This window comes from Stigmatopora nigra, chromosome 4, assembly GCF_051989575.1.
Source record: "Stigmatopora nigra isolate UIUO_SnigA chromosome 4, RoL_Snig_1.1, whole genome shotgun sequence".
In the NCBI taxonomy this organism is placed as follows: Eukaryota; Metazoa; Chordata; class Actinopteri; order Syngnathiformes; family Syngnathidae; genus Stigmatopora; species Stigmatopora nigra.
Window position 1 is genome coordinate 6,612,174 of NC_135511.1, and position 144,179 is coordinate 6,756,352.

Here is a 144,179-nt window from a genome sequence, read left to right on the forward strand (position 1 = left end):
TTTTATTTTTAGATAGTGTGGAAAATTTGAGCAATATCCTACTCCCATAACAATGAATAATTATCATAGGTGTCTTAAATTGGGGATACAGTTTACTCTTTTTTTGTGGCAAAAAAGTGTAACTCAAAATGAGTCTGCTATGTAATAACATTCATCACCACTAAAGAGCAGTATTGCTTTGGAAATATCCGTAACGATTGGTATTGTATATTTATCATTTAACTGTACTACACAATTTGTCAAAAATAAAGTAAAAGGTCAACCATATCCCTAATAAAGAAAATGAGAAGCAGCAGGAATTATTGACAAAATAAACAATTTGACTCTGTGATGTCAATATAGGATGACTGATTGGAAAGGCCCAGAAAAAAAGAACTAAATTAAATGTGTTCGACGCTCCACATCACACAAGACGTAACAAACATTTAAAAAAATATATAAAATATATAAAAAGAGGATATTGTGTGGGGAAATTTGTAAAGTGGACTACTATAATTGTCTATATTTGAGAAATGCCTGTCCACTTGACCCAATAATATACATAGTATAAAAAATCTTAATGTCCATCTATATTACGGCATATTTAAGACCTAAAATGATTGGGTGTGGTAGCAATCATAAGAAATAAAACCACCGCATAAAAGCTAACAGGATAAAGTCCATTCTATCCATAAACATACTACTAGGAACTGTTATCATAAGTGTGTGTCAGTGTCATCAGGTCGCTGCTGATGTACAGATCATTTTGGATACTGCAGACATTTTCTCTCAAGCATTTCTAATCTTCATATGCTCCTCATTCTTAATTTTGTTGAATTATTTGAATCTTAAAAAAAAAACATGTTTAAAACGGTGTTGGTTGGACTTTTGTGTGGCGCAGCTGTGTTGACAGCAGGAATTCTTCTCGGACACTATGCCATTGAAAAAAGTATTGACTTTGAGTCAGACTGGTTGAAGGACGTGTCCAAGGATGTGGATGAGAAGCTACTCGACGAGTTGTTGTCCAAAGTGGACAACAAACGCATTGAGGAAAACCTAAGGTCAGTTTTTGATCCAATAATGGAGAAAATGAAAAAATGCTGTGAATACTTTTTGTTCTGAAAGGTTATAACACTCTAGAAACACAATATTGTCATCTCTCATGATGGTTGGGTGATTTATTCTCTACACTGTTCTGGATTCTTTAATCCTAACATTTTACTGCTATATCATACTCTGCCAAAAATCCCGAATTATAATGTCAAGGACCCATAATCGTTGTGAGGATAAGCAGAAAATGAAAGCAGGAAAAATGTCATGGCATGGGCCAAAAGATTTAATCATTTTAACCAGAGGCGACATACTCATTTTTGGCATTGGCTAAATCCAGAGTTAGATTTTCGTTTAGAGCACGTGTGTCAAAGTGGCAACTCGGGGGCCAAATTTGGCCCGCCGCATCATTTTGTGTGGCCCGGGAAAGTAAATCATGGTGCCGACTTTGTGTTTTGGGATCAAATTAAAATGAAGAGTATAGCTGTATATTAAATTTCCTGATTTTCCCCCTTTTTAAATCAATAATTGTCATTGTTTAATCATTTTTTTCTGCGTTTTCAGTTGAAAAATAATTTTGTAAAATCTATAAATATAGATATAAAAAAGCTCAGATAAATATTGTTTTAGATCTATAAAAAAATGAATATTTAGGGCTTTCAATCTAATTATTTTAATCCATTTATAAAAAATTTAAAAAAACTATGCCTCATTTAATTCCATTTTTGAATTGGCAAAACATACCTTAGTAGACGGCCTGGCGTCGCGAGTGGTTAGTACGAAGGTCTCACAGCTCTGGGGTCCTCGGTTCAAATCCAGGCTGGTCCACTTGCGTGGGTTTAATACGGGTATTCCAATTCCGATACATTCCAAAAATGCATGGTAGGCTGATTGGACACTCTAAATTGCCCGTAGATATGGGTGTGAGTGTACATGGTTGTCCGTCTCCTTATGCCCTGCGATCGCCTGGCCGCTGATTCAGGGTGTCCCCTGCCTCTGGCCCAAAGTCAGCTGGGATGGGCTCCAGCACCACCCGTGACCCTAAAATGAGGACAAAGCGGTTTGAAATATGAATGAATGAATGAAAACATGACAACATTCATAGATATGTATTTGCAGGGAGCTGACGAGATTCCCCCATATGGCCACGACAGTCGGAGACGAGAAAACGGTGCAGCTGATGCTCAAACGATGGCAGGATCCAGAAAGTGGTTTGGACAGGGCATGGAGGGAGGAATACATGGTCTACTTGTCATTTCCTGATCCTGACAGGCCTAACACGATCACTGTGGGTGAGTTGGCATTGAAACCAAGATATAGTGTCTTAAAATCACACTTGCTTTATCAATTTGTTTCAGTAAACACGTCCAATCATGTTCTGCATATGGCCAGAGAGAAGGAGAAAGCCTACACTACCGAACAGGAGGATCCTGCTGTGGTTCAACCTTATGCTGCTTACTCTCCTAGTGGGCATGTGCAGGTAAAAAAAAAAAAAATTAAAATAAACACTTTAAAGGCCCACTTTCACATTTTTTTACACACCAATTAAATGAATCTTGTATTCAAAGTACATGATAAAGACTCATAAATATCCATAACTATTGAAAATGTAACTAGGTTTGGACTCAGTCCAATCTATTGAATTCAGTAAACACGCACGCACACACAAATGTGATAGGTGGCCTTTAAGGACAGTTCTCCTAACTGTTGATGAGACGGAAAAGTTGTAAAGTCAAATCAAGAGTTTGAAGTCCATTCAAGCCTCAGTTCAATGTTTAGCTCAAGTAAAAGGTGGATGATTAAAAAATTTGCAAGAAAACAATATGACTGAAAGTAAACTTTAACAATGTAAACATTGTTTGGATCCTTAAGTCATTCAGACAGAAAGTCCAAAATATTTAATTTAAAATTCAAAATGTTAGAAAGAGATCTATTGCTTTTGAATCTGCTTTTATGTAATGCACTTCAAAAATTAGAGATTTCTTTTTAAACTTTTGATTTCAATTTTAAATAATGATAAAAAACCTTATTTCATGTTAATATTGTTTTTCAAATGTTTTAACGTAAATACAATAAATCAAGTCCATAAATACTAACATATTTCATGTTTATTATTCTTTCTTTAGTTTCAAAAATGTAAATAAAATGTATAAAGCAAAAGCTTTTTTAAATGTTTTTATTAATTTCAAGAATAAGCAGCACTTGATAGTTTTAATAGTATTTTTAATGTTCAGTCATTCATCAGATGCACTGCTCATCCTCATAAGCGTCACAGGGGTGCTGGAGTTTCAGATAACTATGAGAATGGGGTGGAGTACATTCTGAACTCATAAGATAATTTAATGATGAAAAAGTTGATTAGTCGCGATCATCCTACGAAATTAAGACAGCCATTTTCCCAATATTCATTTCCAATGACGGTGCCACAAATCCAATCCCTCAAAGTGGTTTTAATGAAAATAGATGGAACGTATCAGACCATCATGGGTAGTGAACAAGACCCTTGTTCCCACAACCCCAATTTAATGACTTTGTGTTTCTGAATGTATTATTTTTAAATGGTTTAAGGGCAAACTTGTGTACGCCAACTACGGGACAGTATATGACTACAGGCTGCTGAGCCAAAACCTGAACCTCACAGGCACAATCGCCATCACAAGATATGGCGGAGCAAAGAGAGGAGACAAAGTAAGTTTTACTTAAACTCTCGAAAGAACCTCAATTTTATAGAGTAATTCCAAAATTCAGTATTTTCTGCACTATATGGCACACTGTAGTATGAAACGCACTTTCAATAGATGGTTTGTTTTAAAAATATTTCTATTTATAAGGTGCACCTCATTATAAAATGCAGTAGACGTAGTAAATGTGGTGATTGGCGGGTTTAATTATGCATCTAGATGGAGCTGCATAAAAGGGAATGATGGAATTCCATACCATGATTAGCAATTTTTCATCCATATACAAGGCACATATGATTATAGGGCGCACTGTAACCTTTGTGTGATCTAGGCTATCAACGCAGCACCTTACGGTATCCTCGGTGTACTCGTCTACACGGACCCTTTTGACATTAACGATGGCTTGATGTCGGACCTTAACGAGACGTATCCGCATTCTTGGTACATGCCTCCTTCCGGCGTGGAGAGAGGCTCGTATGCTTCAAACTACGGAGACCTGCTCACTCCTTACTTGGCTGCCAAAGGTAATATAAGTGCTGATAAACAAGTCTATTGTTTTATTGTTCTTTTTACTACTGGCCTTGTAGTGTATAATGCCACATGACAGTGTGATTTTTACAACAAGCCCCTTTCAAGTGAAATAGATCATTGCAAAGTATGTTTACACAATTGTTCACAATTTGCAGAAGAAACTTACAGAATTCCAGAAAAGGACATCACTGGGATTCCTCCGATTCCAATTCAACCCATTGGCTTTGAGGATGCATATGCTTTAATTTGGTAAGTAGATTTTAAAATATATTTTAAATGTGAATTAAAATAAAACAGAGTCTGACACCCCTGCAATTGATCGATAAATAGTCAACACAATGAATATGCAGTAGTCAATATGGGTATGTGGTACAAAGTGACTAAAGTGGCTAGAATAATGTACCAACACAAATATGGTCAATAAACAAATTCAACTCATATCTTAAGGCACTGATGCATGTGATTTGAAACACATTTTCATTTGATATTTTAGTGAGCTGGATGGTGATGCAGCACCAAATTTTTGGCAAGGAGGATTCAACTGTACTTACAACTACGGTGGTCCAGGCTTTCGAGAGACTTCTCATTTCCACAACAGGTAATAGTCGACAACATGGCTGCCATTCATGGTAATAAATGCAGATTGGACGTATATCCCCATCACTGGTGCTGAAGTATGATCATTCACTGACAACACTTATTTGTCCTACATCACTGCATAAAAGACACATGTAATAAAAGCATGGACATAAGTTATGAATGCAAATCTACATTTTCATTACACTAATAGCAACACTTATCAATTAGAACCATTTTATACAGTAATCCCCCGAATATTGTAGACCAGATATGGCTGTGATAATAAAAAAATACGTAAAACAGCATTACTCCTATTAATACTACATACCATACTTATTCTGTTTTTCCATTTTCCAGTATATAATAGAAATACACAGTTTTAAGTTGACAATAACCTTGCATGAAATTGGGTTTTCTGAAGCATGTTTGAGGAATCTGTACAGTGTTCCCTCGCTTATCGCGGTTAATGGGGACCGGGACCACCCGCGATAAGTGCATTTGCGCGAAGTAGGGATTCCCCTTCAAAAATGCTTAATTTGAATTTAATTCTCCCCCCCCCCTCCCCAAATTTTTACCCCCCTGTATACAGTACATCATATAGAATACGGGTAGAGAGAGTGAAATTCATGTTATAACGAAAAAAAACTGTAAAATATGTTTTTTTCAATGTAATATTTGTATTTTTATTTATTTATTTTCCAAAAAAAATCCGCTAAGCTCTGAGTCTGCGATATCTGAACCGCGAAGTAGTGGGGGAACACTGTATTTTGTTGTGACTTAAAAAATATAAGGGAATCTTGCTGTGTATTAGTGACGTGAAAATGGACATATTCAACAAGGGCACAGTGAAGAACTCCTCTAATGTGATGGGCGTTATCAGGGGAAGCGTTGAGCCGGGTAAGGCCCCCTGGTCCATCCTGGTTTGTTTACAAATAATGCCCACGTACTGTTTCTGAATAATGTTCCATCTTGGTCTGCAGACAGATATGTGATCTATGGGAACCACAGGGACAGTTGGGTTCATGGTGCTATTGACCCGAGCAGTGGGACGTCTGTAATGCTGGAGCTAACTCGTGTGCTTGGCAAGACTGTCAAACAAGGTGGGCCGAGATGGGAATGATCATATTTCACTGGCACTGATGACGATAAACTTTCGAATCCGTTTAAACGAGGAAGCAATCGTCCAATCCTCCTGGGCTAAGTCCAAATGGATTAGACGTCTATCTCTGACAATGGCTGCCAAAGTTTTGCAGCTAATTGAAAATATCAGATAACTGCACTTTTCTGACTATAAAAAGCCTTTTTTTTCTTTCCAGTTTGAATCAATCTGCACCAACAAAATTCATTGATAATCCTTTTATATTCTTTTCATAAAAAAATACTAATATTCTTTTGAGTAGGTTTTCTCCATTTTATTTCACTTTTGTGTGTATTTTAAAAATTGCTTTAAATAAAATTGAAAAGTTGTAATTAATATAATGAAGATTAAAATGTAAATTGATATTATTTTTCTTCATTTATCAAAAATATAAATAGAACAGTGATTCTTTTTATTTTTAATACCAATATTCATGGGTTTCTTTAACAGTCAATATTCTTTTTTGTCTTTTTTATTATTATTTATTCTTCTTTTTAGTTTGTTCGACATTTTATTTCTTCACATTTTCAAAAATTCAATAGGGGGAAACAGTTAATATTTTATTTATTTTTAAATATTTAATGAAAAAAACACTTTTTAATCCTCTTGAGTTTTTTAACAGTGGGAATCCACAGTGAAAATCATTCCATTTTCTCTATTTTAATTATTTTAAAATGAATTCATAAAGTAATATTAACAAACAGTGTATAATCAAGTTTTTCTTCTTCACCTGGTTTGCAGGCAAATGGAGGCCACGCAGATCTATCATATTTGCAAGCTGGGGGGCTGAAGAGTTTGGCCTTATTGGCTCGACAGAATTCACTGAGGTCAACATTCCCCTTTCGAGCAAAACAAAGACTTGTACTGTATGTCTTCTTCTTTTTTTACTCCACAGCAATACTTCACCAAACTCAGTGAACGCACCGTGGCTTACATTAATGTAGATGTTGCAGTTCAAGGTAACGCAGTTGAGTCCGGACCGCCGACATTTGCAAACCTGCACTTGGTTAAAAAGAGGGCAACCTTTTCTCAGAATTATCCCCACACTGTGTTTCTGTTTCAAATACATTACATTTTCGAATAACTTTTTTTTGCATATTTATAGCAATATCACACCATTTTAAAATGTATTTCTAAATAATAAGTGATGTATCTAAACCCCTCCCAGTAGATGAGTGGTTACCACATTGGTCCCACAGTTCTGTTTATTATTTATAATTAGGGTTTAGAGTTAATACTTAAATTTCCGATTTAGATTTACAAATTAAATGTACTTATTTAGAAATAAATATTGAAGTTGCTAAATATTGTTTACCCAAAAAAGTGACTTGAACATTTCCCCCCATATTTTAAACATTAAATATGAGAAAATATTGCCTCTTTTTTTTAAACTGATCACATCTGTACAAATGGTTGAGTTGTCATCTGATTCCATTTGCGTTTTACTACAACTTCTCCCAGGCAACGCCAGTCTTCGGGCATTAGGGATGCCATCGCTAGAGAATGTCATCTTCACAGCTGCGAAACAGGTCAGAAGCTACTTGTGGATAAACTTGACCGACTATATGTAGAGTTGAATTCAAGTTACATTGGGTTCACACTTGTTGAACTATGGCTGCCATTGACAGGCGTCTAATTTATTTTCACTGAAACCAACTGCTCTTGATTACAAATTATCCAGTAGAGGGCAGGCATGTCACAGCCTTTAGCACATTCATGTTTTATTTAGACTTTGTCCATTTTTGTGTTTTTTTTCAATTGAAAAAGGTGAACCCTTTTTGTTTAATTCATCAAAAATTAATATAAAACAGTAGATTCTTCCTATATTTTTTTAAATTGAATATCTGTCAGGCAGTGACAAAAATACATAAATAATTTTTCTATTTTTTTTTCAACAAAATCAACTTTAGTGTCTTTGTCGGAACTATTATATTATTATATTAATTCGTAATTGTATTCATGAAAAATATATACAAAATTACTGTATGGAAAAATACAAATATAGTTTAAACCTGGGGTACAAAAATGTACAACATCACATTTTAGTGTCATATAAGCCAGGCTATACAAACGTAATATTGAAGCTTAAAAGATCTACAATGTGATGTGCCCATTTTTAACCAACAAGTCTTTACAAAGTTGACATTTTTTTAAAACCCATAAAGTTACTTAGTATATATTTTTTAACTAACATAACACAAACATTCTAAAAAATGTGGTTTTATCTGATCCAAGTTTATCTGTTGGTCAGGTTAAGGCTCCTGGTTCAGATTCTATGTCTGTGTATGACCAGTGGATACGCTATTCTAACAGAACAAGCCCAGTGCACGGAACCATTCCAAGGTATTGCACCACTTGACAGAAATGTTTCATCATTTCCCTTTAAAATTTTGATGTTCTTAGCCCTTACTAACTTCTAATATATTGCATTCATTGTACCTGCAACAGAATTGGATATCTCACTGGAGCAGGTAGTGATTATGCACCATTTGTTCATTACTTGGGAATCACTTCCTTGGATCTTATGTACATTTATGACAAGGTAAGGAAAATGTACATTGAATTGAAAAATATTTTTAGGAACATCCAATAGTGCAGTGGTGTCAAAACATTTTTATTTAGGGACCAAGTTAGTGATGGTTTCCTTTTAATGGAAACATTTATAGGGAAATGATCATTATTATTATTTTTTATTTCGTTTTAGCAAAAAAAAAAAAAAGGGAACAATAGGAAAAAGTCTAATTTGCTATTTTGAATCTGTCCCTATTTTTCATCAACTCATCTTTCGTTCTGCTTATCTGCCACTTTCTTTGTATATAGATTTTTGAAGTCATATTTTTGTAGTGCTTTTTCTTACATTGAGGACGACAGAAATTGTAATTGAAGTTAATTTTAGCGAGAAACATGAAGTCCAAGCATAGAACTTTCGGGGTCCATAACAAAAGACACAATGGGCCAAATCTTACCCCCAGAATGCAAGTTGGACACCAACGCACTACAGGGGAATGATGATTTCATTTTAAATCAATGCAATTTTCCTAATATGATTCTCAAACATAAATAAATAATATGGACAAAATGAAATAAGTTCTAAATGTCAAATGTAACAATTAGTGAAAACATTATTTTACTATTCATTATTTCCTATTCTTGTTGATTATTTAATGGAATTCATTTTTCCCTTAGTCTAAAACAAATGTCAGGATTTACCCTGCGTACCACACGGCCTATGACACATTCGACTATTGCTCCACGTTCATTGACCCTGGTAAGTGACTTAATTTATGTACATATGTATTTTCCTTTGTTTACAAACACATTGATGTGATTGGTACATTCCAATGAGCTACATTTACTGTAGAGGGATCCTAAAAGTGTGATATAAGAACCAAGGGTGATTGTTATGTAACCATTGTGTTGAAAATGCTAAGAATTGAATTGCAGAGTCATTTTTGTTCATTTGTTGACAGGCTTCTACACTCACCAGGCCGTGGCCAAAACCGCCGGAAGCGTCCTAGTGCGACTGGCAGACAGTCTGCTGCTACCAATCAACTGCAGCGATTATGCCGAAAGCCTTGAGGCTTACCTGAGCGAGGCTGTGAAACACTATGAAGACACACTCCTTAAAATGAATATTTCCATGGGTAAGGATCTGTTTCTTTACATGCCAATCAGTTATGATGAACCCATTGGTGCCTGAAAATACAGAAGTAGATGAAGAAAACATTCATTCATTTTCCGAGCAGCTTATCCTCACAAGGGTCACAGGGGTGTTAGAGCCTATCCCAGCTAACTATGGGCATCAAGTGGAAGACACCACGAATCGCTGGCCACCCAATTGCAGGGCACAAGGAGACGGAAACACACGCCTAGGGGGAACTTAGAGTGTTCAAACAGCCTACCTTGCATGTTTTTGGGAAGTGGGAGGAAACCGGATTACCTGGAGAAAACCCACACAAGCCCGGGGAGAACATGCAAACTAGACACAGTGAGTATCTACCATAGATCAAACCAGCCAACAGGATAACCACTCGACCAATGGGTCACTTTTTCATGGGTGTTATCGCCCAGGCTGACAAGCCAACTCTCCCATTTCAAATGGTTTGGCCGTCTATGCGATTCATTTCATAGCAGGAGAATGATTGGACATCTAGCATTGTCATGGCACCGAAAGAGTTATTACATGTACATGTAAAATCAGGCATCAAGGGGTTTACCATTAAGCAGTCGAAAATGTACAATGAATTGTACAGTATATACTGTACTATTCAACATGGAATTTTCGAAATTCTCATCTATAACCATTGTATCTCGTTCCAGAGCCAATAAAACGAGCAGTGGCCATCTTTCGAAATGCAGCGACTCGCTTGGAGCACGTCATTCAAAGCTCAGACCTGGCCAATGAAACGTAACACACCTTCCCCGTACACCAGATATCAATTCAAAACTAGTAATCAATGGTCATTACATTTTAAAATATTGTTTAAAACAAAAGGAAAAGGAAAAATTGTAGGAGTGCTGGAGCCTAGCCCAGCTAACTCTGGGCCAGAGGCGGGTGACACCCTATCGCAGGGCAACCATTCACGCTCACACATACTCAGGGGCAATTTAGAGTGTTCAAACAGCCCACCTTGCATATTTTTGGAATGTGGGAGGAAACCGGAGTACCCGAAAAAAGCCCACACAAGCCCCCAAAACTCCAAAAAGGTGGACCGACTTAGACTTGAACCCAAGTCCCCAGAGCTGTCAGGCCGACACACTAACCACTCGCGACACTGGGCTAAAGATCGGTACTTAAATCCTATTTACAGTAGAAGTTTTATCAGGAGTTTGTTTTTGGTTACAAAGTACATTTAAAATCAAAATATAAGACCTTTTAATAGTACAGAACATTGAATAGGGGATAATTTACACGAGCCGATTAGTCGACTGATTACAAAGTAATCAATAATTGATCAGATTAGTCAATTTGAGAAACTCAATATAAGCCCTTGACTCTGTCTCACCTGGTTTAGGCCACTGAAGGTGCGGAAAATCAATGATCAGCTCATGCTGATAGATCGTGCTTTTTTGTGGCCTCCAGCATTCCCAAGTAAATATAGGTGAGTGCCATTGATTTTACCACAACACGTGAGTGTCTTTTCCTCATTTTTTGTCACATCCTCATGTGTAATGCAGGCATGTGATCTGGGCACCGATTGAAATCAACTTGGCAACCTTTCCCAGTTTGAGCAAAGCCTACTTCCAAGCGAAATCGTCGAGAGAAGCGAGCGCGTGGGCCCCAGTGCATCACCTCTTGTCGGTCATGAGTCAAGCCATCGAGGGCGCCGCCCATATGATGCTCGATGTAATCTAGATGAGGTTCAAGATGTTGCCAACAGATTTGGCCAAGTGATGCCACTTCCTGTTGATAGGGTAATTATGTCTGTCAGCAAATGAATGAAATATTTAGCGAAACTATTTTCACCTAAAAATTCCATCAATTCCTTTCCATTTAGTTTAAGGGAAAGCAGCAAACCATCTTACTGTTAATGCTTTGTTAGTTTAGAATGGAAAATACAAGAAAATTGTCAACTTTTAAATAATATATTATGTTATATTTTTAACGCAAAAGCATTTTTTAAATAGAAAAAAAGAATCTGAAAAAAATGAAAAAAACTGTTATATTTTGAAGAGTTTTTTTTAAAAGGTAAATTATATTAAATTTTTATTTTAGCAGAAAATACTTTAATTTCACTAGCCGGATCTGATTGTACAGTAGTACACTCACCTGTCTTGGGTACGGGCAAGCATGGGATCCCTCTGTGTGCTCCCTATGACTGACTGGTGACCAGTCTGGTGTTGTCCGGTTACTGCCTGTGCAGAGGTTCGCTAGGATAGATTCCAGCACCCCCCATATGCTACCTGAGGATAAGCAGTATGGAACATAAATACATAGATGAACAGCTGCACCTGGCCTAGGGGTTCGAGTTTGGTACCAGTGCCTTTCTCATAAGCATTCCTGCAGAAAGAATCTTGTTTAGTAAATAACAGATTTTAGTTTTTCTATCCCAGCTAACTACAGGCATCAGGTTTGAGATACCCTGATTTAAGGCCAACCATTCACAGGGCATAAGGAGAAAGACAACCATTTGCCCTCACACTCATACCTAGGGGCAATTTAAAATGTTCAACTATCCTAGCAAGCACAATTTTGTGATGTGGGAAGAAACCGTAGTACCCGGAGAAAACCCACACAAGCCAGGGGAGGACATGTAAACTCCCCTTTGGAAAGTCTGGACCTGGGATCGAACCCTTGATCTCAGAAATTTGGGTTCCACATGACCACTCATCCACCAGGCCGCCCTAACTATCAAAATCGTGCAGGAAAAATAACTCGTGGAACAGTTGACCTCTTCATGGTAGAAACTGATGTAGAAAAAAAGGCTGAGATTGCAACAGAGCATGTATAACTAAATATAATACGAAGCCCATCCATTTGTTTTCGCCAGTCACTAGTTTTATTAATATATACATATAAGCCCCCCCGGCCTTCCCCCTCGGTAATTAAATATCCCACTTTCCACCCCTCCCATAACCTCCCTCAAGTCCCATCCCCTCTCAGAGAAAGGAAGGTTGTCTGGCTAAAAGAGCACACACTACTTTTTGTGCAGCATATTGCTTCTTAAGACATTTGCAAAAAAAAAAAAAAAACAATCCATAAATTAAAAAATACTACACTTCTTTCATTTTTTTCGTTCTGGGAAAAAAAACTAAAAAAATAAATCTTTAAAAAAAAAAAAGCACACTGTCCCTCAATCTGCCTACAAAACAGGGAGTTGAGTCATACGATTGAAATACTCACTGTGTTCTCATCAGTGTTTTTCAATAAAACCACTCTGTAGTGAGGGATTGGAGAACTTTTTGCGTTAGGCAGAGTGAAGGGCAGCGTGGTACAAACATCACTCGAGGAAAACTTAGGTGTTGAAGTCACAAGGCATGCAAGTTAAACGTGAGTCACCACCAGATGTGTGAAGTCTGTATTCAGTCAGGTGTGTGTGTGTGTGTGCATGTGTGCATTTCTTTGTATAGACTTTTCACCCATCTTGTATCAAGAGCGAGTCCTGTAGGCAATGGGCTTCCCTCCTGAAATCTGTCAGTCCGAATCTGGAAGCATGGGGGAGAGGGTCACACACGGGGGGAGTATTTTGGGTTACTTGGCACCTCGGTGAAAGACTTGAGTTCGTAAGGGATCCCCGTGTCAACTTCCACGGGCTTGCGGGAGAATAGCAGCCGGATATCGTTGTGCAAGTAGATCTTCCCAGATTTGGAGCTGTGGAATCTGAATGAGACAAAAATAGGTGACTTTAATTGCACCTTCAGCTTCAGGGAAACCCAATGTTTCATGCTATTGGTTACAGCAGCCAAAGAATTGAAAAGATGTGGTCATAAACTGTGGTACCAGTAGCACCGGTTTGTGGTAGAGCTATACTGCTGGTGTGTCAAACTCTTCATTGGTTGTTGAATTGTTTAGCGTCAGTGTTAAACTAACAATGAGCTGATTTGTCTTTTTTCAGCGTTTTCATTGCAAATACTGCTTCATGTATAAGACGCACTAAATTTTATGGATAAAAAGAGAAAGAATCAATTTGTTATTTCTTCAGTTTGAATAAAAAATATATATATTTTATTCATTTTTGTTGGATATTTTAGGAAATCAGTAAAATAATGCAAATGGTGTTTTTCAAGCCTTTTAATAACAAATATGTTTAATATTTTAATAGAAAATAAATTAGTAAATAAAAAAATTAAAATCATATATCCTTTTTTATCTTTTACTTGCATTGACCTATTTTAATTGAAAAGAGGGAAAACATATATATCTTATATATTCTTCCAAAAAAGAGGAAATATATTCTCCTTTCATTTCTGAAATGTTTAAAAATATTTTAGTTTTATACATTTGAAGAAGGATTTTTTTTTGTTTTAAGATTTGTCATCTTGCTCTTTTAAATTTATATTTTGTCAAATCATATGAGATCTATGCACATATGCCTTTTTGGGGCCACACAAAATCAGAGTTTGACTGAATTACATTTTCAATTGTTGCTACTTTAATCCACTATGTTGCAATTATTAATTTAAACATAAAAAGATTAAAAATAAACAAATCAACAAAAAAAACATTTGGGTTTACTACACTTCTATATAGTATTGTTGTGACTTACATTTGCGAAAATACAGTATATTCTGGTACCTGAGATGTATCAAGTAGCAGAGAGTCTTCCTGCCATCAAGCGGCACGCTTCCTGTCGATGTTTGTTTCTTGGCCTCCGCCTCTTCTTCTACGGGCATCAGGAAGATACGATGGCGAAGGAAGGTCATGTGATTAGTAGGCATGTCGTCGAAGTTGTAGGTCACCAGGAACATTTTTACCACAGTTTTGTTGGGATTAAATAAGGTCTGCCAAGGAGAGGAGATATACAATTGACATTTTAATCAAGTGGGAGGGCTGGCGGCCAATGAACCAATCACGGAGTTAACTTACCACTTGAATGGTCCCTGCTTTGGGAATGCTGTATCCTTTTTTTCCAAGATGCTCCAGGGAGATCAAACCCTAAGACACATACAAAGAACACTATTTTTAAACATGCTCCCAGTTTTCCCTCTTTGTATATTGCAAAAAATCTCATGCTACCCCAGCAGTGGAAAATATTTCTTTTTTTTTAACTCTACATGAAATATAAAGACAAGATGCGTCGTTTCACTGACCAGGAAGGGCGAGGGGGCGCTTTGCTCTGAGATGTCGTAGTACGTAACCTGCACGGGTAAGGTGACGTGCTGTGGGCAATACGACCCGCTCGCGCCGATCTCCGCCGTGAAGCCTTCGATGCGGCCCGATGGAGAAAAGCGTCCCTTTAGCATGGATTCCTTGGACAAACAAGAAACAAAACAAAATCTCAGTCAGGTAAAAAAGTTCAATTATAGGTGAGATTCAGCCAATGATGACTTTTGGGAGATTTTCACTCTCACTTTTGAAATAGTAAAGACAAAGTGACAATAAAGGGTGAAAATGTGTGAATATTTTTTTTCTTTTATTTAATTTTTACCTCAAAGTTTCCTAAAAGTGATCTGCTGATGGAAGAGGAAGGCCAGCTTGAACGCAGCAGGGTTCTGCTGTCTGCATGTCTGCCGCTGCGCAGCTGCCGGCTGACCGAAAAGATAACAAAAATGGATGACATAAGTCCACAAGTATTTAGTCATGTTGAACATGACAAATAATACAGTAATACCACGCGGCTTCACGGATGGACTATAGCAAAATTCACCAAGGCTTGGATCCGCCAAATATATGAAACATTTAACATGTGGGAACAATAATACAAACATAAAATGCGGGAAAAAAAGGCAAGTCACAGTTGGAGAGTATTTCCCTGGCCACTTGGGGGAATTTTCTACCTCCAGGAGTTAAATGTGAGCTCAGAGAGAGGTTTTAAAAGTCCAAATAATATTACACCATTAAACACTACGTCGCTGCTAGGAATCATGGTGGTACTGTAAGAGTTAAGGATACAATACAGGCACCAAGAACTGTTAAGGTTGAATTTGTACATTGTTGACACTCACCTTTTGACACGTGGACCACTTTTCAGTCGTCTCCCTGACCTCGTACAATCTGTGGCACACTAAAAACAAAAAACATGAAGTCATTACTGTGTAAAATGTTTTTTTCATTCATTTTGAATACAGAACCAAGATGGAAAGTCATTTTCAGTCCCCAACATACCATGAACTGTCAAAATCATTCATTCAATCATTCATTTTCTGAACCGCTTTATCCTCACTAAGGTCGCAGGGGGTGCTGGAGCCTATCCCAGGGGCCAGAGGTGGGGCACACCATGTATTGGTGGCTAGACAATCACAGGGAACAAGCAGATGGACAACCATTCATACTCACACCCATACCTATGAGTAATTTTAGAGTGTCCAATAGGCCTACCATAAGAATATCAAATTTAAAAAGTAATGAAAGTTAAATTAGAGAATATACACCAAAGATTCAGCCCACCACAACATTGTTTACGGTACGTGAAAGTCAATCATGTGTGTCAACATTCCCACTAAAATAACCCTTCTATCATCTTTAAGGAAAGATTAAAGAAGATGAATTTTAAAAAATGGTGGGTTTGACACCACTGGTATGTCATCTGATTATAAAATCAATACTACTTTACACCATTTCATCAAGAGATTGAACTAAAACGTATATGTTCTGTAATTTTCAAGTAAATATTGCATGTGCCAGCACTGGTCAAAAGACAATACTAGTCTTCCCAATTCATTTGGACTAGGAAGGTCAACAGGTGGTCCCAGCAGTCTCTCTTCACTTCACTTATTGAGCTGTGAACTCTGCTATTCTAGTCACATCACACCACCAACCACAACCTACATTCAAAGCTCTTTCTGGGCTTCCTTGTGTTTGCATATTGACTTCCAGAACTGTTGTATGAGAGGATACACGCGCATGTGCCATTGTGTGTATTTCGGAGCGTGTTATGAGCCCAGTCAAACTGGAACAATGGATGCCTGACATGTGAATGACATTCATTCTGGAGACGTTTGTGCTGTTCCAAACGTATGCTGTAATCTTCCACTTTTTAAAATTATTTTTTTACCTATAAACTATCAGGGCTGGGACAAATTGAGGTTCGAATAAACCATGATTATTTCAATTATTCCCTCTTAAACAAATCACATTTTATTTCATGTTATCTTACTGGGGTATTTGGAATTTTAGCTGAAAATGTGAAAGTAAAGTTGACTAAGAGTATTTAAAAAGCAAAAGCAAATATCAATTTGAAAAAATATTCATGAAATATAGAATCAGCTGCTTTTAATGATTACTATATCTGCTGTTTTTCCTATTCAGAAATGAATTAGAAATTAATAAAACAAAATGAACAAGGAAAAGCATGTTTCATTAATATATATTTTAATAAATATAATTTAAATAAGTAAAGGCTTAATGATTTTTTACAAAAGAAAGAAGAAATATTTACTATTGAGAGGCAAAAATGATGTTTCCATTGTTTTTGGAATTTATGAATTATCACAATAGCTGTCGATTAATTGGATAAAGGATAATTTGATTACTTGTAGCAGCCCTGCCATCTATTTCAATTTCAAATCTAAGGAAAATGTGGAATTGAATCATTTTGAGTGCATTAGGCTTACGAAACTAGAACTGGAAAATCATGCTGCTTTCTTATGATAAGTGTTGTTCAAGTACACCGAGGAGCCTCAAACTCGATCACTAATAAATGAGTCATGTAATGGCTGTCATTTACCGTGAAAGAGAAGAGTGGGTCTAAAAATGGGATGGTTTTGGGGAAAAATATTTCTTTTGTCCTCAATGAACCTTGTAATACAGGAATAAAGAAAGAAGTTAACTGACCCGTAATCATATGATAACAAATGATTCAGTATATGATGGCAACATCATTTTTATGTCTTTTATGAATATGTATCTTAGTCAATGGAAGCCAATGATTTGAATTGCACCACTATATTGGTATCGTGTGGGATAACATGACAATGTATGTATATGTATTTGAAGGTTACGTTTGAGAACAGTGGATTCTCTTTCCGGGGATGGTTAGTGCTTGCTATAAATCGACCATTTAAGGTTAGTGTGGCACAATATGAGTTCTGAAATGATCAGAAGTTGGGGTTTGTTGTTACAATTGTGGATAACAGACACCCAACCATGTGGCTATTTTCGTCCTTCTGCTATGAACTTATATTAACTTATTCCAAGCAGACGTCCACTAAATTAGAACTAGAATGGCTGACAACGCTCCCAATTCCAAAAGGATTTGATGTCTATTGGCGTCGGTGGTAGCCTGTTCATAAATAAATTGCTAATTTAAGACATGTTGATGAGAAGATAGTCGTGAAAGAATTGAAATTGTGACAACCATGCATGTTGTCCCTTTCTGTGTATGAGTGTATGCTCACCTTAGAAGGAAGAAGGTGGTTCCAGTAAGGAGCAGCTTTAGCGTCAGTGCTACGACAAGATCCCAAGCCAGGAGCCAGCAAGGAAAGCCGGCTCCTCTTGGAGGTGGAAGGTCCCTCATCTTCCGAGCACGACTCGGTTGTTTCACTCGGGGACAGCAACCTCTTCTTGGCCGGCCAGTGGCCCGCCGATAACAACCGGTGGCCATTACTGCTTGGTGTCTTCTCCCATGAAGCCAGCCCGTTGGAAGAGGCGGCGGTCTGGGTGGCGCTCCGCTCAGGTGGGGACGATTCCAAACCGGCGTCCCATTCCGTGGCCTCTCCGGGTTCCTGGAGTTCCGAGCGGTGTGGCGGCGAGAAAGGGCCAGGGGGGCTGGTGGGACTCGGGGGCTCGTACGTGGGCATGTCATACAAATGAGGGCTGGGTTGGCCCCCGGCTGTGCAATTACTCTCATTTCCAGGGCTTCCTATGGAATAGATGGGTGTGCGCCCCCCGCTCGGTGGCTCAGGTTTGGCGGAGTTTCCCAGAGAATAGCTCTGCTCACAGAGGTGCCCGTGAGGGTCACACATCGGGGGGGATTTTGGCAAAAGGGGAGAGAACACATCAGGGATGGGCCTGTCATGATTGTGCTGAGTTGGACGACGGGAGGGGTTGTGGCTGGGGGAGAGTGGGGGAGATCTGGGTAAAACCCCTCCCTCTGAGTCCCTGTGCTCCATTTGTGTGCAAGAATAGAGAGACCCACAACCGCCAGAGCTCTTTACTAAACCCATTAACACTGCTGGCATTGGTGCTGACCCACACAGCACTCCACCCTCAATTAAGTCAATGTCAGAGCAGTCCGCCACATGAGAGCGCTTGTGAGTCAACTGAGGTTCCTCGAGTCCCCGTTTCACACCCAAGCGAACAGGCCTCGTTTGGGTGTCACTGTGGGACTCCGTGGAGGTGCAAAATCCACCCAACTGAGAAAATATGGAAAGCTGGTAGACCTTTTGATGACGTAAATCCCCTTGGTCAAAGTGCCTGGCTGCTCCCGCTCTGACCCCCGAATCGGGGCCCTGTGCGGGGGCCGTGGGAGGAGGCAAGTCTCCCTCTTGGGCCGGAAGCTCCAGTGGAGCTTTTTTGTGAGATAACTCCACATGAATGTGCCGCATGCTTCCTTTGTTTTGAAGATGACAGTTGTGACGAACGCTTCTGCAACAAGGTCCTCAGCACCAGGACAAGACAGAAAAGGACGTTCCACGGAAATGGGAAGTCCTATATTTGCTGCTTTGGGACTGTCATCCAGTGGGAATCAGCAACATGAGGCGCACAGCCCCTGTTTGGAACAAAGGTTTTGTATTACTGTTTACTATCATCTGCCATTGAAAATGATATAAAATGTGAGGGAAAAAATACATGATATACTAATACAAACAATGACACTTGTTTTTTTGGATTATTACCAAGGGTTCCAATCAAAACACCTTAGTTACTTTGACATCACATGCTAGAACTGCCATGAGTTATCAACAAACCAACAACTGCTTTGATTGTCAATAAGTCATTCAAAGACCATGTTGACCTAACACAACTTGTTTGAGCCTCTAATACAGCGTTTGTGAACGTTTTTGACGGGGAGAGCCATAAACAATTAATATTTTTTTACATGTTATTTCTTGAGAGTCAAACTGGGAATTTAAAATATATAGGTGGTAAGTATAGATAGGTACATAAATAGATGAAAATGTTTGCGTTTTTGTCATTCCACCTAATTCTACAGAACAAAAAGTCTGAATTTTTTTGCCAACATTGTTATACTATTGTATTTATGCAGTCTATTGAAATAAAGAATTATGATTAAAGTGCCGCTGGAGGTAGTGTTAGCGCTGAGGTGACCTCATTGGTGGGTTTGGGACTCAGCTCTCTCACCAGCATTGTCCATATATGAGCCCACAAGTTAGCAGAGACCCTTATGCACCCACCAAAAGAGCCACCTATGGGTCCCGAGCCATAGGTTACCTACTCCTACCTAATCTAAAACTTAAGTATTCTTCTTTTTAATTATTTATAATTTTTCCAAAATAAATCAAAGAAGAAGAAAAACATCCAAAACATCCTTATTGAGACAGTTAGGGCCAGATTAAAACAAGAGTAAATAAGACATAATGTCGATTAATTAACTACTATAATAATAATTTTTGGCAGCTCTAATATGGAACATTGTCATGCACAAGTTACAAATATGTTGTATTGTTATCTCAATTGCTTTGCCGTTTTTCACTTGCCACATTTTGAGACAAAAGATGAATAGTCCTTAAACATTAACTCAAAATGTGACAATTTAAAACATCTAGGAATTGTAAGGTCATTAATTTAATTACCAAATGATGTTCTAAATTTGAAAAAAATTCTACCTATCAAACTCACCTCTGTGCCTGTCCAATTACTTGACCCACGCAGACACAAAGCATCTGGAAGTTGTGTCTGGTAAAAAGTGTCTAAAGATGCAACATATCTACCACCCAAGCATCTGCCTAGAAAAGAGATTTAGAAAGAGAAAAGAGTTTAGAAATCTGTCAACAAATAGAATTGTTTATCCTACCTACCAAAGTGTTATGTCAGTGTTTCAGCTGCCTCCTGGCAGAAGGTCCTCCTAAACCAGCGGTGACTCTAGTAGGACTCCATCTATGATTGGCCGATAGCCACACACGGCCGCCTTCGTCACCTGGCCGTGGGTTGGAGAGTGATGCTGACATCATGTCAGAGTCATAACACCCACAAACCCTGATGAGAGGAAAAAAACAACAACAACAAAAACATTACAAAGACTTTAAAGGGATGTCATTTTAAACCTTTATAGCACATTCATCTAACCGACGGGCGTTGATAGCGCTAGGCAATCTATTTTAACGGGGAGTGCCTGGCAGCGATTACTCATGATCTTTCTATGCCGACTTTCCAGTTCATAAGGATCAGACAATGGTATTTATTTATTTATAATTGAGACCTGGCAATCCACATATGTGAACATGCCATTTTGAGTGTTATCAAATGTTAATTTTGTAGCCTACATAAACCAAACTATGTCCACCTCTATGGAAGCTGGTGTTTTGCATGTTCAGGCTATTTTTAAATGGCCAAATTTTAAATGACCATAAATAACATGATTACATGATTATGTAAAGCAAACAAAGTAGAGGAGATACAGATTTTTCTGTTTTTTTGATCATACGCAGGTATTTTGCAGATACCAAGAAATGCACCATTTGCAAACTTTTTATAAGGCTCTTTTAGTACGTTTGATTTTTTTATGAGAAGTACAGTAGACCAAAAAAGTGAAAATGTTTGTCCAGTTGTTTGCTTTACAACAGTAGTAGTTTTGAAACATATGTGGATAGTGGATTGGATCGCTTCTTGTCACCAAATCTGATAGTCTAATTTTCCCAAAATAGCCATTTGAACATCGGATTGAGACAACAGTAACTAAATAGCATCAAAACAACACAAACTCCACATTAAGTTGGGAATTTTTAAACGGTGATGATGAAAAGGAGCACATTATATAAGAAAACTGACATGTCTTGCTTAACAGGATCGAATTGGGATGCTGCCTAGTGAGGCCTGCCTGACCCACTTGGAACAGAACTTGGGAATGTACTGGGGGGGGGGGGGGTATTTGTCACTGTGAAATGTTGCTGTGGCAACAAGTAGCCCAAGGATAACAGTTTCTTTGTACTTCACCACAAAGAGGAAGGAGAAAAGCATAGGGAGCAGCAGAGGTGTGTTCTAGGGGGACGTCTCTGGTGGAAATGGTGGGATTGGGACTGGTGGTGGGGGCTAAAGAAAATGCCCCAAGAAAATATTTGCAAACAAACCTGGTTAGTAGTCATCCTTTAACATTTCCCAAATTAGTGTATGCCAGTTGTGGATTCAAGATTTAATAGAGACCACGTGCCAGAATAGAAGCATGTGGATAATCATCATGAGATCAAACCCACTCTATTAAAGATGTTTTTCTTTATTAACAATATAATCCAATTTGGGAGCATGTAAATACTTATTCCAAAATGTTGGCAAAAACTTTTACAGCGCATGTCTGGATTATTTTCATCTGTTATTCTGTGAACTAACAGAAGCAGAGCGAGAGATAAATATGTGGTCTCAAGACTGAACCGATTGCTGGAGAAAAATTGGGTAACTGCAAAATAATATCGGTCCTCATCATATGGAGTTGTTGCATGTTCTCCCCTGGGCTTGTGTGGGTTTTCTCTGGGTGGGAGAAGCTCAAGCACCGCCTATGGCGACTTCTTTTTCTACTAGTTTTGGTATAGTTGGGGAGTCTGAATTTGATCTAACTAAAAGTGTGCATGAACACACAAACTCTAATCTGATCAATATTCTTGGTGTGCATGAAAAAGTGCATCGAAACATTCTAATCTGAATTCTGATCAGACTAAATTTTTCCATGTAAACATATCTGATTCAAACACAGGTGCGTGTGATAAGGTGTCATAAATATGTAATGAGGGAGGGAGGCATTTTAGTATTAATTAGATTAGCATTAGTTAAAATGGCAGCAATATTGATAAAATAGCTACCAAAGCTTGTGGTGGGCTCTTCTTAGAAATATTGGATTTAATTTTGTTTTTGGCCACTATTATTTATCAGAAAAATAAATTTCAGTTTTCCCCCCAATTTATTAATTCACTTCCTGCCATTGACTACAATCGACACTCAATTTATTTCAACTGGTAGGAAATTCTCACATTTTCGTGCAATTGCCAGAGCTAGACATCCAATCCATTTTTATGGCAGGCAATGAGTTAAACGTGATTCTTTCGACTGTGACGCACAAGATAAAGGTGTTGTCTTTCTAAGGAAGGACTGCTCCACCTCACCTTCCAACAAAATGTCACATTTACAGAAGTGAGCAACAATCCTGCTTATGCTTCATAAATTTACATTTTCATACTGTGACTAATTCAACTTGACAACTTGGTTTCATAATCTATAGAAGAACGATAAAACCGAAAAAAATGAGGACTTCAAAGTCCAATGTTTTGCCTAAAGACACCATGCCGTCAATGGATATCTATATTCCTCAAAGGGATTAATTGCTTGGCAACCATTAGCAATATAGTAGCAGGTACCACAAAAGAAAACGAATCACCTAGAGACAATGTACGGGGAGAACATTTTGTCACCTGTAATTACACTGCTGACATATGGCGGTATTAAAGCAGGCAATATTTCCTTTGGGAAATTGTGGGAGAACACAAGTACAGAAAAAATATATATACTCACATTTGATGCTTCATTTGAACAGCATGTTGCTTACACAAAAACGGTGGAGTGGTTCATTATGATTTAATGGCACTTGAGCACCAAGTACCGAATAATTGTTTCATGCAATCCAGTTGACAAATGAAAAGATGAAACCTATCCCTTGTGAAGGCAGGTGGGGTCCCCCAAGGCAAAGGCCCCAAAGGGTGGGACAGAAGGCAGGGGGATGGTAAAAAGGACAAGAGCTAACCAAGAGTCGGCCATGAGTATTTATAGTCGTTGTCAGAGCTCATTGGAGCCCCCAAAAGCCCGCTGCCAGGTCCCACTTGATTTCTGACCCTGTTTTGAATTGAAGGAAGACAAAACGGATTTGGAGGCACGCATAAAATTGCACGAACTTCCGTATAGAACTTGACTTTCTTTTTTTTTTTTTAAAATGAAACAGTCATTCTTCCATTAAAAAGTGTAGTAAAACAAATTAAATAATAGGTCGATACTTTAACCTTGAATCTAGTAAAAAAGACTCAATTTTTAAATAAATAAAAATTTAAACTTGATACCATTTTTGATAGTACATAAGAAACCCAATATTAAATCTTTTTTAATGAAAACTTTTGATGCCATTGACAACAAGATGCCCAATTAAGTACCTCTTAAAATCGAAATTCCAAATAGGTTTATCACTAGTAGATGTCCAATCAAGTTGAACTGGGAGGCTGGCATCAACTGGATATTGTTCATTAGCTTAAATAAATTGGAAACCAAGAGCTGTCAATGGCATTAACAAAAAAGTTAAGAAAATAATTATAGAAAAAGCAGTGCAAAATAAAAAAGAGGAAAAAAAGCAAAAGAAAAATTTCAATTCAAAACTGATAATTTTACAATTACAGTACTCCGCCATAACTGCCACCTCATTTTTAATCCAGATATTAGAAGCTTTGGATTTCAGTTTTATATATCAAATCCAGATGGGATTTTTTTCAAAAAGTATGTAAGATAAAGCCATGCTGACAGAACTGTTCAGATGCTCTGTCTTGATTGTGACAACCATACATAAGCATGGGGAAAAAATGTCCAAATAGGCCTTCCGAAAAGAGAAACATGTCTTTAGAAACTATGCTAAGCCTCGGTAAGATTAATGGAGGAAAGGACTAGGGCAAAGTTCAAAGTCAGTACCAATCGTCGGAAATAAAATAGATTAAATGTGTTAATGCATCATGTCATCTAAATGTGACATGTAGCAAACAGAAAAATAAATAAATATGTAAAATACACACACACACACACACACACACAAAGAGTTTTAATCCCATTTTGCTGTTGGCGAGAATACAACATTAGTGTTACCGAATGAGAAAAAGGAACGGATGGGCTCATGGTTAATATATGAGTGTTATGTAGGAAATTGGAACAACGCTGCTGATACAAGCATTCTTTCATTCATTTATTTTCTGAACCGCTCATCGTCACGGGGGGTGCTGGAGCCTACCTCAGCTAACTATGGGCACCAGGTCGGTGACACCCTGAATCAATGGCCAACCAATTGCGAGGCTGACACTCATACTTAGGGTAAATTTTGAGTGCTCAACCAGTCTACGGTGTATGGTTTGGAATGCGGGTGTAAACCAGAGTACCCGGAGAAAACCCACACAAACCCAGGGAGAATATGCAAACTCCACACAGAAGGACAATTGGTCATGTTTATGTTGGTCGGAGTTTTTTTTTTTTATATATATTTATATGTATATCATTGATATCTGATGGCCACATACACGGGGATCATATTTTGGGTCAAAAGGTCACAATAATAACCTTTGCTTGGTCATGACCCACAATGTGATCTACACTTGTGTGGATGTGGTGTCTCAAATATAGTATTTAAAATTGGGAAGACTGTTAGTAAATGCTCATGAACGAATGTTCAGTCTTCCTTGTAAAAATGGGTTCCTAACCCTAACCCGTCCATGGGAGCCAACAAATTAAATGAGTGGCTAATAAATGGTTACACTCCAGAGGTTTAAACAAATTTTTTTTTGCAGAAATGACTCGTTTTTGGTGTCTAGTGTATTCCAGTTTGCTCGGTTAAAGGCTTACAAATGTGTAAAACAGCAGGTGTTCCCGAGATTTATCAGTGTCCTCGACATTTACAAGCATTCTCTGTCCTGCTAGAATGACATGTCACTTTTCTGATGTCCTCCATGTAACATTTCACCGAGTAGAGGTGCGATTGCATCAGTATGCAAGTCAGCAGCCGGCCTCCCAAATTCCACTTGATTGTCTCATCAGCTTTAAGCCAGACCCCACCCGAGTTCAGCTTAGCCTTTAAACTTGTCAAACACACGTGCATACTTTCGACATAAAACAAGCAGAGACTGAGCTCCTCTGGCTTATCCATCAACCTGGTGATTAGATTTCAGGAGCCACGTACAGAATCTGATGTCAGCTCGTAGACAAGAGGATGGAATGACAGCTGACTGTGGGCGTGCATATGTGTTTGTGTGTGGAAAGAAATAAAGTGAAGTTGAAACTTGTGAACCTCCAAGTGCCATGGCTATTCACACAATAGCTCCAGCCATTTAGAGTAAGCTGGCTGAGTGAATGCATAGTTGCTGAGAAGGCTTTTTGACACAGGGTCCCACTCTGGATCACCCTCCCTGTTTGTCTTTCTGTCATGTGGCCATTTTGGGAAGAGTCAACCGACCCGGCCTTAAAAACATCACAGCAATTAAGATCTAGTTTTATAATGGTGACAGCAGAAGAACTTGTGACACTCACCCTCAACTCATTCAAGCTTGTGTCCGCTTCCTCTGTTTAGTCGGATGAAGGCGTCTGGGTCGCGTACAGGGTCGGACCGCCTTGTCCTTCTTTGCTACTTCCTCCAGAAGAGTTGAGACTTGCTTGTTTTGAGTCTCGGCTTTCCTCCCTGAGTCACACACACGCATGCAGAACTCAGAAAGTCATCAACAACTCTCAGCCCCCCCACCCGCTCTAGTCTCTGTAGCGCCCCCTTCCCTTTCCTCCTTTTCCATTTCTCACATTCGCGCCTCTCCACGCCATCTCAAGCACAAAAGCCCCCTCACATGCTTGGTCCTCTGGTCCTCACCCCCTCATCTCGTCCTCTCATAGTGCCTTCAGCACCTCCTTTAAAATCGTCTCTCAGGATCGCACCCTCCCTCGCACTCTTACTGTTTTCTTCCTTCCTCTCAGCTGTTAATACAGCAGGCCTGCTTTGCTCACTCAGCAGAGTACATATACAGAGTATGGAAGCGGAGGGGGGAGTGCTATGCTATCAGCCGATTGGACAGATAAAAGGGGGGCCAACTGTAGTAGTCGTCATCCTGATAGGCCCGTGTAGGGACTGAAAAAGCTGGGTGGCGGAGTAGGCATATGCAACGCTCCACCCACCTGCTACTGCTTGCCTTTAGTTGAAGTAGAAAAGGAGCATTCTTAAAGTGAGCATGTGTTTGGAACTGCAAATGACATATTCAAGCACACTGGTGTCTTGGTCTCCATGCATGGCTGAGGTGGTGTACATAAGTACTTCAGTTCTATCCCTTTTGAAAAATACCACAGACCATGTTGACAAAATGATCTCTATTCATGTATTCACATACATTAGCCCAGTTTAAATGGACTGGACTTTTATTAGTGATAAATTAATTTAAAGTGATAGTTTTGCAGAGCCGCAAACATGCAATGTTGGACGTCTGCCATTGTCAATGCCACTGAAAGATAATTACATTTAAAATAAAATTTGCTTACTACCACAACATTCTCCTGTTATACCATATTTATTCGAATATAATGCACACCCATAATTTGTGATAAAAATATATTAAATATTAAAGATAGATTATTCAGTTTTTGTCAGCTCACACCAAGAATTGGACCGGTACTAGTAACTGGCATATGCTGAACACATGTCGCCATGACAAAACATTTATTCACAACATATGGTACAGAAACCTGGTAAAACAAAGTACTACTATTATGGACACAATTCTCCAATGGCATTTACATTTTTAAATCCTTAAAGTCTAATTCATCATCATAATATTTAAACATTTTCAGTCTGATTTATTATCATCAGACTCCATAATTCCATTCTTCTTAAGCTATTTTAAGGATAGCGTTCTCTAGGGCAGTTTTTCATGTATAATGCACACAAACTTTTGCAGGTTATACTCAAATAAATACAGTATGTAAAAGATTTCTCCTCTAGGCGAATCCTGATGATTTTGCAAATGTATCAGTCCTTTAAAGTTTAAATAAACAAAAACCCAAGATGTAAATATTTATGTATTCTCTCCTTCCCTTCACTGTTATCTTGTACACATACATGTGGTGGTGCACCATGTGAGGTGTCCGTCACCTCCGGCCTGCCCCATGAAAGGCTTATCTCTAACAAGTAGTGCAGATAGAGAATGTGGAAAAATTTATCAGCTGAGCACCAGCATGTTGGGAACGTGTGCATTGTACCATCTGTGTGCTAATAAGGGGCATAGTGATGACGAAGCAAGAACTATTTTCAACAGCGGTAGGTGGAGATTAAGAAACATGGCTAAAGCTGTCAAGAGAACTGCACACTACTCATTTCTCTTTGTTGCAGGAACAAACACAGCGCAACGGTTGACTTTTATCTTTATTTAGCAAACTTGGGATTGTTATCAGACGTGTGCTGGTCCTGACATGTGAGACCAAAAGCTATTGATAGAATCATGCGACTGCCTTCCTCGACATCAACCTATGTTCTCGGCCAGTCTCCAGCAAACGACACAAACCCTTAGTGAGGTTAGGTCTTGGAAACAAACACACTCTGCTTCATTAGGCAAATGTAAATACGCTGTCTGGCCAAGAAAAATAATTCCTGAATCGGTATGCGCCCATGCATAGATGTTAAGATTAACCCCTTTATAGAAGGCAACTACATACTTATGGCCATTTAATTAAACTTAGTATTGATTCTACTACTATTATAATTATTACTACTCTTAATGACTATTTTTTCATAATATTTTTATTCACACATTTATCATTTTATTACATGTTAGTAAAAACTGACTTGAATAGAAAATGCAATGAAATTGTATTGGAATGCTTAACTATTCTGGTCAGTAATCTTCCATGAGACACTTCCTGTTGATTTTGGGCATACACGGATAACATTTTTTAATTTCTGGTCCCTGGATGAATTTCTAATATGAACAGAAAGTGAATTGTACGACTTTCTGTTATGTGTGGAACAGTTCCATAACTTTCGGTAATCATGGGTCAATTATTGTTGACTGTGGGTCTCAATTTAAATTAAAAAAAAAAAAGGTAATTAAAAAAACCCTGAAGGAACCATTGTACTCCGTTCCAAAAGTTTCAAATCATTACCCGGCATGACACATTAAACACGTTTAAAAATACAAATTGAGTAAACAATGTTTGTGTTGTTGCTGCTGCAAAAAATTAACAGGGACTTTCTGTACTTTCACCTATCTACCAGCTAACATTTTTCTGTCTATTTAAGAGCCCATGTCGCCCTCCATATATGGCAAAAACAGGCGTGTCATCACTATAAAGCCGAGCCCTCCCATTCAATGTCAGCTTGAGTGCAGCTGAGGAGACGGCAAGCACTGAAAACAACACTTTGACATTCCTTTGCTAAGATGCATTGAAGGGCCAAGGCACATTGCACTGTTTGTTTTGATTTAATTCTAATATTAAAAGAGTGAAAGCTTGATGCTCTATGATAAAATGATTTCTTCATATTACATAAACAGTATTAGATTGACATGTTTGAACAAGGAGAGGAAAAGGTGGAGGAAGGGTGGAAGAGGAAAGTGTATTATGTGTCTGTATGTGAAGAGGGTTGAAGGGGGGGTTGGTTGTTTTCATACTTAATGTGTTTAAGCGGCATGGGCTTCCCGTGAATATGCTAAAGTGTATTTTTGTATAAATGTGTGTTATATATCTGTTTAAGTCTTGGTAGGAACATAAAGCAAAGAGGAAATATGCAATGTTTCACCATTTCCACAAGTACAAGCAATGGCAGCATGCTTATTTTTATGATGCAATGGGTTGGGTTTTACAGTAATTTCATGTCATGTATATGATGTAATTGAGTAGAAATACTGAGGAAAAACGACATCTCAGTACATGTGGCATTAACTCTTTGGTTCCTGTTGGCGGCGAGAAATGTCCAATCTATTTGTGTTAGGAGGGCAGGTACCAAAGAATGAACGTTTATTCACTATCAGGCATCCCAGTTCAAATAGACTGGACATTGTTTAAAAAGGCATTTAAATTCACAGCCCAAAAGATCCTTGATTGGAAGTCTACGGCTATCATATGGAACTGAAAGAGGTACCACAACATTAAAATCCAGGTTGTATTTGACCCATAGTTTTCTCTATATTCACATCCAACAGTTGAGTGATTTGAGTGTTGGGTGGGAAGGCATGTTTGAGCAGCTGGGTGTGGATATGTAAGCTTAGAGAGTGGAAATCACACTATTAGCATACAGACTGTATTGTCCTTGAAAACACAAGGTGTGCCTTCTAAGAAACAAATTAGCTACTAAACTGGAAATGTAATGGAATGATTTGACTGTCATTTTCAGACAATGTGAGCTGATAAATTATATTGAAATGCTGCAAACTGATCATCAACTTGCCTAATAATTAAGAATCAAGTAACTTGATGTTGACTTTAGGCCAAAACTGTTTCACATATAACACATTGTAGTGTCTGAAAATGATTCACAATGGCCATATATTTGCTAGTAAGTCACTCTATGGACGTTATTAAGGATGCCAGTCAACAAGCTGTTTGGCCATACTGTCCCCTTTTATGGATTCCAAGACTCTATCTATTGAAGTGGCTGGGTGGAAAAAAAATCTGGATTAAATCAAGGTTTCCCCCAGAAAAATGTGTTAAAGATCACTTTCAAATATATATATATATATTTTTAAAAACACCCAGCACGAAGTAAAAAACACTTTAAAGTGTATTCAATTTTATCATGGTTTTCTTAATTAACTTATTGGCTGCCTCAACCACTTTTAAATAAAGTAAAGGTTTGTGGTCATAATTCATCATTCTTAGATTAAATATATATTTATTTTTTATTTTTATTTTGTTTAATTAATTTTTGCACAAAGCCAATATATGCCTATGCTGCACTAATACTCCACATTAATATCAAGTAGATTAGTGGTAAATATTGCCTTCTTGGCAATTATAATTGGTCATCTTGAAACTTCAAAGCCATTGAAAAGTGTTCATTCAGATGCAGCTTTCCCAGTTGTAATGAATTTGACATCTAAACATTGCTTTTAAAAAAGAGTAAATACTAGTAGGTTCCTGTGAATTATATTTCACGAGAGACAAATCATTCAAATATTTTCTCATGTTACAAAATAAATACTAGGGTGGAGAGAGAAAAACTGGAGCATGTGGAGAAAAAAAACAAACCACATGACTGATCTGCAGCGGTAGAAACTTATGAGACAGTCAAGGGCGGAAACGCAATGATGGGAGGAGTGTGGCACCCTGAATCTTTAGCGACAGGCTGGCCCAGCTCAGTGGATGGAATGTTCCACAGAAATATGCTGCCTATTCATGAAGGACAGAAAAAAACAAATTTCTCCACCCCTTCACCCACCAATTTTTAGAGTCCTAATTTTGCTGCTTTGCGTTGTGGCAATGTTTGTTTGTCTTGTCTGTCATTCTTCAATCCCCCCTGGGAAACTCAATTCATTCTTCCCAACATTCCGTCAAAAAGAATGTTTCCCATTTGGAATTGAGCAGTCAAAGGAAATGAGTCCCACAGACCAGAAAGTTTGTTATACAGAATAATGACAATTGTAGGCTCAAACCACTTATTATAAACTGAATTGTTTCGAGGCATAGCAGCTCATCCAGTTCAGGCTGGGTGGGAAAGGGTGTTGCTCGGATGAAGGGCAGGGAGAGGCCGTGCAAGGGTTAATCCTGAGATAAGTGCAACACACAAAAACAAACCCACAGTTCTTAAGCAGCAGTTAGAAGATTGACTTAGTGGTGCGGGAGTCAGAGCCTTGTTTTGAGAGCCTGAAGGCACACTTTTTAGCAGCTTCAAAATCAAATGTGGACAAGTTAGCGAGCACACTTGACAGCATGACTAATGTCTCAAAACTCTCAAATGATAAGAAAAACTTAGCCCTTCAAAAGAATATTACACTTTACTTCAAAATAATTTTGTGATATGATGTATTAGATACCTAATTTTCGTAAATACCTTATTTCTTTCTCATGGGGGTCACAGGGAGCCTATCATAGCTGTCTTCGGGCACCCTAAATTGATGGCCAGCCATTCACGGGGCAACCATTTGCGCTCACACTCCTACCTAAGGTGGAAATTTAGTGTGTTCAACCAGCTTAGTCTGCATGTTTTTGGAATTTGGGAGGACACAGACTATGTGGAGATTTTCCTTTAAAACCCCAGGAATTGGTTAATAATGACTAATAGCAACAATGACAGGCCGGCAGTGGGCGAATGGACATAGTGACGAGGCAAAAGATGAACCCAAATGGGGCAGAGTGAACAAGTCTAAACTCGATAAGCTCCACAGTGACCTATTTAATGCATAGATTTTTATCTCGACTCACACATTATGCATTCAGTGACTTTAGGAGACAAAAGCCATTGGAGGAGATTGAGAGGCCGTTGTTAATCTGTAACTCATGTGGCTATTTCTCAGTGGGACCGTCTACATTTTGTCACATGAGGATAACTGATGGTAAATGATAATTGGTTGGAAGGATACTTTCTTTCAGTCAATAATTTTGCGGAACGCTTATCCTCACAAGGGTCTTTGGGCGTGCTGGAGTCTATCCAAGATAGCTCCAGGCACCAATTGTGCAACACCATGAATTGCTGGCCAGAAATCAGATTTTCTTACATATTTTATTTATAATTTATGTACTTATTTATTTATAACATATGAATGACCATGCCTCTTGCACATGTACAAAGAAATGGTAATTTACCTGCACTGTGAAGGTAGTGTTATCTGTACACTAAGGTCAATCAGCAAAATACTGCTTCCCAAGAACATGTATACAACAAAATAACACTATGCAGGACAACTCAATTGATAGTTTGACACACCATCAGTTACTTCTATTTAGTAGACATTCCATGCTTGTGGCACATAATTTGCTGAGCATAAGATAGACATTTCTTTATTTCAAATTTACATCAGCCTCTAAGATCAATCTCTTTATTGTGCGAGATATGATTTAGACCTACAGCGTGACTGTGTTGGGATCAATATAGCCCCAAGCAGAGTAGAGTACTGAATCTAACCCGCATAATCATGTGTAATCTCTGACATCAAATCCTGCAGTAACACACTGTAGTGCAGAAAACCAAACCTCATCAGCTCAAAGCGTTTTGATGGAGTTCTGCACACACAACAAGCAATGGCAGATATGAACGCCTGATGCATTTAGCAATTCTCTATTCATTGCTGAGTGCGTGTTCTGTGCACAGGATGAATGGTGGCCCTCGAGTCAGATTGCATCTGACCTGCACATGGATGAATATGCCACAGTTTGATTCCAGGCATGAGGCTGTTCGTCCATTCTTTAGTAAAGAAGGAATTCTAACGGGCTTACCTGGTAATCAGGTTCCCATTGCTCATAATGTACGGAACATATAAATAACCTAACGAGACCCTGTTGGCTCCATGTAATCATGTGTGATTTTAGAGATTCCAATATTAATCACCAACTATACCCTTGTCAAACTAATCAAGAAATGCGATAGTTGGTACATTTCTTCCATCTAAAAATGAGAATCTTGATAGTGAACATTGTCTTGCTTATTTCTTTCTTTCATTCATTCATTTATTGGACCACTTATCCTCACAAGTGTCGCAAGAGGTGCCAAAGCTTATCCCATCTTACTATAGGTAGCAGGTGGGGACACCCTGAAACGGTGGACAGCCAATCAAAGGGCTCTAAGAGACGGACAACTATTCAGGCTCAGACTCGTACTAACACAATTCAGAGTGTTCAACCAATCTACCCTGCATGTTTTGGGGATGTGGGAGGAGACTGGAGTACCTGGAGAAACCCACGCAAGCCTGGGGAGAACATGCAAACTTCAGACAGTGAGAACCAACCTGGGATTGGAACCACTAACCCAGAACTGTGAGGCCAGCGTGCTGGCAAACCAGGCCGTCCATTTAATATTTTTAATTATAAATAACCAATACTGTTTTTTTTTTAAAAATAAATGTAATGTTTTTTCTTTTACCCAACACTCAAAAAAAAATTGAGGTAAACTGAAATCAGATTTCTTTCATCATCAAAAGCAGTTCTTTATAATCCACCGAGATGAGATATCAGAAAACATCTGCTTTTGCTTTGGAGAACAATGAAATTGCAGTTATATAATATTCAATATCAGAGCTTAATATTTTAGTTCCAATGCACGTTTTGTCCAAAAATGTGAAAGCTCCGAGTAATAGAACAGCAAATAACATGCGATTTATACAAGAGCAAATCAGTCACCTCCTTGTTGAAATATCTGTTGTCTATTGACCATGAAAATAATCATTTGTGACACACCTGGTGATGATACCCTACATTGTGCCAGTAAAAGCATGGGGTGTGTATAACATTTTACCATTTTACATGAACTCCTTCAGTGCTGTTGACGAGGATAGACTTCCAGTCTTGTGGATCTTTTCATCCTTCTGCTGTAAATTCAAATTGGTAGACATCCATCCATATGAACTGCGAGGAGCGGCACCAAGTGAACATCATTTGGTGCCATCCCTCTCAATTCAAATGGATTGGACGCCTATCACTGTCAATGAAATCCAATGAGTTCCTTAAGGAAAGAATTGAATTAAAAGTACCTCTAGAGGCCCACTCCATATTGACTGGGAGGGGCTGCCGGCAAACTCCCAATCCTAAAGGATTGGACGTCGACCAGTCATGACGTCGCACTCAGCTGAGGACAAAGCCCACTGGTTTCTCCCAGACAGAAAGGTGGGGAGTGGGGGCTGTCGACTTGCAAGATGAAAGCCCACCCTTACGTGCATGCGGGCTAACAATGTGAAATTGTGTATTGTACGGCTAACACAAACTGGCGAGTGTCAATGCAGAGATAACGTACACATCAATACCACCATGCCCTGCTTGTCAGGACACGGGATGACCCTGCCGTGCACGTGAGCATTATATCACTACCAGGAATGACTGTTCTCTATTGCAGCAGTGCATCTGAGCACTGCATGTAATCCCCCATGAATAATTGCTTCATCCACAGTAAAGAAATTTGGTAGGAATTCTTCCGTGCAGAATCCACGTTTCCTGGATTAAATGAAGGCGAATATTGAACACAGTGTGATTACTATCACTTTGTCCCAATGCAGCACAGACTGCACACAAAAAAAGGCAGAGTGGTAAAGGCAGACAAAGCAGGGGAACGCCCCCCTCCACCCAACAAGCTGCTGTCAGTTCCATCAACTGGTTCAGGCTGGATTCCAAGCATTCTTGTACTCATCATACACATTAGTCGACCAAAAGCAAATTGATGTCCAGCATAGAAAGAGTAGACCGACAAATACCCACGGATACCACCACGTTGGCACCATTCAAGGCTATATTTTAAGTTGGCACACACAAAAGATGTCGCAGCTAGCTGGTGAAGAATAATGAAGGATACTTACCGATAATTAAAAAAAAATGTCCACTGAGAAAAAAAGAGAGTCTGCCTGGCGGCCTCTTCTCAGGGGTCGTTTGGCCTTTTAGAATGCTTTGTGTCGTGGTGGTCTTTGACGGACCCCAGGTAGGTAGCCGAAACGTAAGGGGCCAAAATCGACTTCAGAGCTACACATTTGACGTCTAACGGCCTAAATACACAACTAATATCTGTAGCAGTATGCTTTTAGGGTCGTTTTCCTGCTCTTCCGATGCAAATAGCTCGTCTTTTCTTGTCCTATGTCTTTAGATTGATCGAAGCTGTTTTCGTTGTTCCAACCTTGTGCCTGTAATTTCCTCCCCTGTGCCTTTAAACAGCGACGTTTCCGGGGTTTACTACTTAATACGTAAAGGGAGGGGCTTAGGTGCCAGCTGAGCGCTTGTCATTTACTCGATTGGCTGTGCTTGGGCAACATGACCAATCAAATTTCGGAATTACGCCTGGTTCAAAACATGTAGATTTATTCAAAAATTCTGCACTGTGATTGGACGTTGGATTCACTAAGGAAACGCCCAGTACACGTGCGTTTAGACTCTCCTGTCCCAACTATTCCTCAGTCTAATGGCTATGGTTAATAAATCCAAAATATACGAAAAAATAACCCTCTCCATTTGATGCGAAATGAAATGTCAAATTTGTATGATTCTCATTATAGGATGGCAACGTCAATCGTTAAACCGTGCGTCACGGGAATGCGGTGACGCTGATCTTTTCTTCATTTTGAGTGGAATAGAATAGTCATGTTGTCACTGAGCTAAAAATAGACAATATATTCCCATTTGCAGCTGTAGTATCCGTTACTGCGCCCACCAAGCCCATTTGTTTTTACACAGATGGTAAAAATATACAGAGTATTTATTTAGAATCAGAGGTTGATGATGAGTTTACTTGTCCATTTTTCTTTCACATTGAAGCTTATAAACAACTTATAATTGACTTACAAACACCATGTGATGCCACCATAACACCATTTTAGATGTAAGACTGTTTTTCAATTTTGTGCCCACATAAGACAAACTTTTTTTCTTGGGTGAAATAATTTATTGTTTTATTGGCAGATTTGCTGTGTATATCCATATCCACTGAGTTCGGTGTGAACATTTAATATTCACAGATGCTTTGAATTTGTTACATCACATTCATAAAAACCTGGTTCATATTTGTTTTTCTTTTATTTATAAAAAAAATACAAATAAAGTACAGTGGTTGAAAATGCTGTCTATTTAGACAAGTAGGTGTAGAGTACATTTACATTTGATTAAAACAAGTTTAATGAAAGTATTTTTGTACATCTAGCAAAAAAAAAAAATCCATTTTAGCATTAGACGGCAGGATTTTCCGCCACTTTAAAAAATACAGTGGGGAAATTAAATAGATAAGAACTCATGGGGCTATTCATTTGCTGTCTTTCTCTTTTTCGTCCATTTATCATTATGCTTCATCTTCCTCTTCATTTTGTCTTGGCCTTCCTCCTGTCTGAACTGGTGCCTGTTTATAAGAAAACAAATTACTACCTCTGAAAAAGTCAACTGAATTTAGACAAAGCTCAGCGAGCCTAACTCTCACCTGGACTGCCAGCGTCTGCCGCTGTTCCACACACGACCAAAGGAAGGCAACCAGTTGGCATCAGTATGTGAGCTGTGGTCAAAGTTGGCTCCCACTCGGTTCGGGGGGAGCTTCCTCATCTTCTCTTGCTCCTCTGAGTAAAGAAAATGCACAACATAGTTTGTATTAATGCGTGTGCAAATTCATTACATTACAAAGCATGCTCCAAAATCCAAATGAGTACGCCACTTTTTAATTGGCGCTATACACTGGCAACTCAACATAATTTTACTGCACTGTTTTTCATTATTTGCACATTTAACGCCTAAGTTCAATCAAAACTGCAAAATTCAGTTCAAATATGTGAATGTTATTGCAGATTAACGGTTGGCGTAACACTACAAATACTTCATTTTCAAATGTATAGTGGCTCCTTCATTTATATCACTTGAAATGGACATGTCATTCATTTTCAGAGACTATTGATCCAAAATAATATATATTTCAATGTTGGACATTATAAAAATGAAGTATTTGAAAGATGAGCATAACAGCTAAAGGAAGCTAAACCACCCTATTTAGTTACATGGCTATATGTCATAAATAAAGACAAATAAATGCATTCTACTCCGTTTGAGGAACCCCTGAGCTGACGGGCCAATTTCAGGAGGTGCTCCACTCGTAGATGTTCCCTCAAGAGGATCATCTTCTTGGAGCCACGGAGGGACGGCGCCTGTAAAATGACAAGTCAATCCAACATCAAACCTTACAGCGAAATGAACGGCAGCTTTTGCTTCTCTTGTTAGTGTACCTGTGTGTACATTTCCGCTATTTGCTGAATCCTGCAAGAGAAAACCACAGAAAGTGAAGGTTTTCCTCACCTTTGAGGAATTCATAAACAATTTTTCTACCTGATAACCAATAAATGTCAGGCCATCTTGGTGCGCGTCAACCATCGAATCAACGCTGCTGTTATTCCGCTGGTGGGCTCCCCATGACGTCTCTGGAAATCTATCACTTCCACAGGTGAGAAGAAGCGCGCATACAAGACAATAATACACTTTTGGTGTTTTGGATGTTACCTGGCACTGGCTTGGGCTGCCAATTCTGGTCTGTTCAGTCCATTAATCAATGCTGGTTCTGCTTCATGCTGATTTTGATTCAGGAAAAGCCAACAGTGGTTCACAGAGGAAGTTTCACCACTAACAAAAACTTTTGCTAAAACATCTAATTCTTGGAAAGTTGTTGTTTTATGATCATTGATATATAAGATTAAAATCACTCATAGCTCCACACTTTTGTCACATAGTTGAATATTCTACATTGTATGTTTGTTTTTTAAGCTAAAATCTAGTGCAATTCTCTTTAGCAAGCCTTAAAATTCTAATTGTCAAAGCCATAGTTATGGATACCACCACTGCATCCAGAGAAACAAACCTCTGGAAGAGACTTAAGGAATTGTTGGCGCTGTTTCTCCTGTACCCGGATCAGCTCGGCTTGCTGTGGACACACAAAATTAAGACATTTGTCAATACATGTAACAACAGCGACCAAGTCCGTGAACCACCAGATGGAAATATTAGCACTAATAGAAAAATGACCTCCAGTAAGTTTATGAAGGAACCATAAAATAACATTTGGCATTACCTGTTTAATGAATTCATCCTCCTTTTCCACATAAGTCTCCAATACCTTTTCCACCTGGGATTTGAACCTGAAGAAAATACATTTAATTAGTCATTTTTGGCTTTATTCAGTTTTTTCTCTATACTTGGAAACTCAATAAAAGGTTGGATGGATTGATTTAAACATTATTCTCACAATTCAGTCTCCTCTTGTGTGATGAGGACTTTGTCTCTCAACTTGGGATCAGCTTTATTCTCCCACCAGAATTTGTGGGTATTCTTTCTGTGTTCTGATCTGAAAGTTATGGATGCATTATTAAATATACAACACTATTTTTCATGCTTTACATCTTTGCATAACGTCACTCACGTGGCAATGTGCTCCAGCAAGCCACCATGTAGCACGGTAGTTTTGCCATCGGAAACATTTCGTTCAACTTCCAGTCCACAACAAAAACACCAGAAGGTTTTCTTGTGTTCGGTGCAATCAAACCTTTCGACTTCTGGTTTTTTAAGTGTCCGTCGTGCCTCTTTCACCTGGAACATAACATTTTATCTCATCTCCTGAACCGATTTATCATCATTAGAGTTTCAGGGGGTGCTGGAGCCTAGACAGACAGGCTGCTTTAACGCTGACTTCGGATCAGGTTGGCTTTTTTGAAGGCGATGTGTCCAATCCATTTAAATTAATATTGGATGATTTGTTAAAACCAAAAAGATGAGTCAAAAGACACAAATAAAACAGTAATTCAGTGTTTTTTTTACTAACCTTCTCTATGAATTTCATTAATACGAGCCTTAATCTGCTTTGATGGTGTTTCCCGAAGATATGTCCTTTTCCGTTGAACGAAGTTTGCCTGCAGATAGCGCAATAATGTGCACCCATCTAGTCCAATAAAAAAATCAATAACATATAATTATCCCACTTCAGTTTAAGCTTCATACCAACATCAAAATATTTGTTTTAGAGTCAGTGGAGAACAAAGGTAAACATTGGAGGAGGATGTACCGTCTTGAAATGTGTCCCCCTAGAAACAGTGAAGGAAAAGTAAAAAAAGATAAATAACAATAATTATGGATTACTGCGATAGACTGGCAAACAATTCGAGGGTGGGCTTGTTCAGGCTCCAGCACCCCCGCAAACATGGTGTAGATAAGTGGTACAGAATTGGGAATTAATAATGAATAATTGAATAATTCCCCGGCGTTGACCAGCGGAAACAAATAGCCTGACACCTAACGGAAGTCAACACTATACAGAAGGTTAGCCATTTAATTCTCATCTCTTAGGAAAAAAAAACAACAGCTTTTACATTCAATGTCGGTCACGCAAACAACCATGTCTAAACTCCATCACTTGCGAACGTTTGTCAACGAGCGATTGACTGCCGCCGCTGAAGAAATTTTCGGGGTTTTTGAGAAAACCATTGTCGCCTACGAGCAAGAAATGGACCGTCAGCGCAGGCTTCTGGACGTCCTCGCCTGCAAACCTACACATTCTCAAAGGACAGGTTCGTCTTATTACTCATTTCCTATCTCTAACCCCAAACCAAATTGCAGTCTTATTTATTTATTTTTAACATAAGATTATTTATTTCCTAGAAAAAACGGCATCCTGCAATAATAAAAACAAACGTACATACATATTATATATAGTGAAAACAGGTTCATGAATGCAAAAGCGATTATTTACTGCCAGGCTTCTTCAATATACACGAAAAGACAAGAAGTTCCTGTAGTAGACCCGTAGTTTATATCTATTTTCTCTAATTCATTCCACGGTACTCACACATCTACCAACAAAACCCAAAAGTACATAAAAAAATCTTGAAACATGGATATTGGTTGTTGTGAGACAGCCAATAAGAGCCCAGTATAGTGCACCTTTAGACAATTTCAAAATAAAACAGCAAATATGTGAAATGTATTGACTTTTGGGGAGGATTTCGTAACTTGGATCTTGTTTTCGTGTCTTGAAGCATTCATTTGCATATAAAAAAAGCTTGTAACCTGAAAATGTCATACTTAGGGACATTCATAAGTTCAGGTATGACTGTATACACATGCACACATATATATAATTGACAAGGTTCAGAAATATAAAAGTGCTCATTTACTGTATGTTTCTTAAATATAGTAGACTGGGTTTCTGTCGCCGTTGGGTTAATGTTTAGTTTTTTTTCTAAGATGTGCATGCATAATACATTGCCCGTTTGGTCTCTGTATTTCTTATTTCATCACTTTGTCATGCAATAATCTCAGAGTCTCCACCGGGCGGGTCGTGTACCCAGCAGACCATCACCAGTGTGGAGCAGAATCACCAAGAGCCGTTTCACGTTAAGGTTGAACAGGAGGAGCGTTTCTCAAACTGTGCAGTCTGGCCAGCAGTTTTGAACTCTGACCAGAATGGAATCGAAGCAGACAAAGACGCCACCGAAAACGTAGCCTTTGACACTTCAGAATCAAGCAGCAGTAATCAAATCGTCTTCCGTGGCTACTATCCGGAAATAAACGAAGATTACGTCAGCGACAAAGTGACATCTACCTTGACAAGGAACGTTAAAACAGAAGATCTTGAGCAGGAGGACAGGACGTACAGCTTGGAGAACGCAATGTCAACTGTCCACCCTCAGGCACAACCCTTTGGGCAGCATTTCCAGAGCGGTGGCAGCTTCTTTGGCGATTCGGACGTATGCACACAAGTCAAGCCTTTCGTTTGCGACATCTGCGGAAAGGGCTTTGGATTTAAACGTTACCTGGCGCAGCACATGATTACGCACTCAGCGGAGAAGCCCTACGCTTGCAGCAGATGTCGCAAAACCTTCCGGCGTATGCAGGCGCTGCAGATTCACATGCGTTGTCACACAGGCGAGAAGCCGTATTTCTGCAAAACCTGCGGGAAAAGATTCTGCCAGAGCTCGGCGCTCAGAGTTCATCTCCGAGTTCACACGGGGGAGAAACCGTACTCGTGCGACACATGCGGGACTGGATTCAGTAGCATGCCGGTGTTGAGAAACCACATCATGAGAGTCCATGAAGGCAACTCGCTGTACGTTGAAAGGAACGCCGTCGTGTGGCCAAGTTAAAGTGTCATAACCTATTTGATTTTCATACTGGTAATCCCTAAATATGAACTGTACCACTATAGTAGCAGTGCATGTACAGTGGGGCAAATAAGTATTTTGTCAATCACCAATTGTGCAAGTTCTCCTATGTGAAAAGATTAGTGAGGCTTGTAATTGTCGACATGGGTAAACCTCAACCATGAGAGGCAGAATGTGGGGAAAAAATCAGAAAATCATTTTATTTATATAAAAAAAAATCCAATTTAGAGTGGAAAATAAGTCTTTGGTTACCTACAAACAAGCAAGATTTCTGGCTGTCAAAGAGGTCTAACTTCTCACGAGGTCTAACGAGGTCCCCACTCGTTACCTATATTAAAAGCATCTGTTTTAACTCATTATTGGGATAAAATACACCTGTTCACAACCTCAGTGTCTTTCACTCCAGAATACTGAATTGCATCCGAAGAACACCATACCCACTGTGAAGCATGGAGGTGGAAACATCATGCTTTGGGGCTGTTTTTCTGCAAAGGGACCAGGACAACTTATCTGTGTAAAGGAAAGAATGAATGGGGCCATGTATCAAGAGATTTTGAGTGACAATCTCCTTCCATTGGCAAAGACATTGAAGATGAAACGTGGCTGGGTCTTTCAGTATGACTATGATCCCAAACACACAGCCAGGGTATCAAAGGAGTGGCTTCGTAAGAAGCATTTCAATGTCCTGGAGTGGCTTAGCCAAGTGTCCAGATCTCAACCCCATAGAACATCTGTGGTGGGAGTTGAAAGTCTGTGTTGCCCCAAAACATCACTGCTCTAAAGGAGACCTGCATGGAGGAATGGGCCAAAGTACAATCAACAGTGTGTGAAAAGCTTGTGAAGAGTTACAGAAAATGTTTGGCCTCCATTATTACCAACAATGGTTACATAAAGTATTGAGATGAACGTTTGGTATTGACCAAATACTTATTTTCCAACATAATTTGCAAATAAATTCTTTAAAAATCAAACAATTTGATTTTCAGTTTTTCTTTCCACATTCTTTACCCATGTTGACAATTACAGGCCTTTCTAATCTTTTCAATGAGGATAACTCGCACAATTGGTGGTTGACGAAATACTTATTTGCCCAACTGTAAGTACTTACTCCAAAGTATGACCCCAAAGCATAAATATGATGCAGGTTTCTCTGCCCTGCAAGAGTATCAAACGCATATTTGTCTGAAGCCATTTTTTTGTTATTGGTTGCTTCAGTCTTATGTTTGCTAACTAGGGGTGAGCACGACTAATCGACAGATGATTAATAAATGAATTGGATTTTTAAAGATTTTGTTGACCAACAAGTGGCTGAAGCCCTTTTTTGAGCCAGTAATCATAGAACATATTCTCCTGTTTTTCATTTTATTTACGTTTTTGAAGAAAAAAAATGAAATTGGAGGAAAATATTCAGTTTTTATTCATAGTGTTCATTATTAAAACTTTTTTTTCGCTGAAACAACTATGTTCGTTTCGAAAAAAATGTTTATGTAAATATTTGAAATGAAAACAGTCAATATTCATTTTGTTATCTAAAGTACAAAAGCACCTAAAGGGGAACTGTAAATATTTTTGGAGTCCTGTACTCAATGTATTATTGAGGACTGCAGGATATTTTTTTTCAAATTTCATTTTAGCAAAGCTCATGATTCATTTTTGCGGGCCACAGGAAATTATGTGGGGTGCCGGATCTGGCCCTTGGGCCTTGAATTTTATACTTTTGGTATTGCATGGAGTGTGCATGTTCTGTCTCCTCAATTTCCAAAAAACTTACATTAGCTTTTTTTGGGTAATATACTGCCATTGGCAATGATAAATCTCCAGTTTCAAATGAATTGGACATTTATCATCATCATGGGCAGCAAATTAGTTAAAAACCAACAAAATGGTGAAAGGTGTCCAAGGGTGCTGGAGTAGTAGAATAAGTCACTCACGCCCCCGACCCTCCAAAAAAATATAATAAAAGAATTTGCTATTAAAAAAACAAAAAATACTAAAAAAGTTGGATGGTTTTATCTACAGTACTGTATTTATTTTCACCAGCTGAGATAAGCTACACCTTTGTAAATAATTTAATGGTCAAAACATATCATGTTGTAAAGAAACTGAAGTTTACCATTCTTTCATGCACTGTAAGTTATTTTTATTTCCCCTTAAAAATAAACTACCTCAGTGATTCATTTTTTCTGCTCATTTCTTTCTACATGATGACCTGCACACTGGGCATTTGTTTAGTTCTACAGTTCATTTTTCACTATTAATTGGGAATTGTGTTTTTAAACAATAATTAAGGCATATTCTTGAGGTTGTGTCTTAGTGTACATTAAAAATCCTTCACTTTTTCCCTTGCTCTACCTTTCCTTTATCCATTTTAACAAATCACTTAGTGAGCCATTAAAAAAGATGAAAAAAGGAGCCTGTTTATTTAATGGAAATGCTTCAACAAATTCAGAGTTGCAAGGACACTTCTGAAAAAGCCATCAGTCTTTTCACAAGCTTTCCCTGACAAATAGCATTGGCTGGCCAATGCGCATAGTGTATGCATCGTGGGCCAGACATTGTGCCCTCAAAATGTGCCGCTTAACCACCCCTGTCATCGCTCAAAGTTTATGTCCCCGTAGTGAGCCAATCAAAGGCTTGAGAGCAGAAGAAACTAATTTACTGATAGGTATGCTTTTCTAAGGGACCTCATTTTTGAAAACCACCGGCTTCATATATCCCCTATACTTAATTATGCTTTTATAGCCATCTAAACTCAAAACGCTGCCTTGTAATTTGATGGTTTCGAACCTAGCAATTTGCAGACCCCAATTTTGATTTGCCTGCCTTTTATTTCCAGTTTTGTTTAAGGTGGTGTCTACACATCACAGCTATTTCAACTGCTAATGTAACTGCTTTATTATTAAAACAGTAAAAGATCTCTTCCGTCCACATTGCTGAGGGACAGAAATGTGACCTCTCCTGCCAACCCTCCTATTTCAAGTGTAATGGTGGTCTAACACTTTGAATGGCAGCCCACGAATTAGACCTTTCAAAATGAATGCAACACATTTTACACAGCTCTTGTTTTCATTCATTCCTTTTCTGAACCGATTTATCGTCACTAGGATTGCAGGGGGTGCTGGAGGTGGGCGACACCAGCCAATCGCAGGACACGAGGAGACAGACAACCATTCACGATCACACCAATTTAAGTGTCCGAGCAGCCTACCATGCATGTTTTTGAAATGTGGGAGAAAACTGGAGTACCCATAGAAAATCCACACAGGCCCAGGGAAAACATGCAAACTCCCCACAGGTAGATTGACCTGGATTTGAACCCAGGACCCCAGAACTAGGAAGCTGACACACTAACCACTCTTCCACTGGGCTGCCTATCTGCTATTTTTTTCTTATCAATATTTTAAATGGCCGATGGGCTGGACTTCATTTAAATAAAAAAAAAACAATAGTTTACCAGAGGTTCCGTGTTTGATAGTAGTGTTAAAGAAAGCTCAAGTATAATCGAATTAACACAGATTATTATTTAATGGGATGCATGTAGTGAAAGGTTTGCTTCAAGGTCAACGTTTGAATTTACAGTTGAAAAGATGAGTTTTGTGGGGGATGCTGATCAAGGTTGGACAGGCTATATAACTTAATGACTCCTCCAGCTCCCCAGCATGAACGAAGATGAATGTTCGCCTCTCAGCAGTGCCGAGCACAAGCTGCGAAAATGTGGCAATAATTTAGTTGGCCTGAAGTGAGAATATGTCTCGCAGAGGTAATGGTGCCCTCAAAGCTGCTTTGACTGCAGCGAGAAGGAAACATTCATCAGCGTGCCGTTAATGTGAAATATTGACCACCTTTCTGAGAAGAAGGAATAAGTCCGTTTATAGTTTGAACATTTTTTTCTTCAGAAAAGTATGATTTGATGATGCCTCACACAATGTTCTTCAAGTCAGTGCCTGCAATTGATGGCGGGATAGATGTCCATTCCTTTTAGACTAGAAGAAATGGCAGCGATCATTTTTGGCCAGCCTCTCGCCAATCGATTGTATGTCAATGGCAGTGAATGAGTTAACCCGGTCTTTGTCTTTTTGTGATTTACAGTATGAAGTGGTTTACTTTAAAAAAAATGTGATTGTAAGGACTTATTTTATTGAATATAATTGGTAAACTCCTTGGCTGCCATTGACGGGAGTGGATATCAAATCCATTTGAACTGTGAGGGGCTGACAGCAATTAATTTGATGTCAATCGCTGACAATGATAGTTAGGGAGTTAGATATTTTATATAATGATAAGTAATTTAACTGAATGGTTCATTCAGGTCTGCCACAATTAATTGACTAATCAATACCTAATTAATTCAAAAGTTAATCATTTACGATTAATTGACCTTGATGGTCAATTAATCGTCGTGCCCAGCTGTTTGAGTGGTTAGCACGTCGGCCTCACAGCTCTGGTGTCCTAAGTTCAAATCCTGGTCGATCCACCTGTGTGGAGTTTTCATGTTCTCCCAGGGCCTGCGTAGGTTTTGTCCGGGTACTCCGGTTTCCGCCCACATTCCAAAGACATACATGGTAGGCTAATTGGACACTCTAAATTGCACCTAGGTATGAGTGTGAGTGTAAATGGTTGTCTGTGATTTTGATCGTCGATGCATGTCCACTGTGAGAGATAATCTAAAAAGAAAAATCCAGAAATCACAATCTATTATTTGTTTCCCTACAATTTATTTGTGTGATACAGCTGCAAAGAAATATTTCAACACCTAAGGGAACCAATAATAATATTTGGTGCAGTAGCTTTTGTTTGCAATTACAGAAGTCAATCATTTCCTGTAGTTTATCAACAGGTTTACACAGCGTTGCACAAAATTGCAAACATTTTCTTGGTTTTCCTAATTTTGGAACGTGGAGTGTTTTTCTCACCAGCAGAGGGTGCCATGTACCTTAAACTGGGACCAGCTCAGCTTTTAATTTTACCAGTTTTCCTGCTGTGGGAGTTGGAAGTTTTATAATGAAATATTAAAGCCAAATTCACATTCAGAACAAACCAAAAAGACTGCCTTTCCAGTTTGCAATGCATATAATACTTTAAACTAATACAATTCAATTCAAATTGCTTCTTTTTGGTATTTTACATGGGCTTTTCTCATCTCTCTGGCCAGCCACTCCCCAGCAGAGAGCAAAAGCAGCTGTGAGAAAGATGAGGTCGTCAATCTTCCTCAGCTAGTGGTGGCGTTGACTCACTGACCCAGTGACACCACATCAAAAGAGACCCCCACCTTCCAAACCTTCACCCCCGTCTCCAAATGAACTTTTTACTGAGGGCGTCTCAGCTGGGCCAAACGCACGTGTGCTTTTTCGGTGTTGTTTTGGCTTGTTGTAACACATTTGCCACAAATCACTTCAACATCACACTGCTCCTTATGAAGCCGACATTTTTCTGTCGGTGCATAGCCACAAATTCATTAAAGTGAGGATTTGATGGTTGTGTTTTAAGACTAAATTGACTTATGTTTCTAATTTTTACAATCTGTTTTTTTCTCCTCTATTGGATCTCCCTTGATTCACTTCATTAAACCGAATGATTGCTTGGCCACTGAGCCTCTATCATGTATTCAGTTGGCTTTACGTGTCAGAGACTAAGCAAACAGAGTCGTGTGAGCGAGCAACATCGTAACTTGACATTCTTGAGAGAGCTGTGCAGCTGTGCCTTCCTTTCTCTGCACCAATCAGCATTCTCCGAATATCTACCCTTCACTTTACCGTGTGAAGAATGCCACTGCAAAAGGGATGGATATATTATCACAGTTCATTTACTTCAGTATCTTATTGTCATAAAAACAACAAAATAGACATTAGGAGTGGTTAGCGTGTCGGACTCACAGTGGGGGACTTGGGTTCAAATCTAGTTCGGTCCACCTGTGTGGAGATAGCATGTTCTCTGTGGGCCTGTGTGGCTTTTCTATGGGTACTCTGGTTTCCTCCCACATTGCAAACGCATGCATTGTAGGCTGGACACTCTAAATCAAGGGTGTCAGACAGGCTGCTTTAACGTCAACTTGATTTCACGTGGGCCAGACCATTTTAGATATAATATTTAGATCATTTTTTTAATAAATGAATTAAAATAACTGGATTAAAAGCCCTGAATATTCAGTTTTTTATAGAATTAAAACACTGTATATTTTAACTTTTTTTTTAAATATATCTTTAGATTTTCAAAATATTTTTTTAACTAAAAACAGAAAAAAAATGATAAAAAAATTGCAATTAATGATTTAAAAGGGGGAAAATCAGGAAATTTGATATACATCTATACTCTTCATTTTAATTTGATCCTAAAACAGAAAGTCGGCACTCATGATTTACTTTCCCGGGCCACATAAAATGATGCGGGGGGCCAGATTTGGCCCCCGGGCCACCACTTTAACACAAGTGCTCTAAATTGTCCCTACGTATGAGTGTAATTGTGAATGGTTGTCTGGTTTTCAAACTGATAATGAGGTGAACTATAACACAAAAATACACACTGCTTTAAAATGCCAAATATGTGTAGATGACTTTCAGGCATTGAAGAGTAGCTCATTTTACCTTTTCCCTTTAAACTCTGAAAACAATTGCATCCCAACAATGCCTTCTTAAAATACTCTACTTCCAAAGTCATTTTTTCCAAGAAAGCCAAAAACATTTGAATTAGTCAATAATTGTAACAAGGTGGCGATATGGGAATAAAGTACTTAACTACCCCTTAACCACATGATATTGGAACGACTTGCATTGGCATGATATGAAAAATGAAGCTGTAAACTCTTTTTGGGGCCAGATCGCCCACCCCAAGCACTAAATTATCTAGGTAATGTATTTTCTCGTACTGTGCATCATATCTAATTTCTATTCCAAGAAAGTTAAAATAAATCTTCCAGACAAGACAAATCATATGTTTCATTATAAAACTTGAGGACTGGAATAAAACTGACTACTGAGCAGATGCAGTGACATAAATCAACAAAATTGCCTGGATTCTTTTTCCTGGCTGCTTTGCCCTGTCACTTGTTGCTAGGGAGGATCCATGCAGCTTAATTCCCCCGACCCACAAGTACAAACAATACCAAACAATGTAGTAAATGATCTGACAAAACTAGCATTAGTGACTCTGTATTTTTAGCCTTAGTGAGGGACTCATTTAACATATTTATGGGGTAAAAATGGATTTTTGGGTTTTAATCATCAAACATAGTAGTCACTTGCCCTTATCATTTATCCAACATATATTTATAGTAGATAAACAATATAAGAATAGTCCTAGATGTATGTAGTATATTTAATTCCCACTATTTTCATGTAATATAAGCAAAAACAATGGGTAAAACCATTTTGTTCTTAACTCGTTTGCTATTTAATAATTTTCAAAGGACATTATTTATAGATAGTCTTATTAAAAATGGGAAGGTTGGGACAAATAATGGCATATCCATTCATTTTAATGGGCAAAATACTTTGTGATAAGAGTTATGAGACTATAATGAATAAAAAGTCTTTGTTCTGTAAAGAAAGCAGATCAGCCATTGGGGAAAATGCATCAATATAGAGAAAATGTTATGTTTGGTGTTATAAAACAAAAATAGCAAGTGAGTAGAAAGTCAAACAACATGTCAGGACCAATCCCACGGCAGGCAGCACCCGCAGGAAGCCGGTGACGTTATGTAGCGTACCATCGTCTTTCCACTTTGTCCCCTTGACCCCTGCGCTTTCTCACCTTGCAGCCGTGAATCGCCTCAAACCCGCATATCTCTTTCCACATTCCTCCCTGACTCCCATCTCCATTACTTTTCCAGTTGTCTCTTTGCGGTTAGAAATCAGGATGTCTCCCTATGTGTGTTTGTGTGTGTGTGTACATCTGGCCCGCATGAGGCATGCAACTGCAACAGACAAGTAATGGGAGAAGTGTGTAGGCGTCGTGCATACGAGTGAGCGAGTGCACAGACGACAAAGGCAGCTGCGGATGTCTTCGTCAGCTAAATCCCATCTGAGTGTATTTTCATATGAACTTTTGCTATTTACCCACAAAAACCACACGAGCCTTCTGAATAACACTGCTGAACCGTCAGATTCTACCAATAACACCGATTAAAGGATTATTATTGTAATTGTAAGAACGGCATTTGAAAAATGGTGGGGAAATTTTTATATGTAAATATCAATCCTCAAAATGTCTTTTTGGCATTGCGAGTACCAAAGTTTCCAAGGCAGTAATGGAATTCCCATCCCAGTCTCTTGGGATCTGGATATTGGTGAATACCTTTGGTGATTATAAAAATAGACTGTCATGCTCAGAAGCCATTAAACTTCAATTCTTTCAAATAGAATGCAGACCCCATTGAAAAATTGTTTACATTCTGGCATTTTCCTTTTGGTGTCCCCAGATGTTTTCATGCTTCTTCTATGAATTCTTTTCTTTACATAGTTTTTATACACTGTTACGCCTATAAACTTTTTTCACTTCTTAAAAAATGACAGTTTGTCTGCTGAATTATATATTTAACTGAAATTGTTTATTCATGTTGTTAGTGCATCAGCCTCCTATTTTTGGAGTCCAAGGTTTGATCCGAGGTTGGTCCTGATTAAGTGAAATTTGCTTGTTCTCCCCGGTCTTGCGTGGGTTTTGTCCGGGATACTTTTCTCCGGTTTCCTCCCGCATCTAAAAAAAACCATGCATGGTTAATCACTCTAAATTGCCCCTAGCTATGAGTGTGAGCATGAAAGGTTGTTTGTCTCCTAGTATCCTGCAATTGGCTGGCCACCAATTCAGGGTGTCCCCTGCCTAGTGGCCTCCAGCACCCCCGCCAGCCCAGCCTTGTGAGGATAAGCGGTTCGAAAAAGTGAACGAATGCCAGTTGATCCAACAATTTGGAAAGAAAAACCCTATTTTCACACAACAGTAACATAATGCTGTTATTTACTAAATTCAATGACAGTTATGGAAACAGCACCAAATTCACATTTCCCACCCTTACTGCTTATACTATATTGTTCATGCTATACTAGTCCTAACATCTTTTACATTGTAAATTGAAGCATCCGCTTTGCCATATTGCATCTGTCTGCAGTGTACCCTTCCTGGACCATGTGATTTAAATGAATAGTGTCTTTGTGTTTCCCTGCAGGCACATGCCAGGTTCTGCCAAGCATACCCAGTCTGCCCATGACCATCGGCTTGGGGTAAGAAACAAGACAATATCTCTCAGTTTCCAAAACAAACGTGTGAACGGAAGGTTACGTCGGTTACTCTGCAAGGCATTTTAGTGGTCTACACTTGCCTTTGAGGTTTTCTCCTCGGTACCTTTGCGTGCACCTTGCAAGCCGCAAAACACAAACTTACTTGGGGAAGTGACAAATTGAGAGGTTTTGGCAGTTGGCTGGCGGTAAAACATGCCTGTTTACATGGGAGGATCCCGCATAACCACATGACGTACAGCTGGCAGCCAATAAAAGGCGAGGAGGGGATATGCACAGAGGGAGAAGGCGGCCGGGAGGAGAAGGAGACAGGAAATGGCTAGGAATGCACAGAGGTTGCGGGCGAGGCCAGTTAGTATATGTATTTCTCGAAAATGGTAGACTTTATGATTCACAGTTTGCCCAGTGGGCTCCTCCTTTTTGCTCATTCTTGAGTGGAAGTTGCGGCATCAAATTATGGTGGGAAAAAGTAAAAGCCAGTACCATCATACTTAAACATTTTATGGATTTTACACCACCCCATTAAATCACCAAAGGACCCATCAGTCAGTGTGCTGGGCCTCATGTTGAAGGGGCGTGGGGATGGGCTGTGACAAAACTTATAAGACGCTCTGACAGAAATGTCTGAGAAGGGAAACTCTATCCTGCACTTGTCATTCCAATTCAGGAACATTCTATGATTTAGAGGGTGGAGAGCACAGGGATGTGGGCACACAATTCAATGGCAGAGTAGACAAAGGATGTCTGTTTTCTCACAATGGAAACCTTGTTGGCATTTTCTTTAGTGCCCTGGAGAAAACTCAAGATTCAACACAATCTGTTGTCCCTCATCCTCTCAAATGGAAATGATTTGGATTGCCTTGGATTTGCATCCAAGGCGAATCTCTTGCTGATTGATAGCATGCATTTGCTCAATATGTCCAGAATGAAAGCACTAACAGCGTATTTATGTTTCGATAGTCATTGTTTTTGGCTTTAAAATGAAAAACATGATTGGAGTGTTTATTTTGTACACATGTACCGACTAAGGGAAAACTTTGATTAATTGATCAACTGTTTTGAAATGTTTTTTTTTTTTTCTCTCCGGAATAGATTTTTTCATCATGTCTTGAAGCATTTTTGGCAGAATGGAATACTCTGTAAACACTCACCTTGATTATAATACAAAATACATTCACTACAGATTTTTTTGTTACAGTTGTTCGCTTTGTACTGTTTACTTTTCAAAAACCTTGTTCTGTTTAATACACCAGAAAAGTAACAGGCATTGACACATTTTACAATAGGTTATTTTTGCTTTTACTGAAAGCTTCAGAATTTTGTACTTTGGCGAGGGGGGGGATATTGTGATTCAGTTATCCAAATTTGTACGACACACCCATAAGCTATACGTCATCAAAAACTGAAAAAAAATGTCATCAGTTTTAAACAAAATAATCAAAAGACAAAAACGAGTAATGGTTTACAAAAAGATTACAAAAATGTTGGCTCCGGTAGCATAAAATCATCAATATTTCCACAAAAGTGTGATGGCGGGGAACTCCCAAAGGAACCATATTTACTTCCATAAATCCTACGAAATGTGACGACTTGTTAGAGTGTTCATATATTTTGTATCATGGATGCTTTCTGTTCACATGTGAGTCACATAATTGTCGCATTGCAAAACCAAATTTGTTTAAGCAATGTGAATGAACACATTTAGACTATAAAGAAATGGAATTACCACATTTTCCACACTACGAATGCCACTTTTTTCATAGTTTTGGCTGGGCTTGCAACTAATACTCAAATGCTACTTATATATATTTTTTATTTCTCACTGGCCACTCATAGTCTTTTATTTAAAAAAAACAAAACAAGAAGTTATTTTTGTGTGTTATTTTTATGTGGAAAAAATGTTGACGATAACATATGGCTATTTAACCTGTTGTCACTTCGTTCTTGGCTTCGGATGAAATAAAAAAAATGCCCTCTCCAAAATGCGAATTATAGTCCGTAAAATACGGTATTAACTGGTATTTTTCATTTTCTCAATTGCAAAAACTGCTTCTTTCGTAAAATTACAATTTGTGTGACATCTGTTGATTCAATTATCAATACTTGAGCAGTTGAAAAGAGAAGGCATGCAGCTTCACACATTTACACCCTGGTGCCAGCTGTACAAGCCAAAGAAGTGTGTACGAAGACACACTATTGAACCTCTTCCTGTCATCTCTGCAGATGATGTGACGCCATTAGTGTTAATCAGTCTTTTTGCAGCTGTAAGTGATAAATGAGTTAACAGCATCACGGCTCGTGGAATAACAAATGTTGCATTCAGTGGGGAGCAGTAAGGTCGCTTTTCAGTGTTAGTTCATTATAAGAGCAAGGAGAGTAATAGAAAACAAACCAGACTGGCTTTGTTTAAGTTACGTAAGACAACTTTGATGAGTTTCAAGGGGTTATAATTTGCCAAGGGTTCAGTTTTATTTTTAAATATTTTTTATTGATGTGGTTTAATATGTTTCCAAGCTTTTTCCAAGTTCACTTGGTAGTTTATGAATAACAAAAATTGACCTCGTTGGGTAGTTCAGGGTATTTTTTTTTTTCGTTTTTACACTGACTTTTAAATGAGAGTCAAAATGCATTGAGCGTCCAGAACTGTAAATAACAGTGAAAAATGAGCCTTCACAGCCAATCTTCCCATTTTAAATGAATTGGACGTCTATCATTTTCAATGGCGTGCAATGAGTTAAAGTCTATAAAACTACAATAATAATAATCACCATGCAAGTGTTATTGGGAACCATAATCAGATTATATTGTAAGGGTTCCCAAAAGTCTTTGACTCATTAGCTATGATTGAGATTGAAGTGTGGCAGCAATGATTTGAATAATATTATTAAAACCTGATATTCTGACCCATATTTGGCTATGACATTTGGGGTATATAGGCCTATACTAAATGTCATCTTCTGACCTGTGACTTTTTCATAGCCTAATACTGTCGGCAGTGCTGATTCATATCTCCAACTCTTTTATTGTGTGTGTTGTTTCACCTATTAGTTTGGTTTTATTGCCAAAGGCAAATCTATTATTCATGTTTGGGAGATTGCCTTTCAAGCTCTATCTTGTCTTCTGTGTTGTGAGGCCAAAAATGGAAGTGGACTAATGTTCCAGATGGATGTGAAAAGAAAAAAATAATTTTCAAGTGAGAACATTGCATGATTAGTCACCTGCTTTGAAAAAAAGCAAACGCATTGAGACTGTTTGCATCATCTCTAGAGTGAGGTAGAGCTAACGCGTTCATCTTTTTATAAGATAGGGCTTTGATTTTTCTTTTCCAGACAGTTTAATTCTTTCCAGTAAGAGTAAAGTTTTCTTACCTAGCTGACATTTTTGGCCGTCACACCCAATGTTTCTCTTAAAAACTGTCGACCAGGTCTGAGAACCTTCAAAATAAAGTTTACTGACAATCTGAAAAGCCGCCAAGATTTCAATTTATTTCCAGAGTGAAGCACTATACTTCACATTCTGCTATGATGGGCTTGAAGCGAGATAAACCTAAAGATAGAACGACAGATTTATTAGCCCCAAGATTCTTTTGATTTACAACCATTGTTTAATCTCTGAGTTGTAGCCACATGAAGGTTTTTTTAATCTTTATTTTAGAACACTAATTTACAGTAACCTAAGTAAGGCACGTTTAAAATGTGGTACTTTGCCAAGGAACAGGCCAAAAAGAGCAATGTTTGATTTTGGAACCAGATGTGGGGATAAGTCAACTCTTAAAAATTGACATCAGTTTTAGCGAAAAACAATATATATTGGGAAAATAGTCCAAAATGCATGTGCCATTTTGTTTTAGTGTCACACTCACATTCCCACTGAACCAATGGTTTGAATTGAACTTCCCAAGTGGCTTTTTTTTTTCTTTCTCCAGCTCCCGGCAAGTGTTCCTGTGTTGTGGTGGGAGGGTCGACGTGGGCCAGTGTTGCTGTTTATTTCCATTCTGTCATGTGAGTGAATCTGATTACAGGTCGTTAAGTCAATATTTAGCTTCTGCGGACAGCATCATCTTGGCTCAGTTTATTTATTCTGCAATCCTGCTCACATCTGCTGCCAGTGTCATGCGTGGTAGCAGAAGTGTGCCGTTAGCAGGAAGCAAAGCAAACAGTGAGCGTGCTATCCTTCTTGAGTTACTCCAGTGGGTTAGGGGGTGATGGTAGGAGCGAGGGGCATACTGAGAAGTCATGATATGCAGATGAAAGTCAGACTCATTCTGAATGCTTGCAATAGTTTTCATGTATTTTCTATTTAAAATGTATTTTGGAAGACGAAATGGTATTTTTAAATATTTTTATACTCCCTCATCATTATGATTTATCATACAAAATGTCTACTTCTCTTTTAAGAGCCACCAAAGAGAGAGAAGGGTTGTATACTTTATTTTATGTCATTTGTTTTTAGAAACGGGGAATTAACTTCTGTTTCCTGATTCAGACGGGGTTATTGAAAAAGTGAAATTGAACTTTTATTTGTTATTTCAGTATACTTTATATTCAGTCTGGGAAAAAACTGTCATTATTTTTTTTATTTCCGTCACATGGAAAACCTACAGAAAGATCTAATATTAGCTATTGCTATAATTTCATAACCTCTTGAAGATACCTGAAAAATCTCCAGGCCTTTTCATCATTCTCTGATCTTTTAATATGCAGATTTAAATGTTTACTGCCACAAAACAATATGACTCGAACCTGCTCATCAATTCATTGCGATGTGGGTAGCAATGCACACTGTGTCATTTTGCTTATATGACTATTTAATAGTCATTAATGAATAAAAACGATACAAAAAAATACAAACCCCTCAAGACTACACAGGCAGTCAAGTAGTTTTGGTCACAGTCTTTTACATCAGTCTACAGAAATTCCTTAGCAATTATTAATGTGTATATAAAACCCCTTTAAAAGAGAGTTTACATTCTGATCACCTTAACTCATTAAATGCTATTGACGGTGTAAGACGTCCAATCCATTTTGACTGTGGGTAGCAGGCAGCAATCAAACAAGTGATTAAGTAAATATCACATAATTGTTTTTGTTGCGTTTTATTAGCCGCCAAGAGGAAGGAACTCTCATTTGAGGCCTCTTCATCTGGCCCTTGGCTAAGGAGGATTCAATATTTATTAAAAAGGGAGATCAGTGTATTTCTGGTAGTTGTGACTCCATAACCTCGGGTTATATAAGCGAGGTAGACCGCACACAATGTCTGGAACTGAAAAACCTTCACTGCATGTTTACCTGATTTATTATTTGCATTTTGGCGCCTAAGTTGTACAAGTCAGGACTTCATCAAAGTTGGAATCTTTTCAGTGCAGCTTTGATCTTTGCCATGAGCATTTCAGATGTGCATATTGGCATTTAATTTATTTTGCTTTGGTCTAAAACTAATGCTTCAAGCGCATTAGATTTCCATATGATCTTGGACATCCGCCATACATAGGGAAGCCATACGTTGTTTTTCTTCTTTCTTTTCGACACATGCATGCATACATTAGACATACCAGTCGAGGAAAAAGAACAACTGCCAGTAAACCTCCCCCCCTTAAAATGTACTTTCGTCTGCAAAACATCTGGAATTCATTGAGAGGAAAAGAAGGAGGAGGAAGAAATTTGTGGGGGGAAAATGAACTCCAAAAGGAGTCTGTAGATTTGGTTCCAGCCCCTTACTTAAGGTTCCCCAGAAAGGATTGGTTACCATTGCAAAGCAAAACCTTCTGATTTGATGCCTTGACTTTTAATATGACAGCATTAAAACAAGCTTGCTTTTGTTCAACTCAAAGTCCGAATGTGTTATGTAATTCCATTCTAAGTCAAACAAAAAAGTAAAGTGATCAACTGGTTTGATCCACCGGAAACCTGCTTGCTGGATGACTTTTTGGAAGGTTGAATTTGAAGCATAAGTCAAAATATCTTTTGAATCATATCTGTAAATGTCTTTCGGTATATGACTTCAGTTAAAATGAACCGGTTATCCGTCAATGGGCCACTGAACGTGAGTAGTTAGCGTGTTGGCCTCACAGCTCTGGGATCCTGGGTTCAAATCCAGGTCGATCCACCTGTGTGGAGTTTGCATGTTCTCCCGGGTCTGCGTGGGTTTCCTCGGGGTACTCCAGTTTTCTCCCACATTCCGAAATCATGCATGGTAGGCTGATTGGACAATCTAAATTGCCCTTTGGTATGGTTGTACTGCGATCGGCTGAATTCAAAGGTCTCAAGGTCAGAATAGTGAATTTACATATATAACTGTTTGGTAGGTGAAATTATGAGAAATGTTCATACTTAAAGGGAGTGTCCACTATACCAGATATGTTGAACCTTTGAATTCTTCTAATTAGGCAGAAATCTGCTCTCCCAGGGTGCTCTTCTAATTATTAATGTATTTAGATTTAAACTCGATTTAGTGATCAAACCATGAAACACTTGAAATTTGCTACTGTCTCTCAAAAAATTCTTCTCAACTTTTTTAAAGCATCTGAGTACTCTCCAGTAGCTCCGAGGGTGAAACACACAGGATTATTATCTAAACCTGTTAACAAAGCTGATAGCTGCATAAATAAACTCCTACTTGTTCTATCTATCACTACAAATTTTGGCAACGGAAAGCAAAAATAAACACATCTATGACGGCAGTTTCTTTGCTGTGGATTTGTGTTTTATCCATCCATAAACGTTTGGTCCAACTCAAAAATAGTAAACACAAAGCAATTTTAGTTTGGATGTCTGCCAAGGCACATGGCTGTATTACGATAACAGGCCTATTTCCTGTACTTAAGATTTTTCTTGAACATTAGGCTTCATTCTCAGGCTGAAAATGGCAGAAATCGGTTGGCCCTTTGCAGTAATCTCAACCTCACATGCCTCAGTCATCCAACCAGATGTGTCTTCCCCCTTTGGAAGTTATTAGCGGTTCCTAGTACAGGTCGATGAATGCTTACAGCTCAGCTTTGGCAGTACATAGAGGAGGCATTCCTATCTACTTCCATCATATTTTCCTTTCAGCTTATCTATTGCAAATAATTATTCATCCGGAAAAACCTGGTGTTCGTTCTTTATCTCGCAGCTTGGAATGGAAGATGTCAAGGTTGTTGATGTCCTGTTTCAATTCTCATTCTGTCCATAGGGCATCCATGATTGATAGTCTTGATAAAAATATGAATGTTTCTAGTCCATTATGTGGAAATACTAAACTTTGTTGTTTTAAATGAGAAGTGGATTGGTAGCTGGTGTGAAAAATTAATTTAGCAGTTTACATCAAGACCAACTCTTATTCACGAACAGTCTTTCTGACTACATTAGGACCTAGACATATGAGTGCCTCAACATGAGAGATTTGAGTTACGTGTAAAATTCCTAGCAAATATTTGCCTTGAGGTACAAGACAAATTTTGAGATACGAGCATACGAGACAGCCAGATGGCCAAGACTCAAGAGGCTGCTTATGATAACAGCGCTCTTTCTTTCTCACCACATCTTCGTGTAACGATATCTACGAGCACTGGTCAAATTGTTACATTTTTGCATTTTAATTCCAGAATCATTGAAATTTAGATGTTCCACTATTTTAAATTCTAAATGGTGTAGACTTTCTTTATTCAATATCATATAAAAACGCTTGCTCAAATCACCCCCACAACAAAAAAAATCTATTTAATTAATCCTCAAAATTCTGGGCGTTTTGTATTCAGGTTATGGGGTTCATTCCATCCTGTCCAACCTGTCTGAATGTGGTTCGCTTGTGCTCTCTTTCCCTGAGTAAATATTCTCTGTGTAGCTCAGCTTTCTTTGCTTCAAGGAAGATGTGAAATTATCCCTGATGATGAAAATTGTCACAGCAATTTGCTTAGTAAGAATTCCACTACGATTCACTGTCAAAATCAGAAGCTTACCTACTCTGAACATTTTGCCTTACTAAAGCCGAGCAGGGTACAAAAGCAGTGTTCGGGAATTCTCTGCAGTCACATTCATCAGCCCATAATATATTGTACCAGACATGAATCACAGCTGTCCAAGTCGTGTCTGAGTTCACACCTTCTTAAAAGACCAGTAGGGAGGCCAACAAATGCACAGCTAAGAAAATATTTACAGTAAGAGAACACTGTCGTATGGCAGTTGTCTCTCTGTGGCTGGAACTGATGTTGCTGGAAGGAGGTCGGCCCCCTAAAATGAGAATAAACAAGGAGTTGGAGCAGAAGCCCACCTGGTGCTAATGTCCACACGTAAACACAGCTTTGTGAGGTCGCAATTACGTCACAATTGCCACCACACACAGGGATGCCCATAAATATTGACATGCTTTCTTACGTTTGCTTGTAGTCACAGGAAAGAAAAAGTGCAATTTGCAATTCTATTTGATTTATATTGTGGTGATATTATTACATTAGTGGTTAAGTTTTATCTGGATAAAAAAAAAAGAAAGCCTTGGATATTTACCAAACACTGCCTTCAACACAAGGACATACAAGAGATGTCCTCGCTTAAGTATCCCGTCCCTGAGTTTTTCCGCCAAGTCATGAATAAAGAACACCCACACTGACAATGTGGAGTTAACACAGATGAGGAGTACATGGTAAACCATGATAAACACAGCGGACCACCCTTTACTGCTCACAAGGAGTGTTACGCAGCATCTCTGTGACTTATCCCAAGGAACTTTATATAGGCTTTACAGGTTGATTTATGAAGGGAACATTGCAACAACCCATGTGGTCAAATTACTGAATATATGTATATGTATATATATAATGATAACCACGTAGATGTGAGTGTCAAGCCTTCCTAAAGTGCATATACAAATCTACAAACCTTGTTCAAATTCTGATATTTTGGGGTTGAAAACAAGCGACCGGCAAATTAAAAATCAACATATCTTGTGCAAATTGTTGAATACAATCCTGGTTTGACTTAAATTTTGTTATGGTACAAAAAAGTTGAGATGGAATGGGGAAGGAATGAAATCAAAATTATTTTGTGGTTGAATACAAATCTTTTACTAATTTAATTTTTGTTTCTGGCTTAAAAAAAAATCCTATAGGATAAACAAGCTACTTTTTGGAAAGAAGGCAAGATATACCCGAGACTTTGTACAGAATGTATACTGTAGATAAACAACATTTCACTCTCACAATCTAACCTACCGAGCAGTCAAATTGCCTTTTAATCATAACTCACAAAAATATGGACACGCTAGACACATTTTTGGATTCGTACAGAATTCTAAACAGTTTATTTTATTAGCATTCATCAACATGATTTATATGGCGGTTGCTCATCTGCCTGGAATTCTTTTTGTTTTAAAGCCAAGACATAACATCCATATGAAAGTTCTTAGTGCAATTAGATACTGCATACACTTTGGGTGTGTATGAATCCACGCTGTGTCTCGACGTTGATTCTGCACTAAGTTGAGGTGTTGATGTTATCCAATGAGTCTTATTTATCTAACCTCTTCTGGATCATTTCATCCTCACTTTGACATTGCAAAGACAACCAAAAGAATTTAGCGCTAACTGAGTGATCACTCTCCACGCAGGTTAGATTCCAGAATCACAGATAAAGTTAAGCCTCACTATATTCGGGAACTGGAGGAAAAAACAGATACACAACTTAACTCCATAAGAATCTGACATCCTCATACATGGACATCATATTTTGGGGCATTTATTAACATTTTGTATACAAGTATAGCCCACAAAATGTCATGTCCACATGTGAATGCAAGAACTCTAGTATTAATCATCATTTTTATTTACTGAAATTTCTTTCATAGCAAACTATGGTTTTCCGTCTTCTTTAAATCTCTTTAACCAACCTGGGCTAGACCTTAAATTAGGGGTGGCGAACAAGTTAGACACAAAGAGCAAAAATTCTAAATTGATTATAAAAGAGACACCTTACATCAGAAGCAGCATAGAAAAATCCAGTCTTCCAAATAATTTTTTAAATATAATTTATAATTTATTTTAATCGGCCCTGATATATTTGAGTATTTTTAGATAGATTAAAAATAAGACACACATGAAACAGGGCAAATATCCACTATATATACAAAATATGATTTAAAAAAAAGCACTCATTTTGGCCAGAAGCCGCATGTGGCTCAAGAGCCACATGTTCGCTCTGCCACCAAATTGTTCTGTAATTGCATCAGGCATCAGAAGGGGTATTCGACCACAATAAAGACCTCTGAGTGGTGATAAGCACTAGCATAGGATCCTTTAATCATGGCAACCAATGGATAGTCATCTTTTCAAAATCCACCTCACCACCGATGGTTATACTTAAATAGTCAGCAAGTGTTTTCAGCATGATCAATTGCTTCCTGCCACTCTGAGGTGAAATGGATTGGACATCTATCGCTGTCAATGGCAGCCCAAGGGTTAAATAGGATTTCTGTAAAGGGTTCAAAGGGATTTTTGTGTCTTGAAACCAGCATTTGTAAATGCGAGAACATCAAATAAACCTGGGAAAAATGGTGAAAATAGCCCGTGATGTAGCCATGCCACAGAACCTGAGGCCACAGCAGATCAGCCGCTCGCCCGCTGCTTGATGTTTAACAAGCTAGCCCTTTAAACTGTGCTAATAAAACATCTCCTGCTGGGGGGATAGGCTCTTCATAGACCTTTTTTTTACATCTCCAAGCTGAGTGCACATTCTTCCTCCTCTCCCCCATGGCCATTCAAACGAGTACTTATGCGGGCATCATGTTTTTAACTATAATTGGATTGATAATTGGCAACAGTCTCCACATTAGAACCGCTGTAACTCATGTTTAGGCTTGGGATTCAGGTGCGTACTGAGAGTACTGGATATTTGAGATGAATGGGTTAATGTAGGGGTATCAAACCTATCTCTGGCGTGGGCCACATTGAATTTTTGTATTCCGTCGGAGGGCATTATTTCTACTATTTAGATATAGGTGATGAATTGGCCAATTCTTTTCCATTTAAAAAGAAAAAGTTCAATTATGCCAATGTTCCCTTTATTTTTCATTTTAAGATATTTGCATTTTTATTAAAACTAAAAAAATGGTTAATATTATTTTTATTGATTTGATATTGAAAAGAAATATGGAATAAACTCTGTATTTGTAATGAAAAGTGGTTATTAATTTAGTTATTTTTTTAATGAAGTAAATAATATTTGATTTCCCTAGCTGAATCAATAATTGAAACATGTGGTCGATGCACCTGATTACCTTTTTACAATTTTGCCTTTTTTATCTTTAGTTTATTAAATAACCTTAACCTAAGAGTGTCATTAAATATTGTATTTCATTTTCTTGTCATTTTTTCCCTAATTTAAAACAGCTGCTTGTTATGAATTGGGCTGCTAGAGCAGTTGGAGTGCAGATTTTTCATGCTGAAGTCAAGCAGACAGCTCATATCTGGAAAAAATCTTAGAGTGGAACTTATACTGTATTTCTCTCGCCAATACGGATCTCCCAATGTTAATCAGATGGATATGGAATTACTGCAATGGGAATAACCATTCGAGGGTGAGGAGTTCTTTCCACTAGACTCCAGCACCAATTGTATAATAATAATCAGTGCTGAAAATGACTGAATAAATGGTTGAAATGTTAATGTGAAAGAAGGATTACAATGTTAATTTCAATGATAATGAAAAGCAAATGATGCTTGGGTTTAGAAACATATTCAATCTTCTGCATGGCCCAAAAAAAACCTCTTGGAGTGGGAGTTATTTTTGTTTTTCCCAGAGCTGTTACGCTAGATAAACATCAGAAAAATACAAGCAAGCTCAAAGACTTTAGCAGAAGACTGATGACATTCCATTGAGCTTCTGGGACTTCAGTCTCGTGGGGTCCATCTCATCTTCATTCGGACTTTTAGTATTAGGAGCAGCGGGGTCTTAATGGAATTGCACTGGTCTCTATTGTTGAAATTCAGGAAAGAGAGTTTATTTTTATAGAACCATTGATCTTAAGCACATTCTAGTCACGGACAAACCTTTGAGTTCTTTTACTTCTCTTAAAACTTTTAACTGTCACGCAGATGTAAGAAAATGGTGCTTAGCTATCACTGACGTAATTCTGTAAGTGAAACAGACGTGATTTAAAAGAAAAATTGCAATTCATGTGCACTTGTTTGCTCACTTCATTAAAAATATAGCTAAAATATGTAAATAACATGCAAATCATCAGTAGGAACCCAACTATTCCACCTCTGCAGTGAATCATCTACAGTATAACTGCTTGACTCACTTGCCTGACTTGATTTTGATGTTAATTATCATCAAATTTCTTGTAGTCTGTAGTCTAAGTTTGATGTGCTCTTTTTATCGGACTGACCCAGCACACATTTCATGCACTGTTGTTAGTAAACCTAATTTTCTGGTATCATTAGACCGTGTCCTTGCTGGTTACAAGCTCGGGGCCATAAGGCGGACGGGGGAGCATTCCTAATATTAGGTTTCCATTAGTTCAGATGCCAAAGCTCTTGAGTCATTTTAAAGCCTGTTGTCTTTGGACTAAAATCTGAATTCCAACCCGTGAGCTGTACAATCAGCTGATGTCTTGAGCCACGTGAATCCAACCTTTCTTTCTAGAACTACAATTTTAAGTACTAACTATTTTTTGGGTGTACATCTGCTATTTTTAGAATATTGAGCATGCAGAAAATGACACTGAAGATACATTTTATCACAATTATGCTGTATTATTTATTTTATAATATACAGAATGGGGGTACATCATAATGGCTATCAAGTTGCTGTGCACTCTGAAACCTCCATCTGGTGTTGTGTTCAACCATCATGTCGCCAGACTGCAACTGCATTGGAAAATACGACCACAAATTGCATATTATCTCTCTGACCAGCTGTCACCACCAGATAACAAAGGATCTCTTTCAGATTTTAAAATATATATATTTGCAACCCCACGACATTTGCGAGAATACGCGGAATGGAAAAGGAAATAATAGTTTTTTTTGTTTTTGTTTTTTCCGATCCACTTTATCCTCGCAAAGGTCGCAGGGGATGCTGGAACCTATCCTAAACAACTATGGGCACCAGGCGGGGCACTCTCTAAATTGGTGGCCAGCCAATTGATAACCGTACAAGACAGACAACCATTCACTCTCACACTCTACTTAGGGGCAATTTAAAGTATTCAACTAGTCTACCCTACATCTTTTTGGGATGTGTGAGGAAACCACAATACCTGGAGAAAGCCTACGAAAACCTGGGGAGAACATGCAAACTCAAGACAGTGAGGACTTGAATTTAAGATGACCAACTCTTTTTCAGTCTCATTAAATGCAAAAAACACTGTCTTATATTCGGCCCAACACTGTATATATTCACAATACTTGTGGATACAAGTTAAAAAATTCACCAATATAGGGTGTAGCCTGCCTTTCGACAAAGGTTAACTGGGATAGGCTCTAGGACACCAATGACCTTTGTGAGGAAAAGCAGTGAGGGTTTAAACATGTGACCAGTGACACAGTTTAGTCTCCATCCTGAGTCACAAATTCTCTGTCATAAATAACTTTTCTACTACTACAGTGATACTTATTCAAATAGCTAGTGGATAAAAGAGCCTGTTTTGGGAACTTGCTGGATTTTGTCAAAGTGTTAGTATCTTATTGCGATAGGAAGATGAAACCTAACCTGCCTCCTCATCCTGCGACTAGCTCTCTGATGGATGCTGGCAGGGGGTGTTCTCATGGAGGTTGCCTTATGCGGGCGTGCAGCTGTTTGTGGACTGAATTTATAGCTTGAAAGCGTTAGGGGCTGCTTCACATGTTCAAAGACTACGACCGGTTGTCTTTTCTGTGCACTCATCCAGCCACACTCAGCTCTAGTCTAATTCAGTCCATTACTGCAGTTCTCATTAGCAAATCATTATATATTGTATGTTTCCCATCGCTGACATACTTTAGTCCAGCATAATTGTGGGTTAGAATGCATGTACAGATTGAATAGTTTATTCTTCTATTTTTTTATTTAAAAAACTGAGTATTTAGTTCATATAATTGAAAATTCTCTTTACTATTGTTTCACCGAGTCTCACTCGAGACTTTTGGAATGGTTGCTTGGTGATCATCGGCTTAGGAAAGAATTGCAATGTTGCATTAAAGCCAAGGATCCCGGGTCAGGTTTCTAGAGAAAAACTCAAAATTGCTATTGCTAAGGTTTCCTCCCTTTTGCCAAGAAAGCACTTAACGTAGTTCTGACCTGTTAAGTTACTTATTCCTTCTTGGAAACCTCATTTAGGCGCATGGATTTTCAGAGAGCTAAAAACTAGACTATAATGTTTTACATTTACAACATAAATAACCGAGAAACACGGCCTTAACACAATACAAAGAAAACACTGTTCATGTTTGCTTTTTAATGGAGCTAAATAAGTTGCTCTTAGCATTATTTGTCAGCCCTGTATGGGTTTCTGTGTGTTTTCTTTGATGACGCAAAACAAAACATAGCAAATGGTGTTGTCAGATTGTAATCACAGTATACGTAACTTGTTTCCAAGACTGAATTTATTGCATGGTTTTCAAAGAGTAGCATTGTATGACCGATTACCCAGATTACCTATAATCTAAGTAATTACTTTTGGTGTGACTTTGTTATTCTTTGTATGTTTATTCGTGGGAAAAGAAAGATATAGTTGTACTGTTAGAGCCATTAAACGGTTTAGCATTACCCTAATACAGTTTGATCCAAACACATGGACTAACACACATACAAAATTGCCCTTTAAACTTTTAACAGGGAAAATGTAATTCAATAGGCACAAATATTTTCGCACCCCCGCCATTACTGGAATATTCGGCTCTAAAAATCCAACAGTTAATACAAAAAAAAAAAACTTGCTGCTTTGAAAATATAAAGCTGGTGTTGGAAAAAAATAGAAGAGTTGGAGGTGTAGAATGTTCCACACCATTATGGCAACAGGGCCACAATTATCTTGGAATAGTTTATGTCGGCCAACGGCCGTAATGTACGCTGTGCCTATCGAGAACATCAAAACCATTCTTGAAATCGATTCCAGAAGTTCTGTTGCAAATGAGTCCCATATGGTTTCAAGCAAAACAACTCTCCTGAATTTAGACAGAACTGCTGTATCTTTGCAGACTGCACAGTAGTCAAACTTGCCTGTTTGAACGTGTTTGCTTTAACGAAGCTATCATTCACTCTCGGATGGTTACATGGTTCCACATCGAATAGAAGTCTTGTAAAGTTTACTGAGCTGTGGCCATACTTTTTTATGCAGTGTCTCTAGATTCATATAGTATTTCTAATTATCCACCATCTTTTTGCAAGACAGTTGACAACAATTGAGCCTCAGTCTACTGTCTCTGATTATGCTGTCCGGGTCATTATAATTATTCAATTATTCATTTTCTAAATCGCTTATCCTCACAAGGGTCACGGGGCGTGCTGGAGCCTACCCCAGCTAACTAACAATATCAGGCAGAGGACACCCTAAATTAGTGGCCAGCCAATCCTAGGGCACCAGGTTACTGACAACTATTTATGCTCACACTCATACCGAAGGTCAAAAGTGTTCAACCAGCTTATGGTGCATTCTTTTGGGATGCTGGAGGAGACCCACGCAAACCTGGGTTCAAACCCTCCACCCCAGTAGCCCGAGGGTGAAGCTCTAACCATAGCACTGCCAGGCCACAACTAATGATTTTCTTTTAAATAAAAAAAAAACAGTTCTATATATACTACAGCAGGGGTTGGGAACCTATCTGACAGAGAGAGCCATAAGCAATACATCTTTTCAAATGTATTCCTTGAGCGCCATACTCGGAATTTAAAAGTAAAAATCAATGAAAATGTGTGAATTTTTGTAGTCATTTCACCACTTTCAAAGTACAAGAAGCATTCTGTTGACAACATTTTTACACTGTTGGAAATCAATGAGAAAATGCATGGAGAAGAGTCTAATGGAAAAAATATATAACTATACGCTAGAGGTAGTGTCGGCGCCACCGAATTGACATGACAGTTAACTCTTTCACCACCTGTTTCCATATTTTACCTCACAATTTAGCAGAGAGCAATTTGCATCCATTAAAATAGCCACATGTGGCTCCCGAACCATAGCTTCCCTAACCTTGTGCTACGGATCTGCTTATCCTTCTTGAGACAGAAAATTGATGTACCAACTGAGTCCTACCCCTCACACAAGCAAACATTCTAATTCTTTTAGAATGTCATCATCATGTGTGGATTATTAAAATATAAATAAATACTCAAATAAACACAGATTTTGAGATATTGCAGGTGCGTCAGGAATGCGAAGTCTTATAGGTCAATGTTATGGAAAAAAATGAAAAAAAATTAAAAGAGCATCCTGAGAAAACAGCCAAAATCAAAGCATCACAACATTTCTCATTGTATCACTTACAATGCCCACTTGAGTGTAATAGGCTAATCAGTTATTCTAAACACACAGACAAATTCCATTTTGCTCTGGTGACCTCTAGCCTGAGACCTCATAACTCCAAATCTCATCACATCTTTTGAATTTATTTTGCAAACATATCCTGCAAATGTGATAAAAATCCCGTTGTTCATTCCTAATTTACGTTATATATGGAATAGCAGAGTTGTAAACTCAATAACATTGATGAAACCTTAGTGCTTATGACGATTGAAAGTGGAGTTAGTGATATTGACATTAGTTTGATGAAGCATTCAGTAGCAGTGTTCACAGTACACTAACACGGGTGGAGTAATAGCTACCTACTGTAGTGTATGTGGTTGTGCAAGCACTCATTTAGCTCAACATATTATTACATGTTCAAGTTATAATTGACTCAGTTGTGCAAAGGTTCTCAGGCTCATCTCACTGCTTTTGTCATCGATATGGAGGACGAGGCTCTTGTGTGGCTTTGCCCAGAATGGTAAAACGGCTCGGGTTTCCTTGAAGCACACCCCCACACCGTTACCCAGAAAACCGTGCGGTTCTTTCAGCAGCCTTAACGAGACCTCCTAGAGCTTGTGTAGTGTTGTGGATGGTTGTGCAATGAAAATTTGATAAACTCGCATATTTTTCTCTCTTCTTCTATTAGTATACGGATACTTTAAATGCTAACAGGTGGATCATTCCATTTTTACATCTTCATCTGTTTTCGTTTATATGTTCTCACTTAAATTTTAAGAGATTATTGATATAATAGAGCATGTGGCTGTATACAGGCGTGTCAGCCTCGGTAAAATTAGAACATCACTTTGAGTGCTGACAGAAAAAAATGTAAAGGAGGGCACGCTGGTGGAATTTTTTGGAGATGACATGGCCTATCTGTCATGAGGTGCAGCTGCTCCTGTCAGGTGGAGGAGATGGAAGTGGTGGAGGAAGAAAATGATGTGTATATCAAGACCCTCAAGGGAGGCTCCCTTGTAAAAATCAGACCACTATTAAGGAATCATTTTAGAAAAATCACCAATGGTTCAGCATATTGTAGTACTTTTCTTTACATTCAATGTCAAAGAAAGCTATTACATGTAATTAGTGTAATTTAGTACAAAAGTATGTACACTATATTTCACTGTGCAAGTGATGAGCGATATAGAAAAACGCCATATGGGTCATTGTGCTGTCTTAATTACGATGTGTTACAATTTAATATACTTTTAATTATATAAAGAAAATGTATTTAAAGAGGAAAAAACATTAACTATGTGTCATCAATGTAGTAATATTTGCTTTTTGTTGTCATTTTTTTAGCTTATATCCTACCATTTTTTGTCGATAAATATCCAATTGAACTGAAGTTATTAGGATATTTATCACCATCACTGGTACTGAAATATGGTTATTTTCAACCAGCATTCCTAGTTAAAACATATTTGGCATATTTGTTCCCATAGTCAGTAACTATCTATGACCTTTATTATAGTTGGATAAATCACATCAATACAAGCGTGAGTGCTACAAGCTCGAGCTGAATTGTTGTATATTTCCATATATTGTCGTGTTATCCATCCCAGACTGTTTTATCCAATGATTGAATGTGGCTTAGTCAATTTCAATTTGGTCACTTGCAAAAAAAAAAAAAAGATATGCATCACATATCCCTGCAATATGTATGCTGTCAGATGGCCACCATGGCGCGGAATTTCATTTCAAACTAAAGAAAGGAAACATTTTCACCAATCTGGTGTTTTACAATCATTTGATTGATGTATCAGGTGATGCTTATTTAGCAGAAACACCATTGGTTAAACTGTCTATGCTTGGTCTGTTTGAACAAAAACCAGGACCTCTAGTACTTATTTTAAAGACTCCTGGGGTACTGATTAGATATTTTTCTATGAGGGAATCCACTCTTCCAAATATGGCAATGCTTTGAATTTGTCTGCGTAGGCAAAAGTCTTATCTCTCAGGGAGCGTTTCTCTTTTAATATAGAGCAAAAGACAAAGTCCTCTGGGATAGAATAGAGCTCATCCATCACCCATGTGAGAATAGGTTGTGCAGATTGTGTGGCAGAAAAAAAAACAGGCTTTACCAACATTTTGGGATGAATTATGTTTGACCTTTGAGTTTCCACTGTATGCTGATTTTATTGTTCTTAAACACCTTCTTTGATGTGAAAATGCAAATGCACGTGGACACACACACACACTCCAATCCATTTTCCTCACACACACACACACACCATTCTGAGACTTATCTTAAGTTCAAAGCAAAGCCCGGGTGTCTCTACTCTTCTGTGAAGAGGCTTAGGCAACGCTTAGAAAATGCTTTTATGATAAGAACTAATTGTACTAGCGCGATTGCTATCAGACATTTAAGACCTAATCACACTGACCTTTCCGCAGTGTTGAGAATTGTTAGCTCTATTTTTCAAGACAGAATTATTTGGGTATCTAGTAAACAAGACAATAACAAATTGTATCTGTCAATAATCGAATAGAAACAAAGATTGAAAAAAAATCATGTATTTTTAAAGATAATGAAAGGTGTCGAAAATACTACACATAAATATGGTTCTTCATGAGAGCAATCTCACCTCTTGAGTGTTAACCCAATGATGGGAACTTCTTTGATTCATTGGCTCCCATTGAAAGAAAGGCAGTCCTTACAGTTGAAATGAACTGTGCATATATTTTTGTCAAAGGCAGAGAATGATTGAAATCATGAAATACATTTTACCACGTCAGCCGCACAGTGGAAGACCTGGCTTCAAATCCAGGTCGTTCCACTTGTGTGGAGTTTGCATGTTCTCTTTAGATTATGTTAGGGTCACCATAGTGACTTTTTGAGTAATATAGTATTGCAGAATACACAGCCAAACAGATCACAGGTAATATGCAATTTACCACTACTGTCCATGTGTATCCTCACAGGTTGGCTGTGATTAGACAGGAAAAAAAGCATCCTGCTGTAAATTTTCTAAACTTCAATGGAGGTACTTACATCCTGTACTAGCAATGTAACTAATGTAACAACCTATTTTTTTTTAATTGAGAAGTGTAATGCCTTACAATTATTCATTACTGAAAAAAATTATACCATAGAGCAATGCATTATATCCAGCATTGGTATTAAACCCCCCAATCAATAATACTTTGATAATATTTTTTATACTTAAGCTCATTTTTAATGTTTACCTTTACCCTCATGATTTATTGAAAGCTATATTCAAATTGCATGTACGAAAAAGGAAAAGTCCTGTAAGAAACACCTTTTTGACATTTATGAGATTACCTTTATTAACTGTTGTGATGTAAACTAGTATCAGACAACCAGATTGCATAAACCCTTGTGATTAGCTTCATTGGCATTGACAAGGAAGGCGCCTTTGAAACGACCGCATTGACAAAATCCAGGTTTGGACGGTGACACCGCTCATGACTTTATTAAGTGAAGCTGAGGCAGCAGCTGTTGCCTTCTCTCTCCTTTCCTAATTTCATCAGCTCCACTTCATGAGAGCCGGCCATTTTTTACCCGAATGTCACCACAGGCGTGTAAAGCGTATAAACTGCCGGTTTACTTTAACGGCTACTCTCTCGACATCTTGGCTGGCAGTCATTTCCAGGTGATGGAGTAAGCCTCTTTCTTAAGTTCTGAGGCCTAAATTTGACGTTAAAAGAGTATCATTAAGGCTCCTGAGTATTCTTTCCGCAGAAGCTTGATGGAAGAAAATGTCAGGGAATGAGAAAAGTCTCCAAGTTGGCATTATCCAGCCATTGCCGTATGATAACCCCATGCTGATTGATGCTCTGCTCTTTTATCTTCATTCACGGTGTACAGATTGTGACAGAAAGCATGTCTGGAGCGAAGAAGGGGTAGATTGTTAGCTTGTAGATGGATCAGAGGTTTGCCTTGTGCTGGATGGATGAGTGTATTTACTGGGGGTCTGTCAGACTGCCAGGCTCCATACATAGACAGTCTGAGTTCTTGAAATTACTGCCATTATGCCAGATGTCCCCTAATTCCCCCCACCAAGACTGATATGGTATGTAATACATTTGAGGCTTAAACTCTGCCATCTGGTTGTAGTAGAAGGGATCATTTTCAAAATAGCAATTTACCGTGACCCAGATATTTATTTTCAATAATTTACCTTATATTCATTCATTTTCTGTACCGCTCACCCTCACAGCTGTTGCGTGGGCTTCTGGAGCCTATCCCAACGGGGCAAACCCTGAATTGGTGGCCAGCCAGTTGCTGGGCACAAGGAGATAGGGGACAACCCCTCCTGCTCACACTCATCCCCAGGGGCAATTTAGAGTGTTCCACAAGCCTAGGCTGCATATTTTTTGAGGATGTTTGAGAAAACCAGAGTACCTGGAGAAAACCCACTTATGCCCGGGGAGAACATGTAAACTCCACACAGGACACTTCCGACATGGGGTCGAACCCTGGTTCTCAGAACTGTGAGGCCAATGTGATAGCCACTCGGTCCCTGAGCCACCATTAACATTGCATGTTTTATTTTTGCAACAATGTACAGTAGAAATATCTGTTCAATTAGATTAATAGTTATGATTTTAGATTTTTCATCTGTTGTAATCATTTTCAGTATGTGTTCATTTTTTGCATGTGGAAGCCACCTGATGGTGTCGTGGTTTAATTGCCTAACTTCGGTGTGGCCAAGCGTCCGATTGATTCCCACTTTGTGGCAGTGTGACTATGAGTGTGAATGGTTTTCTGTCTTTCTGTATGCCGTACAACTAACTGGCGACCAGTTTAGGGTGTATTATACCTTTCGTCTGTAGTCAGCTGGGATAGGCTCCAGCACCCCGTGACCGTGACAAAGAAACTTGATTTCAATCATTTTCTGATCATTTGCTGCAAGCCTCTCTTAAATTAAAATGGATTGGACGGTTATCGGCGTGAGTGGCAGCCGAGAAATTAAAAAGACACGTCTCCACTGTTCATCTGGATCAGCTGTATGGATTAGCAATGGAATTCATTTGGAGATTGGTTGCCAAAACCCTCCAAGTCAAATTTGGGAAGGTGAACCAGTTAGCAGGCCCTTGACGCATCGTAAAAAAAGTATCTGAAAGCAAGCTGCTGCACATCCCCTCTTGCATTCCTGAGAGGACGGCCAGAGGCTGAGCTTCGAGAAGAGGACGATGGGGGAATGAGGTCATAAACTTTTGTCCATCAAGTGGAACAGTGTGTGCAACTAGAGTCAATATGCAAATTAATTCATCGGAAATCCCATATCTCTATATACTTGTACAATGACAATAAAGGCATTCAATGAAATTCACTATTATTATTTTCATTCCTACATGATTTCTGTTCTTGTGGCCAATTTTGACCATGGAATAGTTGCACTATTAGAATGCATTTTTTGTCAAGTATTAATGACTTGTGATGCTGTTGTGATGTTGATCTCATTATTCAGTTCGTCTACCTCCAAAATTTGACTAAAAAATTTAAAGCAAAATGCAATTTTGTGGTTTTTAGTCTCCTCCCTAAGATTATAAATGTTGCATGAAGCCTTATAACGAAAGCAATGTGCCATCAGCCTTATTCGCTCCCGCTGCCATGTTAGGAGTGGAACAGGGCAAGTGAGTCGCAACAAGGGAGTCGACTTGTTTATTTTTGTCAGTCAGTCCTAAGATTTGAGCATCACGTCATTTAACGTGCAGTGAAATCCGTTCCTAGCGGGAGTTTATAGAAGAAACCCATCATGTAAGCAGACTATGCTCACTTATAATCAAACGTGTTTATCTTTACCTAGCAAGGAGTATTAGCTTTTTGCTTTGTTGAACTGTGCTTAGTTCTGACCAAGTACGAAACATTTTCCGTTCAACCTTAGCAATGAAGCTTCCTGCTGGGAAGAAGCCGTAAATTCAGGAATGGAGTTGTAACCTCGTGACTTGAGGTGACTTCTTTAGCCCCTACCTGACAGTGCTGAATTACTTCAGCCCCCTGATGGATTACCTGCGCTTGACCTGGGGTTCCAGCTGCGATGAATCTTTCCAAAGTCATCTGGGGCCCTGGGAGAGTTATTGCCGAGCTGTTATCAGCTAAAAACAAGTTGTTGGGGCAAAACATCAGGTTTTAAGTTTTCAAAACCCTAATGAGGAGGAATAAATCTTCAGACTATAGTTGTGGAGCAACACGTCTTGGGAATGTCAGGCTCAGTCATTGCACCGTATCTGATGACTATTACTGATTGTAAGCTGTCCATGCGACATGATTTGTGTGTTGCGTGTAGCCCGGTCACAGAAATCCACCCAGAGTTAAGAGTTCACGGAGGATTGATGCATCTCTGTTATGTTAGACATGTGCTTTTTATTTAGTCGCCAGGCAGCCTTATCATCACTGCTGGGAACGGGCCCCCGCAAATGTCTGTCGGGGACATTGGCAACCAGTCACTGACTTTTAAAGACATTCTCTCTGTCTTGTGTTTCATATCTTATCTTAATTCTTTAGAGGATACTCAATGAACTCATTGACTGCCATTCGCAGTGCTAGACCTTTAATCCAGTTTGATTGAGAGGGGGCGAATGAACATTTGTTGAAAGATAAGCATTCACAACAAGCATTCCCAGTTTAAATGAAAGTTATTGTGGTCGATGGCAAAATGAGTTAAATGCAACAAAATATAGGAATAAATAAACAAACCTACAAACCCGTTATCAGGCTGTGTAACCAGAGCCTTTTTCTTTTAATTCATTTTGATGTCATAAATGTTTTTATTAACATTTTCACTCATTTGGAACTGTATTCATAAAAATATATATCCATTTTGTGTTTATGCAAGAGACAAAATACTGATTCCCCAACTTTAACAATGTATTTCTGCGAAGATAAAAAATAAAACAACAACAAAAAACACACTTAAAATGACCAGTTAGTCCAATGTTAAAGAGATCTGAAAGGATGACAACAAATGTGAATCACTCTTGTCCAAAAACTTGGAAGAAGCATCTGCACAAAAACGTTCTGTTTTAGTTAACTCGAGTGTATACTTCACAAAAAGCAACTTGTGAAGTTATATTGTACTGAGTACCGTCCCAACCCTGATGTTGTTACCTCTAAAAAAATATCCTCTATATTTGAATTCTGATTATGTTAAGCTTCAACTGTGACTGACTTACAATTTGAAACAAGCCAAGTCTGTGTGAAACTCCACAACAATCTTTTAACATTTAGATTTGATCATCCGATGCCTGCGGGATTTCGGAAAGTTCTTTTTTTTTAAACACCAGAAGGTTTGAGCAATTGGTGTGTTTGGGGTATAGAAGGATAGTGCTTTGGAAGACAAGTAGGGTGAGAGGGCTCGGGGGTCGGGGGGGTCTGTCGTAGAGGCATGTGTGTAGTGAACAGCTGCAGGAAGACCGGCCCTTTGCCTTTCTTAGACATGTGGACCGTGGGTGGAAGCAAGTGTGTGTGCATATGTGTGCAAGGGCACTTACAGATGGGCTGGAGGAGGGGAGGCAAAAAGAAAAAAGTTGACGGTTTTAACAGCCTACCCACATCTGTTTATTTAGAAAAGAAGCCATTGTGTCATTGAGTTATTCTAACAACCTACTTCAGGGCCGATGTTGGTCCCACAATGACGGCTTTTTAAATACACAGTTTACACTTCTATGAAGTGCCTCACAACTGCGTCGGAGCCTGCGGAACATGCCAAATGGGGGAACATACTAGGGTTTCAAATTCCCCTTTGCACTTCTTGACGTCTCTATAGACGACTGCTATGCCAAAGGTGGGCTTGGGAAGCTCCGGTGGGGGTCGTTTGAGCCCATTTGTTTGGGAGTAGAGTTCTTAGGCTGGGATTTGATGCTTAATGGAATTTCTCCAATTGAATTCCTTATGATTGTTTCATAGAAAGACAAAGCATCAAAGATTTTTGTTGTATGATTTGAGTTTTTAAAGTGTTCTCTTCAATTTATAGTCAACTGTTCTTTTTGTTGGGGGTCATTTGTTCCGCGAGGTCTCATGGTAGTATGATAGTCTTAACAGCTGGTTGGAGTGACCCTAGGCCCAAAAGCAAATTATAGTGGGACTTCTGGGTGTATATAAGTTACCTGCAGTTCAGTAAATACTCTTTTTCTATTCTGCAGTACACCTGGCACCCAGACAGTGGAAAGAAATCCCTGAGCCAAAACATTTTTTAAAAATCTGGAGGAAAGAAGTATTGGCGTTTTGTTGAATGTTTAGTTGGACATTCACCAGGACTTTCAACTGGAAAGCCGATCAGCTGTTTCCAAGAATCCTTCAAAATGGCTGGCAACCAGCCTAGGGTGTGCCTGTGCAACCATTTGAAAAATACCTTTTGAGACAAGATGTACAGATTTTGTTCATTAAAACTGGGCATTTGAACAGTCTGATGATTTATTTTGTAAAATCACTGATCACTGTTTTTCAAATTACTCATTGGCTACATGTAATGCTCATAAATATCCAAGCCATTTTAAACTGCAACAACAGATTTGCTGTACATGGAAGGATCAATCATGAAACACAATACATTTCTTTCTTAGGACATGTTCTACAAAACAAAATTGGACACACCAGTGCCTTGTTACCAGAAAATATCATCCTCCGTCGTCTGACTTGAGTTTTCTGTTGAAGGTCAACTACAAAACTTTTTAGTTCAACTGTTTCATTTCCAACCGGTACCATAGATATACATCTTTGTGAATATGACTGGACGTGAAATCAAAGTGTAGGTTACCCAAAGCAGGACTTCTGTAGTTTTTGAAACGTCACATTGCAGCTCAATCATTCCCCTGATCAAGGTCTAACGTTGCTGTTTGATGAATTGCTCTTTTGACCTCATGGTTCTCATTTTTGAAGCTGGTGTTATAACTTTTAAGCGGAAATGCTTTTAAGTGTCTTCTCATCATTTGGACGCCAGATGATAAGAGCGACTTTGTGGTGTCTCAAAGTTCTTCTCCTTTCAGTTTGTTTGACTTGGCTGTCACACATAGTATGCTTTTAATTTTAATGAGCTTTTATTTTGGTTATGAATTCTGGATCATTGACAATGAGCTTTGAAAAATCACTCCTGGACCGTGTTTTGTTCTGAGACAGTCTCAAGGTATTTTTCCACAACATTGTCCAATGGACTGTGTTAATAAGGGTCAGCAAGGCCGATACCCATTTGACATGATGGATGACTTTAATCACAATGATTAAAGTACACCCCATCGACACGGAAAAGATATAAGACTTCGTTAAACATTAACCTCATTTGGAAGGATTATGAAGAATGGAAATTTGAAATTTTAGGTCTTTAATTGTCTCAGGAAACTATTACTAATGCCGCTTTTATTACACAAAAAGTCCCTCTTGAGTTACTCATCCGTCTTAATGAATTGTACCCTTGTAGTAATCGCTTATGGATCGCTGTGCAGCTCCAATCCGAACAGATCAGCGGAAATCTCCGGAAGAGGACGGAAAATGCAGAGGCAAATTAACAGGCAGACACGAGGAAGGAAATGAATGCATAATCTTGCTTGGTTCTGTTCCAAATAACTTATTACTTGACATTATCACAGCTTTGAAACCCCTAGGAGGAAGCAATTTGAATGGATAGTTCTTTGCAGTCATTTCCTGTATTTGTATAATTCCGCATCGTGACGGGATGCCATTATTCAATGACTGATAAAGTCCTCACGAAAAGGGCGTCCCATTATGGAAACCCATTATGCTTGTTTTGAAGCAACTATTAACAATACTTATAATTTTGTCCGTCTCTTAAATTGATTTTGGAAAAGGAAAAGTTCTTGGATTTTAAAGCCTAGTTTTCAGGGCAGGATATCTGGTTTATTCACCAGCTGCTGACACGGAAAGTATTGGAAGGTTCCATAATCTCACAGTCCTCTCCTTAATGTAAGGATGAAAGATTTTTAGTCGGCGGCTATATTTAAGCACTTCCCTTCTTGTGCAAAATGTTTTCACCTAAGCTGTGGAATTCATTTCAGATCTGCAGCTATTCCTAACTTCATTGGTTTAAAAGATTCTGATACTACAAATGTGTGCATGGAAAATGAAGTCAACTGAATGGGACGTTAGGGCTGAGTAATTTTAAGATCGACACCATAGATAAAAAAAAAATGATGGTTGGACTCTGTAATCAAACGTGATAATTACAAACATATTGAAACAAATTTCAAACATATTGAAGATTAAAATTGAATGAATTTTGAAAGGGAGCAAAACGGTTATCAAATCAATCCCGTTGCCACCGTGTGGACCTCTAACCCGGTCTGCTCACATCAAAGTCGGGTGGTAGAACCACTGCACCGTTAGGTGCCGCTGGTGCAATTTATAGTTTGAAAAAGACAGTAAATTGGAATACTTCTTTTGGCCAGTGGCCATATTACCCATCCAAATATGAGGGTACTAACTCATTGACTGCCATTCATGGCCATAGACGTCCAATCTGTTAGAACTGGGAGGATTGAGAGCAATTACTATTTGCTACTACTAATCCCAAATGAAATGGATTGTATGTTTATAAATGTCTTATATAAATCTACAATCAAAAGATGCACCAAAGCGTTCTGCACCAGTAAAATAAATGAAATAAACAGGTTGGATTTGAGTGCTCACTTTTTTCTTTAAAAGCACTTGAAGCAACAATCGTGTTCATGTTTGGAAATCTTCTTCCGTCTGTCCCTTAGGTTCCATTCTTTATGCTGCTGGGACTGCTGCAGTATTGAGTTGCTTTCCTAGTATCCATCATTTTGGACGAGTCGGGACCTTGGAGCAGCGCCAGCAGTGTCTCGGCTAACCGGCCGTAACTGACATTGAGTGCATTGTTTGCAGCGGAAAGCTCAGCCCTGTGGCCTAAAGGTACATTCCAGAGATCAGAAACACAAACAGTCTTTGTGCCCTTACTGCTCTCTTTCCCGGACTCCCTCATCCACATCAAGCCTCCGTTGCTAAACGGCCTCCTCCGGCTCGTGTGTCAACATGTGGGCTATCGTTTTACTTGCAACCCATAGACACATCACAGGCGCACACATCACATACTCGTTCGTCATGTGGACGGCCTCTTTGAGAGAGACTGTGAAATCAAGACTGATTCTAAAACAAACCGTATTCACGTTTTATTGACTTTGTCAGTAGAAAAACAAACGTGTGTGAATGAGCATGTAAACCGATAGATTAAATGAACATTAATTGTCTATTTGAACATCTGAATTTTATTTAGCGTTCAACAGAAGCACTGTGAAGCGGGGGTAGGTGTTAACTGAGGATGACTGGTTCAGAAAATGAATAAATTAATGAATAGAGTGCAGGAAGAATAACAAAAACATAAAATTAGGAGAAAAAAAGTTATTGTAGAGAATTACACTGGCCTCTAGGGGCAGTGTCTACATTTGGCAGGTAAATAATAGTATTGAACAGACTGAGCTTTAAATCTTCAAATATTATTAAACATTCACCTATTAATCGTGATAAACGAGGTTATATCGAAATATAGCGGCCTAGTGGTATGAGTGGTTAGCGCGGCGGCCTCACAGCTCTGGGGTCCTGGGTTCAAATCCAGGTTTATGCAGTTTACATGTTCATTTTCTGAACACCACTTTATCCTCATTAGAGTCACGAGGGGTGCTGGATCTTATCCCGGCCAACTTTTTGTACTTGGTGGAGGGAACCCCTGAGGAGGCTTGAAGAGAACATGCAAACTCCACACGATGAGGACCAACCTGGGATCGAACCCTCGACCCCAGAACTGCATTGCCAAAATGCTCACCACTAGTTTACCGCGCTGAATCAAAATTTGGCTTTAAAAAAAGTCATTAAATGTCAATGTTATATAATAACACTTGGGCTTTCAAATTGACAAACAGCATGTAAGTGTTAGCATTCTGAGTTTTATGACCCTTGAGATTGAAATAAATCTAAAAAATGGGGGGGCAGTCAGAGAATAGGGGCCAGACAATGCAAGAAAAGACAAGTGACCTCAGCCCTAAGTTTTGTTGTTCTTCACCCTCACCCTCTTTCTCCTCCTGGTCCTGGGCCCAACTCCCGCCCTCCACACGTCAAAGCCACAACAAGGGGGAGTAGGGGGGCAACCAATGAGCTGCCGCGGGCTTCCGAGTGGAGAGGGGCCGGGGATCTCGCACACAAAATGCCCAAAGGCAAGAGAGTGCAGGACCACTTCGCGATCCACAAGTCTTGTTTTCTCTCCTACCTTTGCACAAGTTTGTTTAAGGGACACTTGACGGATCGGACGCGAACAACTTTGGAGGACTTTTTAGGCAGCTGATTTTTAATATTTTTTGGAGCGTTGTTCGCCAGGACTGCGTCGGAACTCGCGGAAAGGAAAAGGGGGTGCATATGGAGTGCTGAGATGGAATGATTTGTCCATGAAAAAGTCCCGCAAACAACTTTGGGGCGTCTCGTGTTTGGGATAAATGGGCACGCGGAGCGTTGACGGAGCCGGTGTCCCACGGCAGCCTGTTGATCGGGCTCTGAATTTCGGATTAACTTTATTGGAAGTTGGCGTTCAAGTTTGCCTTATGCCTGTGTTGTGAGTTGAAGCGCCCATCACGCCACCGCCACCACCTCCTCCTCCTCCAGCAGCACCACCACCACCACCACAACCGCCGCCGCCATGGCAACCATCGGCGCGCTGGCACGGACCCTCTGTGGCTCCCCGGGCCCACTAACGTGGGTTCTTCTTCTGGTAGCGTGCTTGACCGCCGCTTCCCCAGCACACGGCCGGAGACTCATCTGCTGGCAGGCCATCCTCAACTGCCAAACGGAGCCCGAGTGCAACTACGCGTACGATCACTACTTGCGCGCTTGCGGGCCGGTGCTCAACGGCGACCGCAAGAAGTGCCCCAGTCATTGCATCTCGTCCCTGGTGCAGCTTAACTTAACTCGAAACGGGCCCGCGCTGGAGGACTGCGGCTGCGGGCACGACCCAATGTGCACTCGTACCAAGCGGGCCATCGAGCCTTGCCTACCCCGGACGACCAGCACGGGCTGCACGGAGGCCAGGCGACAGTGCGAGCGCGACCTGCAGTGCAGCTCCACCATGCGCGACTATTTGCACCACTGCGGGAAACTTTTCAGCGGCGCTGTGTGCACCAACGCGTGCCGCAACGTGATCGCCAACATGCGCAAAATCCCCAAGGGACAGCAGCTGGACACTTGCATGTGCGACGGTACCGAGAGGGCCATTTGCGAGTTTGTCAAAAGCAGCATGAAGAGCCTTTGCTTCGACACCCCGGAGAGGGAGGAGAGCAGCGGCTCCCACGACAGCTACGAGCCGGAGGACGACGAAGACTACCCGGACTCATACTACCGGGAAGAGTCGGAGAACGGAGTCTCCCACCCGGAGCTCTGCTGGGCTTCCACTCTGCTGCTGGCGACCATTTTGGCTCTAAAGCCACTCTTTTGATCAAAAGTTGGAGGACTGCACAAACTTTTGAATAAAGGACTTTAGTGGATTATATTTCCTATGCAAATGAAACCAGAGGGATATGTAGTAGTACTTTTGTTGCTCACACTCACCAGATGCTTGGCCCATATATAATATTGTGAGAATCTTCTGTACTTTTTACACAGAGCCTGCAGCAGTGTTTTTAAGTCGACACAATGCTGTGCACTGCCAACCTTGTTTTGCTTGTTGATTTTTCAAAGATATGAGCTATTTTTATATGACTGACAGTTGCCTCTTGGGGGTATCTGATTTATGAGTATTTAATGCTGGAATCTAAAAAAAATAAGTGTAAATAGCAAAAGGGTTAAAGAGAAAATAATTTATTACATGCCAACTAGTCATATCCAAATATTTGTAGTGTGAATAAAAGAATTCCAGCTTTAAAGGGAAGTTATTATTGCTTGTAATCTCTTGTACATTGTATATATGTCTATAGCCAATATAGATTTGTCTCTTCCAGAAAATGCTCTATTGTGCAGGATATGTACTGCTTTATTGACTGTGTTTAGCCTATAGAAAGAAATGTCTAAATCCACTGTATGGCTGCCTTAATGATATACTTTTAATAGAAGGCATAAAGGAAAACTTGAATACATCATCCCATGACTGTGACTTATTTTTGTAGAGCGGTTTACACTTTTGAATTGACTTGCATTACCGTAAACAAACAGTCATAACAAGGAAACATAAAAAATAGAAGCTCATTGAATCACATTTTGGCAACGGAATGAATCTGTCAACTAATTTTGGCCCTTTTCTTGACACGAGCTGTGGAGTCTTTATGCTTGCTGCCTGACTGATAGTTAAATGACCTGCAAAATCTTGATTTAAATTGATAGAAATCTACCCCCCGTAATGTACTGTACTGTGATATAAGGCAGTCACAATATGAGCAATTAGAAATTAATTTACAAGCTCGTGGGTGACATATGGGCTTCCACCCGTTGACTTTCTATAGTGCTTGTCCTCATTAGGAACCAGCTGACTTTGGGAAAGAGGCGGGGTTCACCTTGGACTGGTCGCTAGCCAACCACAGGGCCGGTAGAGACAAACAAGCGTTTACGCATTCGTCAGAGTGAGCTAAACCAATCCCGTGCTAATCGGTGGAAAATTGGTAAAGCAATAATTAACTCGCACATTGCCGTACAGTAGATATACACTGAAGTCTTTTATGGGCCTAACATGAATGCTAATTAGAATCCAGTTGCTTTGAGTCAACATTATTATTATATATGACTGAGAGTTTAGATACACATTCTGAGCAACATTTTTTAATGCAACCATTTTATTTTGACTGAGTGGGCAGCCAACTCTGCCTGCCCCCCAGTTAATATGGATTGGATGTCTAACGCCGACCATGGCGCTAAAGTGTGATCATTCATCCAAAAAGAAACAAACAGTAGTGGTGGGACATTATGGTTTGCTTGGAATGTTGTGGAAGTAAAACGTAAACAACTGGGAAGTAATGTTGCATATTGATATTCATGGCTTCTGCCATGATCATCATCTTCACGTAGATGGAAATTCTTGTCATACTGAGAGCAAGTGAAGTAATTTTTTTTCCCCATAAATAGTGTGTGTGGATTTGGCCAACCGGTGGAGCAGTGGTTCTGCCCTCTGATTGATGCGGGCAATATGGGTTTGATTCCCGCTTGAAGTTGAATGAATGAAGAGAGTAAATGAAAATGGTAAGCCTTTACATTGACTATTCATTCATTAATTTTCTGAACTGCTTCATCCTCACTGGGGTTGGGGGTGCCGCAGCCTGTCCTAGTCAACTCTCGGCACCAGACGGAGGACACCCCGAATCGGTAATCATCCGATTGCAGGGCACGAGGAGACGGACAACCATTCACGCCCACAATTTTACCTAGGGGCAATGTAGTGTGTCCATGAGCCTACCATGCATGTTTTTGGAGAGTGGGAGGAAACCTGAGTACCCGGGGAGAACCTGAAAACACCACAGAGGTAGACTGACCTGGATTTGAACCCTGGACCCCAGAGATGTGAGGCTGACGCGCTGAGTACACAAACCGCAGTCCGCTTACTTTGTTTAGTATACTGTAAAACAAAAAGTTGGCGGAACTTGAAAGATTAAGTCAACCAATTGTTTACGTTGAGATAAAAAACCTAAAAAAAAATTAAAAAAACTTAATATATTGTAAATAAACTGAACTTTGGTTATGTGGGTTAAACGTTTAGGCACACTGGACTTCTGTTCAGGTAGAAGTTAAACGTGTTAGTTAACCATACTAACTTGATAAGTTATCTGTTAAAACTCAATGTTTTAAGTATGTATTTTAAGTTTAAACTAAGTGTTCAAGTAAACTGAATTTCCTGTTTACAGTGTTATCTTAATGAAATGAGACAAGGATACTTAAAATAATATATACTTTATATAACTTTGAATTTGAGTTTTGTCTACTTAACGTCGGAAGAATTCAATGGAAGTTGAATTTTTTACACTACTCAAAAAAGTAGATCTCCCTTTCAAAGAAGTTTCTTTCTCACACCAATTTCCAAGTTATACATGTACTTGATTACATTTAGCGCATGTGTACAGTTGTTAGTGTGGTCTGTCAATGATTTGCAGCAAAATGATTTATTTAGAAGGAGGGGGTATATGAGGAGGGCTCTTCAGTTGAATGGATGGAGGAGAAGTCGAGTGGCATCTTTGTCATGGAAATGTTAAGCACATAATAGTTGAGCGGCACAATGGCGAGGCACTTCATTCTTTCAGGCCGGCTTGACACCTCTGGAGAGGCGAGCGGCAGGGAAGCATGTGGGAACGATCTTGCCGCTGCTGCGAGAAAACGGGAAAATCTTGGCAAGAGATGCTTTTGTAAAATGATCTTTTTCCGTGAGTAATTGCTGTTTCGGGCTCCATTATGAGGTGTAAGAAAAAAAAACAAGCAAGAAAAAGCAACGTTCTTTTTATTGTTCATCAGTGTTATGCCCCTTAAAGATGCCAAAATACTCCAAAAGTCCCCTCACAAAAGTTCAGTGCAGTATCAGCGTGCAGTTCCAGCAGGAGAAAGGCTCAGGAGCCCAGCATGTCCTCCTCTCCTCCTCCTTTCCCCTCCTCCTCCTCAGCTTTCTTTCCACACTCACACTCGCACAGGCACTTAGGGAAAAAAAGCCCAGCATGCACATAATAATGCTCAGGGTGTAAATGGATGAATGCTGGAGAAGGAAAGACCTAAAAAAACGCTGTGGTTCTTGTCATGAAAATGGAAATGTGTCAAATGAATGTGCAGTTCGTTCCATGAGGTGGGAGGAGTTTACACTTTGGCCTTTATGCAGCATTTCAAGTAAAATAATCAATTTGCAATTTGGTGGATAGAGTTTAACCTTTAATTTCAGGGGTTTTGAAAACATTATGCCAATTACCCTTTGGGAATGGAAGCAGACAGCTTCCAATTTTAGAGGTCAAAAGTATTTTGAAAACTTGACTGATAATTGTAATATAACAGCCATTTTTAAAAGCAGACGACTACTTAAAGTTTGGAGACCAGGCATATCTCAAGTCAGTTTCTGTCCTGTAACTTAAAATGCTATTGTGCCCCTGAGGTACTATTTCCTCCAATGTAATCACTAGATTACAGGTGTCAAACCTGTGGCTTGGGGGCCAGATCCAGCCCACTCCATCATTTTGGGCAGCTAAAATAAAATGTAGCCACCCGATGGAGTAGGTAGGCCAGCTCAATCCCCGCTGGTGGCGTTTGATTGTGAATGCAAATGGTCTTCTGTTTCTCTGTGTGCCCTTTGATTGACTGGCGACCAGTCTAGGGTGTAGTTTGCCTTTCGCCTGAAATCAGTTGTGATTGACTCCAGCAGCCCCTGCAACCATTACGAAGATAATTCTCCAAACCGCTTATCCTTACAAAGGTCGTGAGGGGTGTTGGAGCCTATCCCAGGTCATTATGGGGACCAGGCGGGTGACACCCTGAATTGGTAGCCAGCCAACCGCAGGGCATGAGGAGATGGACAATCCTTCATACTCATACCTAGGGTTATTTGTTCAACCAGCCTAGCCTGCGTGTTTTGGGGATGTGGGAGGAGAACGGAGTACCTGGAGAAAACCCACGCAAGGTTGAGTAGAAGATGCAAACTTCACACAGTGAGGACTGACCTAGGATTGAAACCTCTTGGAACAACCTGACTTGGTGGCCGGCCAATCGCAAGGCACAATGAAACAAACAACTATTCATGGGCACATTCACGCTTAGAGACAATTAAGAGTTTTCAACAGGGCAACCAAGCATGGTTTTAGGATATGGGAGTAAACTGGAGTACCCGAAAAAATCCATGCAGACATGAGGACAACATCCAAACGTCACACAGGAAGGTCGGAAACCCACCAGGGATTGAACCTAACATCTTTTTCCTATTGTGCTAACCAACTACTGTACAAATCTATGTATAGTATTATACTCAGTATGTCGGGAACCAAATCTAATGGACAATTCTATGGTTTCGCCGTGGCGACCCCTGACGAGATAAGCCGAAAGTCCAATTTGTCAGTGTCAGTAATTTAAAAAATGGTACCAGTGCACACATAATTCCTCAAATGTCTCATTTGAATTGTGGTGCGTAATCATTTTCTATTTACTGTATGGTTGTGGATCTGAGTGCAGAGATTTTCCATTTCATTCTTTGTTTTTCTTCCTATCTTTGAACTGTAAAATAGTATCTGACAAAGCTCATTCTCACTTCCAAAATGACCCACACTTCACCCTTATACAGAGCTCTTCACCCCCTCACCTCGAGAACACTATTGTAGGACAATGTTTACAAAACCACGGTGATCTTGCTGCCGATGCCGCAGTTGGAAACCTCGCGCGGGCTGCTTCTAATAAAGAACTTTAGTAATCCCTGCGACCATTTTGTCTTGCAAGTCCGAGCTGAAATTCATGTTTTCATTTGGATTCCAGCTCAATAGGTTTGCCGGAGGACATGGCAAAAATAATTACATTGACTTTATTACTCATAGGGATCCTCTACCACATGGAATGTTTAACCTTAGCCCCACTTTTTCTTGCAGTGTTTTCACTTAAGTCTTGGCATCTGTTTGGGGTGACGTTTTTTTCCCCTTGTTGAGGTAAATGAAAAACTGACATGGAATGTGATCTCAGCAGGAGCTTTAAAACCCCACCCCCTCCTCCCCCAAAACTCCAAAGTGTTTCAGTTTGTTCTTTTAAGATGTTCTTGCGTACACAGTGTAGCGGGCATATTTAATTTCAGGAGCACTGTGATATAATCTGTCAAAAGGTCACAGCCTTTCCAACATGAAGTCTGGTCCTTATGTGTCTTTTTCCGTAGTCATAAATCTTTTGTTGGGAGTTCAGCTGAAAGTTTAATAAATACAGAATGTGCAATTTGAAATGAACTGTATGCCATATTTTTCGGGTTATGGGTCGCACCTGGGCATAAGTCACATTTTTGAGAAGGCATTTTTTTATTATCAGAAACCAAGACCAAACACACCTAAAGTAACTGTAATAACATGGAGAAGAACAAGCTCAAAGGGTATCATTTAACATAAGAAATGTTCATGTGACTATAAAAAAACAACAACATAACAGGCTGTCTGTGGTGCTGGACCATATTCCCACCAACTATGGGCACCTGGTGGGGTACACCCTGATTTGGTAGCCAATTGCAGGGAACAATGAAACTGACATTAATTAAAAAATAAAAATTATTATCCTTTTTTTCTAAATTGGAATGAACTGCAAATATTCTCTTATTTTTGCCGCAATTAACATGAAATGACATGATTTACCTCAATGGGCCACCGAAATGGATGTGGATGCCTAAATCTTGCGCCCTGTGCCGCAAACTTCGACACCAGTCATCAAAACTATAGTAAAAAAAAAAAGTTTTTTAGGGTTTTTGATCATTTTCTTGCTGACAAACATCAGACATTTAAATCAAAATACTTATTTTCCACAAAATGAATTACTAATATCATAATTAAGCAATCTATTTAAACTGGGAGAGTCTGTATGTCTCTGTTGCCATTACGTCTCAGTCCTCGACTTTTTTTGTTTAATATTACCTGTAGAAGTATTATGTATTACCAAGAAGCGTGCATTTGGCCATATATCTCCCAAAGCATGTTGTTGGGTCGTGGCTTCGTGAGAGGCTCATGAGCAGAAAGTGACATTGAAAAGGTTGGACAGTTGGAATGGCTGAAACGACGACGAAGGAGGAGGAGAAGGCATTGAGATGGAAAGTTCATTTGAAAGGATTTGGAAATAATCCCCTGAAGTTACCACAGTGTAGTGTGGAATGGGCACCAATTTGGCCCCCTGTGCGCTTCCCGCTTCAGCTTGCGCACGCTCGATGAAGGTTGCTTGTAAAAAGTTTTGTCTTATTTCTTGTGGATTTTTTGTTTCTTGTGCTGAGGATGTGCTCCTCCTTGTTCCTCAAAATTGCCTTTTTGAGGTAAAACACCACCTGAAGAAGCAAGGAAACACTATTGATTCGGCTTGGTTCTCATTAGGAACTTTGCCTGAAGACTTTCTAGCAAGCCTTGTTGTTTTTCTCCTTCCCATTTCAGCTGCCACTTTGATTTCATCATACTAGACCACTGCTGGGTTCACAACCCTTTGAAATGAGAAAAAGGCCTGTAATCCAGTTACCCAAGCTGCAGGCCCACTCCTCTGGTCCTGAGACAAAACCTGCAGCACTAATCTCACTGTCACTAGGAGGAACGCTTTGCTACCTGACTGGTGCTGGCAGCCATTTCTAATATTCCCTGTTTGAAATGTCGCTAGGGAGCGTCAGACAAAAGGAGGATGAAAGCCTAGCGCATTCCATTTATTGCTTGTACTACAATGGTTGTTTCAAAAGAGAGTCCTCATATTTATTCATTTTTTATTACTTCTAAAAGATGTCTGTTGTTGTTGGCGTATTACGTTAGTCTCTAAAAGGCTTCTAGTTATGAGTGTGGGTGTGAATGGTTTTCATTCTCCTTGGGCTCTGCCATTGGCTGGCCACCAATTCAGGGTGTTCCCCGCTTAGTGCCCGAAGTTAGCTGGGATAGTCTCCAGCACTCGCCGGGATCCTTGTGACGATAAGCGATACAGGAAATGAAGTTTTGAATAATAATAAAATTAAAACGTGCATGTTTCCTTTCACAGGCCACCAAAAATAATGTAGCGCACCCGATCTAGCCCCTGAGCCTTAAGTTTGAGAGCTATCTTCGGAGTGTTTGAAATTTTTATGGTAGGCCATGAATATCTCTTGGAATTGTCAATAATTGTTGACCATGTGCTCTAAAAAGCTCTTAATAAGTCATACATGTCACTTTTGGCAACACTTTTAACTCCTCGGTTGAGATTGACAGCGTTTTTGTCCAATTCATTTTTAATGGGAGAAGAGAATGAAGATTCACAGCCAAACCTCTCAGTTTCAATGATTTGGACTATCGCCACCAATCGCAGCCAACGACTAAATATATGCACTTGATAAAACGTATCGGTATTCGTGGTATATTTCTTTTCATTCTGACGTTCTACACAATGTTACATTAATGGGGAGTTTTTTTCTGGAATGACATATTGTGCTCTTTATTTAAAAGAAGGAGAAGGTGGGTTGAACAAAGGTGCGTAGACTTTTTATATCGCTGTTAATGTTGGCTTGTAAAACTCTAAATTGCCCCTAGGTATGAGTGTGTGCGTGAGAATGGTTGACCATCTCTTTGTACCTTGCAATTGGTTGTCAACCAATTCAGGGTGTGCCCCGCCTGCTCCCCATTGTTGCCTGGGGTGGCTCCAGCACCCCACTATTACTCTTGTAGGATAAGCGTTGAGGAAAATGAATGAATGAATGTTGGTTGTATTGTATGTATTTGTTATATCCGTTCCCTTTGGAAGATTGTACTTGGAATCAAATTCCACATCTGTGAAATACAGAAAATGAGAGTAAATAAATAGCTCTTCTATTCTGTCCAAGAAAAATATATTTGAAACAGTCACGCTGGTGCTTTCTAAAACTGTATAACTTGTCTTCTAATACATTTGTCTATTAAGTTGTCTATTTAAATGATGCTTTGTTTCCTCGCAGGGCTTTCTCAAGTTCAGTGGGCCGTTCCCAGCATGTTCATATATACGTCACTATAAAGCAGCCAAAGTGTTATCCTTTCCCTTTTGACCACAAGGCAAATAGCTACACCCACAAATAAGCAAAACATGAAGCAGGGCCACACGCCGAGCGGCAATCCAGCAAAATGTGTACCGATAATACGTCACGGCTGACTTTTTGTGTGTGTCAACCGAACTTTCTGACTACTTAAGGAAAAAAATGGCATAGTAGTCAAATTGTTATGCATAGCATTACTGTTTTTTCCTACAACCCCAGCAGCCTAAAACCTAGCCTAACCCTAACCCTTTGCAAGAGGCCCCCACTTTTCAAGGAATACGAGGGGAGGGGGTCACAGATAATGGCGGTGGGGGTGCGGGAATGAGAGAAAGAGACAGAGAGAGGAAAACACAAAACTTGCTGACACGGAGCATAACTTAATTTCCACGGTAGGGGGACAGCTGTGCGGTGTAATCTGCCATGGCAGCCCATTCACACTTCAATGGCGGGCTTGACCCGCCAAGGAAAACGGGAACTGCAGCCAGTTCATTCCCACTCACGGAGGTACTGACCAGGCCACCATTTATGGGCTTGCCTTAAAGAAACATACCCTTGTCGCTTGTTATTGATGACACCCCCAATGGACTATGAAGGGAAGCTTGTGGAATTTCTTAACAATCCTGACGTCTCCAGAAAACATGTGTATGAATATCACAAAAACAGATTTAAAAAAATGTGGTAAAATAGTGATGACTTGTAATGGTAGAACAACAGCTACCAGTTTCCAGTTTTGTTGAAATAAATGTAATTTTTTTTTAGAAACTTTGGGAAAATAGCACATTTGCCTAAAAAGGCTTTTTTTCAATGGTTGCTCAAAACATGTTGCACGAGAGGTGATCATTTATACGTAACGTCATATTGAGTGTTTTTTGCGTTGTCGTGGTATTTGATTGAAACATCTAAAAACATTCAAAATCTTGAAATTCTGAGTTTTCAAGCATTTCCAATTCTTCTTTGTTACGTTTCATTTTTGCAAATTACGAGGATAAATGAATACACAGCTTTTGATAGTCAAGGTAATTATGTTTGTGCCATTCTTTTTACTTTTACTCTTTTTAGATTCAAATAATGATTAGTTTTTGTTATATTATGTTCTAGTAATTTTTATTATTTATTATTATTACAAATGCCTTATCCTTATCACTAATGCACATCACGTGTTTCTTGTTCAACACATCATTTTGACAAATTAACATTTTAAGAAAATAGATTGACCCTAACAATTCCCATTGGCTCCTTTTGACGCCTACTAATAAACTCATTTAAATTCATAACAGAAGCATGTACCATCCCCACATGGCAATTTTACTGCAGTTTATTCTCATTTCTGCACTTTAGCCTCACCAGGAAATCCAAGCCACATTTATAGGGATGGAGAGCTGACCGCTGATTGGTTGCAAAAGAAGTCAGCCAGCCGGGTTCATTCCTCTTGGACCTTAGTGTTTCAGTCAAATGTGAAACTATATAGGAATCATCTATTTTTGCAGCCTACTTTTTTAAGCATGAGTCTTTTGGTTGTTTTTCTCTACCCGATCTGTGATTGACAGGCGACCATTTTGCCCCAAGTTAGCTGAGTGAGTTTCCAGTTCATCCAATACTCTAATGAGGACAAGCGCTATGGAAAATAGATGGATAGATAGCTCTCTACTCTTTATATAGTTTATATCCTAATACATACAAAGAGTAAGGACGCCCCCTCCTCAGGCTTGCAAAAGTTGGCCAATTAGAGTAAAGTTTCAGGGGTATGAGGATTTTAAGCAGCATGTTTTTTGTGCCTCTGATGAGGTATTCCAGTAGAATCTAAAAAGATCCAATTAAATCATTGGAGAAAGTGTTTAATTGTAGTTTGCAGGGTTACATAGTCCAGTAAGTCTGATTAAACTATTTTACAAAGGAAGCACACTACATGTAGCGCTATGTAATGTAAATTGGTTGTGTGTCCTGCAGTTGTAATGCCTCATCTTGCACAGCCTCTCGCAACTTATTCAGCCTTCTTTTTGGAGATGGCACTCAACACAACACACTCCAAAGGATCCATGAGTGCTCGCTGCATTCAAAGCAGCTATCGGCTTTGCTCACCATACTAGTAGTTAGGCCCTTCTGTAGTGGTGTCAATTCCGGGAAATGTATTTCTGCACAATATGAGGGAGAAAAGTGCAGCATGTAAATGTCATGTCATTTTAAATATATTTATTCTTTTGTAAATGCATCTGTTACAGAATGTTTTTCTAGGGTTGTTTGCATAGAACTTCAATTCCAATGTTGCCTGCCATTGACGGCTCTAGAATCCAATCTATTGTTACTGGGATGGTCATTTCAGAATAGATTGAACAAATAATGTCATCTTTTGTAGTTGTGGGAAATGAGTGAAAACTGGAAAATGTCCTGGATTAGTAATTAAATTGGTTTAAATACACATGAAAGAAATGACACATGTAAAAGTATGAGACAATGCTTCAGCTAGTAAAAGTTCTTATTGCAACAGACATGTCCAATTCATTTAAACTGGGAGGTCTTGCTATAAACCATAATTTGCCAGTACCATTCCCGACGTGGGACGTTTTGGCAGGCAGTGGTAAATAAACAAATATCTTTGTAGTTTAAATATATTGAAGGTCTATCAATGTCCGTGACAGGTATTGAGTTAAGAACAGGAATTGGTTTGTGCAAATGGTTGTGCACTCTTAAAACCATATAGTTTCTACTTTGTTTGCTTCACTCTAAACTTTGCTATCCATTGAAATAACAATTTTAAAACATTAATTAATTTTAAAATATGTGCCACACATCCCATACAATGCTTGCCATTTCAAGATTAGCATACTGTAGTTGTAGGTAATTGAAATCTATATTGGGGACGCTAATGTACTCACCAAATGCAATGCACTGTCATTGAAAAAAAAAAAAAAACAATATAACTCGGCGGCAGCCATTTTGGGGGATTCGGGCTCCCCTCAACGGCAATCCACTCATACTGAAATGAAGTCATCAATTGCAAATGGGCAAGCACCAACACTGTTTACAGACTGAAGTCAGTCACGACTATTATGCTGGTATCATGCCAACAAGATGAGGCCAACGATTTTCCACTGATTTCACAGATTTTTCTAATTGAAAGCCTTCATTAATTCGCATGGTTTCCCGTAATTCCCATATTTTCAAACTTTAAATTGCTTGCTGGAAAACGACTTGGGGTTGAAGCCATCATCACAAGCCTCTCAGAGTTCCAATGGCCCCAATCTTGTCACAGCTCCAACAAGTCACCAAACTTAAATATGTAAATGGCATGTGCTTTCACCCACAAATGAATAATGAGCCCGTAGCTTGGGAGTTGTGGGGAGTTAATAGTTTTGCTGTGGAAGTCAATAGGGGCCGGGGTCTCACTCCATTAAGCTGACCCCCAGGGCCAAGTATTCATCCCTCACACATTCATTTCCTCCTTTTATGCGACTTGTGCGAGCGCAAGGCAGGAGCGTGGGCCCGCGCAGGCCGGCTTCTTGCACAGACTGTAGGTCATAAATATGTTGGCTATGCTGTGTGAGCTCAGGCGGGCTTTGTTAACCCAGCACAAACGAGAGCCTTGAAAGTAATTAACGAAAAGGCAGGCATGGGACAGAGGACGCTTTGAATGCCCTCACAGATGAGTTAAGTCTCTTTGCATTGACAATCGACTCCTGTACCTTCTGAAATGTTTGATAACAGATCTTATCTTGTTGGGTCAATAGTTTCGTGTTCATTGACACCACAAGTGAAACCACTTTTTGAAACAGTGGGCTTTTTTTTATATAAAAACCTGCAGGGACAACTCTAGTATTCACTGGGAAAACAGATCGTATGCTCATTTGCATTTCAGGCGAAATAATCTTCTCTAATAAATTCAATAAATATATTTTGTTATGTTGTGTAATCATGTGGAAATATGTCAATAGAAGCCAGGATTTTCCAGGAAGTGGCCACCCACTGGACATTGTATTATTTTAGCCAATGAGATGTGTTAACGTATTGGCCGCCCTTCCTTGTGATCTCAGTAATACACGTGTACTTTTGCTTGGCTGTGTGGTTATATAATTTATTTCACAAAATGACTCTGCTCATAAGTGGTGTTTTTTTGTGCAAACATTTTTTTTCCATTATTATAGCTCATTGCATATGATTATGATTTGAGTAAGTCTTTTAAATGAAGATCATTAACACTCGGTGCTTCCTTTTCAGTCTTTTTAGTTCAAGGGATTATTTTTAGCAAAAAAGATTAACCTAATTTCACCCAAAATGTGATGTATGTGGTCTCAATCCAACATTTTAAAAAACTGTATTATCATTATTTTACTATAATTTCATGTGAATACATAAGTGATAAAATAAGGAAAAAATCCAAAAGATCTAGTTCATGAAAATAAACAGAAAACTGCTGATAACACAAAATAATAATGTATTTGAACTTTTCAAAATAATCTTTAACATATTTCCTGACATTGATGTCCAATGCATTCAAAAGGGAAGGAATGGCTTTGAATTCTTATTTTTTCAGTTCCATTGATGACTGCAGATGTCCAAACCATTTTGACTTCTAAGTTAAATATATAACATCATTTGGCCGCCAATAAGTGAAACAAGTGTAGAAGAGTTTGATTAATTTTTACTATTAATAAATGGGAAAATCACGGAAAAGGTACACATTCTGATTCATGTCTTGTCTCTTGTTGTGTCTACAAAAGAGTCAATTGATTCATTGTCATTGACAGCGGTAGACATGCAATCCATTTTGACAAGGAATGGTCGCTGCCCATCCCACTCGAAATATACTGGACATCTATCGCCATCAATGGCAGTTAAACAAGTTAAATGAAAAAGTGAGTCAAAGAAAGAGTACTTGTAAGAGCTGTGTGTATTCAGGAGATTAGCAACTGATCTCAAGTCCATTCACTGGGTCACTTTCTTTCCTGTTGTGTTCTCCTGCGGTGGCATTTGTAAACATCTTCAAGTCGAATCCCAAGAGCAAACACGTCCAAGCCAAAGGCCGCCGGCAGACTGCACTTCACCTCTGAGTGCCTCTCTGTTTCAACTCCAACAAGAAAACGCGTGCTTTGTGTGAACAGACACGTGCGTGCAGTTTTACTTGGCTGCCGTATTGCAACAAATAGCTTTTTTTTTTATCCCGGGAAATCTTTTTTAACATGAAAAATTCCAAGCTTTGAATCTTTCGTTTTCTAAATGGTCAGTTTGATTTGCACAAAAAGAACAATGTCCCCAAAATGAGCTAAGCACATAATGAATAATCCCCACTTTTGGTTGGAAAAGGGGTGCATAATGGTTGAGTTTAGTGAAACAGGCAAGAGCAATGCTGCTGATTCAGGGTCATCAATAAAGCCTTCTTTGTGCTTGTGTTCACAATGGAGCAGCAAGGTTTTCACGTCTATGCATCTCGCGTTTTCCTTTTTGGAAGAGGGGTTGATGAATTTGATCCATAAACTAAAATTAGGAGAGAGAAGGCGCTTGGGGTCATATAGTCGTACTGTTTAAGTAGGTTTTCACAGACACAAAACGGCCTATAGAACAGCGTGGGAATCGAATTTTCTTTTGAGGTTGAATTGACATACTTTTTGGAAAAAAACACATTAGAAAAGTCACGTGTAAAATATTTCATTGTAATGTTAAAAATGTAAAAAAAAATACACTCAAGGGTCAGACTGAACCGAAGATAATTGCACTACAACTAGAAGGTTGAAGTTGCATCCATTGCAAGAGTAACCTTTTGTTGAACTCATTGCAAATTATTGACTATTGACCACTGCCAGCCCTCTGAATCAAAATTGATTTGAGATCCGGGCACTGACAAGTAAGCATTCACAGCCAATACTCTCAGTTCAAATAAAATAGACATCTATAGTCGCTAATTGCAAACAATAAGTTAAATACTATGAAATATATGTGTGTGTGTGTGTATATATATATATATATATATATATATATATATATGTGTGTGTATATATATATATATATATATATATATATATATATATATGTGTGTATATATATATATATATATATATATATATATATATATATGTGTGTGTATATATATATATATATATATATATATATATATATATATATATATATATATATGTGTGTGTATATATATATATATATATATATATATATATATATATATATATATATATATATATATACTTATACATATGCATATGCATGTACATATATACACATATTTCATATAAATATATATATTGTCTGTCTTGTGCCCTGCGATTGGCTGGCCACCGATTCAGGGTGTCCCCGCTACTGCCCCGGAGACAGCTGAGATTGGCTCCAGCACCCCCCTTGACCCTAATGAGGATAAAGCGGTTCAGAAAATAAGATAAGATGGGAGACATTTATCAAGGATTTGGTAATGACTCGAACAAGAAACAGAAGGTGCATGCATATTTTGGGGAGTGCAGTGCGGACATACAAGATTGAAACTGAACAGAGATACTTTCTCCCATGAAAGGAGTTCGTTTTTTTTTTTTGGGCTGAAGAGCGGAAACAACATTGAGACAAAGCACACGTGAGATTGAGTTTCAATGCTCACCTCCTATCGAGGCCTACTGGCTAAAATAGTCATTTAAATCTGTGTTTACTATACATAAGCACGTGAATACTTGTGATAAACTCATTCATTCATTCATTTTCTGAACCGCTTATCCTCACAGGGTACGTGGGGGGTGCTGGAGCCTAGCCTCGCTGACTTCAGGCACCAGGCAGGGGACACTCTGAATTGGTGGCCAGCCAATCACAGGCATTTGCTGTTTGTTCAAGTTATATCAACCCTTATTGTCATGATGTTTTAGGCACTTCACGTTATGAAATATACAACTTGATGAAAGAAGAAAAATGTGATAATCAAGAATATTTAATGTCCTAATCACTAATTAGTTAGATTACATGTTTTAATTGTGGGCTAGCCCTGATAAGATGTACTAAAAGTATTTATAGATATCTCCATTTTACATTGAGAAGTTATTTCAGTTCAAGAAGATTCCAAACTCTTTGCAGGATTGAGACTTCTGGTGTGGATCAGCCAGCCAGACAGTTCAAGGTCAGCAACAGAGGAGCACCTCTGGGAGCAGCTGTTTTTTCTCACAAACCTAACGTCTACTTACATGCACTATTCCTGAAAAAGGGAGGGCGATTCATTTTCGTACCTCAATGGACCTGTATTTGTCTTTTTAGCTATGCAGTCAAAAGCTAAGGCTCAAAGTACATTATGAAGCAATGAGGGCAAATATTTAGAAGTGTATGCAAATCTACAGCTGCTCCTGTGGCAGCAGGCAATGGAAAAACATCATTTATGCTATAAAACAAGTACTATCACTTGTCCAAGTGAACAATTGGCGTCAGTCAAGGTCAGTATTGTGGTATGTGTACGGTTGCTCACAATCTTCTTATGTCCATGTGAGTTTTACAACTGGAGGATTTATGAACCAGGAAATCAGTGACAGATTCTCAAAACCAAACACTTAATGTAGGGTTGATGTTTTTAATGGAAGTGGCAGTGCCTGGGGGTGGGGGGGGGGGGGGGGGTCGAGATGTACGACTTCCTTCATAGCCTGAGAAGTGCTGACAAAACTCTAATGCAGAGACGCCTTGTCTATTTGGGTGGCACCACTTTGCTGAAGGCATTCATGCCCAACCCCCCCCACCCCCCCCCCGTCTGATTGGCTCTTCTTTGGGTGACACTCCAAAGGACCTCTTCTCCTCTTTAGATGATCTGTGCCCGAGGCGACAAATTGTCATGGCTTAGAGGAGAACTGACTCATTCCTCTGTGACCCGGCTCATTTTACAGGCGCCCCTCGGCGTAGTATCTGCTTCCAGTGGGTCCTTGGCCTTTGTTTGGAGAAAAAGGAAACAACAGCTGTTGCTTTCACAGGAGTTCTGAACCCGGAGTACTTGCAGCAAAGGGAGTAAAACTCCACCCCCAACCCCTAAGGTTAAAACAAAAAGCCCTTCTTTTTTTGCCCAAACACCACCACAACCAGTGGACCCTTTTTCCCCGCTCACATTGCCTTTTCACTTCACCTGTTTCATTACGCGTGGCGATGAAGGACACGGAATTCGTTCCCAATTATTTTGCCAGTGAGCCTCCTCTTTGCCTTCATCCACCTGCTGACAGATTTGCTAAATGAGTCCCGACCAGGAATGTTAATCAGAGAATCAGACATGCTGTTGGATATCTAGTCCACTGCCCTCTTGTCAGGGCCATGCAAACAGGTGGCCATGTCTCTATGGAGCAGATCATGTATCAATACTCTGCTAGATGTTAATGCTGTGAAAATTAGATCTGTGAAGAAAAAACAAACCCTCCTTGGCATTCAGCCTAAGCTGGCAAATTCAAAGCATTTACATTTTAGAAAGAGTAGACATTCCCTTCTTTCTTGCTTCCAAATGTTATTATTGTTATCCCATGTGATCAAGATTTGTCTTTTTTTTAACTCTGTGACCTTTAACCTCATTGTAATGCAATTTGATGGGAGGGGGCTAAATTGACCCCTCCCAGTGAAAGAGGATTGGATGTCTAGCGCCATCATTGGCAGCCAATGAATGCCCTATGACGATTAAAACTAAATATGTTACATGATTTTTTATCATGGAATTTTTCATTTTTGGGGGAATTTTTCATTATATTCTCTTGAATTTTGTTTGTTGTTAAAATTATTTATTCATTTATTTATGTATATTTTAGATTTGGTCGTCTTTTGTCATCAATGGCAGTGAAATTGAACACAGACATCTTGTTTGAAACAGATTTGATCTCTATCACTATCAAGGCCAGCAAATTATTTGGAAATGTTTTATCATCGAAGTTATTCAGTATTTATAATAAAGAGTAATGAGTTTCTGTGTTAGAAATATTTTTAATTGGGTTATTATAAGTATGAGCACAGCAGATGTATTATTATAAAGATTTGATTACATTTATTGCAATCATCTTAAAGGGGCAATATTTGGTTTTTGAATAGGTTAACCCTAAAACTCAAAGTGATCAAAATTTCCAATTTTTACACAACAAATTTTAATCATAGCCTACATTTTTAGTAGCCAGGATTTAGCCTTCAATTAAAGACAAGCTCAGACTAAATATAGAGGTGCTACGGGCTTGAGCAAACTATAAAAATCCTACATTACTAGTATTATTTTTAGCTTAATCTGTCCAAATATTTGATCTCTGTTTGACTCCATTTAACTTGGTAAACTGTTCAAAGCCACAAGCCACAGAAGCAAGCTGGTTCCGTTCAACTGTCGTTTCTTTTCAATGTCATAAATCCACGGGATTGCTCGCACAAAAGAAATATGCCCCCATCTCTAATTGTCATAGACAATAGTGTGTGTTAACTCTAATAGAACTGCAAAATGTCATGGTTTTGTTTGTGGTTTGGCTGTCAAAATGGATAATGTGAACATCTGACTTTACCATTGCTGCGTTTAAAATGTCTGTTTTTGTTTTTGAAATTATTTTTATGAGCTTATTGGAGTCAATTATCCTGTTGCTGAAGGTCCTGCTGAGATTATTATTATTATCATACAATACAAACTCATTGTAGAGTTGTAGTTTGCAAATTAGATCTCCTGCCAAAACCACAGTGTTTAGATTTAACGTTTATATGCTTGTAGCAGGTGAAGATGAATTGTTGATTCATGTAAACATCCCATTAAAGGTCCTATTTAGTTACTCATCAGCTGAACTCTTCCAAAACCTTGACTAAAAAATAGCAAATGAACTCATTTGCTGCCTCCGACTGCGATTTGCCCAAATGGAAATTTTGACATATTACCAATCAAAAAATTAGATCAACCAACTTCCTACTGTTCTTACAGCTTTAAAGTTTTTGTGAAGTAAAATATTTTTTTTTTTCCTGTCCGCTTTGACCAATTGTCATCGTTCCAACTTTCAAACGTTTTAGATGAAGGATTTGCTTCGATATCCCTTTTTAGATGTGATAAAAATGCAGGTTTTTGGAGAAACTCATTCATTGTCAATGGCAAAAGCTTTCTCAAATTGAAACTTCAAACATTTACAAGTTTTAGATTTTTATCGCTCTACATTTTAAATCGGGAAATATAAGTGTACAAATGTGGTGGACCGTTTTGGTTAAAAATGTACGATTCTACCAAAATTTGACAAAAAATAAATAAATAAGTGAAATGTATGGTCCGGTTTAGTTTTAGTATTTATAGGAGAATCATTAGCTGCTGTTTGACAGTGCCAGATGTCTAAATCATTTAAACTGAATAACCATTCAAGTTTTCAAACTTTGGGTTTCAAATTAGAGTTTCAAACTAAGCTAAAGGTTCCAAACTCGGGTTTGAAAGTAGTTTTGTCATTTCAAATTAAGATTTCAAACTAGAATTGACATTGCAACGTTTGGATGATTTTGGGATTGGTGGTGGTGCTTTTACCTTTTGAGTCCAATCAGTATAAATAAAAAATAAATAAAAATCCATGCAGACGTAAGGATTTGAAGTGTATTTCCTATGGTGCAGCATGATTGGCCTACGTGGGCCTCTCCCCTTAAGAGTCCAAAGGGTTCTACATGGCGCCACATCAGACCTGTCCTGTTTTCACTTAAAAAACTGCTCTCTGCACTACTTCACCTCTTCCGAGCATGCCAAGTACTCTCTCATACACCTCTGCCTGAAATGGAACATTTAACTAACATATAACTAACCCTGAAGATGCAAAGCCAATATATGGCTTTTTTTAAACAGTTAAATAAACAACTTCTCTCACTTTGGTTTGAAATTTAATGGCGCATTACGGCCCTGCGTTTGCTTAAACGGAACGGCGTAAACTCGCTTTGGTTATGAGGCCAAACGCACCTGGATGCAATTTCTCAGCAGCATTTTCTATACTAAGAAACTACCAGGATGACCTGCAGCATAATTTTTCTCACTTTATAAGTCAGCTTTGGCTAATTACTTATCTTTTACAGTGCAGTTCCCATTGAAAATTTTTCAAACAAAGAGCTTTGCGGGGATTTGGGAGGCTGGTACACGTTACATGGTGTGGCGCTTGCTTTTTAAGGTGCCAGAAGAGGTAGTTTACTTTGGCTGCTGTTGAGTAAAGCTCACTTGTGAAGGGGATTTAAAAAGAGATCTGTACGTTTTATTTTACGCTCACCACCTTTGATTGCACTTAATTCCTCGAGCACGCGTCTCTTTGTTGACATACTGCGAGTTGAAAACCGTTGGCTCGTTTCATAATGCTGACAGCATTGACAAACGTGGTTCAGGCGGCTAAAATGTACGTGTTTAAAAATCGGGGAGAATAAAAACAACTGCACGCGAAACAATTACGGACTTAAAAGGAATATAAATAGAGGAACAAATGGTGTTTTCCGACGGGGTCCAAGATTAGAAAAGCAAAAGGTTGGCCAGATAAAAGAGGCTGTGTGCCCTTTGCTCCTCTCATTGAGCTTTTTGTTTGTTTAACAGCTGGGACGTTGGGGGCTTCTTAATGGTGTTAAGGAGGGAGGATCTGCCTCTTCCACAAACCAAAAGGGGCCTTTTGATGTGGGTGTTTTGCTTTAAGCCACAATGGGAGCCAGCTCAACGCGGGTAGTTCTGATTCTGATGGTTTAAGTGCCAGACGTTGGTGATAGACGTCAAATTCATTTGAATTGATAGAGCAAGGGTGTCAGACTCGGGTTGGTTTGCGGGCCGCTTTAACGTCAACTTGATTTCACGTGGGCCGGACCATTTTAGATATAATATTTAGATTTTTGTTTTTATAAATGGATTAAAAGAGCCGGATTAAAAATTCTTTTTTGATAGATCTAAAACAATGTTTAATTAAGCTTTTTTAAATATATTTTCAGATTTTACAAAGTGATTTATGAACAAAAAGACAGAAAAAAATTATTAAAAATAACAATTATTGATTTAAAAGGGGGAAAATTAGGAAATGTAATATACTTCTATGCTCTTCATTTGAATTTGATCCTAAAACAGAAAGTCAGCACTCATGATTTACTTTACCGGGCCACACAAAATGATGTGGCTGGCCAGATTTGGCCCCCGGGCCGCCACTTTGACACGTGTGATAAAAGATGGCATTCCCATATGACATCCAGTTCAGTATTAGTTAGCTATATAATAAATGTGGCAATCATTTTAAATAATATGAAAGGACTCATTGAAGGATCTATTTTCACGCTTCAATTATTCAAATACTGCTAACTAGAATGTTCTTTTTTAATCCATGAGTATTAATACATTTAAACAATTCCAAATAAAATGACATTACAATTTCAATTTTTTCTTAGAATTGTATATATTTTTCTTAGTTATGGCTTTTTAAAATTCTATATTCAACATATATGTGTGTATATGTATATATAGCTAACTGTCAACCCTCCCAGTCCAAATAAACTGGACATCTAACATCGTCAATGGCACTAAAACATAAATGTTCACTTTCCCCATGGGCAAATGCAGCCTAATTCCAGATGGAGTCAGCCAGGCAAAAAAGATTAGCTCACCGCTGATGAGAAAGCGAGAGAGAGACGTTGGCCAATACAAACCCGCACTCGTGTTTAAGGACATTTTTCCTCCTGCGAACCGCAAACTTTCCGGCAGTGGCTTTTCCAAGCGTCCATTTGTGTGTGTATGTGTCCGTGGTTCTTCAAATACTGGATTTTTTTTTCAAACTACAACTTACTATAATAAATGTTTTGATTCTAATTATTGAGAGGTCTTAGCAAGGATTTGATTTGTGATTATAAGAACAACCCAATTACAAATGTACAATTATCAGATATACAAAGGTTTTTGTTTTTTTCATGTGGGAATACCTTGCGTGTTATAAAGTCACCTGGAGGCAGGATTCTCAATACAGCGATTAACAGGTTGAAAGGTGTTTATTTTTATTACTAAGTGGCCTTTGGTAGTTCACAAATCCATTTATTGTGACACGGAAAGCAAGAACAAACTGAGCTGGAAAATGATCTGTCTGTCATTTAGGGATGGTGTTTTATCCCCCCCCCCCCCCCCCATAAATAGTCTAATGTATTAAATGGCTTTGCAAAAATAAGTGCTCCCCATGTAATTTTACAGTTTAAATACATTTTCCATTCACTCTCCAGGTGATTCACTTTGAAACATTTCATAATTCATGCAATGCAGATTATCTTCCTATTTCACCCCTAATTTTAATGGTTGCACGCGTTTCTTAATTTAAAAAAAAAAATTTCTTATGGCAAAATCATACATTTTTTAAAATTAGTAAGTATACACATTTCTCATTTTTCTCCAATTCACAGATTAAAAAAAATGTCAACAAAAGCCAATTTTTTTCTAAAACTTACATTTCCACCAATATTCAACCAATATTCTCTTTTGACTTTATTCACTCTTATAGATTTTCAACTCAAACATGCAAAAATATCTCCATTTTCTGTCTTTATTTGTGACAAAGATAAACAAAATTCCTCAAAATGTTCCAAAATGAGCAGGAGATGACATGGGAATGCCCCCAAATCACCAAAAACTGACCTAAATTAATTAATTCAATGTCTTTCTCATGAATTTAAGCTTCATTTGCAGGAAATCCCGACTGAAATCAAAATACATCCAATCATATGACTGTTTTCTTCCTTCTGCTGTGAACTCAAATTATTTTATGACTAGTAGACATTTAGCCCATTTAAACTAGAAAGGGGGACAACCAATTAATATTGGTTCATTAAATGCCAACCCTCCCAGTTCATATGGATTGGACTTCAATTATATTTCACCATGAATAACAGCATCCGGAAATTCATTGTGTATTCATTCAAGGGTTGTAAAATATCACGATGAAGGCTTCGTGAGTTGTTTTGATGAATAGTTAAAAAAAAAAAAGTGACAAGCAAAAAGTGTTGATGTTTTCTAGCATGATGGGAATAACACAATTTCCCGCAAGATAGTGAACATACCCCCACCCTCCCCCTCGGTTGGAGAGTGCAGATGTCCAGCTGTGAGTAGTTTGGTTGGCTATGGGAATTCTGCCTCCCATTAGCTTGTCTCCTGCCCTTAGTTGCCTCTCTTATCTTGCAGTAGGCTCCGGTACCAGTGTTCTCCTCCAAAAAAATACACGCAAATATTTCCTGATGAATGCCATGTTAGATTTGAATCTGCTTTTAAGATATATAAGGCGATGATCCCACTATTTTGACTGCATACTTTTATCGCAGCCTTAGATCTTTGTGAATCCATCCAAAATTAGGCTTAATTTTGCCGTCAGAATCAGCTGGATAGGTTTTCAATTTGATCATAATATTATTTTGTTTAGATTCTAACCTGTGAGTTACTTTAACTCACAACTTTATACTCCAAAAATAATACTATTTTCAATCCTACGTAAGTTAATTTTAAAAACAAGTGTATTGTTCGGAATATAAGTTACACTAGCCAAATGCACGATGAAAGGGAAAAAGTCATTTTTAAGTTATCAGAAACAACAAAACAGACATCATACAATAAAGTAATATCAATATAAGGAGCATCAAAGGAAATAAGCACCTCTTAATATAACATATTACCAGTTCTTTTTTTAATAACTATCCAAAAATACACAACATAACAAGCTGGTGGTGGTTAGAATGAACAATATAAAAGACACATTACACTCGCACTTGAGTATAAGTCGCAGTGCTAGCCAAACTACATTAAAAAAGTGCGATTTATAGTCCGGAAAATACAGTTTTAGTATAAATTCAAGATAAAGTAACCCCTTACTGCCCAAAAACCAATGAAAAGTGACTCAAAATCAATAGAATGATCATGTGACACGCAAATGCCCCGAGGCCAACAGGAAGTAACCAATGAACAGTATGTGAAATGTCCTAAATATCAACATAAATTGAACCAAAATGCCCTGAAAGTGACAACAAACTAACACTAACTTTCCTTTAAGTACACTAAAGTCAACGGGGATCCAAAACAAACTAACTGTCTGCCATTCAATTCACTTAAACTGGGAGAAAAAAATGTAATATATCCTACAATCAATTAGGACACCTTTACAATGACCAAGTGTTTATGAAGTTCGATATAGTTTTTTTTTGCCATTCTTTAAACATCAAGTTATGTTGTGCTTTTGTGGCAGTGAATGGTTTACATTGTGTATAGTGAAGTGATGAGGCCCATTTACATTTATTCCCAAGAATGAAATTCATTATTTCTTTGGAAAATGTAATTTCTGAAATATTTGCTCCAGTAATATAATCCGCCAATGTATTGGCAAGACTTGTCAGCACTTTTGCTAGAGTATCGTAAAATAAATGATACTTGCGAGGCAACATGCTGAGTCTTTATGTGTGGTTATAAAGACTTTATGTGAACCTAACCCTGCCATCTTGGACTCTCCCCTGCATGACGTCATACGGTCAACTTAAATTTAGTACAACCAGCTGTTATTGTAAGCAATAGCAGTGGCATTTACCAAGACCAAAGAAAATTCTGCACAATACTCTCTTACTATGGCATTTTTTAAGCTAAAGTTGCAAAATCTGATTCAAATTCAATGTGACTCAGCCTAGATTTTGGAAAAGCGATGGTTTCAAGTCCCCTTTTTTTCCATCCGCTTGCTCATCCCACCTTTTCCCTGACGCAGCAGCAGACATTCTTTGCCACAAGAGAAAGATAGCAACAGCATGAGATGGCCAGATAAGAGGAGACTGTCATGACATGCACGTTCATCATTATGAGAGGAAAACAAAAGGCTAGGGCGGTTATTCTTTTTTTAAATTTTTTTTTACAAAGAATCGAGCATGTCGGTACGGTACCCGCTAAAACCAAAGTGGACTTAGTCAAGCAACACGTGCTATTTTATTGTGATAAAAACAGATGTTAGAAAACCCAGAAATGAGATGTAGAAAGCTGACATGGCCCAATTCAAACATGTTCTGCCTCAGGGAGCGTTTGCCAGCTGCTTCCCGCAACCGAGCGTGTACAGTACATTATTAAAAAGGCCTCCAGGTTCTGAATCTGGGCCTCAAAAAAAAAAAAAGACCTGACTGAGTTATTTTCATTTCCTCTGTCTGCAAGTTTTTCGGTTTCCTTCGGTGAAAGTCCCTTTGTGCTCAGTGCACTTTAAAGGCGCTGACTTAATACATGATCTGCCATTGACGGCAATGGATGTCTAAATCCATATGAATTAGGTGTAATGTTACATCAACCTGCTCCGGATATGTGGTCGATTTTATCGTTTCATGCTCTGCTAACTAATCAATGAAAAATTAATAGTCAAATTAATAATGAATTGACCTAATCTCAATTGTAATTGTTTTGATTGTTAATATTTCTTATTTAAAAATATTTACATGAAAAATTATTTCAAAAAATTCAGCAGGCAAGTGGTTAGTGCCTTAGCCTCATAGTTCTGGGGTCTATGGTTCGATTCCATATCAGTGTTCCCCAACTGGTGCCCAAAGTTAACTTTGATAGGCTTCAGCATCCTTTATGACCCTTGTGAGGATAAGCACTTCAGACATTGTATGAATTAAACTCATAGGGCGTTGAAAAATTTCCCAATGATCGCTCAAATCCATCAGAAATCTTTTGAACGAGCAGTTTAATTTCTATCATATATGTAACCATTTAAAATATATATATATATATATATATATATATATATATATATATATATATATATATATATATATATATATATATATATATATATATATATATATATATATATATATATATATATATATATATATATATATATATATATATATATATATATATATATATATATATATATATATATATATATATATATATATATATATATATATATATATATATATATTAAAGGACTAATTATTTCAGAGATTTTTTTATTTTTTACTTTTGTAAGAAAATAAACAGATGTTTTGAATCTGGAAAACAAATATTTCAATATCAATTTATTTTTAACCATTCAAAAATCACACAGACTCAAATTGTTTCTTTAGAAAACATTTACCCTTTTCCCTGAAATATGTTTTAATTCCATTCAACCATTTCACTGGATAGAGTTGACTTAAATTCCAATTTCACACCATTGTAATTAATTAAAATTTAAAATGCCAAAAGTAAATCCTCTTTAAAATTTTCTTGAAACGGTCTTTCACACTTTTTAAAATTGGGAAATATGTATACACGTATCATCTTTTTCTCCGATGATTAACTTCAGGAAGTATGCAGTTTGCTTAGGTAAAAATATAGCAAGCCTATTTTGATATTTGCATAAAATACAGATATTAATTCAAGGAGACATTATAAAAAAAATACTAAGTAAACAATAAAATACTCCTCTACAGAATAACATTTCACTGAAGTAAAATAAATAGTAGTCTTTTTTTGCTATTTATCTCAGCTGAAGAGTGGCAACACTATCAATTTTAGTACATCTTTGTAAAAGAAGAAGCTATTGTTAACCACACTCAATTCAACATTGTTGATGTCATGTAAATTCCACTGAGCAGGGTATCATTTACTGGTGTCAACTGTCGTCATGCCATGAAGGCAACCCGCCCGCTGTCACAAGTGACGACCTGTTCCTGTACATTAATTGTACTGTGCTGTGCAACCCCCCCCCCCCCCCCCCCCCCACCCCCTTTCAATTTCCACAGCAGGCTAACATCGGGCGTGACGATCCACATGGCTCGGAGGGTTTGACACCCAGCCAAGACGGTGAACGAATCCTTCAGCTGACTTTATTTTTATGGGAGGCAAACCGCAGTAAACAAACAAAAAAAGCACATTTGCTTTGCGAACTAGGCTAGAAAACCAAAAGCCTAAAAGCACTTCTTTTTGAATCACACAATTATAATGAGCTCGATTTCTTTTTAGCTCCATCTATAAAATAAAGCTGCTATTTGGTAACCAAAAGCAATCTGAGATGACATAAAGTTCCATGAGTCTATCATACTGTACAATTTTACATAGTTATTTCTAGCTTGTACTTCACTCAACAAGGGGAAACAGAATCAAATGTATTATAGAAGTTGTTTGGAACATACAGTAAGATCCATATTTTATTATATTATGATCTATATATCATGTCAAGACTTTATCTGATAGGTTTCTGCAATTCAAGAAAAAATAGTCATGCCTTTCTAATTTTTTATTAGAATATTATGTATAAAATACATAATTAGCTTGTTTTTATTTTGATTGCTTAAAGTCATTCAACATTTTATAGAGGAAGAAGAAACAAAGATACTTTTTTTTGGGGTGCTAAATTGAAAATAGTATTCAGTTATTTTCTATGATGTCAAGTCTTTGAACCACAGTATCCCCATTTAATTTTAAAGAATAGCTTCAAGTGAATTGAACGTTTATAACCATCAATAGCAAAAAATGAAATAAAATAAATGGTTATATAAATTATTATTGCTTAGGAGTACATCATTGTAAAGTGTTTCTACCAGCTCAAAATTGGCAACATATGATACCTATAAAACTTTCTTCTTGTACAATACTTGTATTATGTGCATTGTGACTCACACATACTAAGTACTGGGAATAAATAATTACCGCACAATAACACATTCATAATTACGTGGCGTGGCAGAGTATATTTGGGCTACAGGACACAATTAAATTAGGTGTGTTTTGGTTAAAAAAAAAAAGTATGAAAACACTTTTAGTTGACAGATTGTCTTTGTTTTTGACAACATCTGGACTCACTAAAGCACTATTAGCAGCTTGCTTATAATTGCCCCTGACCTCTTATTCATAGAGGTCATTGGTCAGAAGAGGTTGGGTAGTTTAGGAACAGGAAAATTAACTTCCTGTTATTGAAAGAAAACACCACAATAGGTGCAAAGCTAACACAAAAGGTCATTAGAAAATTAGCTGCTTTATTTTATAAGCATAAGGGTTGTTCATCTCCAATATTCAAATCATTGCAAACTTGTGTATAGGTTTTTTTTTATACGTTTTATCCAGACTAATAAAGAAATCATAAAGTTTGGAAATCTTTGAAGCTTGCTGCGAATGGAAAATGTCGACGAGAGACGACCGCTCGCTGCTGACGTACGTATGAGACAGAAAAGGCCCACGGCCCATTGCTCTGCTACTAACCAAGTCCATATGTAGCCGCTATAGATCTGACTGACTTGAGCAGAGTGTTTCTTTAGATATTTCCCATATAATGTATGATCTGACCTACCTTTTGTGTTAAGGGGAAGCATCTGTCCTGTATTGCTCTTAGTATCCGAATAATAGAGCCATGCATATTTGTGCTTCTGCTTAACCGAGAGGTGCTCGACACGAACATTTTTTTTAATCCCTGACAGGATTTTACCCATTGAAAAAAAGCTGTGTTTAACATTCCTTCATTCGTGTTCTCTACCGCTTATCATCACAAAGTAGGAGAAAAACAACCGTGCATTTAACAAAAAAATACAAATGTAATCAAACAGGTGGCATATTTTAACTTTTTAAATGCCTTGTTGATGGTAAACATCCAATCTTGCAGTTCTTTTCATCCTTCTTAAATAATATATGAAAAGAAATAGACAATAATGTCCCAAAATCAACAGGAAAGGGACTGATCTGAAAAGCGAAGCACTCCGCAATACAATTTCTGACAAAACACAATTTTTAGTTGAACAATAAATTATTCTACGTCCTAATTGCAACAGGATTTAATAGTATTTTCCGTCATACAGTGGATATGGTGTTGCACCTTTCACTATCTGTCGCTGGAATAGAAATAGGAACAAGCAAATATAGTTTATTAAACCAAAACAATTTTTCAAACAGATCATATCCTATGGCTCTCACTGTTGTATTATTCTCTTTAGCTATCCTTGATATGAGCAATATACTTTCATTCAATGGTTAATGATCTGAAATGCTTATCCTGACAAAGGTTGCAGGGGGTGCTAGAGCCTATCCCAGCCAAACCCTGAATCAGTGACCAGCCAATCGCAGGACACAAAGAGACAAAGGACAACCAAAATCATGCTCACACACATACCTAAGGACACTTTAAAGTGGTCAACCAGCCTAATCTGCAATTTTTTTTTCAGGAAACCGGAGTACCCAAAGAAAACCCACAGAAGCCCACGGAGAACAAGAATACTCCACACAGTGTGGACCAACCTGGAATCGAACCCGCAATCCCAGAACTGTAAATGCAACATGCTAATTTATAAAATTATTTTGGTTTGACCTTTCAATTTGAAGGTATAAATTGGATGTGCTGTAGAGTTTTTTGGTTATCAGGCTTTGGTGGAGGTCTGATCTGTCATGAATGCCATTCTAATTTCTTCTCATTTTGACTCAGTTCCAATGGTGGATTTCTCTCCCCCTCAAACCAATTTTTGTTTGGATTCTTTTCGAGAGCAGGGTGGTAAAAGGCTCTGCTGGCACTGGGTTGGAGTGTGTGAATGAAAGACTACAACAGGTAATAAGGACCTACTGCTGAGAGACAGATGGCTGAGCTACACAATGAGAGGCCCGTGTGCGTGCAGCACTTGCTTGTATTTCTTGCATATAAATTTGTCCAGTGAGCAATCAAAGGCTGAGCCGTGAATGACTGTTTCATTGAGCAGGGAATTTCTTTGCAGAGTTACTCACTCCTAGGTCTCCAATGACGGATGAGTGTGAGGGTTAGGGAACTTTTTTTATTTGACTTTAATCCATTGGCTTCCATTGACGGCAATAGACGCCCAATCTGTTTTGACTGGGAGGCCTGGCTGTGATCGTTGCTAGAAAATGGGTCAAACTGGGTTTTTTGGTGTTGATTTTTATTAGCAAGACAACCGTGTGCCATCAGTGGAGTTGTAAGGACTAAACGGTATACTTATGGAATGAATATACCTTTACCCTGGGCTTTAAACTTTTTATTTTTAGTTTTAAATGTGGTTTTGACAAAGCCTAAGTGAGACATACATTTTTCATCAGTGTAAGAAGAGAAAAACGGAAGCAATGATTACTTTTTGGGTTATTAATATTGATAAAAATAATGAATGGATTTGAAATGATTAACTGAAAAACATCCAGGATGAAATAACATGTAAAATGAATCTTGGTCATTTGTGCAACAAAATGATTAAATAACCAATTACATAATCACACTGAGGTGTTTTGTAGAGGCTTAAAGTCACGGAGTCGGTGGAAGGGGTGACGAAAGCAGCTGAAAAAATTGACGAAGACCAAAGAAGTTGTGGATGTGGTAGGACCCAAGTGTTTCAGGTTATTTTATTTCTTATTTACATGTCATGTGTACTAAATCTACTCATTTTGTATTTTGTTTCTCTCCAGGCTCCACCAAAGTTTAGCAAATCAACGCTAAAGAAAGGGTGACACGGTGAAATGCACAGTCTTTGACACCAACATGCCCTGATGGGTACTTCTGGCCCAGTCTCCTCTCCTGTAACCTTAAGGATGCGATGTTCTGGGCAGACAGGAAGAGCTGCATGGTGATCCTAAAGAGGGAAAAGGTATCATATATATATATATAGATATAGATATAGAAACATTAGATAGGCTTAGGTGCTTGTTATTTTTGGAATTTGTATTACTATTTGGGAGTTGCCAAACAATTATTACAGGCAATAGAAATCTTACAAGAAATGTAATAGACGATCAAGATAAAGAATGAAAATAAGTTGACATCCGATCCCTTAAAACAATATGGGAATGGACAGTCCTATAGTATAACTACGCCATAATTTTACGCACGTACATAATGCTTCTTTTTCTTTTAGCGTCTCTCCAAAATTGTAGCAATGACTTCATCTATTGGTTATCCATTTCAAAGTGTCCATTTTGTTTTCTATTTGTATTTTCAGTCAGCAAAAAAAAAAACATTTGATCCTACCACTTTTTAGGATTTCACCAAAAACTGAAGCCTAACAGCAAAATCCTGCATATAGCCTAATGTTGCCCTTTTTTGCAGATGGATGTAATTGCAAATTCCAAAACCTGACTGGAAATTTGGCCACCACAGACATCAACGCATGGATCTGATTGCGTAGGAAAAGTACCGTGGAAAGTACTGTACATTCAAAACAGCTGTCTCTGAACACCACAAGTGTGCGTGTTCATTTCCTTTTTTATTTTATTTAATTTTTTTTGGAAACTTCCTAAAATTTCACAGCTGATCGATGCTGTGGTAAACAACACGGAAGAGTTGACAGCATGCAGGCAGCGGAACACACCTTTCTTATTTGTCTTTTCCCCGTCTGTGATTATGGCAAGGGAGCATGAATAGTAGTGAAGCATGCAGGCGTAGCACGAAGGATGAGTGAAGTACTCAGATTTGGAGGGCTCCAGCCTCTGTAATTGATACTGGAACCCCTACCCCCACTTCCACTCTTCTTTTGGGGACAAAATCCCCAGCAAAGTCAGACCTCATCCAACCTGGAACAGGGCCAGCAATTTAGTCATCATCACTGCATCTATCATATGGATTACATGTTCACACACTCACGCATAGTCTTATCCCAAGGCAGACTGGGTTGTTTTCTGGAAGAGAGTGAGTTAGCCGACCACGGTGACTCTCCCCACTAAATTTTCGAGGCTAACCGAGTGTTTGCTTTCTGGAAATCCCTTTAGCGTTGGTAGTGCGAGAAGAGACGGGTGACCCGTGTCAGGCTTTTTGAAACCACGCATTTCCTAGGTTGAGTTTTAGGGGAGGTGTGTTTTCAGTTGGTCGTAAGTGGAGACAGGACAAGACACAACCTTTCTTTATGGTTTTAACCAGGTCAAGGGATGCCAAAGTCTTTTTTTTTCTTGCCCGTCTTGGTTTTAGATGCTATTTTGGGGTGAGAGATTGAGGGTAGGAAATTTTAGGATCAAAAGGGCTAAAAGAGTTTGAGCATAATCTCAAGTATATATGTGGAGATGCAAAGTAGTTTGACAGACTTGAAACAATCGCTCAAGAAAGAGTCCAGTGTTGTTCATTTTCAATGTTTTCAAAGTTTACTTATTAACTGCTGTTGACAGCAATCTGTTTCAACTGGGAGAACTGGCATTTGCTGCCATTCCTCCTAACTCAAAGGACTGGGTTTCTACTATAGTCAGAAACTACTTAAAATTCACAACACAGGATGAAAGGAGACCCATGATTGGACGTCTAGCATCGTCAGTGGCACTGAAAGATGTAATTAAATTGCAGGGGAAATTTACAGTAAGACTGAACACACAAAAGGAAGGATATTACACATACTGGTCCCTTAACTAAAAAATACATAGCATTCCATTCCGAATGCCAGGTACCCAACTCCTGTAATACAATGAAATGCAATTCTTTAATAGAAATAGAGCAGGAAAGAACATATCAGGATTCAACCCGGCAACCTGTAGGTTTAAATTAAAAGCTCAGCCTGAGTCGGGCCTCGTATCATCTGGTTTCCATTCTCCCTGCCCTGTCCAATGAAACTTGAGTAGTTTTGGCAGAGAACTGAATTACGGCTCCATCGATAAATACCATATTTGCACCCTTTGAAGCTCCATACATGATGGAAAGTGGAACACAAAGTTATTACTCGATTCCACGCCGCAAATCTGCTGCACCCGACCCAGGGATGGTGGTGACTTTATCTATTCTGACAGCAAGCAGACCAAGTTTCAGAACTATTTTGGATCCAACTTGCACTTTGAAAAAAAAAACTGACAAAGGTGAAGCGGTGCAAAAGGAGATGAGAGATTATGATGTGTGTGCGGAAATATTTCGTGACAATGGTGGATAATTTTTCCAGCTGGTGAATAGTCAGGTCTTGAGTCATTTGGAGGAGCCTATAAAGTATGTGTATAATCTTTTTTTCTTCCCCCCCTCTTTAATTCTGACTCTCACGGAACAATTAGCCTCAGGACAAGAGGAAGTTTTTGTCTTATCTTTCATTAGATGAACGCGGGAAACAACTTCCTTCAAGTCATTTTCTGCTTTTGACGACGATAGATGTTTAAACTGTTCAAATGGATTAGATGTGTATCGCCGTCAATGACATTGGAACATCAATCATTCACTATATAATTTGTAATTTGGTTTGTTTTGCCCACAGTACAGTAGTTCAAAGCAAAACTTTGGGATAAAGTTGGACTTCAGACCCTTGGTGCTAAATGGCGGACATTAATTTGCCAAGCTATTTCCCCACCGTGTCAATTAGATCCTAAAATTTAATGTGATCTAATTTAATCTAATCTAATCTAATAGACCCGATGAAGAAAAACAAGAACACGTTATGAGGTGCTGAATTTTCTTTCACATTGACTGTCTCTGCTTATAAGCCGTGCCCTTAAAATTGTTGAATTTTACAATTTCTCTTGTATAAGACGCCCCCTGATTCACAATTTTCACCTCCATGTTCATGGTTATAATAGGGAGTAAAAATGTGTTATTTTGAAGGAAAAATCTTAAGAAAAATCATTGCACATGGTATTTCTGAGATACTGAATAATTCCAAAGGATCGTCTGCTGGATTGCACAATCCGAAAGGGTGACCCCTGCACATAGAGGAATTCTTTTGAATGTGTACAGGAAGTCACATGAGTAGTATAACCAGGAAGTGTGTCTGTAATGGTCTACTTTCCATCAAGTCTCTGGGTGCAATAATAGCATGAGATAAACATTAAGCAGGTATCAAGGCTGATATTTTAATAATCGACCGCAAGACCTTCGATCAGCCTTGACAACTAATTATTGGGATGTGCTGACATGGTAAACTCTACGAAAACAAGGCTACTCGCGTCTGGTCAGTCAGAGCATGTTTAACTATGGTAAGATGGCGGATAGTTTTTTTATTGAATCTCATCCATAAACGTCAAATTTCAACTTGGTTTAGCATTTTATCTGTTTATCTTTTCGCGATTTTGAAATAAAGGACCACATTGGCCGCATTGTCTTGCGTTATGGCATTCCGCCATTATCACTTTGCACTGTCAATTCTAATTTGTGCGCATATAAGCCGTACACTCTTTTCAGTCATATTTTTTTACGGCGTATAAGCGAGAAAATACGATAAGTAACAATTGTCAAATTGAGAAAAACAGGCTGAATAGGCATCTGTTAATTAAACCGAAAAAAAACAACATCATAGGCTTTCAGTCAGAGAGAAAAAAAACGTAAGTTGTATTTGAGAATTTGTCGCAAGGCCAACCAAACTATCGGAAAATAAGGTTTTATTAATTTATTTATTTTGTGTGGTCTTGATTGATTTCAACGGGAAAAAAAATCAACTTACACCCCTAAGATCAATGCAATGTTATTGTTTTTTGAAGCAGCCAAGTGGTCGAGTGCCTGCAGGCTGCTTCTTGTCATGTGCAGGTTCTAAACCTGCAGGCGAAGTCAGAATCAGCCTTCTGTTGTGGGTAAACTGCTGAGCCTTTCTCATTCTGAAGACCTCTGACAGGCTCAGATCAATGGACCAATCGCCACAGCCTTAAGGGCTATTTCCACTCGCATCGTCCCACCTTGACCCCTAGAGGTCACAGTGTAAATGAGAGTTTTTCTTCCTAAATTGAATCCTTGTCTTGACACCAGTCCTGACGACCCTCACATTCTGTGGATCCTGGAACTTTTATCTCAAACAGAACTTGAAGATGGATAACATCAGTTCAAATGATTGATATTCTCACCCTGCTTCTTGCCAGATGAAAAGGCAGCAAATTAAAATGATTGCGTTTGAGAATGTCCCGAGGTTCCACCCCGAAAAGGTTCCACCCTCCGGGGAATCAGCGGGAGCTTTGTATCAGACTAATTGTGGGAATGTGACTCCCCTCCTTTCCTTCCAGTCCAATTATGGGCCTCCCGAGGTACCCGATGGCAGGCTTCAACTTGTGGAAATGTCGATCCAGCGACAAGAAAATGTCTTTCAAACAACGTGTTTTTTTCAAACTCTCTTTAAAAACTCAGGAAATGAGTTCATCTCATTTAAAGTAAACCTTTAATAGTTCATTTGGCATCACCAACCAATCGTTGCTGCAACTGTGGACTGTTCTAAACATAGCAAATGCTACTTTCTCTGCGTAAGAGAGGGAAAAAAAAAGTACTTGTCAAGTATGGCGTCCATCCATCTCTATCTGTCTCAATGTCCGCCCACACAGTTGCTTCCTGTCATTTTTTCTGGTGAAAGTTTAGAATCCTGCGGACAGATCTGTCTGACCTAAAAAACAAAACTGCAGCCACCTGTCTAGTGCTCATTTATAACTTTTACTCGCCCACCTTTCCAAGGGCACCCTTATGCACACAGGCAGGGGGTGGAGAGGGGAGCTTTTATCTCCTCTTTACTGAAAACCAAGAAGATTGATCTGTTCCCATCCTGTGTTGGAAGATTGCCACTGATCCAATTTTTTTCACCCTAAACCTTTACAGTCACAGAGAACAATGAAAATGAATAGTTTTATATATGAATTCATTCATTTTCCACACTACTCACAAGTCCCATCTCAAGCCCAGCCAACTATGGGCACCAGGTGGGAGGGTGACCCTGAATTGGTGGCCAGCCAATTGCAGAGCACAAGGCCACAGACAATCATTCAGACTCATACCTAGGGGCAATTTAGAGTGTTCAAAACCTGTCTCGAAATTTACACTGACAAAAAAAACTTCCTCTAAGACAGGCTAACTTAACATTTTAAAAATCGCCCGGCCTCCGATTCAAGTTATCCCCCCGTCTCATGCATGAAAGCCAGCTGGGAGAGGCTCCAGCACCCCTTGCGATCCTCATGGGGATATAGCGGTTCAGAAAATCAATGAATGAATGAATAACTAGTGTTTTCATTCAAGAGACTTATTGTGAATATTTTTAACACATTTTAGCAAGGGCACAATACATTATTTGAAATGTTAGCATGTCGGCCTCACAGCTTTGGGGTCCTGGGTTCAAATCCAGGTCATGTGTGTAGTTTCATGTTCTCCCCGGGCCTGTGTGGGTTTCCTCCAGGTACTCCGGTTTCCTCCTACATTCCATAAACATGCATGGTAGGCTGATTGGACACTCTAAATTGCCTCCAGGTATGAGTGTGACTGTGAATGGCTGTTTGTCTCCTTGTGCTTTGTGATTGGCTGGCCACCAATTCACAAACCGTGATCTTAATGAGGATGAAGCGGTTCAGAAAATAAGATGAGATGAGAAATGAGGAATAAGTTATAACTTGATGTGATTAAAGAGTGAGTCATGCATGAAAAATATTATTTTAAATATTACCACAATGTCTAATAAAAATGACTAATGAAGTTGTATTTATTCCAGATTGAAATTGTTGTTATCAAATCAGAAAGTCTGAATTTTGAAGTTGTAAAACCAGGAATAGTTCATATATTTATGAGAATACATTGCATTTCATACAAGAAAAAAATGTAATTTTCATGGTTATTATTAATCACTAAATTGTACATTGTATCTACCTAGTTGATATATGTGACCATAAAGTCAGAATAAGGCTGAGTCTATAAGAGTAAAGCTATCATAAGATGAATAAAAGACAAACATTTGTGAGAATATAGTCAGATTCATACAGTAAATGTAAGAAATGTAAGAAATGCAAAAAGTAAAAACAGTCATCAGACTGACAGTGAACAATCGCTACCAACCTCTCTCAGTCCAAATGCATTGGACATTGATCGTTGTCAATGGCAACCAGCATTTTCCCTTATGCATTGAATTAAGTTCTTGGGGACTATTTTTTTTTTAAATCAACTTCCACCTGTGTTAAATGTCTGTGATGTTTAAAATAATGACACTTTCCCTACAAGCAAACAATAAAATGCCTCCCCCAAAGACATAGCGAGGCGTTGACAGGATAAAAGCAAGTAGAAAAGCTGAAAATGAGCCTTATAAATACCACAACATGCTTTGACAAGCGAGACGCGGAGCACGGGTCTGTTTTGCCAAAGGATATCGGAAAGACGCATTCCAAAGACTCTTGATTACATTTTGTTTTTTCATTTTTTTTGAATGTTTACTAGGTTGTACTTTTTTTGTAGAACATTGTTAGAAATGTGACATTAACATGAGTATATTAAATAAATGAATGCAGCAGTGTGGTTCTTAATACCCCCCTTTTGACATTTTTTTTTAAAAGAACTCATCAGGATTCTAGTGGGGAGGGTAGTCTCTTGTATTGGACAGCTTACTGCAATTAAAATTTATTTAAGGCTCACAAGGAATCCTTTCACTGTCGGATAAATCCCAGTGAATTCCTCTGACTCTGACGAGGTTTTTCACTCCCTGTAATTATCCTGCAGCGGAATGACATCTGCCCCCGTGAGCCCTTCGTTATACCTTATTGCGCTTGTAATTAAATCATAAAACAACTACAGGAAAAAGCATTGCAATGACAGGAGGATTAGGATCATGTTTCACTACCATTGACAGAAGAGGATGGGCCCGGGAGTTGTCATTCAATAGAGTAGGCATGCCGTAAAATATTATTATAAAAATGTGTAATACATTTTGTGGTGTTTCTGTGTCTTTTTCTGTTGATACCTGATTAGTTTCTCTTTACTTTGAGGTATTTACAATTGTTATAAGATCTTTTCCTGTTGATTTGGGGTCATTTTAGGGTCACTTTTAGTTTTTTTAGGCATTTCCATGGTCACTTTTAGTTTTTTTTAGGCATTTCCATGGTCACTTTTCATTTTTGGGCCTTTCTAAGTCACTTTGGGTTGATTTCAGGGCATTTTTAGGTCTTTTTTTTAACATGGCTGCCTTTTTGCTGGTTTTGGGGAATTCCCTCATCACTTTTTGTTGGCATTAAGTCACTTTCTGTTGATATTGGGATATAATTCCTGTTTATTTTGGGACATTTCCAGTTTTTTTCCGATCTGTATCAATTATTCAGTTCCTGCAGATTTCTGGGTAACTTAAAATTTATATTGGGACATTTTTGGTCGCTTTCAGGGTCATGTTCTGTTTATTCTGAAATTTTCAAGGTCACTTTTTGTTGACTATGTGGTATTTTTAGTCACTTCATATTAATTTTAAAGCATTTCGTGGTCACTTGTCATTCATCTTAAAGCATTTCAGGGTCACCCTATTAATTTTAAAGCATTTCAGGGATACTTCATATTAATTTTAAAGCATTTCAAGGGTCACTTGTCATTAAATGTAAGACATTTTGGGGTCATGTCGTTAATTACAAATTAATCATATACCATATCGTATTGTGTGGTTCTCCTTGTTCCTGCCTGGTGACCATAGTTGGCAGGGACAGGCTATTTGTGATTAATACCCTTTTTAAAAGAGTTAAAAAGAGACCATTGGACCATTTTTAGAAAATATAAAAATTCAATGACTCACAAATAATTGTTGATGAATTTCTATCGTCAATTAGTTAGTCAATTATTGGCGACAGTTCTCGTTCTAAATGTAAGCAGTACAATGGCGCACATAGCGGGAGCAGTCTTGTGTAACTTGACAAGTTACAACAGGCTACACTTTTAATCAGATTCTCCTGACTTATCTGCAAAGTGCAGCTCGGACCAACGCAAACTGTAACTGAGAAATTCTTTGTCCCTCGCGCTTTCCCATTCGTACTAATCTCTCTTGCGCATTTAATATCTTGTGATTTCTTCTTGCCCTTGTGGCCCAAATGCCTAATTTAACATGGCCCTTTTGTGGGCCAAGCCTTTGTAGCCATCTCTTTGTAAAGCGTCCGGCGGGGGCCGCGCTGTTGTGGTAGCGCAGGGGCCAATCGGTCGTCTCCCATTGTGCCCCCATGACACCGCGTCCTCGGGCAAGGCATCAGGGCTGTCAGGTCCCTCTGTCACACTTGCCCGCGAGCGAGATGTGGCCAACCCACGGCACAGCGAGGGGTCCCGACAGAGAGCTCTTCTCCAAGCATGCCTACCTCGGTCGTTTAGCAACCGACCGACGGCGACAAGCCGTCGTGTGATGGAGCGACGCTAAGCAAACAACACGATGGCGGCTTTTGTGGGAGGGGAGGGGCGGACGAGAAACCGCGTCGTGTGGCCATTCGTGGCACCTTGTCGTGGGAACATCAAGAGTGTCATTTAAATCTGCTTGAATTCTCATGTAAACAGGTTTATTTGTAAAAACAGATTAGGAAAAAAATGATTTTGATCTGAATTGAAATCAGCTTTATATAGAGCACTCATTCAACACACTGGCTGCGATTGACGTAGCTCGACGTCCTATCCAAATTAACGAGTAAGGGGAACAATGAAGTCTCATCTCATTTTCTGAACTGCTTTATTCTCATTACAGTAACGAGGGGTGCTATAGCTGATCCCAGCTAACTGCGGGCCAGAATTGACCACCCGATCAACGGGCACAAAGATAAAGACAAACATGCACACTCACATCCATTCCTAGGGGCAATTTGGAGTGTCCAATCAGCCTACCATGCATTTTTTGGAATGTGGGAGGAAACCAGTGTAAACGGAGAAAACCCACGCAGGCCCGGGAAGAACATGCAAACTCCACACAGGTGGACCGACCTGGATAATTGGTGGCCAGTCAATTGCAGGGCACAAGGAGACAGAAAAGCATTTTTGTGCATAGACATACCTATGGGCAATTTTGAGTGGACCACAAGAAGGTCCTGATCTGGGATTGAACCCTTGATTTTAGAACTGTAAGACAGTTGCACTAACCACCTTCACTCACAAAATGTTCATCTAAAATGAAATGAAATTACAAATACTAATAAAACAGGAATAAACTGTGGTTCTGACACTAATAAAAGTATTTTCAAAATGATTCATTTAAATATTTAAATCGCCTGCCAATAACGACAATAGATGTTCAATTCATTTGAACTCATTTCAGTGCCATTGGTTGCCAATCGCCAATCCATTTTGAAGCGAACAGAACGGCAACAGTAGAAGAAAAGGGTTGGCGGCGACCTATCGGCAAGCTTCTGCTTCCTTTCATCTCCTCTCTAATCTTATGTTTGCACTGCTCTCAGTCTTGACAGCATGGTTTGTTTCGGTTTTATAGTCATCAATGCACTTGCGTGTCTCCCTCTCAAGGTATCAAGTATATCAAGTGTGTTGTCGCTGAGAAATCCGCAGCCAGAACATTTCGACAGCCACGATCCTTGATCTCGTAGCGAAAATAATTAGGCCGACTGCTAAAAAAATGTTATCTTGTCACTGAGAGTCTGCAAATATTTCTTCTTTTCAACAGCTGCTTTGCTCAAGAGGGCACCGCAAAAATATTCCAGTCACCTTTTTCCTCTTTGGTGTTAAACTTGTCATTGAACTACCATTAAAATAAAAAACTTCAGCCAACATGAAGCCATTTCAAATCGTGTAAAACAAAAAAAATGGGGCAGCATGTCGCCCTCAAGAGAATTGAATGTTTTCTTTCTTAATCCTTCCATGAATAAAGTTTTTTTTCAATTTGAGCTTGCACTTTAAAAAAATAATTCAACTGAAGCTACAGATTAAAAACAGCTCAAATCAAAGCATTTTTGCAGTACTTAATTTCATTGCATTCTATGAACCCAGAAAATATTTCTCATCTTTTCAAAGGGAATTAAAATCAGGAAATTGATGAAACAAATGATGAATGGGTGTTAAACATTGAGATGGATATGCATTTTAAAGTTAAGTTAATTAACATCAGCCTATAAAGAATTTAGTTCGATTTAGTATCACACTGAAATGTCACCTAAATGTGGAATATCCCTATTTTTTTGTATTTGATTGCTGCTAAGCCATCACAGTCTATATTGATTGGACATATATAGTTTTTAAATGTAATTAAGGCATAAACAAGGATTATTAAAAAATACTGTACTGCACACACTGTAAAAAAATGAATAAATAAATTTGAAGACTGGACATGACAGTGAGGAACAGACAGAATGGAAAAGGTTGTTTTTCTTCCACCTCGACAGTCAATGAGTCATGTTGGAGCGTGTCGCCATCACGCAAACGTTTGACAGTTTAACATTAACGTTGACAATTCCAAAGACTAACTTGGGTAATTAGGGGAGGTGATTCCGGACAGATGTGGACGGGTGGGCGGAGGTCTCTACAAAAGGCCCCATTATTTGGCTGGATTGGAGTCAGTCGCCTCTCCCATGACTCCATTAAAAACGGCGGCCAAGCCCTTGGCAAAACTAGCGCTCCTCAACAGTGAAGTCACATTTATTCGAGGCATGATGTCAATTTTGGGTGTGACATCACGTCAGGGTGTAGATTGAGGGGGGGGAGGCGTCATTTTGACTGCCGGGCATTTAGCCACGACGAGTTCATCACCAAAAATGTGACCTTGCTCAACGGTAGGCACCGAGTTCAACGCCCCAATTGAATAATTTGCCGATTGTCGGAATGTAAACATTTGAGTCCGTCAGATGTGTTTCTAACGGCGTATTCAACCGAGTACATATATATATATATATATACATATATATATATATATATATATATATATATATATATATATATATATATATATATATATATATATATATATATATATATATATATATATATATATATATATATATATATATATATATATATATATATATATATATATATATATATATATATATATATATATATATATATATATATATATATATATATATATATATATATATATATATATATATATATATATATATATATATATATATATATATATATATATATATTGTAAGTTATCTCCATGTTTTTGTTCATTCATTTTCTGAACCCCTTACCCTCACAAGTGTCGCCCGGGGTGCTGGAGCCTACCCCAGCTAACTACTGGCAGCAAGCTGGGGTGGCCAGCCAATCGCAGTGCAAAAGGACACTGGAAATCATTCAAGCAAACACTCATACCTAGGGCATACCTTTACAGTGTTCAACAAGCCTACATGGATCACTTTGGGATGTGGAAGGAAACAGGAGTACCAGAGGAAAAGCCACGCAAGCCCAGTGAGAATATGCAAACTCCACACAGTGAGGATTAACCCGGTAGCAAATCCTCGACCCCAAATCAGTTATTGAATAGTTATTTTAAAAAATGCAAATGAAAAATATGAGTCATAAACATTTTCAGGATTAAAGAAGTATAGTATAGTACCATACCATACATATATAACTCTATTGTTATCTCATTTTCATCAGATTATTAATATATTATACTATATTTATTATAATCTATTTTGAAACCTCCAGACTTCTGAGGGACTCTGTGGTAACCTCAGTCTCAGTCTGCAGAAGGTCCCCACCTTGTGGACTTCCTGTGTGCGGCTCCAGGTTTTTACCTAGGTCTACAATATCTTGTGTGTCTTGTGTCTGTCTGTCTTGCTACTGCAGCCAAGAAATTTCCCGAATACGGGATGAAATAAAATTTGAATCTAATCTATAAATCGGGATGCAACAACCATCTATTTATCACAATCTTCTACAGAATTACAATCCTTGTAGAAAAACATATTTTCTTAACGGTTGAGGCCAGCGCAAAGGTCATGCATAAAAGCGGGGTGAAAGCAGAGGGGCGGCCCCAAGCGTGCTAAACCCCAATGGAAATACTCACGTTGTTATTGAACAATACGCTGGGCTTGGTGGTGTTAAGGCCCCGCCCCCTCTTGCTGTTTGTATGTGCACTTTGACAAAGAGGGAGGCCCCACAAACAGTCACCTTCACACCTCCAGTACTCGACTTCCACACTCGGAAAGTATACCACACACGCTACAATACAGATTAATGGCAAGTGTGCAGCTTTTTTAGAAAGGCTTCTTATGAAAGAGCATAAAGCGGAGGCTTCTGTTCAATTAGAGGCCTTGAAATGTTTTGGCCTTTTTTTCCTTCAAAAAAGGCCAAAAAGTGTGACAAAATGTGCCCTTGAAACAAGTCAAGCAGCTTGGATCCTCTTTATGAAAGTGCCAAATATGAATCAGTGCACTGCGGATGCCAGACAGGCTTTTCCTGTGTTGCTAAGAGAACCCGGGTGGCAACAGAGGGGTTGAGCAGTGCTTCTCGCTAGATATGACTCGATGCTCCCCTGTCCCTCCCCGCAGCCTGGGTGGTCCACGCTGGATTTTATACTGCCCACTATTAGCACGGTGAGCCGGTGATTTATGCAGCTGTCAGCTTCGACTTCATCAGTCCTGTCAGCCAGCGGTGAATTGTGGGTACGCCGCCGAGGCATTTTGGCAGAGCTCCTCCCCGATTGAAGGTTCTAGTGAACCACCCCTGAGAGGGGCTGGGGTGGGGTCGGGTGGGGTGGGGGGTGCCCAGACAAATACAATTTGGACAAATAACAAGCGCTCTCAGCGCTGAGGTCTGCTCTATGGAGAAGGTCCAGTCTAAACATCTGGCCAGCTGCATGTAATGGAGGAGAGTGTTTGACGCAAAGCAAGGTGAGAAAGAAGTCATTCATGAAGAGCGAACGCTTGACCTGCTCCGTCATAAGACGCACCTTGTACAGTGGGTTGGTGAACAGTGTTGTGGACTGTACTCACAATTGCAAATATGTTATGGTGAGCTGTGAGTAGGTCCTCAATAAAAACAAAAACAACACCTGGTATAAATGACCTTCATATGGAAGACAGTTGCTCAAAAATATTTTCCCCTTGCACGAATATGAGTAAATTTTCCTTTCGTTCATTTGCCTGGACTGGACTTCTAGACTCGTCAATGGCATTGAAACACAATCGTTCAATGAAAGTCTTGCCGGTTTAAATAATACAATGAAATACTGTGAAAATGCTGCATTTCTCTTTTTTTTTTACAATTTTAATGTCACTATTTTAATTTTTGCTGCCTTTTTTCAGGGTGTTCCCCACCACCTGCTCATCTTCGGTGACCCCCGCAACTCTTATGATGATAAGAGGTCAGAAAATGAAGGAATATATATATATATATATATATATATATATATATATATATATATATATATATATATATATATATATATATATATATATATATATATATATATATATATATATATATATATATATATATATATATATATATATATATATATATATATATATATATATATATATATATATATATATATATATATATAAATATATTCACGGCAATATGGCACATCGCATTTAAAGGTGCAGTGTCAGTAACGAGTGCTATTTCTGGATTTGACACACACACATTAAAGATCACTCACAATTGATATAGATGTCCAATTCAACCTGGGAAGAATGAATAAAGGTTCATTCGCTGCTATTCTCCCAGTTCAAATGGATTGGACATCAGTGGCAGAACATGTTTGAACAAATAGAATTGAAAAATTGGTTGTTTTTTTCTAACATGAATGAATTGAGCAGCAATATCGCATGTTTTGCTCTTTTTTAGACCTACAGCTTACTAGAAAATATTGGTGTTGGCCTCAGAGGAAAAATACAATTCGGCTCGGTCTGATGTGGTTGACATAATTCAATACTGGCGCACAAGCTCGCGTCATACCAAAACTGTAACAAGAAAAAACAAAAAATGCTAGAACGTCTGATCAAGTGAGTCTCAATGAGAAGCCTATAATTTGCCAACATAACGATATTAAAGATGGCAGCTCGGTTGGGCCAAGCTAAACTAACTCAACTGGCGGCTGACCATAATTTTAGGTTCCGCTCCATTCTTGCTCATGGCTGTAAAGTGTAGAAGACTGTGTGCGCATTCATGTGTTTTGTGAATTGCGAATGGTTGGTAGGATTTCAAAAATGAATTTCTGGGGTCCAGAAGCAACATGAATCGCAGTGGAGTCTATGTATTTTTCTATCCAGTGACTATCCAAGCGGTTACGATGGTGACGAGGAAAAAAAAAACAGACATGCAACAAGCGTCTCTAACCGCAGGGAAAATGAAGGCAGGAAAATCACATCTGAGATTTACAGGAATAGTTTACATCTTGGAAAATAAAATTATGTTCTCGCTCGTAGTAGTCACGAGGGGAAAAACCCACATTTTTGTATGACTAGGGAAGTACTTTAAATTTATTTTAGTATTACACAGGAGAAATTGTCAGTCCAAAATGAAATGCATCATTTTTAAGTTACTTTTTCTCTTTAAATGGCTAAAAAAAGGTCTGCCAATTTTAACATGTAAAAAAATAAACTTTTATGCCTTACTGATTCTTTTTGTTCGTCTCCTTCTGAGCTGCGATTGGTTGGCCACCAATTCCGAGTGTCCTCCGGCAGGTGCCCTTAGTTAGCTGGAATGGGATTTATGTCTAAAATGTATTTTCCTGTGTCTGGATTCTCACCCTATTGTTATTGTGACAATGAAAATTCCCAAATATGGGATGAATAAAGTTATCTAATCTAATCTCATCTAAAAATGGTGTCCATACATTTTTAATCTTTTGAATTTTAGCAAGAAAAAGGAAGTCAACACACATAAGTGAGGTAGTGGGTTGGATCTGGTCCCTGCGCCACCACTTTGAGACCTGTGGTTTATGTGGTTTGTCAGGACTTTGGAAATGACTAAGTACCTGGGCTGCAGGGACAAAGTTTAAATTTGAGAAGGGGACAGTCCCCACAATCCTGAGAATGTATCTGCCTTTTATGTGCTTAAATATTTTTTCTTCATGTTACTGAGACCTAATTCATTACTATGCCAGAGCCCTTATAATTCTCAGTGTACATGTATGCATTTGTTTTTCCAAATTAACTCATTTCAAATTATCTTTCAAAGTCCTTATATAACTCTTGACAGCTGTAAATATATACAAAGTTCCATCCATCTCGTATAATTGTGGGGTCTACATACAGTAAATTCATATTTTCTTCCCTGTCCACTTTTTTGGAACGTCGAACAATAACCATTCCAAATTCCAAACGTCCCAAAATTTCACTCGTTGTATGTGTATGCTTGTGTGCTTATATCATGGTGCTTATGCAATATATGTCCTTTCTTTTCATTTTGTTCCTCATTTTCAAAATTACACCCAAAACACTTTGTTTTTCAAGAGAACTATTCATTGGTTGAAATGGCTGAATGTTAAGACCAACCGTATATATATACACGATCATCATCAATGTGTGAGTGTATGTATGTATATATGTATATATGTGTAAATATGTATATGTGTATATATGTTTATATATATGTATATATGTATATATATGTATATATGTGTAAATATGTATATGTGTATATATGTTTATATATATGTATATATGTATATATGTATATATATGTATATATGTGTAAATATGTATATGTGTATATATGTGTGAATATGTATGTGTATATATGTATATATATGTATATATGTATATATATGTATATATGTGTATATATGTATATATGTGTATATATATGTATATATGTGTAAATATGTATATGTGTATATATGTATATATATATGTATATATGTGTAAATATGTATATGTGTATATATGTATATATATATATATATATATATATATGTATATATGTATATATGTGTATATATGTATATATGTGTATATATGTATATATGTGTATGTATATATATGTATATATGTATATATGTGTATATATATGTATATATATATATGTGTGTATATGTATATATGTATAAATGTATATTATATATATGTATAAATGTATATATATATATAAATGTATATATATATATATATATATATATATATATATATATATATATATATATATATATATATATATATATATATATATATATATATATATATATATATATATATATATATATATATATATATATATATATATATATATATATATATATACATATACACATATATACTATACATATATATATACATATACACATATATACTATACATATATATATATATAGTAAGTATAATATATAAGTCAGCTGGCAAAGGCTTCAAGACCCCTCGCAACCTTAGTAAGGATAAAGCACTTCCGAAAATGAGGAAAAGATGGTCAAAACATGCTATTTATTGTTAACAAATATCCTACTGCTGTCCAAAGAATCGATATTCGTTCAATACAGAGCCATGTGTGGTATTGTTATGATTACCAGCCTTGGTATTGACAGAATGGAAGTGCATCATTCCTTGAATGACAGGCTGCTGCAGAGGGACCACTTTACCGTGTGCTACTTTGAAAATAAAAGCACGTGCGCGAGGAGAAAGCAAGGTTTGCTCAGCTCACTGAAGCGTTGTGACCCTTGGAGTTGGAGGAGCCCACACTGCCATTGAAGCATCCAACAGGGACTGCCTACTCCACGTATATACCGTCCTGGATCATTCTGTCTGTTGACACTCTCCTACTCCATTGACTCTTTCATTAACCTCTTATCTAAATGTTTTTTTTTCTTTTTCCTTTTTCTCCTGAACTTCTTTGCACAGCAACCTTGGCTTGATGCCTTGATGTGTTCTTCCCCCTTGTGGTGGAATTTCATTTGAGGTGAGGCGGGAATCGAGCAACGTTTCTGTCCCGCTTGTGAAATTTCAAACATAGAGGACGAAAGGGTTTTAGATGGAATTGAAACACCAAAAATCTTTTGAGTGCAATAATTAACATGACTTATTTGAATCATCTTACCACTTTGAAGGGACAGTTATTCAAAAGATGATATTTAAGAGCTTTAATCCCTTTATAAGGCAAGTGACCATTGTTGGTTATTAAAAAAAAACTTTGACATGAGCAATTATTATTATATATCATCAACTCTTTCAGAGACAGTGCTCACTACAGTTGACATCCATTCAAAGGTTTTCATTTTCTGATCTTATTCACCCAGGCCACAGAGTATGTGCTGTGGTAGTTAGTAAAAGACAAATATGCTTTCAGGCCTTCCCAATGAAAAATGATTGGACTTCTATTGACTAAAATGACAGGTAAATATTAAGCTATGATGGCTACAAAATAAATAAATAAATAAATACAAAATCCCAGTGAAAAATATACACATTTATTAGAATTTCTGCCTTTTTTTATGTTTTTCTTTTCAATTCATTATAATAATCATTTTTAGAAGTGTTTTCTCATATACAAAATTTCAGAAAATATGTAATGTATAGTTAGTTATACATGTTTTTATTATTACCCAAGGCTTTTTTTCACGTTTTTTAATCACAATTAAAATATAATTTGTTTTACCTAAATAGATCTATCAATTATTCATTTATTCATCTTCCATAACATACATCCTCCAACATGGATATTCTTATTATATCTTTCCATGAAATTTTACATACACAAAAAATTAAACATACAAATTAATGAAATGTTAGTGAAAGATGGATTAATGAAATTAAAATGAATACAAAGAGAAATACACTTTGGATACACCCCCAAGTAACACACTAAACCATTTTTCCATACTATTTAACTCATTGTATGCCAATGACATCAATTAATGTATACTGGGAATATTGCTGTGAATATTTCAGCAATCATTCGCCCCCTAAAAGTCAAAATGGATGAGACTCATAGCACCGTCAATGGCTGCCAATGAGCTCAATGAGCGCCTTATAAGGGTGAAAGAAGAAAATAAAAGTCATAATTCGTGCATAGCAGCCAAAATCAATGTTAGCATTGGCCTGCCTTCACTTAGTGTGTCCTTGGAAAATGTGAAAATTGCTTTAACTCCAAGTATAACTTAATGTCCCTACTTAAGGAAAATGGGACACATTTGTATGATTTAGAGGCGACATTTACAAATGAAACAGGGGCCCGCATCATGTAGCCAGTATCAAATGGATGGATAATTAAACTTTGTGTGAATATTAGTGATACTAAATTAGTGTTGGAGTTGTTGCAAAGGTTAAGGCTACATTTTCTTTTTTTTTTTTTTTTACTTCGACTGTTGATAAAACCCCTCCCACGCACACAATCTCGCAAGATGATAAACAAGTCTGAGCTGGGTCATTTTTCTACCTTGTTCACTGTAATAGCTTGTTTAATATGTTCCATCTGAGGAATGGGATTAAAGGATCGCACAGTAGGAGGCAGAGCAAGTAGAAATCACACCTAGGAATGGACATACTATTGTTGGGCTAACACAGTAGTTTTGTTTCGACTCAATTTTACTATTAGTTGATGTCATTTTGTACTTTTTGTCATTTAATAACATGCATGTTAGATTAATTACCTCCACCAATAGGTGAAATCTATGTTTGTATTTCATGTTCAAGATAACTCAAGAAGAAAAAATCTAATTTACAGGATGCTTGTAAAATCAGACAGAAGACATGATTACATTTGATGGAAATAAGGGCAAAGATCAGCAAAGTTCCATTCGAAAAAATGTTCATAGTTAAAGGGATTGCCCACTCTGCCAAATATGGCAATGACCTGAATTTGCCTTCTTAATCATGGATTTGCTCTCTCAAAGTGCTCCTCCAGGTATGCAAAAAAATATCAATTTTCTTGATTTTTTTTTTTTTACAGCCACACAAAATGTAAAACTTCAACACACATTAAACCAAAAATGAAGAGTTTATTCCATAAACTGTAAATCATGTACAATTCCCCAAAGACATGATTGGACATCTATTGCCATGAATGAGTTGTAAATGCAGGAGAATTTGAAAAGAATTACAGTATTAATAGAAGAGACCAGGCACCAAGTCATAGTCACGTGACGGAACAATATTAACAACATAATGTTAAAAAATGCTCCTGTTTTGGCTTTTTTTTAGATATTCATAATAAAAAGAAAAGAAACAAAGCCATAGCCCTTAACCATAAGTGGACAGAAGGTGATCTCAGAACTCCTCCTCAGCATTCTTAGTCTTGGCTATTTTGAGCTCTTTGAGACGTTGAATGCATTCATCCACGCCACGTTCGCCGTGAACTTTATTATCCCGAGTGCGTACGTTGATGCTGTTGCTCGTCTTCTCTTTCTCTCCCACAACTGTGAAAAAAATTTGAAAAGGTGTTTAAAAACATAAGAATAATTAGTGAGTGTTTAAGTCATTTACCCAAGATGAAGTTGTATTGTGCCAGCTGGGCGTTTCGGATCTTCTTGTTCAGAGTGCATCCAGGGTCCAGATCCACGTCACTCATGAAGCCAGCATTGTGAAAGTCTTGCTGAACCTGGGTAGATTTTAAACAGGGGGAAAAGTGCTCTGTAATGTGATACTGTCATTTTTTTAGTCATCTTGATGGTGGAATGGGATAGCAATGAGTCTCCTGTCCACTTGGTGGCACTAGTACACCTCCAGGCCAATACAGCTTGACCATACATTGATTGCACATTTCATCCTGATTATCTCACTAAATAAATTGGTGTGAATAAAATCAAGTTTGTGTGTGTTTTTATTAATAATATAGAGAATTAGTCAGAGATAGAACAACAAGATTTCTGGAATTTTCAATAGAAATTAGATTTTTTGTTTTAGGACAGATTATATTTGATTAAAGTATGGTGTGAATGGTTGACCGTCTGTTTTCTTGTTCCCTACGATTGGTTGGCAACTGACCGAGTTCAGGGTGCGCATATTTCGCTGGGATAGGCTCCAGCACCCCCACCACTATTGTGAGCATAAGCATTTTGGAAAATAAATGAGCGTATGCTGATCACAATTTTTATGGCAATCAAAAGACCTAACTGGTAAATCTCAATTTTTGCAAATAAATAGCAGCGTTTATCTATAATATTCCAACTAATATTGTTTTTTCAACAAAAAAACATTGCCTGTGAAACTAGATTTGGATTTTGCATACTGCTCATGTAATAGTTGAACATTTAAAAACCTTTCTGCCTAACACCCAAATTAATATTCCTGGTCTCCAAAAAGAATCACAAGGTTTATAAAAATAAAATAAACAAAGTACTTCAGTAGTAGTAGTAGTAGTAGTAGCAGCAGTAGTATTCTGGACACAAGTACTGACTTAAATTAAATGTCCAAACATTTTTCTTACTACTTATTAATAGATTTTATTGTCGAAACAGTTTGAATGTGAGCCAAATATGAGCTTTGTCTAAATGGGTACTATCTGACGTATTTCACACACAGGAGAGTAATGAGGCCATCTAACGCCCATAAAATGATCACCGAGTAACTATATGGAAGGATGGTTTCTACAAAATGTCTAAATACTACCACATTTAAAGCAGTATAGATGAAGTGTCCCAATACACTCATAATAATGATTAAAGTTTCACAACCAAATCCTAGCAGGCTAAAATTGCTAACTTTATGGTCAAACACAAGATCCACTGTACCTAATTGCCGATCAAAGACACCACCCCTCCATCCAATTCATGAAATCGACCCTGATCAATTAATGAGTGTTTAATAATTACCTTCTGAGCATAATCTTCACAGGTTGGTCCCACAGGTACTACCATAACTTGGCGGGGTGATAGCCACAATGGCCTAAAGGATATTTCATATGATGCAAACGATTAGTAGTTGTACTATCATCTGGATATATACATGATAAAAACAGACAGTAAACAAACCATTTGCCTCCATAGTTTTCGGTCAGGATGGCGATCATTCGCTCTACCGATCCCAAGATGGCTCTGTGGATAATCACTGGTCTTTTTTTGTCGTCGCCATCATGGCTGTAAATACAGAATAGCAGAATTGCGGCAATTTGGTTAAAAAGGGAATGTTTTAATTAGATTAGTATGCTTCATTGCCATTGACGGAGATAGACGTTCAATCCCTTTCAACTGGCAACTTGTTTGAGTCGAAATTGATTGCACGTCTGTCGCATCAATAGTGACTCGTGTGTAAATTCTCACAGAAAGTTTCCAATTTATGGCAACTACTGAGCTGGCAAAACACCTGACAAAACTGAGATTGAAGCGGATGGGTAGTTGAAAGTCCAGCTGGATGGTGGCACACTGATGGTATCGGCCAATAGCGTCCTTAATCTGGATGTCAATCTGCACGCAAACCAGACGGCGGGTTAATAGAAGACACGCTTTCTTTCCCGGTGATTGGCAGATCTAGTTGTTAGCCAGCTCACCTTTGGTCCGTAGAAAGCACCATCGCCAGGGTTGAGAACCCATTTCTCCCCAAAGTCATTCAAACTGTTCTCTAGTTGCTGGCACATAAATAAAAATAGAAGTTAATTTATGTATTATTACAGAAAATAGCAACTTGTTATGCAATGGAAATACACTAAATATCAATTTGGACTAATTGCAAAGACAATCAGTTCAAATTAACAATTGTTTTAAATGTGTAATGTTTCATATTCCTCACATTCTTATAGAAGCACCCAACCTTCCCCATCTGTATTAGAAAATCTCTGCATTGAAGCAAATCCTCCAGAGAAAAGACCACATTTTTAGCTGACAGCAAATGTGCCGAACGTCGCCCGCCATTTTTTTCCCCCTTTAAATATAGATGTCCTTTGTCTTCGGAGAAAGCGCAATCCATTTACTTCAATTTATATCTTGATAGCGCCACAGCTCGGCCATCTTTGTTCTCCTGAGACCTTATGCGAGTGCTTGACATTTTCTGCTAAACAAGAAAAACAAGGAGGCGCTCTGATTACTTTTTCTGCCTGTTCCCAGACGGCAGGCTCTCCAAGGAATTTCTCCGGTCTTGTAGAAAGGTTGAGCTTGAAAGTGAAGCCGAACACGCCGTATACGGTACGCAGGAAGTCCAGGCAACCCTTAATCTCATCCTCAATCTGATCCATGGAGCAGAAAATGTGAGCGTCGTCTTGCTGGAAGCGGCGGACGCGGGTGAGGCCGGTGAGGGCTCCGGACAGCTCGTTGCGGTGAAGGACGCCAAAGTCCGCCATGCGGAGGGGCAGCTCTCTCCAAGAGCGTGGACGGTGATCAAACATCAGACTGGAATTAGATCAGAGAATTTAAAAAAAAAACTGAATTAACTCAGGGATTCCTCAAGACAACTTCCAAAATCTGGTGATAGAGAAGCCCAAATTCAAATCATTCCCATATCTTTAAGTAGGAAATAAGTTACCGTATTTTCACGACTGTAAGGCGCACTTAAAAGTCTTAAATTATCTCCAAAATAGACAGGGCGCCTTATATACGGAAAAAAAATAAAATGTGCCATTCATTGAGGGTGCGCCTTATAATGCGATGCGCCTTATATATGGAAAATATGGTATTTAGCTTCTACAGTCAAGTTTGAAATAGAATAAGGCTGGAAAACAACAAAATCTGTACTGACACTGATAAATGCAAAATAATATCTTGAATAAACAATAGTACTTCAACCAATAGTGGCCTCCACGCAGAATAAAAACAAAAAAATCCTAAAAAAAAAAAAACGTACTGTATTTTCACGACTATAAGGCGCACTGAAGTCTTAGATTTTTTCTCCAAATAGAAAGGGTGCCTTATAATCCAGTGCGCCTTATATAATGGGAAAAGGGGCATTCATTGAGTGTGCCTTATAGTCGTGAAAATACGGTATCTTGAAATTCCTTTGCTGACCTCTGTGACCTCTATCACCTCTTTAACCCCCAAATTCATCACCTCTTCTGTTTATGTAACAAATATATTAGTGGCTTTTGGTGGCCCGCCAGGCTTATAAAGGGATAGGGGGAAACCCAGCAACAGAAGAAAAGGCTTTACCAGTGGCCAGGGCAGTTCATAGGTTTTAGAGCGAATGTCTCCTTCTCAACCTCAAAAGAGAACATGTTGTCGCTGTAGTGCTGCCAATGGCCAGACGTCTGCCACAGCTTGCTGTTATAGATGTTGGGAGTCACCACCTCTTGGAAGCCCCTCTTTCTGTATTCGCTCTGATGTAGGAAAACAAGCAAAGTCACAGGCATCAAACTACGAGCCTTTCACATTTTGTGTGGCTCGTGTTAGTATATCACATGCATTGTTTTTTTATGAATTTTGCTCAAATTAAATCAAAATCATATTTTGTATCATAGAAAACTAAAAGATTTCAATATTTACCACTGTCGCCTCTATTTTCAGAATGCAAAATAAAAAGAATATATATATATATATATTTGGCTTTTAAATGTAAATGAAAAAAATATTGACGCTCTTTGCATTTTTTACAATGAAAATTCTATTTTTTAAATAAAAGAGACTTCACTCAAAAGGCCTTTTAAAAAAGATCTTATGAATAAAATAAAATACTGCAGTTATTGCTAGAGTCCATTTTTATGAAAAAAATTGTGACGCCTATCCAAATTTAAGCATTGTGTTTTGTTGGGGGTCCTTTTGGATTAGCACATGATCACCCACCACCAGCTTTCAGAGTTAAAATGGATGTTATATGTATAGTTTTTAATGGCATTGAATAGGTGGAGTTACCAGGCATAGCATACATCACATGCCCAGCCAAACTGTTTAAAAAAAATCATGAGATAAAAATGGATGGAATATACCTTTAGTATTTTCAATGACTAATTTGAACTTCAAAGTACAAGCCCCTCCTCAAAAGTTAAATTCCCCATTCGAGCAGTTTCTGTTAATTGAAGCCTTGGTGTCATCTCACTATGGTCAATAATAACTTGGACTTACTCTGATGAACTCAATCAGGGTGTTGTAGATGAAGGCGCCTTTAGGCAGAAAGAAGCAGCTCCCCGGACTCAGGTCGTGGAAGAAGAACAGGTCCTGCTCCTGAAGACATATTTGCATTTAGGTCAACCCGGGTTTTAATTTGAACGTCACGTCACGTGCTTGAAGCAGGATTTGTCTGACAACTCGCTCTTTCTAAGCTCATTTTTTCACTACTAAGCTCAACTCTGCCCTAGAAAAGCGGTAAATGGGACCTGATTGGCAGAGTCGGCTCAATTTATCATCACTCAAAGTTGAAAAACATTCAAGAGTCAAAAAACAAAAAAAGAAATTGTGATTCCTGGTCTAGTTTGGAGCTCAATGCTTCCTAAGGTTCGTACCCGGCCTAGTTTGCGATGATCTCTATTCTTGGCTTCTTCTTGAAACTTCTCCCATTCTTTCAGCATTTTGGGGTCGGGGAAAGATATACCGTAAATTCTCTGGAGGGTCTCCATGTCAGCTTTTCCCTCCCAGTATGTGGAGGAATTCTTTGTACAAGAAAAAAAAAAAGAGCAATTTTTACCGTTCACAATAATACAACATAATTCTCTCCTCTATAAATACTTTGTGATTGATGTACTATATTAGTACTCAGGCTTTATTAACAGGTGTGTTAATGTATCATTTACAGTTATTCAGATAACTTTTGCCTAAAGAACAAAACTTTACTTCTTTTCCAAATGCTCTCTCATAACAAACTACAACAAAAAAACTTGTAAGTCTTTATCTTGAGTTTAATTAAAAAGTCTGGACATGGGAGGGGTCCAGTGAGTCCTAAGTATATGAGCATCTATAAGTATAAGTTGCATGCTCTGCCGTATTATGAAAAAAATGTGACTTAATGTGACCATAAACTACGGAAATGAATTATGAGATCAAAAACAAACAAAATAAAGCACCCTTTTAATGAACAACTCACCTTGTGGATCTTAAGTGCCTTGATTTTCCCTGTGTGTCTCACATGAGGTCCTCGGCACAGATCAATTAAAGGGCCACACCTAAACATGAGATACATACAATAATTTTGGCTATTTTGAACAAAAAAAAAAAAGAGAGCTAAGTTATGACGTCCATTTTGACCGGGAGAGTCAAATGAAAATCATTGGTTGGTATTTTTAAGCACATTCAATGGCAGGCGATGAGTTTAACAGTCACTCACCTGTAAACTGTTGTGGTGGGAGTTGTGACTTTCTCATTCAATATGCGACATTTGAACTTGTTATACTGGCAAGAAAAAAAAAAGTATAGTATACAGTAAGTAATTAAATCAACAAATGTCATTTTTTGTCTTCTTACTTTGAACATCTCCAGCAGAGTTTCCTTTTTAATCTCCAGCCTCTCGAACGGCTGCTTCTCTTTGATAATTTTCTTGCACAAGCCTTCCAGACACGGAAAGTCATTGCTCGACACTCCACTGCACACATTAAAAATGGCAAAATCATGTCTCGCGTTAAGAACTTCCTAAATGTAGTATGCTTACATTTAAAAATCATCTTAAGTATCGCCACCATTGTGATTAGAGAGGTAACATTTGAGAAACCCGGATAGTTTGTCAAGAGTTATACGCTGGAAGGATTCTCCAATGTCAAAATCTCCTTGGTAAGAATCAGTCAGTAAAGAAGGCCATTAGCATAACATGGCTTCGTTAAGAGGGTTATGGAATTAATTAGGCTGCACTCTCCTTGCTGCTCAGGGAAATGTATGCGGAAAAGGTCAAGATGAAAGGTCGTTCGTATAGAGGTTCATCTTCAGTCAGCACAATTAACCCATTTGCTACTATGGACAGTGAAAGATGCTCAATTCATTTTGACTTGTAGAGGTGGGCGGCAAATTATTGCCGATATCCCTGCCAGTCCAAATGGATTGGACCTTTATCGCTGTCAATGGAATAAGACATGTGAGGGCCACTCACTCGTTGCTTTCGAGGAACATGTCATAGTAGAATCCGCTCTCGATGGGAGGGCCGTAGCAAAGACAACCCCCGTACACTCGCTCCATAGCTTCACCCAGAATGTGAGCACTGGAGTGCCAGTAAACCTTAAAGAATTAAAAAACAATTGAATTACATGAAATATTATTCAAAAAAAAATTCAAGATCAAGGCATTGGTAATATTTAATTTTTTTAATGTATATCTTTAATTGAGTGGGATCAGTTGGTGTGAATTGGTTGTATTGCTTTTCAAGTTCAAATGAACTACGACCACCTGACAAGCTTCTTTAATGACCCATCAACCCAGAGATTTAAGCACATCAAAAGAGCTCATGTGCAAACTCAGCCACTAAGGGCAAATTAGCTAAGCAATTAAATAATTATTCCAAAGACAAAAAAACTGAAATCATGCTTTGAAGATGAGGCGTATACATCACCAGAATATATAGTACCTACTAAATTTAATTCAAATCTGTCCACTAATGAGGGACGAATAGCATTACTAGGTCGTGTCCTCTCCAAGAATAAGAACAATAACAAAGTGAGTGAGATCTTGAGCCCTCCCCCAGCCGTATATAAAAATTAATATTAAAATTCTAAATGAACTAAAAGCCATTTTTTCAGAAACCACGTAAAAACGCATAAGAAAATTATAAGAGTGAGCAAAATTACTGATGCAATTAATTGAAGTTGACGTATATGCAATGCTAATACGATAAAACAGACACTATGCCTTAAATTTGTGCAAAGAATTTTACATTAAAAAGTTGTGAGAAAAGCAAAATGATTGTCTTGTGCATACTTACGCTCTGAGCCTCGTCGTCGTCAAACTTGAGCAACTCGAGGCTGCAGTCGTCCTCCAAAGGGCGATCCAAATCCCACACGTCTTTGTTCACCTTGGCGATCACTGTGTTGTCGGCCAGGCCTTGACTGGATGACAGAGTAATAATAATAGGACAGATTCATCAAATTCACTCGCTCGAAGGCGTTGGTTTGGACTGACAAGTCTACTTTAAAAGGGACAGAGCTCTGTGACATTGTGCAAGATATAGAACAGAGAAGCATGACAATAAGGACATCTAATGACAATGAGACGTTGCAAGGAATCGAGTCATTCCTACACATTTCTATTGAAAGTTAAGGTGAGGAATAAAGAAACTTTCTGTGGAAGTTTTTTATTTTAAGGATAATTATGCCTTTTTTATTATATGTATGTATGCTAAATGGTTAGTTCTTGATCTAAAAGATTAGATTCCTTTTTAAGCACACTGAGATTTTATCTGGCATACATTTGCATATTTTAGCGTTAATTCAAGGCCTTTTTAATTATTCGTATTACTTTAAGAGCTCTCAAATGTTCTTGCAGCACTTTTCCTCACTGCCAATTTAAAAGAACGTGCAATTCTTGATTCAACTGATTTATTTTTTCTTTAAGCCGGTTCATTCATTCAAATGATTCTTTACATAATTATGCCATTTCCTTTCCCCCGATAAATAACAAAACATTAACATATAAGGATCAGGAGGTATTTATTTAATAGGTTTAAGACCTTTGTTGACACAAGCACATGGCATCCTTACCCTATGTATTTGGAGACAAATAACACACCAAAGCAAACCAACCTTATTCCGCATGCAACTTGGTAGGGCGTAGTCTTCCAGGACTCTGCATCCACCACCTTCCCGTCAGGTAAGGTGACTTTGATGGCTCGAGACTCTTTGGCAGCTCTTTCTGCCATGAGGGCATCGTGCTCCGCTTTGAGTTTTGAGTACAATGTCAAGCGCTCATTGATGTACTCGGGTGATGGTGACAGCTACAGGAGAAAAAGACTGTGTAGACTAAACCACGGGTATACACATACAAGAGATGAAAAAGGCTTCAGTTACCAACCTCAGCTCTTCCTCCAGCATCGCCAGCATTATTTTTCACCTTTTTTTTCCCTCCATCTTTATCCTTCACTGCTCCTTTCTGTCAAAATAACACAGAATATAGAGTATTGATTTAGTAGGATAAATAATATTTGATATTTGCCAGAGAAACAACTGCTGTATTGTCTATTGGGATCATTTTTTCTACCTGAATTCAAAATTTGAATTTTAAATTTAAAACACAGCTATTATTTGGTGAATGCATGGTTAACTAAAAGAAGTTAGATAAGGTTTGTTAACTCCCTTTAAGCATTTTGGACAAATGTTTACATTTAAATTTTGCCAGACCAAAAGCAAATCATGTTGTGTTTAAGATTTTACTTTTATTCTATTTGGATGAGTTTGAAGAGTAGAAGTGGGAACCTTTGACTTTGATTTATTTAAGGGACAATATATATTTATAAAAAATTAAAGATGTATAAGATTCTAGCCAAAGGCTAATTTCCATCCCTTGTCCTTTGGGCAGGTTGATGTAAAAACATTCAAAATACATATAAAAAAGGGGGTACTTTTGTTTTACATTTTTGTACCTTTCTTCTCCCGGGCTGGCTTTACTTGCCCCGCCTCCACCCTGACTTTCATATGCAACCTATCAAAGGGTTATTTGCTTTTGTCTTCCCTTTCAAAATATTCCCAAAATGATGCACACACATGTCCTCACAATAGGATAACACACGACTACTTGCCAACAAGAAGTAGTATATATGCCAATGGCACTGACTAAAGGGAAAAATGCACTGGAAAAAAATGCAACGCTCCGCCCAGTGCTCATAGAGACATTACACGAATAAGTTGCAACTAGAAAGCCAGTGTCTCCTATCTCAAGATAAATATTTGCTCCAAATTTTACTCGTATCTCAAATTGCTCATATGTTGGAGTACTTGTATGTCAAGGTATTACTGTATCTTTCTATGTCCACGTTTGTCTGCCATTGACATTGCTAGAGATCCAAATAATTTTGACCAGGAGAGACAAACGAACAAAAGTCCAGCCAATGAGCAAACATAGACACTAGTGGACATTTTGGTGACAGTGGAGCACCTTGCCATAGAGCAACGGTCATAACAAAATGTCTGAAAGAATTTAACATTAAAATTTTAGGCCCATGGGCAGGAAACTCTCCAGATCTTAATCCCATTGGGAACTTGTGGTCATTCCTCAAGAGGCGGGCTACAATCAGAAAACCACAAATTCTGACAAACTCCATGCATTGATTATGCAAGAATTGACGGCCATCAGTCAGGGTTTGGTTCAGAATTTGATCAACAGCATGCCAGGGAGATGCATTCACAGGTCTTGAAAAAGATGGATCAACACTGCTAATATTGACATATTGCATGTAATAAGTTTCTTTGCTTAAACCTTTCAAGGGTTCAGGATTTACTTTGATGTAAATGTTTATCCCCATTGTGTAAAGTTAAAGAATACAAACTGATGTAAAGTTTAAAAGCGAAAGTAAGTTCAGTAACTACAGCATGTGATCAATCGTTTAGATCGCAAAATTAGCACTATGCAGTATGCATTAAAAACCTTAAATAGACAACAATACACTTTTAGAAAGAGAAAATGTGGGGTAACTATTTTTTGCGAAAGCATTGCGAGTTGCAATGAATGTGAGTGGTGGCTAAGCTAACCAGCTACATTGAATCAAACAAGACGGACAGAAATGAAGATCAAACGTTACCTTTTCACCTTCGCTCATGTTAAGGTCACTCATTTTCTTCACAACTGTCTGATCGGCCATAATCTGAGGCAAACAGCCCCACTTTAAAGGATTTATTGGCGGATCAACGTGTTCTGTCAGTCAGTGCGACCGGTAGTGGATACTGATGACGTCACAAGTAAATCTGACGCAACATTGTTCAATCGAACTAATGCAACGTTGCGCTCATATAATTAACGCTTTTTTTTTATTACAAATTTAAGTATCATTATTATACCGGCTGGATTTTAGTTTTTTTCTTTTCTATTTTTTTACCATTTCAGGGACAGTGGTTCCTACAGTGGACAGCTATTCTTAACACATTTAACCATTAATAAAGCATTTTTTTATCTTGACAATTAAGACCTTTAATCTGTTAAATTTGCTGTCATTGAAATTTTAAAATATGACTGACTTGAGATCAGTCTTAAGTGGAGTCTGCCTCTCACCCAAAGCAAGCAGTGTTTAAAATAACTATCATTATTGGATTATAAATGTGTTTATAAATGTAAAAACATACTGGAAACTAAATTAATGAAAATAAAAATGTTTAGAGTAACTGTAAATGTGTTGTTTTTTTCCCATAATGTAAGTCATTGCATGCCAATAATTGGGATAGATGTCTAATTCATTTAAACCAGGAATAAAGACAGTCATGTTTTAATGATTGCCCTACACATCCAAACCATTCTGACATAAATGGACGAATTAATGAATGTTTATTTACCCCAATACTTAAATGCAAAACATTTTATGAATTAAAAAAAACTATGCATATTACATATCAAACTTTTCAAGAACACAAATTTTGTCAGCACGCTATTTTCTTATACACAGATTAAACTGGAGTACGCATCAGCTACTTAAAAGTCCATTTTAAAAAGCGTATTGGCTTGGGTAATTAGTATAATTCAACCATAAAACTACGGGGTGTCTCATTAAAAATCCACAGAGAAACTAAGTTACTAAGTTACTAAAGTTACCTATGAGTAGTGAGGCTGTCAAAAAGCCACTTATAAAACAAAGATGTACATGTTTTCCCTTAAGATGAATGATATTTTTTGTTAAAATTTTACTTCTATTGCCAGATTAGTTTCATTTACTGTTTTGTGTTGAAATTAAAATGTAAATAACAGTTTTTATGTTATATTAATTCTATGAAGTCAGACAAGTTAAACACTATGAGGTGTTTTCTGTTTCTGTAAATGTTAGCTCATGTTCTCATAATAATTTTGTGTTCTGTTTGAGATTTAAGACTTTTTCTATTGTTTTTTTTTTTATGAGAAAGTAAAACACAAAGGAATCATTTATAAATATTGAAAGAAGGCAGCTTGAGTGGTTAGCACGTCGGCCTAAAAGCTCTAGGGTCCTGGGTTGAAATCCAGGTCAGTCCACCAGTGTGGAGTTTGCATTTTATCTCCGAACCTGCGTGGGTTTTCTCTGGGTACTCCAGTTTCCTCCCGCATTCCAAAGACATGCGTGGTGAGAATGAATGGTCTCCTCGGGCCTTGCAATTGAATGGCCACCGATTCAGGGTGTCTCCCACTTCTGGCCCGAAGTCAGTTGGGTTAGGCTAGCACACCCTGCGACCCTAGTGAGGATAAAGTAATTGAGAAAATGAATGAATGAATTCAAAGTTGTTCCTGAGTTCTAGAAAGTACACCATCCAGAGTTGTTTTTGAATGGTTTTCAATGAATTCAACCACTGCATTGGCATTCAAGGACTTAATTGCTGGACCCGCTGACAATAGTCAATTTGTCACTTACACTTGTCAACCATTGAGTGCATGGAATTAGAATTGGAGTGACATCTGGTGAACAAAGAGTAGATGATTGCAATCACCATGCTGAAATATCTGCTGCCTAGTGTTAGATCAGGTAATATTTGGTTTCTCTAGTATTTTTTTCTTCCTTTTCTCCACATAATGCACACATTGTAATTAATGTTGTACAGCAGTTTTTAAACTCCTGACACTCTCTGTGGGAATTAAAATGAGAAGATGAAGCGAACTGTGAGCTTCCATGCTGTTTTTTCAAGGGTGGTGGGTGGCGGGCTTGTTATGGGGGAAAGAAGAAAGCTTTGAATAATTCACTTCCAAATGCCGGGGAGCAGAGGGAGGGAAAAAAAATCACTCAAGCACAGACCATTTTAGTTTTCATTTGAAATTAGGGTTTAAACTTACTTTCAAAGGCTCGGTCAGCTCTCTGTGGTTCTTATTCAAATATGTATACATTTCCTGAGAGTACTCAAGATGGAGCAACTAATCACCAACATGGTGGTTACCTTTACGTTGTGTCAGTGTGGCATGAAGTTGCACAGAAGCAGACAGAAAAAGACTGCAGAGGGTGATCAACAACCCGAAAAAATCATCAAGTGCCCCCCCAATCTACCCTGTCCATCATGTACACATCCCAGCTTCCACTACTTCAATTTGCTGTCTTCTGGCAGGCCCTGCAGGGCCATAACAGCCAAAACAAACAGACTCAAGGACAGTTTCTTTCCAAGACCTATCACCATACTCCACTCGAGTTTTGTTCCTCGGAGGATTTAATCGAGACAGACTTATCCTGTACTTGCGCTTTAACTCCATAGATTGCTTACAACTTTAGTCACTTTTTGTACCTAATTTAGGCGACCATGTATTCATGTTGACTACTTATCTACGTTGACTACTTATATACGTTGTTGCCTACTTTTTATGTTGACTATTTATTTACAATGTTGACCACTTAGTATCTTGACTATTTATTATGTAGATGACTTATTTATTGATTCTTTATTATTATTTATTGATTCTTCTGTTATTGTTTATTGATTCTTTACTATTATTTATTGATTATTTATTGAATATATCTATTTGTGCACTTACTTCATGTTGAAGTTTTAAATATTATTATACTTGTATAATGGCAATAAAAGCATTAAATTCAATGCTATGTGGAAAAAAAGAAGTCAGATTGAAATAAATCCACTTTGCATTGAGCTGCTTTCAATTACGACACTTTGTGTTCTTTTATAGAATATGGTCCATTCATTTTATTATATTTGAAATTATTATTATTACTTACCAATGAACTTATTGCATTGACAACACTAGACATCCAATCCATTTTGAATGAAAGGGCAAAATAAACAAATATTCATTTGCCCCTTCCAATAAAAATGAATTTTAAAATGCTATTATTTGCAAGATTAGCCAAAACCTTTTTTTGTTTTCACTATAAAAATACTCAACTCAACAAACATTGCGTGAAGATCATTACCCTAATCTTTGAACTCTAAGGCTAATTTGAGAATAAGTTACACCCACCAAAATGTACAAAAAAAGTGTATTTTTTTCATCACAGAAGAATCCACAGGATTCAAACAAGTTTGTAAAAATGCAGCTGCTTTCTATCTGGCAAGGACAGTGACTTGAATGCAAAGAAACAAAGAGTCTGTGCAACTTTAAATTTCTCCTGCCTTTTTTTTTTTTTTTTACAATACCAAAGAGCAGCATGACCCAAAAAGAAGTTGATGATGATGACATGATGAAGCGGAAAGATGATGGTTATTATTTATAGGCCGGTCAAACACTACCATAGTGAAATTATTTAGGGATGCCTTGCTATTGCGGGGATGCCACTTTGCATGTCTGAAAGTGATCTTTAATAATTTGCAGATACTTTTGAATTTTTGATGTCACTAATCCTGTAGGTGTCAGTAGAGAAGAGTTTCTTATTGTTGTTACCTGCACTTTGCACTTCACATCACTCTGATGTCACATCAATCACTGAAGTTTGGTGTTTGTCTACAAACGTCTCTAGAGTGAACAACACAGAGCGAGCACCTCTTTCACTCTCGATAAGGAAATTGCACAGATGAATACCAGATGTGATTTGCTTCCTCCAAACACTTCATGAATATTTGATCCTTTCTTTCTCCACACTAGTGTCGGTCTCGTACGTTATTAGACCATCACTCACATCTATTGTCTGCTGCAAATCATTTCCCTAAATAACAAAGGGTATTTGTCTAAGTTATTCAAGCATTTGGATAAATCTCACTCAAGGAAAGCAGTGCATCCATGATGCAATACGGGTAAAAGACAGGGTGCGGAGAATTTAATGGGGATAAAGCGGAGTGGGCAGCAGGGATGTATTTGGAAGGGATTTTTAAAAGCTGGAATACAACGTGGGTGCAATAAAGCCCATCTGAAAGCAGTCCTTACAAGCCAGTCCAAGGGCATGCGGCGCCATGAAAAATCACCGGCCTTCAGCTGCCCTCCACGCTGGGAGAGGATGACGGATGACACGGGGTCAGCAAGGGGGGGCGGAGTGCTACCGCTAGTATGCAGACAACCATCTGCTGAGAAGTCCACCATTAGATGCTTCACATCTCGGCCAGTTGCTAAAGACAGCCATAATGTGATCACGGCCAATCGCCGCTGCATAATGCATGCGCATTATCATAATGGCCGCTTAAAGTGTTCACGTCGTAACTGTCCAAGATGTATTTAGTAATTAAATGGAACAACAATCGACCTATTTTTATTTCCAATATTATTCAGTAACATGTATGTGGATGAGAGTTTTGTAACATTGAATTTCAGGATTTTTGTGTTGCCATGTTTGTTTAGAATCTGTAATTTATAATGTTTTAAACTTATTGGTTGTCATTGCTGCTGATTGATGTCCAATCTATTTGGACTGGGAGGGTCTGGAAGCGGTTAAGCAAAATGG

The 144,179-nt window shown here is 38.3% G+C and overlaps 5 protein-coding genes across 11 annotated transcripts; 2 read left to right on the forward strand and 3 right to left on the reverse strand.

Moving 5' to 3' along the window:
- Positions 1 to 840: 840 nt before the first annotated feature.
- naaladl1 (N-acetylated alpha-linked acidic dipeptidase like 1) lies at positions 841 to 12,729 on the forward strand. The gene is made up of 19 exons (XM_077714238.1): positions 841 to 1,040; positions 2,149 to 2,321; positions 2,388 to 2,509; positions 3,598 to 3,717; positions 4,042 to 4,234; positions 4,397 to 4,490; positions 4,735 to 4,839; positions 5,632 to 5,717; positions 5,801 to 5,920; positions 6,700 to 6,785; positions 6,854 to 6,917; positions 7,420 to 7,487; positions 8,210 to 8,301; positions 8,407 to 8,500; positions 9,145 to 9,226; positions 9,429 to 9,602; positions 10,279 to 10,366; positions 10,974 to 11,060; positions 11,137 to 12,729. Exons 1-19 carry the CDS (start codon positions 841 to 843, stop codon positions 11,312 to 11,314), a joined length of 2,226 nt encoding a protein of 741 aa, XP_077570364.1. The 3' UTR covers positions 11,315 to 12,729.
- Positions 12,525 to 35,260, reverse strand: atosb (atos homolog b). Of its 6 annotated transcripts, none has more exons than XM_077714244.1 (11): positions 34,927 to 35,260; positions 25,991 to 26,138; positions 20,539 to 20,716; positions 20,360 to 20,462; positions 17,956 to 19,268; positions 15,565 to 15,623; positions 15,048 to 15,147; positions 14,710 to 14,868; positions 14,486 to 14,554; positions 14,195 to 14,400; positions 12,525 to 13,279 (listed from the first exon to the last, which is right to left on the reverse strand). In XM_077714244.1, exons 5-11 carry the CDS (start codon positions 19,102 to 19,104, stop codon positions 13,126 to 13,128), a joined length of 1,896 nt encoding a protein of 631 aa, XP_077570370.1. In that variant the 5' UTR covers positions 19,105 to 19,268; positions 20,360 to 20,462; positions 20,539 to 20,716; positions 25,991 to 26,138; positions 34,927 to 35,260; the 3' UTR covers positions 12,525 to 13,125. The 6 variants fall into 6 exon arrangements, with proteins under 6 accessions (XP_077570370.1, XP_077570365.1, XP_077570367.1 ...); XM_077714239.1 differs by having other exon boundaries at positions 20,360 to 20,466; XM_077714241.1 differs by lacking the exon at positions 34,927 to 35,260 and adding an exon at positions 26,319 to 26,481 and having other exon boundaries at positions 20,360 to 20,466.
- Positions 35,261 to 36,111: 851 nt separating this feature from the next.
- cenatac (centrosomal AT-AC splicing factor) lies at positions 36,112 to 39,613 on the reverse strand. The gene is made up of 11 exons (XM_077714245.1): positions 38,898 to 39,613; positions 38,499 to 38,665; positions 38,325 to 38,423; positions 38,151 to 38,217; positions 37,941 to 38,003; positions 37,586 to 37,653; positions 37,415 to 37,514; positions 37,315 to 37,345; positions 37,132 to 37,236; positions 36,525 to 36,657; positions 36,112 to 36,446 (listed from the first exon to the last, which is right to left on the reverse strand). The coding sequence occupies exons 1-11, from the start codon at positions 39,012 to 39,014 to the stop codon at positions 36,350 to 36,352; spliced, it is 1,047 nt and encodes a 348-aa protein (XP_077570371.1). The 5' UTR covers positions 39,015 to 39,613; the 3' UTR covers positions 36,112 to 36,349.
- gas1a (growth arrest-specific 1a) lies at positions 39,141 to 80,966 on the forward strand. 2 transcript variants are annotated; one of them, XM_077714247.1, is made up of 3 exons: positions 39,352 to 39,639; positions 50,387 to 50,441; positions 77,592 to 80,966. In XM_077714247.1, the coding sequence occupies exon 3, from the start codon at positions 79,535 to 79,537 to the stop codon at positions 80,324 to 80,326; it is 792 nt and encodes a 263-aa protein (XP_077570373.1). In that variant the 5' UTR covers positions 39,352 to 39,639; positions 50,387 to 50,441; positions 77,592 to 79,534; the 3' UTR covers positions 80,327 to 80,966. The 2 variants fall into 2 exon arrangements, with proteins under 2 accessions (XP_077570372.1, XP_077570373.1); XM_077714246.1 differs by lacking the exons at positions 50,387 to 50,441; positions 77,592 to 80,966 and adding an exon at positions 40,391 to 43,409 and having other exon boundaries at positions 39,141 to 39,639.
- Positions 80,967 to 128,855: 47,889 nt separating this feature from the next.
- On the reverse strand, positions 128,856 to 139,612 carry tars1 (threonyl-tRNA synthetase 1). Its single transcript, XM_077715637.1, has 18 exons — positions 139,440 to 139,612; positions 137,717 to 137,794; positions 137,449 to 137,639; positions 136,632 to 136,755; positions 135,807 to 135,931; positions 135,191 to 135,308; positions 135,054 to 135,118; positions 134,814 to 134,892; positions 134,236 to 134,382; positions 133,859 to 133,957; positions 132,950 to 133,116; positions 131,896 to 132,196; positions 131,362 to 131,439; positions 131,178 to 131,278; positions 130,847 to 130,951; positions 130,688 to 130,760; positions 129,360 to 129,474; positions 128,856 to 129,292 (listed from the first exon to the last, which is right to left on the reverse strand). Exons 1-18 carry the CDS (start codon positions 139,497 to 139,499, stop codon positions 129,144 to 129,146), a joined length of 2,175 nt encoding a protein of 724 aa, XP_077571763.1. The 5' UTR covers positions 139,500 to 139,612; the 3' UTR covers positions 128,856 to 129,143.
- Positions 139,613 to 144,179: the final 4,567 nt, after the last annotated feature.

Bases quoted from the DNA above. Each gene is read 5' to 3' on its own strand.
- atosb (XM_077714243.1), bottom strand. From the start codon at position 19,104: ATGCGGCACATTCATGTGGAGTTATCTCACAAAAAAGCTCCACTGGAG. The intron at 15,624-17,955 runs GTGAGCATACAC...TTTTGTTTTTAG, and splicing joins ACCACCTTCTTCCTTCTAAG to TGTGCCACAGATTGTACGAG. The intron at 13,280-14,194 runs GTACCAGAATAT...TGTCTCATTCAG, and splicing joins TGCTACTTGATACATCTCAG to ATTCCACAGCTCCAAATCTG.
- naaladl1 (XM_077714238.1), top strand. From the start codon at position 841: ATGTTTAAAACGGTGTTGGTTGGACTTTTGTGTGGCGCAGCTGTGTTG. The intron at 9,603-10,278 runs GTAAGGATCTGT...ATCTCGTTCCAG, and splicing joins TAAAATGAATATTTCCATGG to AGCCAATAAAACGAGCAGTG. The intron at 10,367-10,973 runs GTAACACACCTT...CACCTGGTTTAG, and splicing joins TCAGACCTGGCCAATGAAAC to GCCACTGAAGGTGCGGAAAA.
- gas1a (XM_077714246.1), top strand. From the start codon at position 39,447: ATGTCGGTCACGCAAACAACCATGTCTAAACTCCATCACTTGCGAACG. The intron at 39,640-40,390 runs GTTCGTCTTATT...CAATAATCTCAG, and splicing joins TACACATTCTCAAAGGACAG to AGTCTCCACCGGGCGGGTCG.
- tars1 (XM_077715637.1), bottom strand. From the start codon at position 139,499: ATGGCCGATCAGACAGTTGTGAAGAAAATGAGTGACCTTAACATGAGC. The intron at 137,640-137,716 runs GTTGGTAACTGA...TTTCTCCTGTAG, and splicing joins ATGCTGGAGGAAGAGCTGAG to CTGTCACCATCACCCGAGTA. The intron at 132,197-132,949 runs GTAAAGCCTTTT...ATCTAATTCCAG, and splicing joins ATGAACTGCCCTGGCCACTG to TCTGATGTTTGATCACCGTC.
- cenatac (XM_077714245.1), bottom strand. From the start codon at position 39,014: ATGGGTGCACATTATTGCGCTATCTGCAGGCAAACTTCGTTCAACGGA. The intron at 38,004-38,150 runs GTAATGCCAAAT...GTGTGTCCACAG, and splicing joins AGGATGAATTCATTAAACAG to CAAGCCGAGCTGATCCGGGT. The intron at 37,237-37,314 runs GTACACTAACAA...GTCATTTTACAG, and splicing joins TAGCGGAAATGTACACACAG to GCGCCGTCCCTCCGTGGCTC.